We start from the raw sequence: 144,179 nt of genomic DNA, 5'->3' as shown, positions 1-144,179 counted from the left end.
CGTCTTGTGCCGTTGAGAGATTTAAACTTTCCAACCACCGCCCGACCGAGAACGTTCGCCTTCTGTTTCAATCAAAACGCACTGGGGACGCCGCCGGGGAACGTCTTGGCTACGGGCGTTTGCCCACAAAACTGACGGATAGCTTTCTGCGCAAATGAAAACCGGCGGGATGTATTTAATAATAATTACACCATCGCGGCGCGTCCATCGCGGTGCGGATTGCAAAGTCGGTGCCCGAAGATAAGACAGAAAGGTTGCGATTAAAGTGGGGCAACCTCAAGGATACGCGATTCCGAAGCGAAAATAATGAAAGAAAGTGTCCTTCGAAACCCCCCCCCCCCCGCGCGGTGCGGCGTGAAACCAGTCCGCGGTGCAGGTTTTTGATTTAAAAAGGACGACATTCCCGGAGACCAAGCAGGGCACAAGGGAAAGCGGATCCAGGTGGTGGAACCAAACCCGTGCGATCCGGGGACGGCTGGAAGGAAATTAAAAATGATAATGCGCACCGAGCAACAGGCACAAAAACGGGAGGAGAGTTTTGTCACCGGAACCAGAAACGTTAGACTTAGAAGTGTGTGTTGGTGGCGGATGCTGATTGTTCGGCGGGATGCAAAAACCAGCCATCCCGGAAGCCGGCCCGGGATGTTTCCAAATCTCATCGCCAGAAACGGTCGAGTCGCCGTCGTCGAGAACACGGGCCAAAGTGGGCAGAACGAACGAACCGCACGCCGTTTATGATGCATATCGAATTAATGCACCTCAGAGACGCGAGCGAACTCCGAAGAAGGACCGACTCTCCGTTTTTGCATTAGCCAAATGAAAATCCGGGCGGAATCGGGCGAAGCGAATCCATTTTAGGTAATGAAAATGGAACCGAGCTTTCTTTTCGGTTGGCGGAATTAATTGTTTGGAAATGAACCCAGACGAAGTGGTTTCGTCGGAGGCACTGTCCCGCGCCCACTGTGTTCGCGGAACGCTTTTCCTCCCGAAGGTGGAAAGCGATTTCTGCTAAAGATGTTTGCTTTGCGCGCGGGGCGCGAATTGTGTTTGACTAGCAAACAGCAATTTCTCAGGTGGCGCGTGAAATGCGTGAAACACAGCGCAACGCAAACCACATGTCAACCGTTTTAATGTTTTGCGGCCGACTCGGCGATACGGTGGAAAATGGTGAAAAACTTTTGGTCCGCTACCGCATACCGCACGGGCAAGGCGGGCGATGAGCGTCGGGAAGATAAATTGAAACAAATCTGGGCACTGGGCTCGGGCGGGCTGGTGGCTGGGGGCCCCAGATAACGAGAAAGCGCTCGTCCCCGATGGAGCTGGCTGCCGAAAAGTTCCAAGACAAACGGTGCGAATTCTTTTCCCATTATCCCGCTAAATGTTTCGCAATCGAACATCCGACCACCACCCGGAGGCCGGAGCGCATCGGCAAAAGTTTTCGCCCAAGGAAGGAAATTACTTCGTTTGTACGCGCAGGGGTTCGGTTTCTTTCTTTCGCCCCGTTCCCCGGGCCCCAAACCCAGTGCGCCAGTGCGCCGTACGGAAGAGGGAGAGCGAAAACTCAAACAAAACACAAACATTGTCAGTCCGGGCCTCCGGGAAAACTTTTCGCTTTTAAAATTCGTCCATCAACCGGGACGGTTGCCGAACGGGCGAAGTGCTCGCTCGAGTCGAAGAAGCGCAAAAAGAAAATGCTACCACCTTTTTTTTCCTCTGCTGCTAGCCAAAAAATAAAATGCTCCATAATAATCCCCGGAATGGAACGGAAAAGAAGGGTCGCAAGAAGCGAAAACAGTGGGGCGAAGAAATGGCCCCGAATTGGCCAAAGTTTCCACCCCGAAAGCGCGCGAGAGAGACAGTAGATGAACAGAACAGACCTCAAATATATTCGCTTCGCTCGAGAAATACTTTCATAGTTTGAGCAAAAATGCGCTCGTTGTAAAACTAACCGCCTAACGGAACGAGAAAAGAAAATGGAAAACGATGGAAAGAAAAACATCGCGGCGGAGCGGACCTTGGACGGAACTTTTCCGTCGTCTCGCGAAACTGACGAATCATCTCCGACCCGGGCGCTTATCGATACCCCCATCGGTGGCCCGCGTCGGTCGTTGGTATTCAAATTTTGGCCACCATTTTCAACTCCTGAACGGCGCGTGCTCTGCTAATGATGTTGATGATGATGATTGAAATATGCCAGCGAAGGCCGCCAGGAGGCGGGCCGGTAGGGCACAAAACAAGACACCCGAGCCAGAGTGTGGGCCTTAATGATAACACCGCGAACGGAGACCGGGAAAAGCGTAAAAGAAAACCTCTGCCGTTCAAAACGTCGGCATTTGATTTTCTTTTTTTTTCTCGCGCACAGAGACGGGGGGTCACCGGCTGCGTTGCGCGCGAATGATCCGTAATTCGATTCGGCGCTTCTGGAATCGATTTGCATCCGGATCGGTGGGGAAATTCGAAGCGCCCGAAGCACGGCGAGTACGGCGGCGTAATTGGGAGCATAATTAATTGCAACTCAGAACGTCCGCTGAGGAGGGACGATGATCTTACTTCCTTAGAACTCACTGACTTTCCCATGTGTGTTTTGCAGAGAACTTTGGTGTAATTTCTGCTTAATTTGGTGTTGTTTGCACTTTACTTTGTACAGAATATACCAAAAACACAACTGATTTCTATCAATTAACGCTCCCAAAATTGTCTCTTTAGCGTTGGCTTAATGGCGTAATAAAAAGTCCTCTAGACTTCATCGTCGGCACCAGTTTTGCATGCCGAAAGATGCACACCGCAAGAGTTGCTGCGAGGATGCCAACGTCTAGTCTGAACGGTGCTGGAATTTACTTAAAGTAACACTAGACTGCCCTGGCATCCAGGGCATGGATGCTCCAGGACAATGTGCTCAGTCGGAGCAAGAGTTGACTGCTACGTGCGTTCAATTACCGTGTGCCTTCGGAGACTCGAATCAACCCGAGCCAACACCACCTACGGCAGCACAATTTATCACAGAGAGTAAGTTTTAAATTTACTTCAACTCTAGCGCCGCCGCCGGACGGACGGCTTCTGCACGTCAACCGCTCGGTCCCCTTATGAAAACGAGATAAGTTTTGGAGAGAGTGTTTGTTTGGCTTCATTACTTTATAATGGAAATTGACATTGGGCGAGACACACTGGCGTTCCCAGCGTACCGCGCGGCAGGCTCAGGAGGATTGGCCATAAAGTTAGCCCACTTGTGTCACTGTTGTGGGAGATCGCTCTCTTTCTCTCTCTCTTTCTCTTCCGGAAGACCGGATTATAAGTTTAATGGTTCTAGTAACAATAAAAAAGTTGCAGCAAAGGTTCTTTTTCTTTTCGGTCAAATTTGTTCTATTTTTCCGCGAGACTTTCTCTGGCCACAGTGGGGCGTGATAAAATTGTCATTAATTGCTTTTCCTTGTTACGGTGCAAGATACGGTGCGAGTTGTTTTGGTGGCCCATCCCAGCCCAGGAGATCTCTCGGGGGCTCTCTGGTCAGCGGGAGGCGTAAGATTTTTTTCAACAAACAAAAGATAGGTCTCAAGATTTAAGTGCTCTCGGAGGCTCACAAAAACCATCGCGTCAAGACGTCCACCAACTGGCCTGCCCCAGAGTGGCCCCTCCAAGATGGGTGGCTGAGTGATAGATAAAAATACACCGCCGAGCCCACCACAGAGAGAGAGAAAGAAAGAAAGGCAGAGAGAGTTCAATCATAAAAACCGACATTTTACGACGAGCACATCTCTCGCCCACTAATGGTGGGTGATCTGATTCGCGGATCCTTTCTGCACACGGAACCAACGGAGAGCGGAAACTTTCCGGAAAATGGCAAGAAAAATTGGACACTAAAATGGGTTGCGACCATCGAATCACCATCGGTTTTGAGCACAAACCACTTTTTTGGGTGCTGAGTGCTTTTGCGGTGCGAATTTATTGCTCATCCCCCCACAGCTGGTGACGTCACGCAGCGAAGGAATTAGCAAATGGAAAGTCTGAGGCCACCCATTGGCCCCATCGTTCAGGTCTTACGGTAAATTTTGAAACGGCTTCAGTGACTCCTCCTCGCGTCAATGAATTAATCTGGCACCCAGTCCTTCGTTTTCGTCCTCGGACAGCGCTGAGACAGGTCGCTGGGCAGCATCGAACGGAACCGGCGATGACGGCAGGGTTATGCTTTCTGAAACGAAAGAAACAGTTCCCGGATGGATTAGACTGCACATCCAAAACTACCGAAGCGTTCTCCTTAAGCGTATGCCGTGGCACGTCTTCTCCTGAGATGAAAAAAACCGGGCGCACTGCATGTGACAGAACCCGGGTCATCGGTGTAATTGTCCAAACGCTGCTCACATGTCACCAGTGCCAGTGCCAAGACACAGTGTTTCGACTCGATTTCAATATCCGGCATGAAAACATGATGGGGCGCCTTTTTCTACTGGGGGGACTAGTTGAGAAAAAAGCCCTCCCGCGAGACACAGATAGGTTCCCGGTTCCCGTATTCCAGTCACGACCACGGGGACACATTTATGCAGTTATGTTTCGCTGCCACGTTCCGTGTGTTGTTTTTGCCCAACCTCAGCTGCTGTTGGTCCTGGTGCTGAGTGGCAGCGCTACAAAAGTGACATGAAGCATCCCGCTCTCTCTGTCCCGCTGTCAGGTCGAATAAAAAGGCCGTGGAGTTGGCTTGAAAATTGGTTGAATTCCGAGTCTCCGCCCCTCGAGAGAGGGTGGCCGGGCTGGCTACTCCAATCTATTGCGCCCCTGGATGCCTGGTGCCCTCTGGGTTGTTGGGGCGCGGTGCTTCAGCATGTCAGCGTGAACGTTGGCAACTTGTCCGGGCGACAGATGACGTTCGTGGAGCGCACGCCGTGCTAAGCTGTAAACGCTGGCGGAGGACCTGGCAGCGCATTACTTGGAGGCTCAAAATGGCGAACTGTCTCCGTACCCTTCTCCTGATGGCCAGGCACACGGATTTCCAGCGAGGATTTCCGACTCTCTCTCTCTCTCTCGCTCTTCTCCGGGCTCCGGGTAGAGGGCTGTGGCCCCGCTGCGCTTCCTCGGTGCGGGAGCGTAAAAATATTTTAAATTAAAGAAAATTCAATTTAAAATTGACAAACAGCTGCGAAAATGGAGAATCACACTGGCCGTACGCGGCTTCGCGCCTCGCTCCCAAAGTCGGCCACCTCTCCCCACTGGAGCACGGGAGGGGCCGGGAAAAAAAATATTGTGTTTGGTGCGGTGTTCCGGCCGCCGCCGCCACGCACGGCTCCGTTTTGCAGCACAGGGAGCCGGCAAATAGTGGCCGGCACCGCGTACTTGCCTCTCGTGCTCCGAAAGCTTCAGAAAATAATCTTTTGAACCCCGGCCCGCATGGCGTGGGGGAAACTCGGGGGGGCAACGGGCCAAACGTAACCATATCAAGGGATCATTTTTTCGCGACCTTTTTCGCCCGCCCGAAGGTGGTGGCCACGGGGACATGCACACGTACAGCAGCCCCGCGCCAAACTGACACCTTGGCAGGGAGTTTGTGGGGTGATGAGGGGGTCTTTTCTAGTGGATACCGGCGGTCCCGGTTTTATGCTTCTTGCCTTTTGCTTCTCTCCGCTCAGCATCGGGCGGTGGCCACATTTCTGTGGAGAAGATAAAAATTCTGATGACTTTATTTTAGTGCCGCCCCCCGAAGGGTGCTGACGGGGGCGGAAGGAGCCGAAGCGCGGGGAGGGCGTATAAAAATGAGAAAAGATTCAATTCTCGGTCCCGGCGGTTCCAGCGGTAGCGGTGCAAACTAGTCACCCGGCGGACCCACTCACGGCCCGACGGCGGCGCACCATAAAGAAGCCGAAGGATCAACGTGCGATTCTCCTCGGTCCCTTTTGCATTGGTCCCCCCAAGACGTGTCCCGGGAGTCCCGCTAGCACGCTAGTATGTGTGCTTCTGTATGTGTCGGTCGGGTACATCTCATCACAGCGCCTTCTTCACGGTCAGCGTTAAGGATCTCTATCTTCGCCGGGGACCCACCCCGTCAGGAGGCGCTGGAGTGTTCCGCCCGCTTTCCGTCGTCGGATTAAGCACAAGAAGAAGATATGGAAAATTATGATGATTTTTGCGCACCCAGGTTTGAAGAGGCCAACACGGTGCGAGATTAGGTGCGTGCTTGCCTCGGAATCCCGATGTTTCCGATCGAGTTGCGACAATAAATATTACATTCCCTGATTCACGTCATCATGTGAGCAAATGCTGATTGAAACCGACTTCAATTCAACCCGGGCCTCGGCAGCATCCTTTCAGAACCCGCCACTTGACCTCACAGATATGATGGCGGTTTTGATGGTCCGCACGATGGTTTCGGAATGCAGGCGAGAGTGATGATGCTCCCACCGTGCACTAGAATCGGGCCTGACAAAGGGCCTGGTCTTTCGCAGAAGAAGACGAGCCCATTAGGAGGCGACTGACGACTCTCAGTGCTCGGCGGGTCAGCGGCGCTACCCTGGGTCGGCGTGCCAGTCTGCTAACAATCGCAGCTGCAAATTGCTGATAGTGGGGCCAGTGGGTTTTTCCTTTCGCTCACGCTCTCTATTGCATTTTTCTTACTCGTCCAACGTGTGCGAATCTGAAGCACCAGGCGCCTCCATCAAATGGAAAATAATCAAAGTGACTCCAAGGACGACCGCTCGGTGACGGTGGCCTTAAAGTGGGTTTAGACGAGAGAGAGAGAGAGACAGACAGAGAGAGAGAGAGAGATGGCACACTGCCGAGTGATGCAATCCAACACTCACGGGGCAATGTAAATATGCAAACTGTTAGCTTTGGCGCATTATGCTACGCGGTGTTGTGTATGTGGCATGGAAGTCACGGACACGGGCACTAGACTGTTCATTATCATGCCAATCGTGGCCGAACACACACTGCCCATTCAGTTGATCCGCGGGCCATTTTGAATGTTTAAACACATTTCACTCGCAAAATGGGCTAACTTTCATTACGGCGCATAATGTAATTTCGCGCTCGCGCCCTTAAAACTGCAGCCCAAGTTGGGACCCCGCCGACCGTTGGACCGAAGTTTATAAAGCGTGGCAGTGTGGAGTGCATTAAGAGTGGTAAATAATTAAACACCACTGATTGGCCGCTGAATACTGATCCACTCCCCACTGCGCTTGATGGACGTGTTGATCATGAGTTCGCGCGTTCATTTGAGGTTTTTTTGCTGGCATCCGTTTATCAGTTCGATTTTACAACAAGAGATTGGCACAGGATCCCAATCCGAGCTCGGTTGGGATGAAAGCTTACTACGTTCAATAATCGGGAATTCGTATTTGGGCGTTACGCTCGCGGTGGTAGAAGCGAGAATGTGAGTTATCTGGAATCCTCGCGCACTAACGGTGCGATGGTTCAAAGAAGGCGACAGTGGCCCGTTTAAGACACACGCAACTATGTCTTTGATGCTCGCGCCAATGCCTAACGTACATTCTTCGCAAACATATTTTCACACCAAATCAATAGTCCCGAAGCCGCGTGGCCCGAACTATGCAACGAGGCGACCATATGCTATGCCGCGAACGATGTCTTCCACCGGGTCCTTCGTCATCCGTCGGTCTGCCATCTGGGAGAAGAAGACACTCTTCAAGCAAAGTTTTACCCCCAAAAAGGGTGAGGCAGCATCCCGGCCGAAAAGAGCGCTGCTTCGCTTCTACCCAAGCTTCGGTTGACAAAACGGGGCGACATCGACGAAGACGACGACGATGGTGGTTCCAAGGTAAACTTTCATTCACCGGCTCACGGGCGACAAAAAGCGCCCCACCCAGGATGTGTGTTTATAGTTGCGGCACACTGAACGGAGAGCCGCAACCAAATCAACGCAAATGTATTTATTTTGGCACCGACGAACAAAACCCCAGCCCGACTCGGCGGAGATGGCCTCCGGACATCGTGCCCGGCCCGGGGGAAAATAGTTGGCCAACGCGAGGAGTTTTATCTCCCCCGCCGCCTTCGCCAGGATTCCCGGTCGAACCGGCGCAAGACGGCGAAAAGGGATAATTAGAATGATTGCCTCGGTGATGGAACGTTCCGCCGGCTTGATGATAAGTTAAGTAGAACGCCGCGCACGAACGGAAGGGTACGCGGTACGCCGTTCCTTGCCGTGCTCCAAAGTTTCACCACCACCGCAGCCCGGAAAGGGCTTAAGTTTTTGAGGGTCGCCGAGTCGAATCCCGGGACAACGTTACAATGCGGGGGATCGTTCGGCGGAGGAAGCTCCCCCATGAAGCTTATTTCGGGCCGAAGGTGGTTTGCTTCCTGCATTGGGAAGAGGGCGCGGGGAGAGAAATGTTGCCCCCAGGATACTGTGCGAAGACCGGGTATGCGAACGTGGGTACGTGCCGCGAGGCGTGCACGATGTGAAAATTTAAACTTAATTAAAATTCTTCAATCGAAAATATGTTTCCATCGAACTCGCGGTACGATTCGCACGTTACACCTTCCGCGAACGCTTCGCTAGTGTGTATGTGTGCACCTGGAGTCCTGAATTCCTGGCCAATTCGGGGTCTTTGCAGGTCGAATTTTTGGGCGTTTTATACCAAAAAGGGGGCCAATTTCGATGATCCATCCGTCAACCATTTCGAATTCCTCGAATGCTCGAGTTGATCCAGGGTTTTATTGGATGCTTGGAAAGTATCTCCAAAACGGTGTAATCGATGTAAACGGGGAAATGTTAACACGATGGACAACAATATGGATTTAAAACAGAAAAATCAAGCCACGCAAAAAATCTTGCGTAGGCCTGAAGCGCGGTGGGAACAGCGCGACGTGGTATACTATAATATGCATCCGATCCCCCTTTTTGGCCACCAAACCCGCAGTCCCGCAGCGCAGTGTGCCATTTTCCGTTTGCTTTCGCTTATAATTTCCAACTTTACCACTCTCAAAAAACACGGCGCGAGAGTTTGTTAATGAGTGTACACAGCAATGGGCAACATTTTTGCGTGTGGCGGCGGCGGTGGCTTACCCAGTGCACGTATGCCATGTTTGAGCCGGGAAGCGTGTTCCCGCTTGCCCACGGCCACCCCCCGCGGATCGTGATAATGGATGTAAACTTAATTAAAATTTTGCTCCCAGAAAGACGGCGTGCGAAGAATTCGGCGATCGGCAACTCGCTCGCTCATGTGAGGCCCCCGCTGGAGGCACATACCGAAGATTTCGTCCGCGCCTTCGTGCAGGTCGTCGTGTGCATATGTTTTGCGCGTTATGATTTTCCGGTGACGGGGGGAAGCATTTTTCCTCGAATCGTTTTCCGTTCGCGGAAAACCCCGCGGCCAGTGCGCTCTGTCTTTTGCGATGCAAGACGAATTCGGTTCCGAGCGATTGGTGCCCCGGGGATGGGTGGTGGCGGTTGCTCGGCAAGGAGACACCCAATTAGGCAACGGTTCCCGGTACCGGGACGTAACTCCAGTAATCGGAATGGGACATTGAAAAGCGCCCAATGCTTCTGTGTGGTCGGTGATTATAAATTGTGCGTAGAGTCAGAACGTTTTTGATCCTTAGAGTGGCAGCCTTAGAGAAGGACAGAGAGAGAGCCTTAAGAAAGTAATTCGCAAGGATGCGTTCGGTTCTCTGCCTTGCGCTTCTGAGCTGTGATTCTTGGTACCCTCGGGACTCACAATCGCCAGGAATTTCTTTCGTAGAAGATTCCATTGTGAAGCATTAAGCAATCGGTTTTAAGAATCCTGCTGGCTGACAATCCACCGTCTTTCAGTTGCTCCCTTTTTGCAATGCTGCTGCACCTGACGAAATTTACTCCCTTCAGCAGTATCCGCTTCTTCATGGTCGCCCCTCTGGGGCGCCTTAAGAAGTGGTATTATTTACCCAAGCTTTGGCAGCTTAAAAAAAGTACAGCCCCAAACTGCACCAGCAGTCCTTTTTTTTGAGGCTTCTCTTACGAACTGCGCACTGCACGGTCGGTCGTGCGGTCTGCTCGTCGTCCCGAACCCACATCCGGTGGACGGGAAGCGCCGACGGGAACTCTCAATATTTCACGATCCACGGAATTGGAATTAATGTTGGTTTTGCTCGGTTGCGGCCCCTACTCAGCGGAAAGCTCACCGGAACCATTCGGCGGGCAGGCGGCCGGCGGATTACTCTTGAGCGAGGAAAATGAAAAGCAAAACAGGATCTCCAAGGACCTCCCGCTGCCCACCAGCCGGTGATGGCTTTAAGCAACATTACTTATTTAAATTCCAATCGCCAAACTCGATGGGAATGGCTTTGGGGAACATGCGCCCAAGAACGGGTCTGCGGTCCGCGCGCGACTGCATCCGCGTTGCCATCGCTAACCTCTTCAACAGCAAGAAGAGGGCCCCTCCTCCAGAGGGCACTTTCTTCAGCGTGCCTCCTATTAATATGTCTTCCGTTTGTTGGTTCATCCGGCATTTTGTGTGGAAAACGGGAAAAATCCATACTCCATTAGGGGTGCCATCGGCGGCGGTGTGCCGGTGGCCGGTTTCATTGTGCGGTCCCATTTCAAACGTCAGCGCGCCGTCGTTTCGATTTAACAATCCAACGATCCGAGAGTGCGCCGCCGACCGCCGACCACGGACCGCACCTTTCCGACCGACGGATGAAAATTGTGGTCCCGCCCGGTCGCGCTTGGTTTAAATATTTTAATGCTCATGCTGGCCGGGGCTCGATGATGTACTCGTTAAAACCCTTCAAGCAGCCCTTCGCTCGCTCGCTCGCTCCGATGGTAAATCTTTTGCCGATGCATATGGCGCCTGTGGGTTGCTTCAGGAAGCCGTTCTAGGCGGCTTATACGCACGGAACTCAGCCCACACATGGGACGACCGTCGCCGCATTAATTCTGCCTACGTGCGGCTTATCCGGCCACGGTTCGCCGACTTGGTACCTACGATTAATGTTACTTCAATTGAATATTTAAAATTCAATTTGCGTTCACGACGCGCGGGCAGCGATGGCGCAGTCAGCGAAAAAAGGCCATTTGCCGGTCCCCCGAGAGGGCTTGGCGCGCGCGGAGCGATGTGTACTTTGTTTCTACAAACTTCAAACTGTTGCCTTCGACTTCGGCCTCGAATCGTACGTTTTTTTGCGGGGCTGGTTTTCAGCCAGGAAGGCCCTATTTGCTCTCGTTTCCAGCTCACTCTACCCGGAGAATTAACCTTTCCGTTCCGTGTGGTACACGCGCCGCGCCATCCATATATTTTCATCGACACACAGCGCGAGGTCCTTCCGTTCACAAGTTACAGCAAGGATCGACCCTTCCGCCGAGCGCGACCAGACTAAGGAGAGACCCACCAAGGAAAGGCCGACCGAACCGAAAACCGGAACGTACGGAACGCGGAGGGTTAAACAAAATAAACGCGCAGCTACGGAATTGATCGTTGCAACGAAATTAAACCACAATTACTTTAGACTCGGCCGGCGCGGCTGCGGCTTTCGACGTTTCCCGGCCGCCGTTTATCTTCCCGCGTTTTCCGCACGGAACCGGAAAAAAGATTGGCGTGTTGGTTTGCATAAGTTTATGGCTTAAATTAAATTTTCTCGACACCGCCCCTGAGCGGCCAATCGTGTGGGTGCGGCGAGCAACGTCGCAAAGTGGCCGAACGCGGACTGAGGATTGTTTAAATAGCCCAAAAATATTGGGGGACTTCTGGCGCGGCCTTACGGAGCTACTTACTGATGATTAATGTGGAGCGATTTCGCCTGTCAACGCTTCGTTCAATAATTGGTCGCGTCTCGGCCCGGCCCGAATCTCCCGAAACTACAACCCGTTCGGTGCGGCGAAAATGGAAAAGAACTTTCGATATGGTCCACACTCTGTCACCAGAGACCCAGGACCCCCCTGATTGGCCCAGTCTCCCATGTCCCTGCAGGCACCGCCACCCATTTATCTCAATTACTTTTTAGTGAAGCGAAATTAAACTCATTTTGCAATTTGCTGCTCCCAGTAATGGGACAATAAAATGGGAAAACTTCGTGCCCTGGGTGCGATTCCGCCCGTCGTTCGAGGTTCGAAGAAGGGAAAACATTAGCATCCCACATTTGCCTCTCTCTCTCTCTATCTCTCTCTCTCTCTCTCTGTGTCACATCTTTGGCGCGTTGGAACTGGGACGATGGGCGCGCGCCCTCACTCACTCGATTATGTTACTTCGTTTAAATTTTTCCGTTCGCTATCGCACCACCGTCTCTTTATGCATTTACTTATCAGACCTGGCCGCGGCCCAAGGAACCTTCGTCAGGCGGTGTCCTGACGCAGACCGAGCCGCGACGCACGACAACCCCGTTGACGATGATGATAAGACGTTCTTCGTGCGTAATCCACGGCCCCCACGTCAGTAATGAGCCCGCGCCCGCGTGGGCGCGCAAGGCCCAAAAGTGCCCGACCGACGGCGACGAGCATTGTAAACTGTCATTGTAGTACACGTTCGGATGAATAAATTAGAGTGCCGCGCCGCCCGAACCCGAACCTTCCTCATATACGTCACTTCCTTCCGGTCCGGATGGCTTTTCGGGGGATTTTTATGCTTTCGGCAGTGGCTGGCATATTTTATGCAGATGATTGTTGGCGAAAACCGGGGCCCTAGCAAGCGAGAGAGAGAATATCCGAGATGATAACAATGTTTCGCGTGCCGTGAGTTGGCTGTTGATGATGCCTTCTTCGCGCTGCTGCTGCCAGCTAGCGTTTAACAAATGGAGATTGAAGCACTTTTCTTACAAAGCACGCCAGGGATTAGCACACATTTTGGCCGCGAAAGCCTTTGATCAAGGCAGAAGTTCCTCGTTCTGGGTGGTTGGTGGCACCGAACGAAGCCACAAAGCAAGGATTCAAATGAACGTAAGTGCGCTCGTACCGGAAACTTGAAGACAAATTGAACATTGATCGTGAAAGAAAAGTGGAAGAAACGCCCCGAAAAAAGGCCATTCCTACGCTGAACGAGGCCCAAAAAGCGCGTTGCTCTCCCCCAAAATTGGTCGTGCGGGGAAGTTAAGTTGGCAAATTGTTTTCGGGCCCTGCCCGTTCGGTTCGGTTTTGTTTTTAGTCCTCTTCAACGGCAACTTTAGAATTTATGAAGAGGTCACAAGTAATAAGGGGCGAGCCTGGGCCAGGAATCGATCGACTCGGGTCCATCCGTGATAAATTGGGGTCCATTCCCGTGTATCAAATCGGAGGTCCACACTTTGCTGAACGTTATTTCAAAACTGCAGTTAAACCGAGCTACGAAACCATTTCAGTCATTCTCGGCCATTATGCTCCGTTGTTCCGTCAGTTGATGATTATCGCCCGACCGCACAAATGACCGTATGCAAATCATGCTGCGCGCGTCTTTTAAAGGAGTGCCGTGCCGCCAAACGCCACTCCGAATTCGAAGTACCACTTTCGAAGTGTCCTTTTTTCGGGCTTGTCAGCGCTCAAGTTCGAAGAGGTCGGACAAGATTGCTTTATTATCGAGGCCAAGGCTCGATACGTTGGCCAACGTTTGTGGTCCCGTTGGGCTGGCCAATTTGACGCCGGAAAACGATACGATCGCGAGCACGCGTTACAAGTGATGCGCTTGCGGCTCGATTTGAGTCTGGCAATAAGGCACGATTTAAGACACACAATAGTTTCATCTTGAGTTGCTTTTTACCGACTCCAATCTTTAACATTCAGTGCGCCGTGGGCAGTGGGGATAAGATTTTTATGGCGTTAGAATCTACGACTATGACTTTAAACCTTACAACAGCACGTAGAGACGTAATTCTTCAACACAACACGGGCCGGCGGTTGGCAGGCTACAGGCGGCAAAAAACCTCGTAAATGCAACCATAAAAACGATCGCTTTGTATCGGTACCGGGGCGGACCACTAGCCGGGAGATTGGCCCTTCAGCCATTGGTCGGACCAAAGTTTCGTCCGTGTTTTGCATACGTAACTGGGCAATTGGCGAAAGACATGTGGCCGACTTGTGGCGGCGGCGGTTCGGATGGTTCGGTATGTTTTGTTGTCGGACCCGATGCTGTCGGTCGCCACCGACGCTGGAGTCTGCTGGAGCTACGGCCCTGCAGACACAGAACGGCGGCCAAAGAAATAAAATAAAACGGCCCGGCCCGGCCGGAGAAGAAAACAGCTTCCATTGGGTGGAAAATTGCAACATGCACCACCAGCCAAGCGTTGACCTCGCACAATGAATGTTCACTCACATGGAAGTGAGGCACACAAACACACGGGCGGGATGCAGGATTAGCGCTCGGTTTAGCTGAAGCACCTCGCTGGAGCCCGGCCGCTCGGTCGGTCTTGGAAAGGGGCCAGCTGATTAAAGGACGCACAAATGCCCAGGAAAGACGGACTCTCGCCGGTAGAAGGAGCCGATTGGAGCCATTGCATTTGCCTCGGTTTAGTGGCGCTGCAATCGATCGTGGGAAAATCGAGACTGCGAAAAAAAGGGGCCCATCAAATACACATTATCTAGCTGCCAGCGCGGTTCGGTCGATCTTCGTTGTTTTTCAACCAGTCTTTTTTTTTGCTAAATACTTTCCGCGTATCTGTCTGCCCTTGCAATCGCACTACCGGCAGGACCGGCGTAATTATGGACAAAGATCCTCGCTTCGCCCATTTCCGATTACAGCAAGGGTACGGATTTTTCATTCCTTCGATTACGCTCACGCTCACGTCACACCCGGGGCACAACATTGTACACCGATCGATTACGCATCTATCGGGGCGCCTCGATTCTTGCTGGGAGGGCTAGACAGTAGCAGCGAGCTAGCGAACGGAACGGAACGAACGAAAGGACCCCCATCGCCTGCCATCTCGCTCTCTCAGGCAGGAACTTGGCCGCTCGCTGCAGGAGGCCGGAAGGTTGGAGGTGCCGCATGGTAATCATATCGGAAGCGAGCGGGACTGAATATTCATGAGGCGATTGCGAACGGAGATTATTTGATCGATCATTGTTTCGTTTGGCTTTCCGGTTAGCATGAACGTGTGTGGGTGCGATAGCAGTGTGCCGCCGGAACACGGGTCGATAGACCGCGTGTGTGCGTATGTGTGTGCATCGTTAAACATGTTTCATAAGGGCATCGTATCGTATCATCCTTTCACCGACCTCCGAAGACCCTTCTCGAAGCGTCGAGGCTGATGGAAAAACTATTTTTAATTACATGTGTTTGTCTGTGTTGGGGCCGGTTGAGCTTGAGTTATATTTTTGTGGCAAAAAAGGAGGAGCATTGTTTTGTATTAATTTGTATTAGAATGTTTAGATGGCAACTTTGTTGTACCAATCTATTACAAATGCTAGATGGAGGCGCCTGGTGCCTGACTCAATTGAGTGCTGCGCCGGCCGTAGACACATGCATCTAAATTATATTCGCATCGGCAGGTGGGTCCGCACAAATGCATCTCAGATTAATTGCATATCGGGTGCAGTGTTTGCACAGTGCACACGACAATACACTTCGCAGCGCTCGAACATCGATCAGCACAAACAAAAACATCCCCATCGTGTCTGGGGCGGCGGAGGGCGCCACCCAATCATAAATAATTTCCCAAGAAGAAGCCGAGTCCTTCTGGCCGAGCCAACTTAAAGTCAAGGCACTTGAGGATGTCCTGCGTGACACGCGTGCTACTAATGCGCGTTAGCCACAAAATCAGACTCGCCTGGGGTTGATAATTACAACCACAGCCACTGCCGGGACGATAAACGGCACGGACCTAACCTAAACACATACAAACACTCTCCCTCAGTGAGCATCGTGCTCGTCGTCCGGATGTCGTCATCCGGGGTGCGTTTGTTGCGATTATTTATTGATGCCATTAAAACCGACTGCAACCGACTACTACAAAGTTGCACCACAAACACATAGACATGCGCGCGTCCGCAGGCTGGACTGTTGCTGTAGGCTGTAGAGGGCCCTCTATCGATCGGTGGGGCCAGCTGCAACAACGAATTATTTACGATCGTACAAGGGGCACCGTCGTGGGTCCGAAAACCGTTGTTGGCTGCCTTGGTCCGCCGCCTGGTGGGTGGCTTGTAAAACTCTCTCTCTCTCTCTAGCTTTATCCCTGTCGCTCCCTGTGCCTCTTAGTTTTGTTTCATATCGCAAACCATATAATGTGTTGCATAAGTTTTTCTGCTTTTCCCCAACAACAGCTGCGTGTATGTAGAGGGGGCCGTTGATGGGATTTATTAGAGGGGCCGCATTGTTTATGTTGTTGGGCTTAGCCACCACACCAGTGAGTTGATTAGTGAACTATGCTCGTCCTGGGTGGGGGTCCCGTAACATAATTTGCAGACTCGCGAGGCACGCGTCAGAGGTGATTTAGAAAAGTCCCGGTTTTGTGTCCAGTAACCGCTACTTACCGGTGAGCTGTTTGACAAACGCTCCATCCTCGACTTCGGCTGGGTTTGTTGAACTTTTTCCGCCGGACATCGTTATCGAGCTGAGTCCGGTCCACGTAGACCCCAGCGGTGTGCTGTTGCTGATGCTACAGCAGATGAAGTCCGCAGAGTTTGGCAGAAACCTTTCGATACTGCTACGGACCGATAAGTGATTGCTGATGGCTCCCGAGCCAGAATCGGGCCACGGCGAAGGCATGCTGATGGTATCGGCGCCTTCCGACACCGGTGGGCCAGCATAATTATGCACAGCTGCAGTGGGCGTTGAGTGGGCCGAGGTATCGTCGAGATATTCGATCTGCCGGCTGGAGAGCCGATGGATGGCGTGCAGCTCACTTTTCACCCGGCTGATGTTGGAGTCCTGGGCCTGTAGAAGCAGCTGCAGAGCAAGCCGTTTGAAACGGTGACTTAACAGTGGTGGGCTGTCGTTAGGAATCATAAAAATACCTCCTTTTGCTCGTTATCGACAGTTAGCGTCGTGAGCTGCTTCTGAAGGGAGTCTCGCTCCCGTTCGACCTCCCGCAGTCGGTGGCGCGCTTCCTTCAGCTTGCGGTTGTGGGCGCGAATCAGCTGTCCCTCCAGACTCTGCCAGCCGTCGAGAGCTTCGGTTAGCTGCGCGATTTTTCCCTCCAACTGTCGCTGTTGTTCAGCGGCGGCCTTCGCCACGTCCGTTTCACCGCTGGCCAGCACCAATTGTGCCTGCCGGAGAAGGGGTGAAAAAAAAGTTAGAAGCAGCCATGTGGTCCCGGAAGCTCGAAACGACCTTAACGGCCGATGCCGAGCGCGATGAGTTAGTAATTAAAAGGAAGTGATAATTATGCGCGCTATACGCTGAGCGTAGTCCCTTGGCCAACCTTTCCATCCGCCCGATGCCTTAGACGCCTGGTGCGGCCTCGAACACAAACACAATTATCGTTTCCATAACCTCCACGCTCCACGGGTGTCCGTCGGTCGGTGGTGGGGAGCGATATCCCAGCTTGTTCCCGCCTATTCATCACTCTCTCTGGTCTCTGCTCTCTCCGGGCTTCGGGTTAACTGCGTGCCTCGGTAGGTGATTAGTGCTGTGGTGGCCATGAAACCGGCTCCCGGAAGCTCAGCAGGAATCGGACGGGCCCAGGAGAGTCCAGGATCCCGAAACCCGAAGACACCACCCAGTGATGCGCTGGCGTCAGCGATTGAGGCCACTGGTTTCGTTGTTACACTGAGTCAACGGTTCCGTCGTCGGACGCGCCGTTGTCGTCGTGTCAGCTAAACACCCGGCCGCCGATGAGCAGATGAGCCGGCGGCTGGAGCGGGGTCCCTTCGCCCCACCCGGTTGATATTTCTTATTTGACAACGTAATTGCGTGACCGACCCGGTTCCCCGGCGATACATCGTTGTTTGCAGGCAGGCTAATGCCACGCCCTGTGTCCTGCCTCGGTGATGGCACACGAGGCCCCGGGTGGCCCACTGTGTAATTACTACAATCAATCAATGTGTGTTTTATCAGTTGAACGTGTCCTGCGGTTAGTGGTTGCACATTACCATCGAATGTGGTAATGGCAATTTAAGCAACAACCGAACCATCGTCATCCTGTGCTGTCCAGGACTCTGCTGTTGCTCTCTCTGGAGCACCGACATCAATTCTGCTGACCCGATTCTGCTGACCAGTGAGTGATAGAGAAAGAGAGACCGCAAGATAGACGGGTTGGCCCACAAATGATCATATAATTTTCTAAATTCGGAACTACTGACCGTCTGACGTATATTTATGGCCATTTTCGGGCAGCGGGCAGCTATCAGGAAGTGTACTTGTCAGACTCGATGAGCCCAGCTAAGAGTATCACCATCAAGCGGAAAATTGGCGCGGTTTTTTTTCTAATCCTTTCCCATCTCAAGTTGAAATTCTCTCCGACAGTGAACCGGATTAAGAGTTACCGGTCCCCGGCTAGCGTTAACCCATTCTGACTCACGAGGGTGGCCACTCTTGGGCCGCTCTGTCATTTCACAGCAACCCGTTAATTATTCTTTAGACGTTTCGATGGGTGTTTTGACTCCGAAGTTTTCCAATTTCGCCCGGTTCGCCTGGCGCCGTCGCATTTCGCAGTCAATTGAGAGAGAGACCCGTTGAGATTCAGAAGACGTTGAGTTGGGTCGGATTGGGTGCTCCGTAAAACATTGATTAATTAATTTATCGACGGATGAGCACACGGAACACGACGCCGGACGGTCTGGTCTGGGCGGGCGGCTCACTTCGGCTAACAAGATTCCGTGCCGGAACACGGTTCGGTTGTTTAATATTTGCCTTGCCTATAGTGCCTCAACTAATATTGTTCTCTTTTCCACCGCTTTTTTCTCCTTCCCAGGTAAGCAGTGGCCAGGTGAAGTCGTGGCACGGAGCCGGCGCATCGAGGTATGCAGAACGCGAAACTTCATTTAATGGATGCAGTTTTATTTATCGTCCCTCGTTGGCTCGATTTAATGCAACTGTGCACAAAACCGGGCGCTACGGCGCTACATCGCGATGTAGATAATCGGGCAATGAATAAATTGTGTGCAGCTTCGTTTCTTTTTCTGCTCCGGTCTTTCTGCTGACGTTATTGGATCTGACCGGAGCCGGCCCGAGCCCGCCGGAAAGTCGGAGCAACCCTGTTCTGGCGTTCTGGCATAGACAGAAAAAAACGGCACCAACGGGATGCTCGGAAAATCCTTAGCTTTCCGGAGAGCTGTCGGATGCAAAGCACTGGCAACGCGCTCGGCACAGCAGCACCGAGGGAATTGTAAAGCGTGCCGTAATCCGGACCGGATAATCTTGCCGAAGCGTTAAATAAGCTCCGGCCGGCCAACCTGGTTTCGGCGATCACGGCTCATCGGGTGGCGCGTGTGAAATTAAATTCGCAAAAAGTCATAAAAGTCTCCCCATCTTTATACCTTCGGCGGATCAGAGCTTTACTTGCGGAACGGTGTGTCCGAACCTTGGACGGACCGAGCGTATGATTAATTAGGGTCAAATTATTTATGGAACAAACTGCCCGGTGTGGCGTGCATGACGAACAACGACAAAAATCGTCCGCAGCGTAAAGGAAGCCGGGACCAAAATGGCGGCCAAGATTGCCAGCACTGTGAAGAAACTAATTACCTGCAGATAATTAATCTGCTCGTTTAGCCGGGTGGTTTCCTCGGTGTGGCGGGCAAGCTCTTCATCCCGGGCCTGTGCGATCCGTTCGCATTTACTGAAAAGCGGAGCGGAAAAAAAAAGGAAAATAATTATTATAATTGTGACTGGAAACTCACTTTTTTCCATCTTCACCGCTCGGTCAATTTATGTTTGACCCCTCCGGGCGTCTGACACTGGCGAAAAGCTGGCGACGGCACACGTGCACGCCAAAGGTCTCTGTCTACGTCTGTGAGACGAAGTTTGACAAATGGAACGAACGAACAAACAGACAGGACCGGTCGGGCGGGCGTCCCAAACCGGAACCGAGACCGGAACCAATCTTAATCAGGCGCCCCAGAGCGCACTGGCTCGCCGATCATCTTGAGACGCTGCTTTCTTGAACTTTTTATATGTGTGTGCGTTGGTCCTGCTGGTCGTTTATCAAAACTCTGTGGCCCGCTTGGTGGCGCCAAAATAATGGTACCCAATTGGGTTGGCAAAAAAAGGCGCCCCAAAAATACGGGAACGTAAATAAGAGATATTTCGTCGATGTATTTAATGAGACGATCCATTTAGAGTGGGCGCAAGAGAGACATACAGAGAGAGAGAGACAGAGAGAGAAAGGACAGTGGACGATGATTTAATGCTGGCGATTAATTTGAGACCTTCACATTTACGCGTTTATAGGTGGAGAACGGAATCCGGAACGGAAAGGAAGGTCTCTCTCTCTCTCTCTCTTACTGGCTGTGTTTCCACCGAAAAGGAAAAGATTAACGGAATCATTTAGTGATCGGCTAAAACATCCCGCGGGACCGGAACGGGAAAAAAGTTCGGCCACACCGACACGGACGATACGGGTGACGGCGAAGACTTGTGCCTGCTGCTAATACACAGCTTTTTGCTGTGCTTATCTCTGGCGAAGCCCCTGCGTCCTGCCTGCCCACAAACCCACGGTCCGGAAACGTACCCGGAACCGATACGATTCCTGGATGGCCCGGGAACGGATTTCACCGGAAGAAAATAATGGCGCCCGAGACCGACTCTAATGAGCCATGCAGGCTCGCCTCGAATCAAACGGAACCAACCAACAGACGCACACAACAAAGACATTGTCTCAATAAGGACCGACCGGTGTGGGGGTAATTATACTTACCAGCATTTGCCATCGTCGTCGTCCTGCCGTCCTGCTGTCGTTGCTGCTGCCGCCGGTTGGTGTTGGGTCTGCAGCACGAGAAAAGAAAATTATTTATTTAGCCTGAACAAACTCGGAGAACTCCGGAACGCGAAACAATAAGGTGCCGATTGCCGTGCTAGAACGGTAATTAAAGGTGTGTGGGTGAGGGCGTAAAGGCTTTCGGAGGGGGGAGTCCGTCTGACAGATTCCGCAACCAATTCAACCGGTCCCCCGGCCTGATTTGGTATTGTTTCGTGTGCAAAGGACGGCCGGCGTCGTACGACTTCTTGACTTACAAATCATTCTCTCCAAAATACGTGCGTACGTCGTCGTCATCGTCGTCGCTTGGAGTGATTTATTGCACACAAAATCACCAAACACACACAGCGACACGTGTCACTCGTGCCTCTATTGGTTCGCTCCAAACGGAACCGGTCGGGCCGGTCTGATTACTTTACCCGCCGGGCCGGGATTCTTAACCATTACTTCCCGAACTAACCCTCGAGCCCCGAGCATCTCGCAGCCCTGCCAGGAACCATCGATCATTCGTGTGACAAAATATATACGATAATATATGACTTTTGTGCCGGGCCTCGGGAATCTCGGGCGGCCCAGGATGAGATGGTACCGGCTCCTGGAACCAAATGGGCTTCCGGAGGCCGGGGTCTGCAATTCTGCGCGTTTCCGCCGCTGGTTTTAAATCATTTATGAAACGCCAGCAAACGGGGCACGTCTTTGACATCTACACCCCGGAGGAGGCCCTGAGGCTGTTTCCTGGACCTTCCAGGTGTTGCCGGGATTTACGACCACCCGGGCGGTGGTTATGCAAAAAAAGCCCCAGTCGGGCGAAGCCACAGAAAGGGGCGTAATATGTCGATGTTTCGAGAAATAATGAGTCCCTCCTGGCGGCCGCGCCGCCTACCTGACTCTCCTGGACGAGGCCAGGCTGTCAAGCAATAAATCTAAGGCCAGAAACTTGTGCCGCCTGTACCGTTGTTGACTGTTCCGGTGTAGCTGGTGCTTTTGGAAACTCGTCACACGCATACACGTCACGTCACCGGTACCTGTGGCCGCCGAGAGACCGTTCAGAAAGGGATCAATCACATCAAAACGGGCGGTGAAGGCGAAGAAAGTGGCCGCTTCGACAGCTGATGCCGAAGCCTTGTTGCTCGTTTGATTGATGCCGCTCCGAAAAAGGGCACCAACACTATCGGCCTAACCCGGGCCACGATGCGAAAATTATCGCAAGATTTATGACAACCTAATTTGCTTCATTTCCGAGTACTTTCATGCACTTTTGGGGGATTTCACCGAGCAGTTTTGTTTGGGACTCCAAACACGTCGGACGGACATGAGGTCCACTTGAAAGTGGAACTCCACTCTTAGGCGGGGGCCTTCAGGAGACACTGCGGATTAAGTGATTCAATATTTCAAAACAATCAATGGGCCATTTGGCAGCGCTCGCAGCTTCCGGAGGCTTATCGGTGAACCATGTGGGGACCCGAAGACACTTGCGATACTGGCCGGATTATGTGTAGGGGACCATTTTCACCTACTCATGAATACCGGAAGCGACCCACTTCGGCGCGTGTGTCTTCTGCCTTTTTTACTGTCGATTGTTGTGCTGCGCCGGCAAAGGATTGAATTTATCCGCTCCTGAGTGCCCCTAGAGGCCCGCAAATGGACGCAATCGCACGGGGGACGCCACCGAACAATGGAACCCCACTTCGAGGGGTACTCCGAGAGAGAGAGTGACTCCGGGTGGATTGAAACTTCCCGAAAGGGGCCTGTGTAAAATATGCGGCCACTAATATCGCCGGAGCCTGGCGGAGTGTTTGGGGCTGGAACCCCCTTTCGCTGGGCGACCGATTCCGGGCCACCGATAATCGGAAGAAAATTGAACTTCAGCCGGCGAGCGGACCCCCGTTTCGACTTTAAACTCTTGTGAGCGCTTCGATAGGTGGTCGAGGACCCTTCAAACTTCTGGCCCGCGGGCGGGCGGTATCCCTACGGACCCCCGTGGACTCAGAAGAATTATTCCCCATAATGACACAGCAAGCGCAACGCAACAGCGCCGGCGAGACGAAAGTTTCTTGGTGGCGTTTGCGGTTTCTCAGATGTCGCACATCCAAAGGGTCGTTCCCAGAAACTTACTCGGTGCCGGTGCCACAAAAGCAAGCGAGGGTTTCGCGAGGCCACCGCACTCTAGGCGGCTCGGGACGGATTCAAGGCCGGGCCGGGTGTAGTGTTGTGGCCCAAGCCGAGCAGCCGAGCGCACTCGAGTCGCTGGGCTCATGAACCTACTCGAGTCGAGGTTGGCTGCCGGACGGACTGCCGGATACATAAACTCCTGGCACATATTTATCGATCAATTGTGGAGGGAGCTCCAGATTGAAACGTTGTTACCGCCGTCGCCGACGCCGTTATTGCGTTGTTAACTTTGGCCAACAGCGTGCAACGGGTGTTACGGTACTTTGCAACCCCCTTGACTCGCGGCGGTGTGTACAGTCATTGACGAGCCCGTTTCCGTGTCTTTTGTTCTGGCCGGGGTTGTTGTAGAGAGCATGTTCCCGAGTTCTCAAGTATTTTCTGCCCAAGGACAAACTGGGCGCCGTAGCGAAGAAGGAGTGAAGAAAAGTTTGCGCGCGTCTAGCGCCTGTGTGGTGCCTGGACGGGAAAGGCTAAAGTGCTATCAAGGCACACGTGCTCTCAAGTAGCCCTCACCACTCAGGCTCAGGCCCCATCGTCCCGGGAGCACCAGGCCCCTCGTTGCGGAGCTGTTGGGAGCCGCTTGAAGTATTGACGAAAAGTGATAACTTTTTCCCAGAAACTTTCCGCCAACAACAACGGCTAGGAGTTCGGCTCCGAAACGGAAGCTTCCGGCTCGGGTGCCGCCGCCGGGGATTGGCTTCATGCGCGATTCCCCGAAGCTGAGCCGCGGCGGATAGTTCGGGCCGGGTCGGCGGACCCTCTTTGGGCACCGCCGGAACTCAGCCCCGGTCGAAGATAAATGTTTATCGATTTCCGACAGCCAAACGGGTGGCGGAAAACAGAAAGCGGGCGCTAGGGCAAAGACGGAGCAACTTGCGGACTGGTACTGCCCCCGGGAATGGGCCGGGCCGGTCCGGGCCAGGGACGACGCCTTTTGTGGCCTTCCTCGACTCGCCCCGGAAAAAAGCAAGGATATTCCATATTTTGAGCGGTAATAGGCTTCCTGAAGCTGTTTACATAATTTAGGGGGTTCCCTCTTCTAGCGCCCTGTGCAAAAGTCCGGGCTACTAGTTGGCCGGGATGCATAACAACATACATCAGTCCGCGTGGCTCGAGGCTCAAGGCTGCCGGCATGGCCACATGCAACATGCTGCGGTTTGCCCGATCGATCGATTGACTGCCGAGCAGCTCCCCCGGGGCGATCCGGGATTGAGGAACTCGTCGGCGTCGAAAGTTCGCAAGGCAGCGCAACACGAGGCTCTAGTGGGTCGCCCGGACAGGCGAATCAAATCGCGCACATGAAGTACACGCGGTGCGTTTGATTAATTGATTGGATAGTTAGAAGCCATTCCGGAACGCGAATCGCAGCTGTCCTAAATCGGCCGTAACTGGGCACCGCACCCAAATCCCATCCCAGCTCGGGGCCTCTTCAAGTCTCGACGCGACTTGACGCCCGGGGGTTTCATTTTTCAACCCCAATCCCCCGGAGCTACGACCAAAGACCGCCCCTGAACGATGGGGCTGCACGTGGCAGTCATCACGGCCAGAGAGCAGCAACTTTGCCAATACACGACGGCACCAGCCCGGGGGCGCCCGGCCCAACTTATTGGGCGAAAGTCATTCGAGGGTGCAAATGGGCAAAACTTCCTGGAAATAATCGACTAAATTACAAACCATCACAACCACGCACCGACGTCGAGCCAGGCGAAGGCCCTCCAAAGCGTGGCCATGGGCTCGGGCCCGGGCAGTAAATGTCAGACACATCCTGATAAACTTGCATCGTTTATTCCCAGCCGAAAGTTCTGTGGGGCTGCGGGTGCGCTTTATTTTCCTGCCAAGTCGGGGCCACGCCGGAACCCGGGCGTGGGCCGTAGAACCCAGCAGAATCGGAACTCGTTGGGTGAAGCCACACACAGCTCGCGAGTCGATAAATCGATAAATCAATTATTTTTAAATATTTTAACTACAAATCAAGCCTTCGCCGGTGGTGGCGATGCAATTTCGGGCCGTGAGCCATATTTTTACGCCGACAGGCCGGCGCTCGGCCGGCTGGCCACAAACGTCAGCGCACTGTCCATCCGCCTGTCCGGACGCCAAGTGCCGAGGTCAGCGGGCTGCCCGGCCGTCAACAAGAACTGCCGGTCGGTGCAGAATGGAGCGAACGATGCCAAAAAAAAACGGAGCGCAGTCGTACTTTAAGGCTCGCATCAGTTGCTAATAATTCATCCAGTCATTATCATCGCCCCATCGCACCGGCCCGGGACGCCTGTTCCGACTGACGGGTGAAATGGAAAAAGAATGCCACTTCCGGACGGACAAAAAAGATCTCCGGCGACGGCGATTCCTTAAGCGGATTCCGGTTTGATGCATTTGCATTCACAGGCGCTGCGAAAAGGGATTTTTTTTAATACCGGAACGTCCGCACAAAACCCGTGGGTCCCATTGGCCCAGCCAGCCCGACTCGGGGTCCACTAGGGCCCGGCGTTGATTAAGTACAAATAATTTATTCTTCCCTGCGCTACTTAAGATAATTAACATTTCATTGTGTCGGTTCCGGCCTCCGACGATCTCTCCCATTTTCTGTCTCCCTCTCTCTCTGTCTGTCTGGGTCGGGTTGTCCCTTTTTGATGTGCGAGGATTGTGTACTTTTAATTTATAATTCTTTCTCTTTTTGCTCTACTCTTGCCTTCAATTGTAGTAATTTAGAGGAACGCTTTTTGTCTTGTCTAAGGCACTCCTAAGAGGATGTGGAATTATAACTTTCGCCTTGCCGCGCGCCACGTTACTTGCTGGCGGCGACGCCATCTTGCTGTTGGTGCGCCACAGTGTCAATCCGATTCGCATCCGCAGCCATTCCTTTCGCTCTCTTACTCGAGATAGAGCGAGCACTTGGAGTGTTATCTGCCGGGCCGGGCCGTGAATGCATTGAAGCATCGACATTAATGAACCCGACCGTGGCCACGGCGCGCCTGTTGAGAAGGACGAAAACAGTGGCGCAACTCGAGCACCGGAAACTTTGCCCTCTCTCTAATGGCGCCAAGTTAACCAGGGCTTAATAAAATCATAAAATTAATTAGAATTGACTTCGGCCCGAGTGGCGACAAATTCTCTGCGGCATCGTTTGGGTGGGGCGCATGATGGCGTCGATGGCGGCAAATGTATGGGGAAAGTTTTAGCGATTCCAAAGATGCCACAACCTTCAACCGCAGCCAGAAACCGATAGCCACTCTGGCTCCAATCTACATACCGACCCATCGCCGCGGTACGCTGAAGGTATTTGATTCCGAGTTTATGGCGTAATGGTTGGGTTTGCGATTAATTTGGCCATAATTGACGTGAGGGGAGCGACTTCCCGCGGCAGAAGAACTCAGCACAGCAGTCAGCGATTTACGTATTCATCGAAGCGTTGCGCCGTGTTCCTAAGGACTTGTTTAATGATTTGTTTAATGGGAGGCGCACTTACCTTAGCGTCGCCAATTATCGTGGCGTCTGTCGGGTGTTGGCGCTGGCGTTTGTCGAGATCGGATCGCTCGCACATTTTCCGACCCAGCTTCGAGTGGTCTGCAACAAAGTAGAGAACGTACCAATCAGGGGCTAAAGAATGGAGGAACGTGAACGGGACCCGGACCCGCACTGTGCCTGGCGCCGTAATCGTTAGCTGTTTAATTGTAATTATCTCCTGCATTTAAATATTGAAAAGGAGCGAAAAGACGCCCGACCGCCAGCAGGTGTCATGTTTGTCACTCACTCGAGTGGTAGCCTCCCCCGCCGAGTGACGTCAGAAGTGTCGCCTGGCAAATAGTCCCGGGACAGTTTACCGAAGGAACCAATTTTCTCCTTCTTCTGCCACCGCCTTCTGCAGAAATCTGTAGTCGGCACCACTTTCCGGGAGCAGTTCTCCGTAATTGCTGGGAAATTTCCCAACAGCAAACCAGCGGGAAGCGACCAGCGTTCCTGGCCACAAACACCAACCACACCGGGCTCTGGCTGCAGCAAGCTTCCTTGGCCAACCGCGGGCCGTGGGGTCCTAACATTAGCCGGGCAATGTTTGCTGAGTGCCCGGTACCTCGCAGAACGATGACGGCCGGCTTGGGTTCGGAAATTTGTTGTTCTTACATTAAGTTGTAATTAAAGCGTTGCACGGTGTGCCGAGTCGCTTAAAATGACGTGATGACGACCCGAGCCAGAAGGTGGGCGATGGATGCTACCGGATGTTGTGGCGTTCCGCCGCTGCGGCTGTTTTGAAGTCGTTAGCCGACGACCTAAAAACATCGTCACATCCTTGGCGGTCCGGCACGCGGAGGTCTCGTCCCTGTTATCTGACGGTGCTCGTATGCCGTAGCCAGCCCTGGGCGATTTGCATACTATAATGGAAGCTGCATTCAATATAATTATTTTGTAATCTTCTTCAAAAATGGAACCGCAGCCGAAGCGAACGTCCTGATGTGTTGCTACGTCATATGGCGTCACGTAACGCAAGATAAGTACTCGTTGGTTTACCAGGATCAACTGTCTCGCTAATCAGTTTTGGGGTCACATCCCTGCTCCGGGTGGTTTCAAAGACAAAATTGATTCTGAATAAAAACAAAACATAAATCGGAAAGACTCTGGGGTGGGACACTTCTTCAAGTGAGCATTGGAGCACTTTTCACGGACTTGCGCTTTTCCAAGGCCAAACCCCCGTTGCGGGGGAGCCTACAGGGCGGTCCTTCTTTTTTGCCGATGAAGTTTTACTTATTGTCATTGTTTTATGCGGAGGTCGCCCGAACGACAGCCTGCTAAATTAATGATCGCTTACAAGTTAAGCAATTCATTCTCCTTTCCAATTTTCACGCAATTCTTGGTCGGTCGCCTATCCGACTTTGTTGAGACCGTTGCGTCTTCTTCATCGGTCGTTGCCGTGGAACCTTCTTCTTGGGTTCTCCGGTGCCCTCGGCATCCATGTTTTGCGAACGGACGACTAAACAGGCATTATTATTAACCTTCCGACCGTGACCGATGTTAATTGCGGGCGGCTCAAAATGAAGCCATCATCATCGCCGTTGCCGACACCCTCCAGGCGGGTAAAGGTGAGCGAAAATTTTTCATGATCATAATAATTATTATTATTATGGATACTGTTATTATTATTATTGGCAGCATTGCTTAATCACTCGCCAGTTCCAGCCTGCCCGGTACAAAATCCCTTTTTCGAGAATTATTTGCCAACCCGATTAGTTTCCCGGCCCCCGGACGAGGGGACAGATATTGACATCCATTAATGTCAGCTGTCAGGCGGGTGACGGGAGCCAAGCTTTGCCGTACCGCCGTTACCTGACCGGGTCGTTGTAGAAAGGGTTCAATATTACGGGGCCCTTAATTTCTGCTTTAGGATCACTTTGGGCTGCAGTGCCTTGGGCAGCGGCTGTCAAAGTGTTGCTTGTAGAACTTGAGCGAAGGGTTTTAATGGCTGTTTGCGCGTCGGAGATGTTACAAATAGAAGAAACGGGTTTCTGATGGTTTCCTCGATACTTGCCTGGTTCCTGGGTACGCCTGGGTTCTTCCAGGACTTCTCGGACGAAAACTTCCAGCGGTCGATTCAACGCAACACCATTCGATTGGGGGCCATCATTTTCAGTTTCCGACAGATTGGTGGCGTCCGACTCGGAGTCCTGCAAAGAACAAACACTTAAATTCCTTGCGTGGCCAGCCTGTGAGGTATGGTTCACAATCAAAACAAAGTAACACGAATGCGAACTATTCCAATGATCGATGATTTGTCTCGGGTCAGGGATAGGGTTAAGCCCGAAAACACACAGGCACATCTAACTTCGGCTCGTCCACAAAACATGGCTAATCCCTTTCCGAGACCCTGGCCAAAGCTTGATTTCATTCCGTTGTTTTTCGGTTTCCCTAGATCGGAATGTGCAAAATTGGAAAATGGGACCAAAGGGCCCGACCGGACCCGGTTGGATGGGAAAATCGGCACCGAAGCAACAGCAGTTTGAAATCTTACATATCTGGGCTACCTGGAGCCACGGGAATCATCGATCGGGCCAAACCCTTCGCCATCCCCGCGTATGACCGTGACGGTGTTCCCCGAACTACCAGTTAACGAAATCATCGTTATCTCGTTACGGAGCTGTCGGATATTTTGTCGGAGCCACAGCCACCGCACCTCCGGTGTGGGCCTATTTTGGGAACGATTGGAGAGGGCATACCGTTGGCAGGAAGTCGTTGGAACCGGACAGCATTCCGGTTCGGGGCGAAGGTTGCCGATCCCGGAATTCCAATCCCGGCGGCTGATTTGATCTTCCCACTTTGCGCGCGGCGGCCGGTTCCGCTTTCCAGGCCCCGTGATTGACGTTATCACCGTTCCCTCGGCTGGCTGGGGGGAGCCGGTCAGGGGATGCAAGGTTTCTGGCTACCTCGCCCCGTCCTCGCTGGTCTCGGGTCACCGAAGGTCGACGAGATGGCTTCGTCGGCGACGGGCAACATTTTCGCACAAACGTTGTTCCTTTACCTACGGTGCTGGTTGGTGGTTGAGGCCGAGGGCAGCAGCATCGCGGTTGGTCCTTGCCAGCCGCCGGTTTAAGGCCAACCTGCCCGTCCCGGTTCGGCGGTTCCGACTGCCGTCTCGCTTGCGGTTGGACCGAAACCGAGACCGGATTGGTTCGCCGACCGCGGGCCACGACGGCTGTGGACAGTTTGCTGGCCGAGAGGTTTCGCAAATAGTCGGTCTTTTTTCTCACCAAATTCGGGTTCATTATGCTGCAATACGAGAGGGTAGAAAGCGGTGGCCTCGTGGCGCTGGTGTCCCCGTTCCGTATACTTACCAAAGAGTACTATCACGTCGACTGGCCGTTTAAATTTGTTCGAAAGCAACCAGCGTCGGTGTGCGCGCGGCTACGGATTAAAGCAACTACCTCCAAGGATACTTGGATGCTGCAAAAGTTGATCGATGAAACTACTCACAAGTGTCAGTGGTGGTTTCGGCGAGTTTCCGAGGGATGCTTTAGTGCAGGCGCGCGTGGAGTCCATTCTATTTTTGAGTGGCCATAAAACCCAACAACTTACTCCGAGTGATGTCGTCGGGTGTACGTGGGCCTTGGGGTGCCACATCATCTTTGTCATAAAAAGTGCCGAAATAATGAAACCCATTTGGGATGTGTAGCATCCCTGGCGCGATGATAAAGCAGCAGGCGCTGTCTTTTCTGTCTGTACCTCATAATCGTTACGGTTACGTTATACGACGGGGCGCGCATCTCGCTCGCTCGGTGAGATGAGTTTCTGGTCGCCCGGAACGTGAGGCCCGAGAGTGAACGGGCGCGAGAGCGAGACACGCAATCCGTTCGCTCACGCCGCAATCCACGAAAGCAGCTCACCTGCCAGCAGTTTACGGTCGACAATCTTTGCAGGTAGTTCGTTACTCGCGCCGTCGGTCACGCTCCATTTCGGGCCCTCTTTATAGTGCAACGGTGTCTGTCGGTCCGCGTCACGCAATCCATCTCTTTGCAGTACTATTTCGGTTCCTACTTGTAAACTAAAATTGAAATCAAAAATCAAAAAAGAAGATCGCGAAAGTTTGCCGATCAACCGATCATTCGCGTAGTGTGTGTTCGATCCGCTGTGCCAAGTTTTGATGCAAACTGACCAGCAACACCAGTTGGCCGTTGTTTTGATCGTGCGCTTTGCTTGTTTGTTTGCGTGTGTTCGGGTGTCGAAACGATCGCGCTCACGCTGGCTGGGGACCGGTTTTGCGTTGGAGAGAGCCGATGTGTATGTGGCATACGCTGCCATGATCGCTGATCGATCGAGGTACCATCAGCTGGAATGATACACGGGGCCGCTGTGCGATGTGCTACCTCTTTCGAAATAACGTATCGAAGACTTCGCTCCGTGACGCTCTGGAATGAAGGTGAGTAGTCAATTGCTAGAAGAGAAGATCTCGATAACAAGCATTAGCGCGTAGCGCGATAATGGACAGTGACAGTAGCAAATGAATGAAACCTTGACCCATCCAGCAACTGAACCGCTGCATTAATGGTCGCTTCGTATCATGAGTAAATGAGAGCGTCTCATCATTAGCTGCCTGTGGCATTACCGCGAGATGATAATGAGCAATGCGAGATCTGCAAGCTCACCCTCACACCCACAGTGTGCTTCTTTCACTCAATTTGTTGTAGGTGGAGCTCAACTTATCTAATTGTATCTAATGTTGTCTCGATGTTGAGTGATGTTCTTTTGCTGTTTAACCAACGAGCGCCACTTGAAGCTATCGGTTAGTTAAATGTTGATAACGATAACGACGCTCAGCACGCGGGAAGAAGTTGAGACACTGCACAAACAATAGACACAGACAATGTTTGCCAATGCTAAGCACGTGCCAATGATTCGTTCGGTTGATCTTTTAAATCGACTCACTAATGAACGTAAGAATTGTAGACGACCGCATCACGTTGTCAGCAACAGGCACTGGACATTATTTTTCTGCCACCATTTCCGTTCCGTCGCAGTGACGCTGGTAATGAAAGGTTGTTTTATCGCTTTTAATATCTTTAATTACGGTTAATTAATTGATGCACTTGCGCTGCAGCGACACCGGTGCTTTAGCGATATATGCAACATTTTATGCTGCCTGGAGGTGATTAAAACTGGCAAATGCCGGCATCCTTCATTACGCGGAGTGCCCGGTGCTGCTGCTCATGGGGCTGTATGCGTATGTTTTTATTTAGTCATTTGCTAATTTTATTTCTCACTGGCTGGCCATTTCCGGCACTGCGAATATGGTGGCAATCGTTTGCAATATTTATTTAATTGCTTCAATGGCCTCGCACCCGGGCACTCCACCAGCCGCCCGACACGTACACTGCGCAGCCACAGCTGTCACAGTTGTCAAATTCGGTTAGTACTCAACAGCCCACAAATCGATGACCGGGAGCACGGAACCCGCCTGGGTGGGATGCAAATTTTAGTGCCTGTCGAACCGGCGCGCTTTTGTCGCTAATAAAACTCGTATTTATCGTGCCGATCATCGCCAATCCGTCACGTGGCAGCTGACGTGGGGGCGCCCGCCCATTTCATTCGTCCCTCGTGCCAGCAATCCTTAACAACGGTAATAACTTTCGCATAACTCCCGGGACCGGCAGGATGGCAGGATGGTTGATGGTACTGGGCGCCGATCGGTGCACGGTCCTTCCTGCCCTGCCGTTGACGAATTATTGGAAAAGTTTATTAGCATGTTTAATTATTTATCGAGACTCGCTAAAATTCCGCGCGAACCGTTGCGTTGCGCGGGCCGCCCTCGCGCGGCTTCTCCGTTGGAAGCGGAAGTAGAACGCTGCGTTACGATGGTGGCCTCGCGAGCGACAGTGTGGCTGGGTTTTTGGATTGAATTAAAATTATGTGGCTTCCGGTAGATCGCGGAACGGATGCAGTACCATCGGCTTACGGTCGTTAGACAGCCGCGCTGCTGTTCGCTCCCGGTGGCCAGGCTCGCAGGATGCCGGGGATTATTGATTAGACAGTCTGTGACCCTCCTCGCCTGTGACATACGGTGGCCGGCGGTTGTTGAACTTACTTGCTCCTGGCTGCCTGGTTCCAACACCTGGCCAAACTTTGTTTTCACGATGTAAAGCCAGCCTGCCAGCCGGGATCCCGGACGTTGAGTGGCATGTTTTAGGTACCAGCCATCCGTTGGACGCGCGTGTGTGGCGTAAAATTAGTTTGGCGACGAGCGCCAAGCTGACAGCCTGATCCCGAGGCCCAACACTGCCCGAGCTTTCGATTTTCCTCCTAATGCCTTGCAACTCACAAAGGCCGGGGCAACAAATTGAGTTCAAAATTTTATTTATTCGCCTGATTAAAACCCGTTTCTGGGAGCTGGGTGGGAATAATTTGGGCGTCGCGAATTATACGAGCCCGTGTCGGGCAAATCGGGCGACGTCGAAAAACAGGGATACGATTTGGCAGACCCGAGAGCCGAGCGCGTTGGTGAATTAATTCAATTTGGGCTTTATTTACTTCAAATTTGGCAATTTATTGCCCGGCTGGAATTAGTAGCCGCGGAGAACCGGGCGAACCTCGCGAGGACCTGCAGCCGGCTGGCCGTCATGTCGTGTGCCCTCAAATTAGATATCGTTCGATTCCGGAAGTGCTTAGGAGCTTTCGATAGAGATGGTGTGGCTTCATTACACAAAGTTTCATCGGCTCGGTGCGCCCGGTGCGCCAGTTGGCTCACGCTGGCATGGAAGCTGGTGGCATGGGTGAACTAGCATTTTATGGACACGATAATGACTTCCAACTTAAGCACTTTTAAATTCCTCCCCACTTTAGGCGTGCGCGATTTGCTGCACGTCAATTGTGTTAAGCTAAATTAGTTAGTTAAGCTTTTGGGTGGATTGGAAAGTGCAGCCATTTTGAGATTGGAAAATACCAGGCTGTGGACGCGAAGCTGTAGGACCCTGCAGCACATTTAGTTTATTTTAAGTGATTGCTTGCCCTCTATTATCGTCTGCGAATGACTCCCAAATCGCAAAAGTGTCTGGTAGCTGCTAATCTGCCTAGTTTGAAGCCTCGTTTAACGCTCCCACTTTTAAACGGCACTTTATGAGCATTTGTTTTGGTCCACTAACAAGATAAAATCCTCGTCATCTTTCTGTTAACACTATTTTAGTGTTAACTATTCCAACGTTCCACGGCCCCTGCCGGAGCCACGCTTTACGACCACGTTAACGGCTTTTGGATGTTCAAAATCGTTGCCCTCGATGGGCCAATGGTGTAGGCGATAAATGTGAGTGAAGTGCAAAAATAGTGTAAACCAACAAATGGCTGTAAATTGCTTGCTTATCGCAGTTTTCGCCTCATTTGCAGCGAAGACGCTCTGACGACCGAAGCGATGCCGTTTATTGCTCTCGGTGCAACATTTATGAGACTGCTTCTAATGCCTGGACCAGAAGCGATCTTCACGAAAGCAAACACGACGACGGCAGCACCACGACCGACCGAATGCCACTGCAAACAAATCGAGAATCATTAATAGACAACGTTTTTCCAATTACGATAATTGATAATATTTCAATATTCCACCGTCCCGTGCCGTTCGCTCGGGAAAAGTAGTATAATTTTAGTACCCTTTCAGCATAATTGCCACCCGGGCTGTCAAATCTTTATCGGGCGTAGAAAAAACTGGCCCCAACCAGCCAGAGACCGGCGCAAAACTGGTGAAGCTCGACTGCCCGTTGTGCGAGGACGAGGACGTGTTCCGGACGAGCTGTTTGCTTAGGCGTGTGGAAGCTTCCGGATGCAATAGTCTAACAATGTTATCGAAAGCGTGAGTCGCAACTTCTCGAGTCCCTCCAGCGAAGAACGCTGTCTTGCCGAACCGAGCCCAGGACCGAGTCTGCTTTTGGCGGATTACATACATTATTATTTTATTAAAGGCCAGTGGTGGGCACCGGTGTTTTAGGTCGCTACAACCCCTTTTCCCGCTATTGTTGGCCCTGTTACATGAGGTTGGTAGCCGCGTAGCCGAGGTCCGTATGGCCGGAGCAAACGATAGGCCGGGGAGGCCCAGACCTAATGCGGTACGGTCTTCTGCGTGGCGGACGTCGGTGGGCAGCACTCGTTCCCTCATCCCTCGACTCGTGTTTCTGCGAGTCATGCAAACAATCGTGTGATATCCGCGAAACAACGCCGAAAGTGTGTTATCCGAAAGCCCAAATTCCCCGTCCGGAAAGCCGGGTGAAGACGGTGGCTTCCAATAGTCGAAAAGTGGCTTGTTGGGTCCCAGTAGGCTTGGGAAAATCTGTTCACCTTCTTCTACACGCTTTGCGATTTTTTCGCCCGTAAGCATTGTTTGCTTGGATCGTTGCTACTTCTTTGTTCTGGAGCTGACCCTAGAAGTATGATGCGAAGTAGAAGAAAATCTCTATTATTTTCTCGTCGTTTGGGTCATGCCAAGGTGCTGGAAGGAAAACAAGGAACCAAGAAATGAAAGCTAGCTCGCGGCTTTTATTCAAAACATGTCATACCAAAAAGTAGATCCTTTATGCGGGGGTTGGTTGGCTTATATTTAATTGATTGTTTTTATTAAAACGACTCATAGAACAATGGTATGCAAATAGTGCAGCGTGTTCCGTAAGAATCGTAACATGTGACTCGTAACGGGCATCCAACCGGAACGGGAACCAATCCAGAAGGGCGAGTTGCCTCTATGAATATCAAATGGAGCAAACCGCGTGTTAGGTTCCGTTCGTGCCTTCCGTGTGGGAGATGTGCATAAATGACTATCAAACCGACTGCACGCCGTTTGCGAGAGCCGCTAAGTAATAGTATATTCATATGTGGCAAAGACCTAGTGGTACTATTGAAATTCAATTAGGTCACTGTAGGATAACAGTTTATCTTAAGTAGAAAGTTTCATCGCCTGCGACTCGAGAATGCGATGTGTAACGGTGATTTGTTGAAACCTTAAATCACTTGAATTAGTATCGACCGATAATTGATGCGGTGATCGTGATCGGACCAATGGGGCCCACCAATCGGGCTGGCGAGGGCTTCCGAACGGAACCCTCCCATAATCATGTATTCAGCAAAATTGAAATAAAATAACACATCGCCGCCGGAAGCACAGGCACACTTCACTTCATGCCGCAACGCAAAGAGCACGTCCGGCCTGGCTGGCTGGCCACCGGCGTCGTCCAATTGATATATTGAAAGGGAAATGTCGAAAACAATATTGGAAATGTTTTCCAACTCAGCACCCTCCGGCCCCCGGCCGGCGGGAAGGTTGGTCCGCCAAAAAATACGACTCGAAAAAGAAATCGGCACCGGAAGCAACCGTCGACAAGGGCAGGGCAGCGAGCACCAGCAGCAAGCAAATCGATGACGTCGCAAGGAGCAGAACTGATTAAAATAAGATATATTCGTTGGAGCCCTCCGGCTCTCCGGGGTGGTTTTGCCGACGGAAAGCCGGCCGCGGAAGGCCGGGCCGTACCATCGGCGGATGGTCGGTCGGAGGCCATAAATTAGTGAAATTGAAGCATACATCCTATTCTACTCCCATACGAAGGAGACGGAGCCCGTGGTCCGTACGATTGACCGAAGCGGTTCATTCGAAGGCGCCCTCGGGCTCCGGCGAACCAAGAAGGTAGTGAGAGCCTGCTCTTCACGGATTGCTAACTCTTTGGCGGCGGAACCGAGCGGAACCGGGCAAATGGCAATCCTACCCTCGCCGACGTGGTAGCTGCTGGAACAACCGCCAACAACGGTACTACGGTACGGTACTTACGCCGCCGGTACTTCATATCGGCGTTCACGGCGTTTTCAATTTCTCCTAAATTACTTTCTTGTCTGCAATTGGCTGCCTCGGTCTCGGCCGTAATCGGCGGATCGGGGCGACGGTACCTGGGGGCGGTGACTCTCGTTCCTGGTATACGCCCGGATGACATTAGCCAGCGAGCCGACGCCCGGCCCGAGCCGACGACTGTCTGACAAGAAGCCATTTCGAGAAGCTTGTACGAAGCGCGCGTTCCGGGAAACTAGTAGCCACCAAACGATGCTAATGGCCGTCCATCCGACGTTCCGATACGGCCATCCTGTCTGCGCTACCCAGAATTTCTATCGCCCTCCGAACGCTCCGTGACATTCCGTGTGCCCTCCGTGTGTCCGCCTGTCACAATCATCAGTGTTGTGTGGGGCTCGTCGGCACGAGGTTTCTAGAACATGCTCGCATGTTCCGGGGAGCTCAACATAACAGCCACCAACAACCAACCGTGTCCACGTCTGCACCGACGGACCATAACGGCGCAGTGTAAAAGGAGGGGCACAAAAAACCGAAACCATTCCATAAAAACCATAAAAGCTCTTCATCGTCATCCGCAGATGTGCAGGGACACGCGCACACACGGTGGCGGTTCTGGGAGGAAATGTGTTTAAATTGCGCCATGCAGGAACCTCCGGAAGGAAGTCAACTCAGAGGACCGCGCGCGAGCGCCGGGAGACAGACCCTACTTAAGGAACTCCTGCTCCGTTGCATCATCGTCGTCGAACGGCGAGAATCTGGTCCGTCCCACTCGAATACCCTCTCTGGCGCGACTGATGGCAGAGTTATGGGTTTTGATAGCACTTGGAGCCATTTTAAGAAACGGACACACATGCCATCGCGTACGCAAATACACCGATACGGAGTGATCTCCGGAGCGGGTTTTTTGCTCCTGGTGCTCGCTTCCCTTCGAACGAGCGAGCACACAACATGGTAATAAAATATACACAACTACTTTACTTGCCATCAAGACGCGCGCAGCCTTATGGGGCTTCCGGTCCGGGACCGGAACCGTTGATTGCAAGACTACCGCGTGCACCGTGAAGAGACAAATGACACACGACGACGGCGCTGATGATGTTGATCCACACTTAAAATGATCGCCGATACGAGATCTGGCCACGCGCATCGGAAGGGCCCGCACTGTCCGGCCACGGTCTGTGTGCATTTATTTGTTGATTTATGGTGAAGTCGGTTATCGTTTTATGACGCCGGGTTCGGGCTTTTATTCCGGCTCGTTTAGTGCTCTGGATGTGACCGTTTTGCGATTTCGGGTGCGAACATTGTGTCGATTTTCCTTTTTTCTAGCGCGACACTCGAGTGTTAACGGTAACGAATTTATGACTGCTGGGAACGCTTCCGCTCGGTGATTGTGGTTAATTTTAAAACTGTTAATGCTGACTTTAATGCGCAGATTTATCGATGTCCACCGGCTCGCAAATGAAGTCAATCGTTGGCCGATTATGTATTCACTTGCTCGAGAAGCAGTTTTTAATAGCGCTCCGGCGACGGCGGAGGGCAAATGAGCACGAACTCTGCCGATTGTGTCCGGCCCGGAGTCCGTCTCCGTCCGTGCACGGGATCACGTGGATCACGGGGACGATAAAGTTTCGCTCGCCAAGGTATTTCGCATCCGTTTCCGAGGGGAGTTGCGCTTGTAAGCGTGGCTTTGCAAAAGTTGCCCACCGACACCGGACACGTTTGGCACGAACGGGGGCTACTCTTTTGGATCGCTACTACATTGGAATGGGCCCTTGGCAGACAGCTTCCTGCAGGACTCTTGGTGCAGTGGGCACACTCGCCGCCGGGCATCGTTTGAATGGCACGAATTCGGCTCAGACTTCCAGGAAGGGTCGCCCGCCCGAATATGTAAACCATGCTGGAAGAGTATGTTGCTATCAAAATCTGCTCGCCTGCTCTCCGGCCCGAAAGTGGAGTAATTGAAATAGTTCCATCCGGCGGTGTTCTTATATTTCCGGCAGCTCCGGAGCAAAAAACCAAGCCCTGTAATCAATCAACTTACTCCTTCCGGCGGACGGCGGACTTTCGGTGTAATGGAATGGTTTTCCATCACGAAACTCGAGTGTCGAACTGCACATTTTGGGCCGCATTATGCTGAGGATCAGCCACCAGGAAGCCGGATCGTTTAATGTGGTTCATCGAGCCCCGGTGTTTTTAGTTTCATAAATTGCAGAACCACTCACCACTAAACGGAACGAATCGGATCGTGGAGGCGTGTTCCGTTGCTGATACACGGTGGCAGAACATCCACACCCTCGGCTAATAGGTGTCCATCATCGGTGGCTGATGGGGCTGGGAACAAAAAATCGAAAGCAGAATCCGAGAGAAATAAAATAAAGCCCGGCTGTGCGGCGGTAATCGAAACCGGCGGTCACGCTCCTCTTCGAATGTTGTGGTCGTGCGGATGTTTATTTTCATGAAATACAAGCGAATAAATAAACAGTGTGTGGAAAGGAGAGGACATGTATCATAACAGCGCTCGGTGGTCCTCGAAATCATCATCATTTTTATTGGGCCACCACCAAACCCAGAGAGGGCGGCGCAAATCCGGGGGAGCTTTAAAAGGGTCCCCAGTTGCGCTGCAGGCCCCGATGCACATTTGCATCGGCGGTTCTGCATTTGTTTGCATATTTTCTTCTCCGATTGCCCGAGATTGCGAGATAAACCAATGCGCGGGCGCACGCTGGTCCCAGTTCGTTCCCGGAACACGAGGGTTAAACGTGCTTTTAAAGGATATTCGCCATCGCTCCGCGCGCTTCACTGTAATTGCAACAATTAACGGATTGTTTATATTCCTTCGTGTTAACATTTTTTTCCCCTACTCTCCTGGGTGAGGTTCGGTGCGGAGGTTGGAAAATTCATTTTCCATTCCCGCCCGGCCGCCGGTGCACGGTGATAATTTGAAATGCTTCAATCATAAAATGGCGTCGGAAGCACCTGCGTACTAACGCAGCACACGGTGGCTCCATCCCGCCACGGTGAGGGACTCGGGGGGAGGGAGGATCCTTTTGCATTATGCATGGCATAGTAATTGATCTACTTGCCGATGCCGGTGCTACACTGCAGCTGCGTACGAAATGAGCTGCGCATTTTTTAATGAGCACAAAATGTCACTCACATGACACCGCCCGGAACCGGAAGATGGATCGACAGGTACGTGCGGCAGCAGAGCAGCACCTGCAGCGACCATTGCTTCTTTATCAGTGCGAAGTGAATTCCCCGTATTTTCCACGAGCTGTGCCCAAGCAACAAAACAAGCCAATTTCCCAAAGCCCATCCAACACAGAACACGAATTCCGTTTTTCCGCCTGTGGTGTGCCACGCCAGCTGTGGGCCCCGGTGGGGGAGGGGGGAGGCCAAATGGCTATAATCATGATTTGAAAAAATATGTTTACGGCATGCAAAGCCAGGCGCCTTAGGCGCCCGGGTGCTGACGAGCCGCAATTAGGGACCTGGGGGGGTCGGGGCTCAAGGCCACCGAGGGTCCGCCGCTTCAAGGTCCCGTCGGCCTGCTTATCGGCAAATAATCGTAGAATCGGGCCGGCGAAACAAAAATTCGTGTTCTTAGGGTGTCGACGGCAGCACTGGCAATTAGTGGCCCCGGAGCACGCTGAAGCATTGAAACCGCACCCATGGTTTCCGGCGTTCCGGAGCCCCAAATAAGATCCCGTAATCCCGGGAAGTATCTACTTGCGCTCGCCCGTAATGAGACTATTACATACTTTCTCCTCGGAATCGGGGCCTCCGGAATCCGTAATCAAGCGCCAAAGTTGTGTGAGGGGGGACCATTTTTTACAATTAGCGCCAGGAGCGGAACGAAAAAAAAACGGAACAAAACCGAAGATAAACGCAAACCTTGGCCAAATAAATCGATAACGGCGGAACGAACAACGCGGTCGTCGGAAGTGCTGGGCTTTACGAATGGGATTAGTGTCTGATTCGGGGTGTTTGATTTCACGCCGGCCGGCCGGACACCGGAAGGACACAAACCGGAAAAGCTGGCGATGCCACTTTCTCCGTTTGAGGCCCGCTTAGCGTTTGAGTTGCTTTGTTTAGGCTTAGCGTCGGGTCGGGTTTTTAGCCCACAAAAAACAACCACCGGCCAGCGCTGCCGGACACTTATAAATCACTCTCCTAGACAGAGACAACCTAACGCGCAAATAATGATTTGCCACAGGCCACAGGAAAAAAGTAATAAACGATGTGTCGAAACTATCCACAAACTTCTCGCGCCCGATTGTGGCACTTAACGGCACTGTGGCTTGTGTGGCCCCGTTTTTCTTCCCCGTTGCCGGCCGAAATCTGGCCCCACCGTCTCACGTAGCCTCTGATTTCGTGTCCCATCGACCGACGCCGCAGAGGGAAGCGCTATTTTATGTCCCCCCGAACCGGCTACGTGATCTACGCGGAAGCTGTGCACGCTGAATGCATGTAAAACTCGCCCAAAGTGTGATGCTCGATTTTTGCTTTTTGTCCACCGCGATGACGAGCCCGAAGTCGATGCGTCCCCAAAGTTCCCGAGCCGCACCCAAAAGAAGCCAAAGAACGGAACAAAAAACCGGCGGCTCAAGGAATGAGATTGGCGAGTACGTGCTTCCATCACGGTCAGCGTGTCCTTTTCGCGTACTGGAACAATTATCCTGGATCCATTTTACTTCTTCTGGGAGGTCGGCAAGCCCGGGGCTGCCCGCGGGCAGGATAATGCCCGGGTGTGTAACTGCGGAACTTTGCGCTCAATGAAGTTAGTTAGCGGGGCCGTCTGTGGGGAGTTTTCTTACTCTGGTGGGAAATCGGTCGTCTCCGCCCTGCGGGGCACAGATTACGGCCACAGATACCAGGCCAGGCGGGGAGGGCCATCGACGTCGACGACGATGGTCCCACGGCCGACGTTACACGTGAGTGATGAACGGGACGTGCGTTGACTTGGCGTCGTGTAATTTGTCGAGCGATGGCGTAGCGTTTCAACTTCACTTGCGTACTTTTTCTACGCCAGGCGCGTCCCCGTTTTTATGCTCCGCTGCGTGGGGACGTGCAGAATGGGACCCGAGGATTAGCTGCACCACAACGCGTGCATACGGCCAAGGCGGCCGAGAAGGCCCGTATTTGCCTCTCGGCGTGCCGTACAAAGTGGGAATATAAATTTGTGCAGTGCTTTCGGGTGATTTGGAAACTAATTGACACATTGGGCTCCGTGCGCAGTCATTAAATCACATTTGTATTTAAGTGAATTAAAATGAATTTTATTTGTGAAAAGAAACGGAAACTCTACATCGGATCGTCGCACCGGATTTGGCCCGAAATGCTGAATGCGTGCGATACTTTGGAATGTAATTTTAACGCTCTACGCCGGACAAGATATTTTCGGCTGCCCGATTCGGATGGTCAGACCGGGTGCTTCCCGGCCAACCGACCTGTGTCCGTTTGCTTGCGGAAAGAAATATGCAAAACATGTAAACACCTAGCCCACTGCCCACGAGGGTGCTTGAAATGAATTATTTAAAGGGATATTAAACAACTCGCTCAAGAGGTCGAACTAGGTCACAAAGAATGCGAAACGGGACATTACACAGGACACTTGAGAAGATCATCAATTTCCTTATCAACGACGCTCGATCACAACATCAAGCGTGTTTGTTCCGTGATGGGACACAGAGCGGAACAAAGAAGCATTCCCAATATCCTGGACGGCAATGGCATTACCGAACGGATCCTTTGCTGATTTCCCTTTGTAATCCTGACAAGGCGCTGATACTGATACCGTTCATCCGGATAACATCCGGGCTAGACATGGCGGCGCCAGACAGAAATGCAATCCCGCTGCTGATGCACCTTTAATCATCTTCGTTATTGCGCTCGGAAAAGCATATTAATTTTCCATTTTCGTATAAAAGCCAGTTAGCGTAAAAAGAATGCCGGGCGCGCAAAGTAACGGGCACGGGTCGCTTAATTTGTTTCTGCACGAACCACTACTAACCATTTGTACTTTTGCTCTCCTTTTTTCCCACAGTTCCCTCATCGACAACCATTCGAGCAGACTTCCCAGAACTCGGGCAAAAAACAATCTTTCATCGAAGTGACTTCAAAAAGACGAGAGAGAGAGAATCCGGAGAAATCCAATTCCGAGACTTTAATCCAATCGCCTTCGCCGGACGCTGGAACGACTTCCTTCGTTCGATCCGGCCCGGTACCGGGACAGGCCACGTTAGCCACCCGTCAACTGGTCACAGATTTATTACAAGAAAGTGCCTCAAACACGGACAACAATTGTCGCATCGAAGGTGGTCTCGTCGCGCCGAACGATGGGCAGAACTGCGCCAGCTCAAGGAACACAGAAATGCGCCCGAATAAGAATGTAACCAGACGACGACAACCTGACCGGGAACGAGGACGGCCCGCACGGAACAGGAAACGTTAGCCGATCCAATCCCCAGCGCTCCCTGTGTGTTGATATAAAGTGAAAAGATCAAACCCCCAACGGGAGCGCGCCCCGAATCGAAGCAACCGTCCGAGAGACTAACCGGAAGTGCTGGCCGCTTCAAGCCGGAATCAAAGGAAATGAGCACCGAGCTGTGCTGTGCGAGTCGGAACGACTTAAGGGAGGGGGGCTAAGCCTTTCCTTTGGTGACAGTCACTAAAAAGGATACGGAAACATTGTCACCGCTCTCTCGCCCTGCACCGTTCCTCGCGGGGCCACCGATCGGAATGAATCGAAATGGATCCCAAGAAAGCCCGAGCTGGAAGACGGCAGGGCAGCGGCCGACCAACGGCCACCGCCGTGGGACAGATTCCTATCAGCATCGGCGCTCAAGTGCTGCCACAACCGTTAAGAATGCCGCACGGAGTTAGCCGCCTTTGGGGCCGTGTCTCTTCATCCACTCCGGCCCGGGGGTGGCCCACCGGTTTTCGCTGCGGATGGCGAAATAGAGCGATTCCGGCTCGTCGTCACCGTCGTGCCGCGACAATGTACCAATGATCAAACGATGCGCCCACTGCAAACAGCCGGGGAAAACTTTAAAAGGGACACTTCCGCGCCTCCGGACAGGTTCACCCGCGAGGGTGATAAATAGTTTTCTCACTTGTCAAACCCGTACAGCAACAGACCCAAACCAACCGGATTCGGTTGGTTTGGGGACCGACGAACCGACGTGACCGAAGTGACAGCCCGATGTGTTCTGAGCTCGTTATGGCTGTGCCGCGGGTGGCAGCTTTTTGACGATTCCTTTACAGGATGTACTTGAACGTTCGACCCCACCGAAGCGTGGAAAGCGCGGCTGTGATCTTTGATTGTTCTCTAATTTTTGCAGCATTTTCGCTCATGCGAACCCACTAATGTCTACTTTCTTTTATGCTTTTAGCAGCAGCAGCAGCAGCAAGTGAAGAGTTTAGTGAAGCCCAATCCCACTTCAACTCGGGTGGTAGCCGCGTTTGTGAATGAATTGGAAAAGTTCGTGAAAAGGAAGGGCAACTGAAGGAGAAACAATCGAAAGAATTGTGAATTGAATTGCAGGTCGGCAAGTGCTCGAAGAAGCAAGACGATTGGCCTGTCGATTGGCGTGATTGCGAAGAAGCGAAAGCGAGTGCAGCTGTCCCAGTGTTTACGCGTGTCGTGTGACGTGTGTCCATTTTTTGAACCATCAACCGTCGCCTCCCGCCGGCTGCTTCCGTTGTTCCGTGTGGCCCCTTTTCCGTTGTGCGTACGTGTGTTTGCGTGTGTTGTTCGAACAATTGTTGCAACCCGGCAATATTTTTGCGCCACCCCGCCCGTAAAGTATCAATGTTTTGTCACCCCGAATGCCGTCACTCCAATCAGGCGAACGCAGCAAAACCATAGGAAAACTGTCCCCGATACTGTACGGCGGCTAATTGGGGCGCGAAACTAAACCACCATTCCCCGCAGCGGAACTTTCCAGTGGCCTGTTGTGTTGTGAGTTCACCACGTTTCGCGAGCGAATTTTCCGGACTTCCGGGCATTAAGATCGTCAACCGGAACTTGCTGATAGCACGGGACGGAACGTTTTTTGCCAGCGCCCTGGCACGGAACGGCGTCAGTGTTCAGTGTGTGTCTCCTGCTGTCTACCAGCGCGATTCCGGTCGGAAGCGGAAAACATTTTTTTATCTACTAGTGGTTGCCCGAAATGGCTGGACTGACTATTAAGGTAAGGGAAGGAAGGCACTACTGCTGCTCCACTTGATCGTTATAAAATGGAACGAAAATTTAGAATCTTTCAACTGCCAACGACACTCGGCCTCGGTCTGTCAAACTGTCAATTTTCGGTAACGGTTCCTAATTTGAAGCTCTAAAATGGCCCACCATTGATGCGCTTCGATTTTATACGAGTTTCGCGCGTCTGTATTTTTATCAAAGTATGTCATTTCATCATAATCTGTCTTTTTAGGCAAGAATAACAAAGCAACCTGTGCGCCTCTGCCGATCCATCAAGAGCTCAACCGGTCGTAGTAGCCGCCCATGTTTTGACAGAAGCAGGCGTAAAAGTAGGCGATTAAGATTAGAGAACGACTCGGTCCGGCGATAAAAGCGGTGCGAAAAGCGGTCCCCCCGAAATCGGCTCCGCACACGGTGACGATGGAAAAATGTGGTTCTCACGCAAAATGGCCGCACCGGGTTGAGCCGGTGGCTTGTAAGCTAGACGGCCGTTGTCACAATGACACAATGACGTTGCAGGCACACAATGTTTATGCGCGTGTGTCCGTCCCCGTGTCCCCGGTGCCGGTGATTTGTGAAGATTGAAAGGAGCAGCGAAGTGTAAACAACTGGGCCACCAGCCACATCGACCACCATCGGGTGCAGAGATATTTTAAGGACCGTTTTCGCAACTCTGCACGGGCCTGCGGCATCGAGGCTGCCATTAGTCGGTTTTTTGCCACACGGTCGAACGGACGGAGCATGGACTTTGTCGCATTGCAAGACAATGCCGTTTATCAAACTCTCGGCTCCGCCCGAACTGGCTGCTCCTTAACCTCTGATTGCCACACACGGGTACGAATCATACCCGTGATGTGTTCGGCCCACCCGCCCGTGCACCGGTTTCGGGAGGATTTCTGGGTTTATCTTTCCGCTTAACTCGATCCGGGGCACCAGGCGCCTCCATCGTTCCACGACACAAAGGCAACACCATGTTTCTCCGTACTGGTGGAGCGGAGTGATGACAAGTTCTGGCTCACAATTTTTGTGTGTTCCGAAAACGCATTCCCCGTCGGCATCGGGCGACCTACGCTCGCAGCGGTTATGCTGGCTCGAGGACAACCGACCGACCGACCGACCGACCAACCGACCGTTCGGTGAGCATGAGCAAAAGCATAACGGCGCCTGACCTGGATTTACTGGCCAGCTTGCGATTGCGACATTTTCGGGGCTTCATGCCGCGCCGTGGCCTCCGACGGTCACGTTATGCTGTCGTGTTTTGTTTTTTGCGCCGGACAAATTCGTGCCAAACCAGGACCAACCGGCCGCCCGAGGCGGAGGCCAACAATGGCCCGCCGATCGAGGCGTGCTGGGCGAACGTGACGTTCGCCAGGACGAAAAGGGTCCAATTCCGGTGGTCCGCGTGACCCGCTGGTTGCATTCCGCTGGTTCGGCTAGGCCGCCCGTGTCTTCTTATTACAACCGGTCTGGCCCTGTTCACCTGGCCTGTTCTCGGCTGCGATTACGTTCGCTGACCATCGCCGGCATTGGCTGAGAACGATGTTAGCTAATGTTCGCTTCGGTTTCGCTACACGGGCCACTTTTTGTCCCGTCTGCGGCGGTCTGCAGTTTGTATCCCTTTTGTTTTTTATCTCGTGCTGTTTGGCACCTTTTGCAAACTTCTCTGGTTTCATTTCCTGCGCGGAATACGCGGCTTATATTGCCTTCTTTTGCTCAAAATTCCATTTTTCCTGTAATGTTGTTCATGGTCTAGGCTTGTAACGTTAACTTTTCGAGTGCCGATCTTGCGCTTTAAATAAATTTCCATTCAATATTTCCTTGCAGCCAATTTCCATTTTAAATTTCATTCCATTCGCTGTGCTCTCCAATCTATCTGTTTTACATTTTACGGTACACCGGTAATGTTGTGCCCAAAAAGCCCAGCATAATCCTCCTTTAAGCTGATAACCTTGCGACAGTTTACTGTTTTTCTTGCTCGGCCTCGGATATCGATTCCACGAACTGTGCTGTGCCCTGCCCTGGTAATGTCCTGCCAGGCACCGTTCCGCTATTCCGTTTCCCCCAACGGGGACGTCATGTCGCCATAAGCACCCCGGATGCATTATTTATTTCCGCTTTTCATCCGCACGCGCACCTCGGGGCCGAGGCCGATGCGAGCCGACCTTTATTATTTGCTTCATGTTTTATTCGCTTCTCCGTCTCGCTCACTCACTGTCGAATAAAGAAGAAGACGGAGAGCCCGGTGGAGGCCACCCGGCCACTCGTTGTTATGCTTGGCAGCAAGTTTTCGTCTTGAAGCCCGCCCGGTGGTCATTTGTCGGACTTTGTCCACTTAATTTTGCTTGCTCCGGCCGGTTCCGGGCCACTACTAATCCACATTCATAGGTGCTTGGCGTATTTGAGAGTTTTGCAGTTGGTCAGCTAGCGGGCGCCCGTAACTACATTAGCACATAATTACCGACTTAAACTGTGCTTACGGGACGAATTAATCATCAGTTTGTTGCTATTTTTCTTCATTCCGATGTGTCGTTTGCGCGGTTCCTCGGGACGGCTCGGGTTTTATGTCGTTCTCCCAATCTTATGCTTTGTGTCCCTGGTTCGGTTTTGCTTCGAAGGCATTCCGTTTACAGGCCGCGCGTCAGGGCCTCCGGTCTCACCGTCAGAGGTTCAATCCCATTCCGTTGCGGATACTTTGCTTTGAATTGCTAATTTATATCAATGAACCCCGGGTTGGCGCATTGACGACGAAAGCATGCGATGGCCGTTGGACTCTCTCTCTCTCTCGGTTCTCGGTTCCGTACGTGCACCCTGGCGTGCCGTAGGTTAGGATTGGCCATATTTCTTCATAACCGTCTGGGGTAGTAAATCTCCACGCGGCCCGCAAATGGACGGACGGTCACTCCGGCTTCCGGTTCGCCGTTGAGTTTCAAACCATCTTAAAGGCCTTTAAAGCAAGCAAACCGTCCGCTCTTGCTCTAATCGATTTGCTCAACGAACTGGCCTAATTCGGTTAGCGTTTAAAGGCAAATCAAACATCGAACGAGGGTCCGGGTGGGCAGTCTGAGATTTCACCCCGGTCGATGCCAGTGCCGTGATAACATTCACCTGATGCCAGCTTATTTATCATAATTAAATCTTTCGCGAGGTTTACTCGCCATCATCGTCCGTCCGTCGGGTCCTCGGGCGACGGGAGGCCTTCAACGGATCTAATTATTGATCCAACCCGCCGGCAACGGTTTTGCAGGATGTTTGTTGCCCCCGTTTGCGCCACTACACCGGGAGCGGGAGATCCCTCCCTTTAGGAGTCCGCTTTGTCGTCCGAATGTCGGCACAATAAACACTGCTGCTGGAGCACTGAAGCTGGAGCAATAAACCCGCCAGTATAACATGTGTCTTATCTATTTTTATTGCACCCACACTCGCCGATGGCAACGGGATGCGACCGCACGCCTTCAAGAGCAACCCCTCGGGGGAAGGACCACCGCAGAAAGAGTAATCAAGTCCGACAACCGAAAGCGCGCGCAGTCGATTTCAATTTTCCAACGTCAATCGTCGGATCGTGGGGTTCGTCCCATTCCATCCGGCCCTCGGTTCCCTCGGATTGTTTCGTTCGTTCGGAAGCGCGCTTCCGTGTCCTTTTGGGGCGGAAAAGAAATCCGCAAACGAAGCCCCGGCAGCCGAGTACGGCGCCCTCGCGTGGCTGTGCGAAATCGGTCGGTTTCGCCTCCGGTCGGGGTCGGTCTTTATGTGCCAAGTTGCCCTCAGCGTCGTCGTCAGAAAATCAATTCGTCGACCCAAGGCCGGAGCCCAAATAATTTCCCGTGAGCTTTGGCGAAATCGAAGCCAGAAAGACACCGGAATCGAACGGGCGGGTCGTCGGACGGTCGCCGTCACATTTTCAAATTCCCCCGTCAACCCCCGGGTGTAACTGCTGCACTGCTGCTCCGTGTCTGCGGTTAGGGAGCGCAGCCTCGCTAGATAATAAAATAAGATGACGTGTCCCGGCGACCGGCACAGCGCTAAACGACGCGGCCAAATCCCTGTCGGGAAACGGGAAGGAGTCGGAGGCCGACATTCGCACCGCACCGTTTCGAAACAGTGCCAACCTCAAAGCCGAAAGGAGTAACCGGTAGAGCCAGGCGGAGCGAGCAATCCGTGTCGGGGCGAGCAGGAATCGTAATGTTTTAAAATTCATTTCGCGTGTCGGCTTAGTCGAGTCACCTGAAATAATCACGCTGTGTTTTGATTGCATTTTTTAGATGGACTCCGGTGACCCCTCACGGAGCTTAGGGAGCTTAGGGAAAAAACAGGCACACGAGGCGGCCATCAGCTGCAGTTGGGAAAATCGATCGACAGGCACCACAGTTCGCACAGAAAAAAATCACATTCCCAGTTCCAGTGAAATCGCCCACCGAAGGGTGTATGTTTCCCCCCCCCCACTCGCCAGCCCTTTGATAAGCCCCCACACATACGCACGCACGCCAAGGAACCTAAACCGACGGCATGGCTTGAAATTGATAGTTTCGGGCGGTTGTAAAGTTGACAATTCGAAATTACATCCGGAAGCAGGGACTCGGCTCGGAATAATAAGATGGTAATGGTAACTGGCTCCCAGTGACTCAGGCCCATCGCCGCTGCCGCTGCTGCTGCTGCGAGTTCGTTTGGCGTGTTTTCCAATTTTTCCCCATTCGCCCCATTTGATGGCACCGCCAAACACATAACATGGCAAGGAAATGACAAACTGAAAAGGAACACACAAAAAAACCGGCGGACTCCCGGACCGGAGTCACCGAGAAAACAGATGCTTAACTAGCAACTTTGCGTGTTTTGCATGCGCCGCACGATCGCTATCGGGCCCGCGATGTTTGATTGTTGCGAGTTCCCCCTTGGGTTTGGTTTGACAACCAAATTGTAGAAGTGTTGTTGCCCGGTTTGCTTTTTATTCTCATTTTACATTTCCCTCCCGGTTTTTCAAAGGCCAGGAAGTTTTGGGGGGGCCAATCGAAACGACGGTTGGACCCCTCCGCGATTGACTGTTTTGCGTTTGTTTTCACATTCACATTTGGCAAACGATGGCCATAAGGGCTCACGCTCACGCTGTGTGTTGGGCCACCCGTTTTGCAGTGATTTACAATGAAGGGTGCCGAGCGAGTTACATAAAACATCGGGGCGACCATTTCTATGACACTGAAATCGATTTACGGCATGGGGGTCATATTGTTTGTTACAATGAATCACCACAGCCCACACGAATCGCTCTAAATCGATCGCGAACCATTACCCTGCCAGAATGTGGGCCACCAGAGTAACGCAGGGAACACGGCAGCGGCGGGCGCTTAGCGGCTGACGACGGGGTGAGCTTTGCGCGCTGGCACCATCTTCACACCGGGCGCTCGCCGAAAATTCCATCATCCAATATTTAAGCCCTTGTTGACAACTGTTTTAAAACTAAATTATTCATTCCCACCGTTGCTGGGAGCTCGACGAGCGGCAGCAGCAGCATCCCGGGACATCCCGGCCGGACGTTGCGGCCGGGATGCCAGCGATGCCAATTTCGGGCCGTAGCCGCCGACAGACGGTTCCGAGCCATGTGCCGTCCCCGGAAAGGACGAGCGGCTCGTGGTGACGAGCGGTTCGTAAACAAAATACTTGAAAATAATTCATAAAGCTATAAAAGCCGTCCCTGTCGGGGAGGCTGCCACGCCCAGTTTTACATAGAAACCCCCCGGCCCGGTTCGGTGGGGTTTCTTCGCCCTTGCGCCCTTCTTACGGTCGCCGTGTGATAAGTTTCCTGCGTAGCGCTGTTTACGGGATCTAAATTATCACCGAAAATTTAATGATGCGACCGGTGGTGAATTTAAATCCTGCCGCCCATCACGAAAAGTGCAGTAAAAAGTGGCCGCACATTTTAGTACCCGGTGGTTTCATCGGCCAGCGTCACTACCGGTAACTTGTCAACCTCCGGCCCAGAAGGAGGGTAGTCAAAGGGTGCCGGAAAACGGGGCTTCTGATGATGGGTTGATAAACTAAAAACTAACGACGACCGACTGTGCTGTGCTGGCCAACTGTTGAAAAATTCAAAATCTCATTTTCCCCTTCGACGCGCGACCGAAAGCTTCAACAAACCGCATCTCGTCCCGTCCGTCTGTGGCCCCTGGTGGAGGGCAAATTGTGCAAAGAGCTGCGAAAATGAAACGATACCTTGGTTGATTCATCATTGAAACATCATTTCGATGTGTGTGCGCTTTTTTCCTCGAAAGGGCAGGGCCAACTTTTGTTCGTCATTTTGCGCCGGGCCCGAATGTCCTTGTGGCCGCTATTTGGTGGAGCAATTACTGGGCCTCTTGAGCCAAAATTCACCACGGCGAGGTTCGAGGAGGTGAGTTTGTGGTTCGTTTAGTACCTCGCGTTGGCTTCTCGCGGATTCTTTGGATCGCGTTATTTTACGCGATTGCTACTATTACCCACTAAGAACTTCCTTTATTCCTAGTGATATTATGCGATAATTGTTATATAAATCAAAATTGTCACTGTTTGGCCGAGCACACACCACAAATAGAGCTGACTCTTTTGACAGATGCCGAGAAACATGCCGCTGTCATCGGGCGGTTTGTTTCTTTTTCGAAAGTATAAACGCAAAACAGTTACCGTGTTCCTGTCACTCATTCTAAACACCGAAATGAAATTTAAATGTGGTGCTTTTGAAATAACAACCAGCTGATTATTGTTTCAATTCAGTTTTTGGGCCGGGAATATTACATTAACACTGAGTGCCCACAGAATAAGGTTTTGCTTGGAATTACAATCTAATCAAAGTAATCCTTGATGGAGCAGCGTACAATAATGGAGGTTTTAAACATTATCCAACCTTTGGCTGAGGATGGTAATTACAAAATGTTGTATGTAGGTTGATTAACATGTGCTTGAATGTGAGAATCGTGTTGACGACCATTGGCAGGGGTCTGTTTCCATTGAAATTGTCGGGTCGCTTAGACAAACGTAAATACGGCTCGTTCCAACAGTTCCCTATCTGCGTCGACCCTATCGCCCGTCGATGAAGTGATCATTTAATGTCGCTGACCGCATAATCTTGATCATCCCCTTGAGGGTTGCCCCGGGGCTCGATTATCGCGACGGATTCGATACTTTTCACTGTCACGCGCGACGCGCGATCATTAATATTGTACGGTGCCGGAGTACGGGGGCTACTCCAGCACACATGCGAGAGATGTTTTTCGGGAGTTCCACTTTTCCCGGCGACATTGAGGATAATTGAGTGATTTCTTGTCATTTCGCGCCCACATTCGGGGCACGCAGTAATGTACAAAGGGACGTTTGATAAATGATCGGCCCGCCGTCATCGTCGACCCGAACCCAGCCGGCCAGTCAGCCAGGGCGGGCTAACATCACTAATAGCAATAATATCGGTATCGATAGACCGTCGCTCGCACACACGCATCCGGCATTCACGTTAATTTGACTGTCACTCGACACGCGAACCATAGAGGCCGGGGCCAAAAAATGTTGCAGCCATTACTGTCCGTGCGCCCGGTGTGTCCTGTGATTTGGGAGCTTTCTTTTTGTGCGGCAAGCCTGGCAACGGATCAGGACAATACAGCAGTTCAACGCGGCTGACGGAAAGTGAGTTAGTGAGTGATTACCTTTTACACCGCGTTCCCGGTGGACCCGGTCTCAATACGATTGCGTTCAATCAGCGCTATCAATCATCAAACGCGGCCTAACGAGAGTTCCGACACCGCGAGAAGGACACCCACAAGCACAGTGCAGAGGTGGCCAGGCACAGGGGGCCCGGAGCCAATGAGCTTTCGATTGAGCCTACGCGCGGTACACGGGTGTGAGTTTTCCCACGCTATCAATCAAAAACGCGGTGCCACATACACGGCAACTGTTGTTAACCTTATTGTTGGCCGCCCGAGCATTGTTTGCAACATATTGACCTCATGAGTGGGGTCACGTGAAATCAATAAAGTGGTGGCAATGGTGGTGGTGGTGGGCAAAACGGTCACAAATAAGCCCATCATCGTTCGAGAGCCATAAGTTAGGCTCAGAACGCGTCCGCGCGGTACCAACGGTAGTGATGAGACCTCAACGTGCGCGGCAAGGCGCAAAGAATGGCATAAAACATAGTGGGCCCACCCCGCTGGTGGCCAGAAGTTTTCGCTGGTCCAGGCTAGGCTGAAAGAATTTATGAATCATTTATCACTCTATCTGTTTGATGCGCGCGTGCGGCGATCTTGGTTCCTTTGGCGCCCAACCCGGCACTTCGTTCTTTGGCTCGTTTTATGCATGGACAATGGCCAGTTTTCGGCCGTCCACCCGGCCGCTCGCCCAGCTCGCTCGGGAACACACAATGCATAATTTATGGCCCTCCCGGCTTGCGCGGAGCACCGGGACCCGAAAACTAAAGAACCTAATAGTGGAGGCGCCTGGTTCCGGACGGCAGCGACGCTTCGCAGGAGGAATGGACGGGCTTCTCTCGAACTGACGAAATCGACATCCGGCCTCCGGAGTGGAGTGAACAGAGTGCGCCAGTAATATATGTGTCGAGTAGCATAAATTCTAGTTAGAGGCACAAATTTAGTTCTCCGAAATTTACTTCCTTCCGAAAGATATCAATATTTTTCGGGGCCCCGTCTCGAGAGCCGAGTTGATTGATTCTGATGAATGTCTCGCCGGGCCAGAATGACCAAATGCTTCGTGATGAAGTAGATGCTGTTGGGTGCACTTTAGGGCATGAAGCGGGCTTCGGCCCATCCTTCATCCTCAGTTAAACCAATAACTTCTTGTTGATGAATTTCTTCCACTCATTGCAATAAATAAACAGGCTTCGGCATAGCCTAGGGATAGTGCAACTCGCACACCAGAACCGGGTGCGCCATTGACTCCTGGTTTTTACGTTTTTAATCGCCAACAGATTGTTTGCCATCAACGCGGGAGCAGCAAATTATTCTCCGCTGAAAAGGGGTCCCCATAACTCTGCAAGCGTCCCATTTGTGCAAACCTTTGCAAAACGCCCCTATTCTCGCTGGCACCATCATTAGTTTTCCTCGCCCGATGCCAGATGCCATTCTCCAGCGTCGTCTTCGGTGTCGTCGTCGTCGTCGTGTTCACATTCAAATCTTCGCTCTCGATGGCGAACCCACGGCACGGAACGGGTTTCCCGTTCATTACTGGGCGAGGTCGTGATTTATGAGGTGTCCAACAGTTTATTTCCATTTAATGTCCTTAATGGCTTTCTGAAGGGTCGTTATAAATGTATGTATGTTTTATTGTGCACATCCGGAATGCTGATCACCGAGCGGAGCCGAGATGCGTCGCGGGTTGCCCCTCAGCCGAGACAGACTCAGTGGAGCCCCGCGCTCCGGGACCGGAATGTCTTTGGCAGCCCATTTCTTGGAGCTCGTCAGCCACGCCGAGCGGAGTCGATTGGAAGTTGCCGCCTCGTGGAAGGGACCACGTTTGCTCAGCCTTTGCTACCTTTGCTGCGGCTGCTGCTACCAGGGTCATAATATTTATGACATTTGGGATGTCTTTTTTACCCAAAAGTTGTTGGCCGCCGGGTTGGGAGACTGGACGTGCCGTCCTGCGAGACGACTGTAGTCACATAATCGCGCCCGGGTGGGCACTAAAAATGCGTCCCCGTGTATGTGTCACAAGGACGGGAGGGGGGCTCCCGTGCCAGCCCCTGCTGCTGGACATACTTTATTTATGTGTTATTCTTTGACCAGGGAATCTCAGCCAGCCAGCAAATAACGCTTTAAAACGCTCGATTTATGACGGCCTGGACCTCCCGGGAAAGGTCCCTCGGATGTGGAATGCCACCATTTTCGTCGATTGGACCGGGTGGGTCCCCCGATCCCGTCCCGGCCCTAGGAGCTCTGGCAATGAGTTTTTCGTGGAAAACAAAAGTTAACCCAGATTTGGCTCGTAAATTATCGATTGCTCTGTTTGCCAAATGGGCCGAGGCGACGCGTGACGCGCCATCCCGCGGAGTACTCCCGCCCCGGAGTTGGCCTATTTGCTGTAATCCTTGCCCGCAGGGCCGGCCTGACGGGTGGTTGGGGCTCGCAGATCAACAGGCCCCCGGGGTCGGAGGGTCCACATGAAAGTTCCGCACCCGCAACGCGCGGGTTCGTGACGAGATTAATTTTCAGACTCCTTCTCCCATTTGGCCGTGGCGTTTATGAGTGCGCTGTTCCCGGAACGGAACGGGCGCTCGCGTGAGTAAATGTTTGTTGGCGAAGCGACAGCAAACGACCACCCAACCGGGACCGGGTGCTTTAGAACCCTCCCCCCGGGCGCGGAACCCACAGGCAGTCCCACAGGTATGCAATTTTCTAATACCGGAGTGTCAGATGAATGCCTTTTGAAACATTGCCAGCATTCCGTCGGCCTAGGTCGGTCGGCGGTGAAATGCAACTCAAAGTGGCACCGTGGACCGTGATTGTGCGGTTCGTGTGGTGCCACTTCCGGCCCTTCTCCGGGTTCGCCTGTTGAGGTCCGAGGGTAGCCTTACTTTTCCGACTCTGCCTTGCGGGGCAAATAAGTAGCGCCACTTACACTCACATACAGGATATTCCGCAGCCCCAGCCCTGGTGGTGCCGGAAATGGCAAACGGATTATACGGACGGACGGCGTGGAATTTTTTGCGTGCGAATTGTTGATTCCCCTTTGCTGGCCGCTGGCGGGAATGCAATTATTGTGTGAAGTCCCGAAGGAATTCGACCAGACGTCGCGAGTTATGCCCATTTGAATGAGCTTTTCTGGCAGCCGTGTCAGGTTGGTGTGATAATAATCGAAACCGGTGCGCGTGTGCATGTAACGGCGGGGTTGGGGATCCTTTTTGGGGGCGATCCAGGCCTCACCTTTGGGGCCTTTGAAGATCAAAACGCCATTATCATTCCCACACATCGCTCGCAGCGTGGCGCTTGTGTTGTGCGACTGACAGCTGCCTAATAGAAAGGCGCTTTGGTCCATCAATTAGTTGGCGCTTTTATCTTCTGACACGCGTGCGGCGTATTTGCAACAAACTGGGGTCCTGGGATAATCCTGCTCGCGCCGATCCAGCCGTACAGAGGCCGGCCCGGTTTTTACGAAACTGCCAACTCACCCGCGTTCGAGTTGGATGGCCCGATGGATCCAGTATCGGATTCGTGCCCGACCTATGGCCGGGGCCGAGATTGCCAGGCGATTGATTTTGCTCAAGATGGGGTTTGCCACAAACGCACGCACGGTTGCGCTTGCTCATCATCCCCCGGCGCAGGTTTGCGCTCCACTCAAGACCACAATCTTCCGGTAAACTAATTCCCGACCACACGCCACCGCCCTTCGCTCCAAATCGCATCGGTCCCAATCCAATCCAACAAAGAGCACTCGGCTGTGGAACGGGGGCTGGGGCCCGGGTATCCGGTTCAAAGATTATCGCAGAAACCATAATTTCATAAACTACTGATTCAACACAAAAGGGCTGCCGGGGAAAAATCATATCACAAGCGAAGCGAGCGTCCGGACCAGCCCTCCCAGGACCCTCTCCAATCCCCAAGAGTGATCGTCCGGCCTAACGAGCATCGTTTGGATGTACCAGTGCCAGGGTAGAGAGTGTTACTGCTGTCCATGGGTCCATGGCCCCGGTTGTTCGGACGCAACCGGCCGTGAAATATTATTTAGACCGCACATATTTACTTATTCACCGGTTTTCCATGCCGGTGCCTCCGTTAGAGCCGGCTGGCCATGGTTGGTCAGTCAGTCAGCCAGTGTGTACGTGTGGCTGTGTGAGTGGCCCTCTACCGGACCTCACGTACCAGAGAGGCGAATAATATTAATTCCGACAGCAGAGGCACATTTCTTTACCCTCGGCGGACGCCATTTGCATAAACTGGTCACGCTGGTGGCGGGCGGCCTCTCGGCTCACCGGTGTCTCCGTGACGGTGAACAGGTGATTCCACCACCGTGGCATCATATGCGTTTTTCCAACTTCGTCTTCCACGGACCTTTCGCCAGGAGCCCAGAGTCCACGCTGGCCCTCCTGAGATAACACCCGAATAGTGGTTTGTAGCACGGCGCCCTCGTCGTCGTCGTCGTTTGGACCTGTTGTATGGTTCCGTCGGCTGACGCCGTGACTTGGCTTGTCTTGACCGTGCTCTGCAGGAAATACGCGGCCCAGCTCCGGAAGGAAGTGGAAAATGTACCACGCCTGGCGGAGAAGGGATCGGTGTGTATGTGTGCTCAATTGAATAGGAACCACCGCCACCGGTGCTGGTCCTGCGAGGTATCGGCGATGATACTCGGAAATGGGCAAAAAGCGGAACTAAGTCCAATTGTGGGCTTAGTTGGCCGACCGGTAACGACGATGACGACGACGACGGTGATTCCTCCTGGTTACGTCGGAGAAGTTGCAATTGAAGGCTACGGCTACGGCTGGTCGGTTGAACCCTTGGAGCTATTTATTTGCCGGTTGCTGTTGCTGCCTGCGAGACACGGCCGGACACGATTCGGGAATTATGGGCCCCTGCAGCACGAGTAACTCATGTTTATCGAAGGGTTAAAACCGGAACTTCACTTACGACGGGTGTCCGGGGCACGTTTGGAGGATTCACGTTCTTTTTGTTTAAATAAGTTACGCCGGGTGCAGAGTAAATACACAGAATTTTCCATGCGTTTTTTTTCTGCTCCTTTCCGGCGTCGTGTGCGTCCGTGCGTGTTTGCTCGGCTCGGCTGGGATAAATAAGAAATATTGCCGAAAGGCTTAAAATCACAAACCATGGTTTTCGCTTCCATGAAGCTAAATCCGGACTGGTTTTCTGGGAGTAACTTAATCGTCCACTAAGGTCTCGCCTTCAATATCAGTCAAGGGGAGGTTACATAAATTTGTTGCTTTCTTTATAAACAACCAAACTCCATTTTAATTCTTTGCCTCACTTATTTTCTTCAAAAGTACATTCTATGTTCTCCACATGCTTATATATAGTCACCACCGTCCATCTGTCTATACTCAATGGTTCGATTCTCGCAGACTGCTCGAATTGATGTGCTCGAATACGACGAATGAGTGACTTAATGTGATTCAAATTCAAATAACTATAACTGTTTCTGAACAATGTCCATAGTTTTACAGAAATTCTCATACTTTCTCCATTATCGCTTCTATAAGGACCACACTGTTCCATAAGAGATGATTATAACCCAATGATGTTGTAAACTTTCGAATAGATTATACGCTTCCGTCGCTCGACTCGTTCCGCCTGGCGTCGGTTAAGCCTGGCAGCGGGCCGACACGTGTACCGACAAACTAATAAATGTACATCCCCCTTTCTAATACCACTAAATTAAGAATATTTTACATTTTTCTCTCTCTTTCTCTCTCTCCCGTTTCACACACTCGCTAACACGCTGGCTAACCAACTAAACATCCGGGATCAACCGGAAACGGAACGGCATCACGCGCGCACACACTTCACTCCCCTTACGCACACATACGCGCCGTACCCCCAGTCGGCCGTCTCCATGTTATGGCGACAAACGGCGACCCTTCGATGATCTCTCCTCCGTCTTCCATTTCGAACGGCCCCGAGCCTCAATTGCCACCATTACCGCCACCGTTACGATCGACACAAGTGCTGCAGCCGTTATCAGTGTTTCCAGGTTTGTTGTTGCGTTGTTGAACTCCCCAACTTCCCTGTCAGCCACCCGGATAATGTGATAAATGAGGTGTAGTAGCAGTAGTTACGCTTTAATGCGCTCCCCCCCCCCCGTTATGCGTTCGGCCGCCAGTCGCCACCGGCCAGCCCTCAATTTATTTTCGCATGTTATGTACTTTATTTTAATACACTTCCCGACCCCACGTGCCCTATTCTGTGTGAGTTTAGTGGCAATGATTTATTTAATTTTATTTGCTGATAATAATGTTACGATTCCGATCACCGCCTCGCATGTAAGTAATTGTGTAGCTCATTATGCTTTTGCGTAGAGAGGCCACCCCCCTGTAGTTGCCCCGTGTCCGAGATCCGAGCGGATGGCCAACGATTGGAGTGACCACTAATCGACACGAATTTGTTTGTTTGTTTCTCGTCCGCATTCGGGAATGCGGAGCAGTATCGACATTGAGTCAGGAGGCAACGTATGATTATGTCTTTAGTGGGCCCCTGGATTCACAGGCCCTGTCATCAACACTCAAGCTGACCTCACCTCCGGTACGAGTACGCCCCGACGGTAAGTACCTGGATCGTGTTGCTACCGGGCTTATTGGCGAGCCACCACCTCCCTCCCGAATTATTCAATCGTTCCTTCGGTTCCATTTCTTCCTGTTCCCTCTCCCTTTCCTTGGGGTTCCATATAGTTTCAAATCCTGGGCGCCCGGCGCGCACCCTGATCCGAGCTCAATTGCAGAGAATGAAGAGATTCGCAGAATCATCAGACGATCAGAATAAATTGCTCAAAATTTGATTGAAGTTCTGACGTCCGTGTCCGAGGCTGCCCAGGTGTAGGAGGCCTTCCATCTTCGCCAGGAGGGAGGCCTCATGCTAGCGAATCGAATCAAATTGAAATATCTCTTAGAAAGCGGCCACCAGGTGGCTCCCTCTGGTAATGATGGTACCCGGGGGCCAGAAATCTCCGTTGTCTCAAGCAGTCGCAGGGCGAGCGCTGGAAACGAGATCCGGCAGGTGGGACCCAACCTGGCCCCGAAGGAAGAAAAGGCGAAAGGTTCCAACCTTCAAAGCATACCATTTACGTTCCTTTACAAATGAAACATTCTTCTGCCAGTGCCCCGGACCGGAAACCGGTGTCCCAGCTCGAAAGTTGTTACCAACCTTGTTGTGATGTTTATTCACTTTACAGTCGGAACCTCCCCCAGGGAGAGGTATCACTGACCGGGCTGGGCTGTGTTTGATGAAAGAAAGTGGAGGTAATCTAAGGCAATCCATACGGAGCCGGGGACCGTTTTCGCCTTTTGCCGATAACGGCCGAAGGATCCGAAACAGATCTCAAGGCACAGAATGTAATGAACCCTCGCTAACCTCTTTTTTTCGGCATCCCCAACGCCCCAAGCTTCCAAGCGAAACTTCACATGATCTGGGCTCCCCTAATGGCCAGGAATGGTGCTCTGGTCCAAGAATTCTGGAACGGAGTGGAAAGAAACCCGTCCATAGGCCCCCCGGGGGGATACGAGAGCGGCAACAAGATTCAAAGTATTTCGCCTGAATATTTCATTGCAAAGCGGACTGTCGCTGCTGCTGCTGCTGGTAGTCCGTTAACTAATTTAAATTAAAATTCCTCCTCCGACTATCTGTCTCCGGGGACCCGTTGGACCTTTTCCGTGAACCCGTTCCCGGTGCTGACGTTGGTTTATTTGCCGTGCCCAAGAAGTAGACGGACCACTATCGCCCCAGGAATCCACAAAAAAGGCGAAACGAACGCCTCGAGCGTCGGTAATCGGATCGAATGTGCAGATTGATTAGAGCCTTCGATGGGACTCGAATCGGGCCCCCATCGGAGGGGCCTTCAAATGCGAACGCCTTCGAGACCCGGCCACCTGTATATGGGTGTGTGAAGACCGCCGGGTCCTTTATAGCCGGATAGATAGCGAACCGGGCGGGTTTCAAGAGAGTTCGTGGAAATTGACGCCATCACACTTTCGATCCCAACCAGCCCGTCGTGTGAGCCCTCCCGGGGGCAAATGGGAAATGAGTGAGAGCGGAAAAGCGACTCGGAACTCGGAAATGAACCCAACGGCGGCGGCAGCAACGACGACTGTCCATTACGTTGGCGGCGCAGGTGAGCAGAGGGCCACCGGTGCCGGACGGACAGCTCGGAGCTCCATTGCGATGCCGGATGTGCGCACGGTGAAGCCGATTTTCCATTAATACCGGCCGGCCTTCCATTCGGGAACCGGCCGGCCCCAGTGAGGCCCCTTCTGGACCGTGCGCAGTGTTTTTGCAACATTGCAACATTATCATTCCGTAACGGGGCCCGCCACGTATAACACGATAATTGAACCGTAAACATTCTGACAGTTTTAATTTCCAGCCCGTTGAGCACGGGCCCACGGGCTTCGGCCCGGATTCAGCTGCTGGCGCTTCCGATTGGTGTCGGATCCAGCCTCTACCTTTGTCTGGGTCCTTTCGCTGAAGTTACGTGAAATGGCGATAAGACAGTTCCGTGGCGCAACTGGGAGAGAGTGCCGTCCGTTGGTGTAACATCATCGCGGTTCGAACGCGGTGATTGGAATTGATCGAACTTGTACGTGATTAGGTTAGGGTCGGGACCTTTTATTAAAATATTTTAGCACGTTCGGAGTTCGGAAATCACCAGGTCTAATAAGTCTAATTGACACTATGACCCCACTGAAGGCTAGGATGGATCTTAATCGATGGGAATCGGGCAGCTAGTACGGTTCCTTGAGTTCCGATCAGAATGTTAGGAAAAGGATTGTTGGTTGCGTTCCACGTATGAAGCGATCTCTTCAAGTAAAATAATTTGAGATCTCACGATACTCCTGTTTTTATGCTTTCGCCGCACTTGTACATTAAAAAAACCATAAAACATTGCCCTAAATGCAGAAAGTGAGTCCACACTAGAGCGTGAACACAGGCGATGATTGAACATTGCGGAGCCGTTCGATCGGCCGTAATCGATGGAGTAAATTGAAATGTCTTCGCGGGGTGATTAGAATCCTTCCCACCGGCCACCGGGATCCATTTTCCGAACCATTCGGCGGCCCATTCGATTTTATTGTTACGACAAAAACAGCGTCCAACGACGGCGCTTTTACGAGCGGAGGTACGAAGATAAAACGGAGCCCGAGCGTACCCATTCGGTTTTATGGAATTGCGCCAGCGCCCGTTTAGGGCTTCTTTAAAATGTACCCGGTTCCGCTGCTTACGGATCGTTTCCGGGGGCTTTGTATTCCTGTTCTAATCCTGCCTTTATCCTTGCATGCTTGGTTGTCCACCGCCCGCCCCCAAAAAACCGAACGTTTCCCTTTTTATGTTTGTTGATCCATTATGAAAAATGCAAACAAAACAGCTATTGGTCGCGCACACCCACACACACCTGCTGCTTCGGATGCCACGCTAGTAGCGCACCCTCTAATCTAATCTCTTCCGCTTCAACTCTAAAAGTGTATCTTCCTTTCCGGCATGCCGGCCCGCCAGTCTACCGGTCCCAGTCGATCGATTCGCAACGGAGCAGTGGCGTAGACGATGGGCGTTCGTCAACCGGCACGCGTCACTCGCCCGGAAGCGGACTTAAGCGGCCAAGGTACATAGGCGACGGCACCGGGTCTCTCGGCTCACGGAAGAGCGATCGGTGCGATGGGGAGGACGCGGAATCATTACGTCAATTGCTTATCGAGTGAGTAACCCTTTCCCGCGTACTGCTCCCTCCTGTCGGCTGTTACATTTCAAGTTCCGTTTTTTGGCCACCGGAAGGCCGTTCCATCTTTGCCGGCTGGTGGTGGTGTTATTTCCGACGATCGTACGCAAAGAGATGGAACGGCCCGCCAGTGACGTCATCGAACTGTTACTTTAGCCCCAGATTTACGTTTTTTTCTGTTTCGCCACACCAATCGAAGAAGGCGCGCAAATGCATTCATTGCCATTCTTTTCGTAACTATTTTGTGTCACACTCTCGAACGGTACAGTTAAATTGCTAAATGCCCCCCGAAAAGTTTATGAAATAATTCCGGTTTTTATTTTCGAATCAAAATTGGCCAACTTACCACGAACTGTTCGAAAGTGCCTTTTAGCAGAACCTTGAGTGCCTTAATCTAACTACGGCCACTGTCGCCTTCTTTGACTTTGGATCCATCTTTTCACCCATTTTTCATATCGATCAACTCGCTGTCAAAGTTTTTTGACACATGTTCGCCATCTCTCTCTTTCTGTCTGTCTATTCTTTCTCGATCTGTTAGATTTATACTTTTTCTGCGCGCTCTCTCTCGCTCTCTTTCATTTCTCGTTTGATCTTTTGTCTGGTCCAGTATGTTGTCTTCGTGGTTGCTCTCTTTGATTAGATGGCCCATTTACCAATTTCTTTGCTAGGATCTTTGTTTCCGATTTCTTGTTTTGTGCCGCGGCATCTCCTTCGTTTAGTTCTTTCCTTGCTGATGCCCATTTGCATTTATCACACCACCTTTGTTTCTATATCGATGTTGTCTTGTTCTATGTACACCCATGTTACTATGTTTCTTTTTAACACTGTTCCGCCTTGCGTTTAAGTGTCGTTGTTAGCGTTTAACCTTGTTTAGTTACTGTGCTGTTCATAATGTTAAGTAAGTATAATTATGTGTACAAAAGTGCAATAGATTGTGTTTCTTTGTTTACAAATCTTTAAAACATTAAACTGCCACTTTCAATCAAGCGCCCCACCAACAAAAAAGCGAAACGGTCCGTGCTTTCCTGGGAAGCATATTGATTACAGTTTCCAGTCACGTCGCTGGCAGTGTACTCCGAAGGTTATCACCACCTTTTCGAGGTCCTCTTTGTTGCCTGGTGCCCAGCTTCCAGGAACGAAAATCGATTACACATCCAGGGCCGGCCCGTAACGTTGGGCTCCCGAATTAAAAATGTATGCATTTTTTATGTTTTCATTAACGAAACTTTCAACCTATCGGAGCTACCGGAGGCCCTCGGGCACCCCGGGTCCCTGACTGGAACCTGATCTGTCCAGGGATCAATATCGTCGCTTTTGGGTTTCTCGTTGTTGGAACACACATTGACTTGCTTTGTTGATTGGGTTTACCAGTTTTACGATATTGACAATCATTTCTTGCCTTCCCGGGAGGATGTGGGAACTTTGTCTGGCCAGAAATCGATTTTTCGTGCCCTACGGTACCGGTCAACCAACGAAGTAGGTTACTTGATTTCAGTCAAAGCGACCGGTTCTCAGCGCTCCGCTTAAAGCCACTAAGCCGATTCCTAATATCCGGAACCATCCGCCCGGCGATCCGATTTCCGAATCGGCGCCGCCGAGGCGTGCCGAGAAGAATAAATTTAAAGTCGACGTCCAAGCAATGCAACCAATTGGTTTTCCCGCCGTTCCCGTTATTCACATGTTATGATTCGCGTCGGCCACACGGTGTACTTCCGTTTCGGATTCACCGTTAATCCGACCGACGCCCTGATCCGCAACAGTAACCCTTATTTGTGGTCGCCAGCCCGCCCGGTGCGGTTGCGGAACGGAACGGGGACGCAGAATTGAAAGTTAAACGAAAAGTGCACGCCAACATATCATGGCGCGATTGAAAAATTAATGAAATTAAATCCAACCCCGTGGCCAAACCGGGCGCCACTGCGGTGCGGCCTGAGATTGCGAGCAGCATAAAATGCAAACGAACGCCCTGCTGCCAAGGAATAAAGCAAACCGACCCCAGCACGTGTCGGTGCATCGGCCGTGGCCCGGAGGGCAACATTCGGTATGCAGTTCGTTATGCTCGCAGTGTGTGCAGTAAAGTGCACATTCCCGGCTCAAAAGCGCAGTCGGCTCTCTAAGTCGGACTCGTCGTCGGTTTTTCTTCTGTGCGCCCGGCAACCCAAGGCCCAAGGCGCCAGAGGCACAGGAGCCCGGGCAGGCCAATTGTGTCCTTAGCCTTTGCGTCCCGCTCCCTGCTTAAGTATGCATGCATGGGACTGCGTTTGCCTGTTGGGGCATTTTGTGGTCAAAATCATCCCGAAACTCAGTGACGACGACGACGCCGACGGATGCTCGACGGGCTGCCTAAGCCGTGCTCAAACTTACCCCGAACGAAGCCCGCCCGGGCTCTGACGGTCAAAAGGCAAAAGGGGAGAACCGCACACCCAGCCACATGCACACAAGATGTGAAGTGAACCGGGAGCATCCTTCAAAATGCAAATCTGCGGCCCAAGCCGCAGATGCTCGAGCCGTTTGACGGCTGCCGGCTTCTAATCCAGTTCCGGACTGCGTTTTTCGACGTACGCTGCCGACGGCGGAATGGATGGACTTACGTTACGGCCAATCGTATCATCCCGGCCCGACCCAGGGATGGTGCTTAGAATTAGAATGGCACACACTTCCCAGAGCGATCTCTTACTTTGCTCCCGTTTGATTAACATCACTCCTTTGACGACACTTCCTGGTAAGGTTCCCAGCACCACCAGATCTGGTTCGGAGTTTCCGATTTTGAGAGGTGCAGCTTTTACGAACAGCACGCCGGAAGCAAGACGATGCAATCACTTATTAATAGAGTGCATATTTAAGCATCCATTTTCGCGAGGGATTGCGCCATTTTGCGCGGAAATCGCGGTTCACTGGCAAATGGGAAATTGAAACACCAATTCCGCATCGAAGCGCGAACCCACTCAGTAGCTGGCTAATCAAGGAACTTCCCACTACCCGTTGGCCATTTTACAATGCCCGGAAGGAGCGAGAGCTTTTTATGTGGTGTGTAGAACGCTTTCACAATAAATTGTACCGAGTTCGGGCGACGCGCTTCACTTAAAGCCCCCTGGTTCCGGTTGATGTTGACATGTTGTGCGGAGTTGGTCCAGGCGGTTGCGGTTGAAGTCCATTTCATTGCGAACAACGCGTCCGCATCTCGCAGCGGAGGACATCTCGTTTCTAATTGCACCCGAGCACCGCAACATGAAAACTCAATCATGGTGGTCGGCTGAATTGCACGTCCTTCTTGTTCCTTCTCACAGAGAGGGTTCTGCTGCGACGCTGCCGAAAATGTGTCATCCGGCCGGCCCGCCCGGGTGTTGAATTATCGAGGGAAATAAGGAGCGCTCGTTGCGCGCGCGTTCCTTCGGCTCGCTCGAGACATTGGGCGACCACACATAGGAGCGCCCGTTCTCGCCCCAAAAGTCATCAACGAGTCATGACGAAGGATCGTGTGATGGCACCCACATGCGGCCAGGATATTCGAAGGAAATGAGCCAAATTTTCGGTTCATCACCCCACGGTGTGTGCCTGACGTTGGGTCCGAACTGCTGTGGGGTGTTTCGGCAGTCAGGAGTCACTTTTAAGTGCTCCTTGCGAGTAGTGCTCCTTGCGGTCCATTAAAGCCACTTTCCGGACCAGATGTCGATACCGATCGGAGGTTCGTTCCGTTTTAATGAACCAATCGTTCGAAGTGCACAGTTTTAATCTCATCTCCACTGCGTACTGGAAAACATGGTGCTGCACCGGATCCCGGTTTTTTTTCAGTCCGACTCGCACATGTAACGGGTAGTGTCCTGCGTCCAAAAACCGCAACAACCCACTGGAAGGCTGATCAGGTTGGGCCTGATGGAAGGGTTTTCACATACGGGGGCCGCTGTCGGGGAAAATCTGTTCAGTCAATAGACTCTTCCGGCCGGTGACACAAGGACATCCTTCATAACACACTCCGGAGGCAGTAAACATCGGCAGCCGACGACGGTTTCGTCCGTTTCTCTTTCGAGCCGGGCCGGGTTCTACGAAAAAGTCTGGAGCAGGACCCGCCCTGCCGGAGGCTCAACCGATGGACTTTGATAATTTAATTTTCGGTTAAACTGTGCAGACCGAGGGCCAGGGCCTCGTTTGCTATTCGGAAAAATGTGCCACGCCCGGCCGGACGGAGGACAGAGGCACATCAAAAGCGGCAGGACTCCGGGAACCATATTCCGATAGTTTGGGTTATCTAAATGCAAATGTAATTGAATTGGCCCGGGCCCGTGTCCTGTATGCGCACTCTACTGCTGCGGTCTGCTGCAGTCCCGTTCCGGGCAAGGAGGCAAATTTTAAACGCAAACAACCGCCATGGTCGTGTGCGAAAGTCCTGCACAAGAAGTGCAATCAATCGATCGAACATTTGCCATCTTTTTTGATGATGTTTCGTGCCCCTGAGAGGGGGCCTGGTTTGTGGTGCTCATGTTTCTTCACCGTGTCCTTGAGTAAATTTGTTCATTTTAAAGCTTCTGCTTAAACTTTTCGTCGGTTTCAAGGGTTCGTGAGCACCGTGCGCACCGTGTTTTGGGGATCTAGATAATGTGGCACTGTTTGCACAACTTCAAACCGTTGTTTTGATCCTTCCGCACCACTCTTTTTTTTTTGCTCTCCCGTTTCGTTGGAAAAGCTTTTAAGGTCAGTTGCTGGCTGGCTGGCCGAGAGGCTCCGATCCTCGGGGGCTTTTTTTAATCGTACTTTGGTCGGCGGCAGCACAGCACCGTTTGAAATATTATACGCCTTCGTGCAAAAGAAACGCCCTCAAAGAAAACGGGCCAAAGAAAAGCGGGAAGGAAGCGGGAAAGGCGGATAGAAAAAGCGAACCTCAAAGTGTAAGGAAAATCTTTACACGCCATCAAGCACATGAACACAATGAAACGTGCTTCATTTATCTTGCTTTACAAACGAACGGACGACGACGGCTCCAGTCGTCGTCGACAGTGTCGGGGCCGGTCAGGCACTTCACCAGGTTGGGAGTCCACCACCAGTGTGTTCCGCGTTTGCATTTGGGGCCGCGTTGTGGCCCAAAAAGCGGCGGAACAAACGAACGCAGCGCGGAACTCCTTGAAGCGCACGAACGAACGTCTCCTAAAACGCCATCCATCATTGCACCATTTGTTCTGTCGTGTGGCCCATTTTGGGGAGCTGGGCGTCCGGCCCCGTCGTACCGTTGTTGTTTGTTTGTTTGTTTGCTTGCTTGCCGGCTGGTTGAAGTTGTCTAGAGTTTTCCCTGGCCGTTGAAATCTCCTTGAGTTTCGAACAAGATTTTGGGCCCAATGTCGCTCGGCGCTGATTATGCTCTCGCCACAAAAAAAAAGGAAGTAGTTCATTGTGGGAAGTTTCATGAGGTTTTCTCCTCGGTCTCGGTTGATGCTTCACTTCATTATGCCGTGACGCTTGGCGAGTGATTTGATGACAGATGAATATGAAAGTGCAGCTTCGTGGTCGGTGCGCTGTTCACTTCACATCTTTGTTGCAGACCTCTCTGGACCTTCGAGTTTTGCTTCATGTTGATGCATTCATCCGTTTCTTTTGTTATTTTAGGAGTGACCCCGTTTTGCCTTCTTGCCCGTTGTTAGTTGAGTGTTTAATCTGAACGATAAACGATAAAGCAAAAGTACAACATACTCCAGCGAGTTTTATAGGCACCTTGCTCATCGTGAGAGTCACCGATGTCGGAAACCCCAGCTTAAATCGCCCACAGGGCGTGGGCCGTGAAAAATTGTTCCAACCAAAAACCGTGGCGTTGGCGATAGCGAGAACCATTATCGGCTCGCGCCGGTCTCGACGTTTTGTTTCAAGCACCGGAGCGGAGTGATTAATGGTTCACGGTCCGTTCTGGGATCGATCCAAAGCGTCCGGAAGTTTCTCGGGCTCCAGCAGCTCCGGTGTTGAATGATATCAATTTATGATCATCATCGTCATCGTCGTCTTTCGAGTCGCCGATGGAACCAGATTTTCTTACCGTTTCGTAGCGTTTCTTGCTTCTTTTCCCTCCCCCCAGGGGGATGCTTCCGCAAATCTGCCTCCTTTCCGCAAACAAAGTACGAAGGTTCTAATTTTTGCCCCAAACCCACCCAAGTTCGGAAGGGGTCTCAAAAGGCGTAGAGAGAGAGAGAGAGTGGTGCCGAATGAAGCAATTGTTCAACGACGTTGACGTTACCAGTTCTCGAAATATTAATATTACAAATTGCCGTTCAGCCGTGCACCGCGAATAATGAATTCCGTTGATAAATGGCCTAATATTGACGGGACTCTCTTCGCTATGCGCCTTTTACATCGTCATTTTCCTCACGTCTTACTTCACCAAACCATTTTTTTTGTTTGCCTTTTTTGGTGTGCGCACATAAGGGACACCTTATCGTCCCTGCAGACACCAGACACCGTCTCAGCCGATCGATCGGCACACAACAATGTGAAAATAAAACGCTACTTTGCGGCCTGGAAGAGGGTGACTTGCATGACTGCTAATGCGACTACGGGGGGTCCGGCACCCCACGCCGGGGGTCCGGAGAAAAAATCATTTCCATTTAACCAGCAACTTTTAGCGACCCTCCCCGGCTCGCGCAGTCGTTGGATTATCGCATGAATACGAATTGACAAATATTCATTTATAAACACGACGACGACGACGATGACGACGACGGTGAGCCCAGGACCGTGAAAACGGGGGGTGTTTCGTGGGAAACCCGCGGCCCGAAGCGCTTTTTCGTGTCCCGAAAACCAAGTCCGGAGACCCCCGGGGACACGGTTTTCGAGTCCTTTGTCGGGAGCTTCGTACCATCACATGCGACCCACCAGCGCACCGTTTCGGTTTTTAAACCAAAATAGAGTCACCACTTAGAGAGTCTCGAATGTTTCTTTGAGTGAAGAGTTTGGTTAAACGAAACCCATGACCCAACCGGAGGCCTTTCTTACCGGTCTAATTTTACTTCGACGCACACGACTTATCAAAACCACATCTGGGCATGTGGCCGAAGAAACTAATTCCTAGGCTGACCCGGACAGGATGAGGATTAAATTAAACTTTCGTGATAAGCTTTTATTGCCGAAACGCGGTGTCCTCCCCCATAGGGGGTCGAGTTTTCACGCCTAGCACAAAGGGCAGCCCTCCTCCGCAGACCCAGGGAGATGAGAATTACACCCACACGCACACATTCTTGCGCGTGTGGGTGTTTGTTCCGTGGCTCATTTGTTCCGATGTGCTTTTGTGGGGGGGCGATGGAAAAATGATACAGCCAGAGCGCTGTCGTCCTCCCCGGCTGAGCGGAGGGAAATTGTTGAGAAAATTACCAAGCAAACTTTTGATTAGCGCGCCCGGGCGGGCACCAAGCGGAAGATGGATGGGATCGGGAGTGGAACCACGGCCCGGCCACTTTTTTGATGACTTTTTGAGCGTTGCGATGGGACGGGTTTACGCCCCCCGGGGGTTGGGGAACTGAACTGGGGTCCCATTCCTGATCTCGTCTCACTGATTGAAGATTGATTGCGCGTCGCCGCTCGAATTAGGGAGCTGCTGGTCACCCAAATCCCGGTCGTCGTTCCCCGGATTTTATGGTACGCTGCTGCTGTGCGCGCGTGAAATGTTCAAAAAAATAAATCACCACCAACTAGAAACGAGCGTAACAAATTTTAATCCATTTTTTATCGGTCGGCTCCTACTCCTCCGGTTCAATAGAATTTCCGATTCCAGAGGGCCGATCAATGGCCGATTGAATGAGAGTTTTCTGCCATTGGTGGTGAATTTATTTGAAAGTGTCGATTTTTACACCATAAAAGTTGATGTTCGGTTCGGTTTGGCGAACATTCATTCGAACTTGCCTTAATTCAGCGGTGTTTATTGATCGACTGTGATCGAAGTTCCGAAAACACTAGTAAATAGTCAAACAAAATCTTGTTGATTGTGTTAAAGTAGCGCCATCTATGTGATGTCCTTCGAACTGGTGGTCCCGTGTAAAGATTATGGTTGGTCAGTAATAGACGCGTCATCGCTTTGTGCTCGTTTTTCCATTCATTTTATTCTCCATAATTCGAGTTTCAACGTCTTAAATCATGCGGTTCAATGAATTGTATTGTTTGCCATGTTTTTTGTTCCTTCTCGATGTCATGTTCTTCGTGTCCTCCTACTTCCTCAGTTCATCGGGCTCTTCGGGCTTTTATGGACGGGGCTCAACAATCAAACATCGTTTGACTAACACCGACCACCGAACACCCGCTGCTATCTATTGTTCTCCCACTGTTTGTTTGCTCTGTTTCTCCGTTTCTCTCGTAGCACCTTTGTAAACCTTCATACGCGAGCGAACTCAAACGGCGGCGCTACCGGAAGCGGCCCCTGCTTCCAAATAGCGAAACCGATCGCAATCGATCGATAGAAAACAAAAACAGAACGGGCTCGCAAGCAAAACATAAACACGTACACACAAAAACGGGGCATTAGAACGCCGGGCCAGGCGCCGCAGAAAGGGGTTGTGCGACGACGCCGCTGTACATAACGTGTGGTTGCCTTGCATTCGCCGTGCGCGCCCCCAACGATCACCCACCCACACACCCGCAGGCATCATGATCATGCTTATCACATACCGGCGGGTCAGTGTGACGCTCGTGCATCCAGCATAAAATCGTAGCATAATCGCGCATCGCGCACCCATGCACACAAGCGTGAATTGATTCGAGTGGACCGAAATCGAAACCGAGCACGGGTACCAAGAAACAATTGGAAAGTCCCCACCCGCGACCCGGGTAACGATCGCTACGACCCACTACGGTGAACCGTTGCGGGAACGTTCCTTTAGTCAAAATTGAACCAAATGCTAAACTCCCGGCAACCGCAACACGGGCTCTCTAGCGGTCTCGCTAGCAATCGGAATTGGGTGGAACTTGATCAGGCCGAACAGAGGAGCTTTGATGCCAATCGTGAGCACGCAGACAGGCAGCAGTAACGCAGAGACGAACGCTGCAGCACAGTTTAGATAATTCGGAAAAAATTAAACCCTCAGCCGAGCACGAAGTAAAAGCAAACAGTTGTCCAAAATGTCGTACGGTGATATTTCTTACGGGTAAGTAAAACAGTCCGCTGCTCGGACAGCGAACGGCAGGAGCAGGAGGCTTCCTTAGGCAGGCAGGCAGAGTCAAAAGTAGAGCAGAGGTTCGTGCCCGCGGTTCCGGACCGCGCGGAACCGCGCTCGGAAGGTACCGTTCGGTTGTGGCGCGTGTTGTGGTTGTGGTTCGAAAATGGAGCAATCCACATCAATCCCGGAATGTATCTGCTGCACACCTCACCAGGACACGCGCACATCATGCAACACACACCCACGCACAGACTGACACAATCTCATGCTCACTCGGCCCCAGAGGCCAACACCACTTTTCCGTTCCGTCTCGTCTTAGTTTCGTTACGTTTGGGGTTGCCGGAAGTCGTTTGCCTGTGGTTTTCCTTTTCTTCTGTTCTCTTCATTTTTGCGCGATCCTTTGCGCGGGCAGATGTTGCGATTGTTGCGCAGATTGCTTCCCTAAACCGTTCCTTCGAAGGTCTCTCCATTCTCTCGTTTCGCCTCGACCAGTATCATTTCGTACGGTTTGTACAATAATCTAATCTATCCTTGTTTGCTTTATTGTTTCGGTGTGTTCCATTTTTTTTTTTTTCATTTTGGACTGAGTACGGTATGCGTTGTGTCAAACTTTAGTAGTAGAAGCGTTCCGGAATGGCACCGTTTCCTCGGCCCCCAAGACGGCCCCCGGAGGACATGCGAAACGAAAGCTCGCGTGCGCGTGTGTATATTAAGCATCCCGGGAACGAGGAGAGAACGCAAAACCCCACACCAAGTGGCCAGTGGTTCTTTTCTTCCGACCCACCCACAAGCGACCCCACCCAATCCCCGGGGTCCCTGTCCTGTAGTAGTGTAAGTTTTGCACACCAACACACCACTCATTTTCTCTCCGCATTCTGTTCCGTTAGCGACGTTTTACATTGTTATCGTTTTCCCTTCGGTTCGTGTTTCGTTTTGCCCAGCCCTGTTTCAGGCAGCCAAACTGACTGTTGCGCGCAGCATTAAACAACCGTTCCGCCTCCCCCGGAATGGTTGTTGGAAAGTTTTCGAACCATAAACACCACCGTCCGCATCGGCCGCCTATCCAACCGATCCCGATTGCAGAGCCCGAATCGGCCTTTAAATTTAATGGCACCCTTTAAATTAGAGAATGATCGCGAGGCAGGATCTGAAAGCAGGACCAGGTTAGTGTAGGTTTTGCTTTTCGATCGGCAAACTATCAGAATTGGCACAGAGGTGCTGGCCACTCGAAGAGCTTTCGTCTGATGCTGCTACTGCTGCTGCTGCTGGTGTGCTTCATCGAATCGGCCAAAATTTTCCAACTTTGTACTTCACAAATCCACGCTAATCGATGCGCCACTAAAGGGGAACGAAAACTTGACGATCGAGCCTGATCAGTTTGACGCATGACGCAGCGAGTCTTGCCACACTTTCTTGCTTCCTAACTCTATGCTTCGGTTTTCGGTTTGTTCGGACCTATCGTTTCGTTATGTTCCTATGTTTACGTTACAATTTTGTTTCTCAACCTATACCGTGTACCTCATCTCCACTCACAGGACTCACAAACATCACACTTCATCCATCACGTCTGCGCATTTCCGAAGATTCGCATCTCTTACCCAACACGTAGAGCTATGTAGCCAAAGACCTGTGTTTGATACGTTCGTTTCATTTTCATCGCCACCACCACTAATCTCGTGCTCCGTTCGCCAACAATGTTATTAAAGGTTTCTTTTCCAGAAAGAAACGGGCGAAAAGCTTCATAATATTTCGCAAAAAAAGAGTTCATTCATTCGCTTGAGTATTCGCGTTCGCTTGAGACTTATTAGAGCCATAACTGTCGCGACCTTTCGTTCAACCTATCCATCGCTCTATTTCTCACTCTCTCTCTCTCTCACTCTCTCTGTCTCTCTGTGTCGCTGATTCTATCCATGAATTCCGTGCTCCATTCCGATCATCGATGTTAATATGTGTTCCCATTTTTCTTCGCCCCAGACTGCAGAAGCAAGTCAGCGTGATGAGCATGAATCTGTCGGCGAAGCTAGACGACCTGCAGCGGGGTGACCGTCATCTGGAGACGACGGTCGCCCTCTGCGAAATCCGGACGCAACTTCAGGAGCTCACCAAATCGGTGGAGAGCTGCCAGACGGAAGTTTCCGAAGTAGGTCGACGGGCTCACGGGCGGCGCCATCCCCGGCTCCGGGCGGTTCCAGTTTCTAATCATTCCGCATTTTGCCACAGGTGAAACGTGATATGGTAGCAATAAAACACGAACTCGATACAGTACAACAGGTCAAGGAGGAGATCGAGGAGCTGCGGGAGTACGTCGATCGGCTGGAGGAGCACACGCATCGGCGGAAACTGCGGTTGCTGGAACAAGTTAGTTAGGAAGAATATTAATGCATGATTTTGATTTCGAATAAAAACTCCTTCCGTTCCGTTCAGTTTTGTGTTCCATTTTGTGTTATTTACTATTGAGTTCATTTCTCGTTTACGTACCTCATCGTTGCATTACTTTACTAATGAAGATCGTTCGCATCCGTCGCGCAGGGTTTGACGTTCTTCCTGACGTACGCCATCTTTGCGGCCGTCCTGGGTATGCTCCAGTTTGGCTACAACACCGGCGTCATCAACGCGCCGGAGGTGAACATCGAGAACTTCATGAAGGACGTCTACAAGGACCGGTACGGCGAGGACATCAGCGAGGAGTTCATCCAGCAGCTGTACTCGGTGGCCGTCTCGATCTTTGCGATCGGCGGTATGCTCGGCGGTTTCAGCGGTGGCTGGATGGCGAACCGATTCGGAAGGTACGGCGGCCACCTATGGCATAAATTTTAATCGCATTATGCACTGGCCGGGGACAGCAGAGATGCAGCTCAGCGCCGTGCCACGCCACTGGGCCACTGGGCTTGTACTCTTATTTTACGGCCAACGAATGCAATGATCCACGAATCCGATAACGGCCCCGACCGGCGGGTGCCTGGTCATATTGGTTCACCCCGGCTCGGTGTTCGATCGATTAGCATCTTATGAATAATGTATAATGGAATTGTCAAACCAATGTCCACCACACGGCGGACAATCTTCATTAAGGATGGCCTTCCGCGCACAAACAATGTGTGCCGGGTTTGTGTTTGGCCTATGTCTATGATAGAGGCGACTCACTCTCCCGGCAGCTGCAGTCATGCATTCTCATTAATCTATTTTATGCATCTCTTCCATGCAACCGTCATGATGGCGGTGCATAAAAAGTAATCCACAATTCGTAGTCGCGCGCCCCGATGTAATTGCATTTCGCAATTCAAACAACTCAGCCCGCAATCGATGGCTGTGGCTGTGTTTGTTCAGCTCATTCGCCCGTTATTGATGAGAAATGCATCGATTTCTCGGTGCCCATAAATATTTAGTGATCGTCTTTCCGCACCGTCGTAATGTTCGCCCGCTCAACAGTGTCCCTCTCGCTTTCTCCGTTCCAGAAAGGGTGGCCTGCTGCTGAACAACGTGCTGGGAATATCCGGTGCATGCCTAATGGGATTCACTAAGATGAGTCATTCCTATGAAATGCTATTCCTTGGAAGATTTATAATTGGTGTCAATTGTGGTAAGTGCGCGAACCAGTGAAGAGAGATGCCCCGACATTAACGCACTCCCGTGTCCGTGTCTTCCGCAGGTTTAAACACATCGTTAGTACCAATGTATATATCTGAAATTGCTCCATTAAACTTAAGAGGTGGTTTAGGTACCGTTAACCAATTGGCTGTGACCGTAGGATTACTATTATCGCAAGTACTGGGTATAGAACAAATTTTAGGAACTAATGATGGCTGGCCCGTGCTGTTAGGGCTGGCCATCTGTCCAGCTGTATTACAATTACTACTACTACCTATCTGCCCAGAATCACCTAGATATTTACTAATTACGAAACAGTGGGAAGAGGAGGCCCGAAAAGGTGAGTCACCACGGCATCTCACGGTGGCCAGCCCGCGGGGTTTGTCTCATTCACGGTCCTCCTTTCATTCTTCACAGCCCTTCGCCGGCTGCGGGCCTCGAACCAGGTCGAGGAGGACATCGAGGAGATGCGGGCCGAAGAGCGAGCCCAGCAGTCCGAAAGCAGTATATCGACGATAGAGCTCATCTGTTCGCCAACGCTCCGGGCACCGCTGATAATCGGAATTGTGATGCAACTTAGTCAGCAGTTTAGTGGAATTAATGCCGTAAGTCACTGCGTAGCGCCCTGTTAATCGTGCGGACTTTAAAGTGGGAGCCACAAACCGTGCGTCAGGTTGATTGGCAAACTCGGCCCAGAATTAATGACTGGCTAATTGATGATATTCCGCCTCCCCGTTTTTTTGATGAGCACCCTCTCCTGTGGTTATTACACCGCATCGAGCAGAACACAAAAATGGAGGGCCGCCATGTTGAAGTTATGTCGCAATTCCGACGATACTCCGTGCGCAAAACCATGATGTGTAATTAATTCTCCCACCGGGCGGGCTGGCGGGCGTTCTGGACGACCACGTTGGTTATCGATGTCCCATGAAACTGCCATTTGGTAGATTAAAAACGTGTGCCACATCTGGTGGTTCCTGGGAATGTGCGACATTCCGCAATTGCCTGATTAGAAAAGTGGAGCGCCCCAGAACTCTCGCTTTTGGAGGCTTGGACTACAATGTACCAGCCGACAGTCGCTGTAGGGAAGGAAAAAAGTCAAACATTAGTTTAATTTGCCTAATTATTGCGGTCCACCGATGGACCGCACTTTTGGGATTTAAATTTGCCAAATTCAATTACCGGATCCCAGTGAGCTGCGGCAGCCGCTAACTCTCTCTCTCTGTTCTCTTTGTCTCCCCGCAGGTATTCTATTACTCAACGTCGCTATTCATGAGTTCTGGTCTGACAGAAGAAAGTGCTAAATTCGCCACAATAGGAATCGGTGCAATAATGGTAAATAAACGGGAAAACAACTACCGGGGGCCGCAACTAAAAACCGCTAAATATAACTGAAAACTCGCGGAACCATGCGAAACTAAATGGTGCCCAAAATGGGCACACATTTCGCAGTGCGCGTTGCCATGGCACCGCCGCCGACTAGAGTAGATGATGTTTGCGAATGTGGGGTTGCATTGGGCCCAAACGCAAAGGGGCGGACCACCAATTACCTAACTCCCCAGCTCCAGTGAAGAGTGTTTTTCATAAAACAAAAGAAAGAAAAAAACAAACCACACCAACATCGATGGCTGTCAAACCGCAGGGCCGTGCACACCAGCCCCGTGGGGATATGAAAACGCCACCACAGAACATGGGATTGGAATTGAAATTGAACCCTAAACCGGTGCTCTCCTTTACACGACACCCAAGCCGCGCCCCGGAAAACACGGCCGAGCATATATTTCAATTTAAATTCAACATTTATCAATTGCAATCTAGTGGGCCGCCAGTGGGTCTGTGTTTTTAAACCACCGCGCAACTCGGCACCGCGCTGAATTCACCGCAGCTTTTTGGCGATTTGTTTGGAGTAAATGTGTTTTCAAAACGCGGGATTATTATTTGGGGATGGCCCCATAAAGACATTAAATGCAGCCCTCGGCCAGGCGCTTAATTCGTTCCCTCTTTTTCTACTCTCTTCCCGGGCAGGTTGTGATGACACTCGTATCAATACCACTAATGGATAGAACCGGTCGACGAACACTGCATTTATATGGATTAGGTGGAATGTTTATATTCTCAATATTCATAACAATATCGTTTTTAATAAAGGCAAGTACAAAGATTCATCCCTTTCACCCACCGGACCCCGGACCCGCCAGGTGTCCGGGGCCGGTGGTTAAATGTTGCGGAAGAGAACAAAGTGCTGCCGCCTCGGGTGGTCTATCAAATGGGCAAGGAGCAAGCATTTTATTCTCTTCCACACACGCCACGGCGCGGCGGTTTGAACGATAACATCAACCCATCGGTCAGGGCAGGCCAGGCCTCCGTTGTTATCTTTCAACCCGAAACGCTCGTTATCAGAGAAGTGCAACGTAAACGTTTCACGCGATCGCTTCCGTTTCGTTCGCTTCCGTTTTTGGGCACAACAAATTGGTGCCGGAAAAATGCAACCCCCCACAACCGAGTCCCGAGTGGGGGTCGGGACAGTGAAACGGAAGCGGTCGGGTGTGTACAGCTTACGTGAGTGGTTATGCAAATTAGAACTACCTACTCTACTGGATGATTATCCTGTGTTGTGTTTTCTGTTTGTTTCTGCCCCCCCTTTTTCGGTTCCGCGACCGGGACCGTTGATCGTCCGTCTCCCGATCGTGTTTGTTCCTTTTGTTCCCGTTTGATTTCTCTCTCGCGCCTTGCTCTATCTTTTCCTCTGTGTTCTATCAATTCGCTCGATGTTCACTGGAATGACTGTTCGATTTCCCGTTCCTGTTTTCTTTTCCACTTTGAGCCGAGACACAATGGCCTCGTGTTTGTCTCTCTCGCTATCTCTCTCTCTCTCTCAATAGTTCCATTAGCTACGGTTTGTTTGTATCTTTGTTCGTTCTTTTTGCCGTCCTCCAATTTAGTTGGTCGATGACACAACACTTGATAGTACTTTTTACTCTTTTATGACGTTTCCTCGTTAGTTTATGGCTTGATCACACTCGATTTAGTAGTTTTATTCTATGAATTTGTTTTTTCCATTGTAGTTTACATTATTATTCTGCTTGCAGCTGCATGTGGCCATTTGAGCCTTTCTTTCTTCCGCACACAATTTACCGTGTAGTTGTGGTATTGAAAATGTATTGAAACAAAGTTTGTGAAGTTGGAGTCTGGGGCACCACACGTGAATCATATCTCGGGGTTTCTGTGTCTGTCCCGTTTGGGCGCACGGACCAAAACTTTCCTATTTCAACGCGCATTCGAATGCAACACTTCGGGGGGAGGGTGGCCAAAAGTTTGGGATCAAATGTGAAAGTTGGTCAGTGCCGATTGGGGCCAGTATCACGGAAACAAAGTCTCATGTGGTCCCCCGTCCGAAGTTGGTTGGTCGGCCAAATGGCAAATCCCGGGCGTCTGCCGACCGGGACCTCGGCCGGGGCGGGGATTGTTTGCGATTGCGGCAAGGTTGCCCGGCCAGTCCCTATCTACTAAATGGCTTCGCAAAGTTTTCGGTCCCACAAAATGGTGCCACCAAATGCTTGTCGCCGGGCCGCCTAAAAAGCCGGACCAACCGAGTGTATGTGTCCCGCATTTGCAGTGCGCATTTTGCGTGCGTACGATGGAGGTCCTGTGCCTGCGCCGACCGATGCGTTGTTTCATTTTTTCGCCCCCCTCCCCCCACCCCCCCCCTCGGGGCCGGTGGCGGAACATGGCAAACATGGGGGAGCGGACACGGCCATACACAATTTTCCCTGTTGTTTCGTAATTTTCTCGGTTTGGTTTCTTTCTGTTCCCTTTTTCCCGACGTCAGCAAACTTTGATGCAATTTGTTTCAACCGGCGGGTGGGGCCAGGATGGCCCCCGCTCCCGGGGGAGGTGGTCTCACGGCGCCTGCACATGTGGTCACGTTTTTCATTAGACTTTAATTAAAGAACTTGCCCCGACTGCAGTTTGCCCCAGCGTGGGCCAGGGCTTACTGCCTAGCGACCGGCTGTTGGAAAATTCATATCGATTTAAGGGGACAGAGTGAGAATGAGACCCCGGAAACATGGGCCATGTGTTCGCGCCCGCATCCACAGTATGCACATCGCGCTGTTGCATGTTTTTCTGGCCACATGTATCCTCTCTGCGTGGATTACTGTGCCGCCCACGTGTCCGCCCTGAAAGGTGCCCGATTAAAAACGGATCAGTGAGACCTCCTCCTGGGTCATTCTTTTTTGCCGAGTGGCATCACACCATTCCGAGAGTGTCTATGTGGTTTCCAGCAGGCGGTCACCACTGGCGCACTGTGGCGCACAGAGCTGAACCCTTTTTTGTCCCCGAAGTTGTCCTTCCCGAAGGTTCTCAGGCTCGGGAAAGAAAACGTAGCAAAACCACAACGAAACACTCTCGGCACGCAATGTGGGGCCGACGGGCGTGTGTAATCTGTTTCCTAGAACGTGTTTTTGAAGTACCTTTTCGTCACTCACTTACCCGAGACCTCGGCACCTCGGCGGGCTGTGGGGTCAACCCCGGGAGAGAGGTGACGACGAACGCAAAACTAATCATCATCATGCAAAGCACGGACAAGCCCTCCAAATACACGACGGCTCGCAAGTGTTGGGCCGCCTTTGTCCGCCAACAATCCTGCGACCCGAAGGACCCAATCAGGGAAAACCCACCCAAGACCATTTATTTTGGCCCAGTTCCAACCGGTGCTGTGGTCCAATACTTACGACCGCCACCGAGACCGTGTATATGTGTATCGGACTCACATCGAAATCGGTCCAGCAACAGGAAAAAAGCCGAGCCGATTACGATCCGAAAGCACATTATTGCTTTGTCCTTTGGCGTCAACAGCGGCGGGTTGTCCTCGACGCGGTGGTGGTCGTCGTTGTCATTTCTCCTGGCGCCGACCCCGACCACGGCCTAGAACCCGCGTGTGTGGGGTGGAAAGTAATTTGGATATCGCTCGGCATCCTGCCATGCTAACGACGGACCCCTGGCCCGTGCAATATGGCGACCACCACCGGTCCACTCCCCGTACTCTCCCGTAAACTGCATCCTGATGGGGACCGAAACTTTTCTTTCTCGTACGGCGATGGTCAAACCCCTGGCTCACCCGCTCAGCATTTACCGTATAATGAAGTGGATGTAATTTGGCGTTGTGTTTTTCGCTAGATTTCATTTCACTGTCACCCTTCGCCGAACCCGAACCGGACGCCCGACAGAATTAGTTGCTCCCGGCTTTTTTGGGTGAACGGGAATCGCGGGACGGCCCGGATGTTTGACCGGGAAGTTGGGAAATTTGGATAATTTCTTGTTGTGCCCTTCCCACTAATGGGCCCCCCATTAGTGTGTTAGTGGATCTCGCGGCCTCCGTCGGCCCGGAGCTCTTTCCCGGTTCGGAAAGTTTACTCCGTTGCGTGTCGTCGGAGTGCCTTCGAACGCCGGTTTAATTTCCTAACCTACGGTGCGTAAAGTTCGCATTTGTTGAATGCTCACCCTTGAACTCGTTCCCGAAGCGTGGCGGTGAACACCTCGATTCGGACTCAAGAGGTCACGGAGGGGGGCGGTTTAGCCTTCAACTTTCAGCACGCTCGTGGGGGGTGGCTTTCGGAGTGTGTGCAAAGATTGAGACATTGAATCGTTGGAGCGGCACTGGAACTGGAACCGGAAGCAGTTCGATGGAGCGCGAACCTCAATCATAATTATGTGCCCAGCCCCCGAGAGTACGAATCGCAAAATCGTCGAACTCTAATGGAGATGTATCAGCGGGAAAATAATTTGGATTCCATGATGGGACAACTTCTGCCATCGCCAGGCCGAGGACATTTACGCGTCACGGCCCATTCGATTCTATCGCCGCGCCGTCGTCCTTGCTAAGTGCCCCGGTACTTCAGTACACTCTGCCCGACCGTTGTATTGTTTAGCCACTTGCGTGTTGTTTGTACAACAAGTTCTCTAGCACTTCCGGTCCGGACCGGCCCGGGCAGCATGGTCATGGTGGAACTTTTCTTCATTTTCTGCGATCCCTTTTTCCTGGGGCCCACAATGGCTTTAATGCTCCGTTTGCCACCCTGTTTTTCGCTGCTTACCGCTGCTTAGGGTCGCTTCATTTAGGTAACCCCGAATTGGCCATTTTATCCGCGTCTGCGTGTTTTCGTGTTTTCTTCTCCGTCACGCTGTGCGTGTTGAAGATGCCTTTCGGTTCACACCAAGCCCCCCACGGAAAGGGCCACGTCAACACAACCCGGCCGGCCTTTTTTGGGAGCGGATTCTCGGGGTTGGTTCCGAGCAATCGATTGGAAGACGAGCTGATTGTGAAATGAAAAGTTGCCAACCGATGTGTGCGCCATTATCAATACTCGTTCACGGTCCAATTCGCTCGAAGGATGATGGGACCTTACCACGAGACACGCTCAATCGAGGACACGCAGTACGACTACAGTGTTTAACCTAATTACATTGCTTATCAATGAGCATTACTTTCCCGAACTATGTACACCTTGACAGCACTCGCGCACGAACACGGGATCCACGGGTGGTGGTGGTTCGAACACGGGCGAACATTGTGCCATGTTTCCCCCCGGGACCCCGAAAAAGTTCGATCGCCGATGCGAAGAACTCCCGGAGCCTCCCGGAGGAACCCAAGGAGCGAAGGAGCAACTTTTCCTGTAGTTTGCCCGTAAACTTCGGAGCCCGGCACAGGAATTAGTTCCAGCGCACCACGCCACGCCGCGTACTGTCAACGTAAACAACAAGTTGATGCACATTCAAAGTGCACGGTGGCCGAAAAGTTCGGGATTTCTGAGAAGCAGTCTTGTTGGGGGTCTTCCGGATCTTCGCGGCCCTTGCCAGCATGCCGTCCAGGGGTTTCGGTTTTATTTACTTATTTTTTGCCCCCATTGCGCCACGGCTCCGTGAACGTCTCGGTATCGGTATCGGGACTCATTATAAGCTCCATCATCGCTCGAAGTTTTGCTGAGCGTGAGGGAACCCCGGTACTACAAGCTGTAATTACGCGGACGGGGCCGGGGACCCGGGGGCACACCAGACACACAATTTTCCGAAGTCGAAGAACTTCATCCCGAACGACGGGGCGAAGATGCGGCCCATTGTTCTCCAGTGTGTTTGCCCCGGACAAGTTGGGCCGTGGGCCAGAAATAGGACGCAACAACAAAATGGGCCGACCGCCTGGGTGCAGCGGCGGCGGCAGCGGCGAGAGCGAATTATTATTACCCCATTAAAGCACGAACTCGGTGCAGGGGCCGATTACCGTAATAGAGGGGACCGGGCGAACCGAGGATCCGCTCCAAGAAAGTTGCCACTCCTGGGACTGCGTATCACCCGGCACGGTAGATGATCGAGATTAGTTTCTCCGAGGCGTCCAAGAGAGAGAGAGAGAGAGCTTTAACTTCCCAAAAGGGCAAGAGAAGAAGTTGGTCCTGGTCGTCGGCAGTGCTTGGTCCGCAGCAGCAGGACACGGTGACGACGATGCGGCCCACAAAAGAATTATCCATTTGAACGGCGCACAATGGAATAGTTTGGCGCTCGCTTTCACCACTCGTGTCGCATTCAATTTCGTAACGGATCCGGAGTTTTCCTTCGCCGCCGTCGTCGTCGTTGCATTTTCCAACATGGCCACCGAATTTTCCGATCCCGAATGCCGCAATGTGCAGTGTACATTCTTGTGGGTTCATCACAATCGTTCACCACTTAACAACACGAACTTGTGCGGCCGAAATCCGAAGGAATCCGTAGTTTGCATTGTTGGAATCCGCCCGGAATCCTGAAGTGTGTGGATGGTTTGGGAAAGGACTTTAGTTTCCGGGACACTCTAGGCCACACGAGTCGGCCCGGTTGTTTAGATCATGTTTTGCTTTGTAAATAATTTCACCTATCTATTGTTCCTGTCTCGCGCACTCGTTTTTCTCTATCACTTCGCTTGCTGCACGCCTTGCCACGCATGACCACGTAGCTCAGTACCGAACCGCTCCGCAAATAGCAACAGTTACATTTGCGGTTACGTTGGTGTTTTTGTCTTTTTCTTCTTATGATTCCCAATTTCCCAACCCCTTTCCAGCGCCCCATTTATACTACTAAATATTTGTACATGAAATTATTAGTTAAATAAACGAATCATTCGCGCGTTACGCCACACGCGACCGACCGACGCACCGCCGTGTAAATCGGCGTGAAAATCGCGAAACGTTCCGCAACGAAGGTCGCACCGCGTCGAGCATCTTTCTTTTCGGTTCCCATGTCCTGACCGTGACACCGTGCTCCGTGTGAGTCTTTGCCGTTTGTTTGCCGAGGAGAAGCTTCCTCGTCCGCTCGGTGCGTAAACAAAATACGCCAAAGCACGGGTAAGACGTTGGAGCGTGTGCCCTCCGAAAGTCTTGCCGATTACTGTGCTCCATTCGGAGGTTTTTTCTCCTTTTTTTGGGCGATAAGAGTTTGAAGTGGTTGGCGAAAATATCGCTCAAAAACACCTTTATCTGGTTCTGGAAGCAATAAAATGCTTCCCAAAATGCGCTCCAGTCGCAACGGGTGTAAGCGGCCGCTTCCAATAAAGATGCTTGATCGTGTGCGCGTGAAATCGAAAGCTTGCAAATGGAGGCGCATGGTGTGGGCCATTCGTGGAATTTTCGACACTTACTTCGTACAGTCCTTTGAAGCGACCTGGCAGGAAAGAAACATCTGCTCCCAGGGATGTCGCTAGTTTGAAGAATATTTGTAGTGCTAGTACTGACCTTCTCTGTCTTCCCAGAACCAGCGTGCGCTTCAGTGTAATCTGGCCGGCTACCGGGAATGGTGAAATTGGCAATTTTGCAGTCACACATCACCGCAGATGAACAGGTTCCCATTTCCATTTGCGAGATGGTGCAATACCGTATCGTATCGTTAAATTATTTATGCCAACGTGCCACACACGTTGCTTTCTTCCTCACGGTTTACGATTGTTGCCGACCGGGAACCCTTCACGGAGCCATCTCATAATTTGCTTTATCACTGCGAACAATCTACGGAACCACCCGGGGCAGCAGCACCAGCAGCAGCAGCAGCAGCAGAGCTAATATTTAACCCATGAAACAATTTGCTTCCTCGCCCGAGATGAAGTGTTTCACTCCGTGTAGCGTGTGCTGATCAGTTCAGCATAGATAAATTCCGGGAGCCTGGCGTACGGAAGGATTTGGTTTTAAGCCTGACCTTCCGCCCGACCGACAGAAAAAATGGTATCGCCCGCCCTCCGGCTGAGATGTGCTATATTCGGAATTAAGCCAGCGGTGCCGTATCCGGTGCCGTATGAGAGTGCCACCGACTGGCTGTGTCATACCTTCGGCTGTAAAGCTTCCGGCAATATTTATAAGGGCAATCTTTGGGCCATATTTTGCCTCCCCCGGTTCGCTCTATCTCTATATATTGCTTGAGTTCCTGTCGGGGTCGGTGCGATGCACGAACGATACACCTTCGTGCCGCTTCGGGCCACACGTTATTTTGCAACCCGGGCACGTAACAAACGTGCGTCTGTGCGTCTACCGGAAATGGAAAAACCCCTCTGGCAATACCATTAGTGTCTTGTTTTGACGTACAACCTTTACCTCCTATTTCGGGGGGAAGTCTGGGGTGATAAGACTGAGGCTTTCGTGCACATGTTTTGAACCCGGGATTTGGTTTATGAAGATCCACCACCAATTCGAACCGATCACCAGTCACCCGTCTCCATCTGCAAGCTGTTGACCGACGGGAAGAAACGGGCGTGTCGCGAACTCGAACTCGAAACAGGAATGGTTCGTTCATTTAACCGTCTTGCCCCTGTAGCTTAAGACGAACCAGGAGAATTCTCAATTTTTTAGGCTTTTACCCCCACGTAAACCAAACTAAGAAAAAAAGACAAACGGCCACCCAAATGCCACCACATTAACCGGTGTGCCCCACCGGTGTGCACCGGGGGGTGGTGCACAACATGAACAGAACATGTACTACCACCACCACCACCACCACCACCACCGCCACCATCACCGCTTCCATTCCGATATGCTTGTTACGCGACAAGCTTCCGACAATTTCCACCACGCACCGGCAGCCAGCCTTTCCCACACGCGACCAAGGGCTCGATCGGCGGCAGCCCTTCATTCAGGTACCCCCCTCACTGACACGTAAAACAAACACAGAGACACCAAAACACACCGTGAATTGCGTGTTGTGGCCGCCTTACGAGCATCGGCCAGCCATTTTCATCCTGTTCCGCGCCTCATCCCATTTTTCTTTCTATCCGCACTGGTGAAGGTCCGGGGGTCTTAGTTTCAGGATGCTTTGGGGAATCGAGGGATCGAAAGGTTTAATAATTATTTTGGAGAATTCTTCATCCTTTTTATCTGTTATTATTATTTGTAAGATTTTAACTTGATCCTCACTCGAGCATAATGATCGTCTGTTTCCATCTGACCAGTATCGGGTGCTGATTAAGCGTGGGGCAAAAAAGGGCTTCAAAAATCTTCTTTTTAATTAAATTAAATGCACACGTTTCTCGTATCGTCCGCCGATATTAATACGCGCCGAACGGGGAACCCCGCCACCGAAGGTAGCTGCTTTCGGTCTCATCGCGGGCTGTGATTGCGCCCCATTGATGCCCGGTTGGTCCCGTCCCTCATTGGCCGGGCGCAGACTGATTGGATTGATTTTTGTTGGTTATGCTCCGCTTGTTTCGCGGTGTGTGCGCGCGCGTGTGTGCACGGACCAAATAATTGAGTTTCCGCCCAACAATCGCCACTCGCCGTTGCCACGTTGCACAATCTGATGTAACTTGACACCTCTTTTCGGGAGGGTGCGGTTCGCTCTCGTTCCGGGAACGCGGCGCCGAATGCAACGGTCACGTATTATTGATTTTGGATACCCCCAAATTAACTTCATTATTGACGGGCACTCCCGGAACGCGCTTTCGCGCGTCGGTTACCGAACGTTTGTTGGCGCAATCGGGTGGCCACTTGAGTAAAGCCCGCCGAAAATCCTCAGCCCCACGACGCCAACGGTTCCACGATGGCCCAGTGCACAAAATGGCCACTGATTTGCACTCACAATGGGTGACACAATTGGCGGGCGAGCGAGTTGGAATAAAATATCAAAAAACAACAATTAAGCGCAAATTTAAACGCAGAGCGCACCGATCGGAACGCACAGGGGCTGGCTGAGGCTTCACGGGGTAAATTGGCTGTGATTTTGTAACAATGGTGCGGTGCAATTTACCAATTATCATCACCGTCGCCATCATGTAATTGTTCGCTGTTCGCGATTGGCGAATTCGATCGAGTGCCGTTCCCGGTAACGCCGGTAATTAATATTTAAATCTTGGGCTTTCCGTCTGTGTTCGTATGTTGATTTATTTTTAATTATGTTTCCTTTCTTTGCCACACATCCACAACCACTGCCGATCCTCTGGCGAAGAAAGGCGTACAGGTTGCTCCCCGGAACGGACACGTGCACACACCGACAGACACACGCCGATTCACACTAGGGTACTCTAGATTCCAGGAAGCCGCTCCAGTCCATCCAGTCTCAATCCAGGAACCGCTTTCAAAGTTTTAATTCCATTCCAAGTTCTGTTCTTTTTCCATCGCCCCGCGTTTTTCGCTCCTATCGTTCAGTACCAATAGAGCAACAATTCACCTTCCCTTTCTCTGTCTCTCTCTAACGTTCTGTATCTCTCTCTCTCTCTATAGCTACAGTTCCATTTATGATTGCGCAAACCTCCACAAAACTCAAAGCTCAAACGCGCGCAATCGCACCCACACGGCACGTGATGATCACTCCGTATCGCCTCGCCGCCGTGACGCAACGGTGGTGCCACAGAACTTTCTCGGCACTTTCGACGTGCCACGAGACCACACACCACACCACACATACCCGCACATACACAAGCTGCCAGTGAGCGGCAGTGGCAAAATCAAGTCATGGCTGATGATGAACACTACACGACGCTATGGGTCCATTTCCTTTCGAATGGTCCACTCTCCGTGTTTTCCCCAGGACCCCTGTTACCTCTAGCCCTCTAGTGCAACTGCATCAACAAACACTTATCGAAAGTGCCCTCGGCCAGTTTTTTCGCTGATGAGATGACCATTTGCACCACCAAATTTTTACACATTTTTTATTAATTTTCTTCAAACCCACTTTTTCGGTGCCCATTACTCCAATTTGTTTAGTTTTTTTTACTTATGCGGGTCTCGGGAAGAATTCAGCCACAACCTAGCTAATGTCTGAATTCGGATCCCTCCGTTTCGACGCTCCCAAGTCTTTCTATTGATGGGAACTGCCGGTACGAAGAATCCACACATTTGAGAACACAACACGTTTTGACCACCGTCTGCCTGTCTGCGCTGTGCCTTGAACCTTGAACCGCGAATCGCATGGCCCCCAATTGAAAGTCCCCCTGGAAAAATCTTCCCTCCCCCCCTCACCGTCCTATCGAAACGCCCCGCGAAAGAACTCTGGAATCGGAACTGGAATTGGAAACTGGAAAAGAAGGAAAAGAAAGAAAAGCCTTTAAAATTATGGGAACCGAAAGAGTGTTACACGCATAGTTTAGGAGTTTTTTGGTTATGTGCAGGAAATGATCGACTGGATGTCCTACCTGTCGGTCGTGTCGACGCTGGCCTTCGTCGTGTTCTTCGCCGTCGGACCGGGCTCGATACCGTGGATGATAACTGCCGAACTGTTCTCCCAGGGGCCGCGGCCGAGCGCGATGGCGATCGCGGTGCTCGTGAACTGGATGGCGAACTTCGTTGTTGGAATTGGTTTCCCAAGTTTAAAGGTACGTGTTTGTGGGACGGGACCCACAAAGAGGGCACTTCGCTGATGTTTACACCGTTTTATCTCTCTCTATTTCTCCGTTACAGACTGCCTTGGAAAATTATACATTCCTACCGTTTAGTGTATTTTTAGCAATATTTTGGATATTTACATATAAAAAGGTTCCTGAGACCAAAAACAAAACGTTCGAAGAAATTTTAGCTCTGTTTAGGCACGGAAACGGAAGGTAAGACCATTTCATTGTGCATGCCCTCTCTCTCTCTCTCTCTCTCTCGCTCTTCAAGTCTACGGACCGCTTTCTCTCAAACACCACTCCACAAACACATACACACCTAGATACGTAAAAGTGCAGGATAAAGCTAAAGGATCCGGTGGTGCTACCGCGGGGATCGGGGTCCCCGGAGGAGCCGATTTGATAGGAATAAGTAGTGTGGACCGTTACCGCTGAACTCTGAGAGCTCTGAGAGGTTGCTGCAAGCCTTGCCCTGTTACCCTTGGCAAGCTTGCACCAATCTCAACACGAAGAACCGCATCGAATCGCCATTTTGCAGACATTAATTTGTGTGAACGACCGTGCGCCTCCATCGCGAACCGAAACTTTGCACTCGGCACACGGTTCACTCGTTTTCGATTTACTTCCCTACTGGGAACTCAAGATGCTGTGGGGCAAAAACTTTTCGCAAAAGTTTACTGGCGTACGATCGGAGTGGAATGAGTTAGCGCGAATGTGTTCGCGTGCGCCATTGTGAGACGAAATTGATTCTTTTCTCCCTGTTCTGGCCACATCGCCCGAAACCCGATCCCAAACATCGCACATCATCATCCTCATTAAATCGGGGAGTGAAAATTACATCCCAACCATTAATTAGGCATCGTAAGACGTTGAAGTTGATGCACTTCCAGCCCGGGGCAAAGTCAAAACTAATTTCCCGAACGGGAGAAAAACAAACACCCGCGTCCCGTCATCAACGCCGCCGGTGGGAATTCTTTCGTGGGAATTCGGAAAGCCGGCCCATTCTGATGCTGTTAGTAACAATGTTTTCACAATGTTTCTGCACCACCAAAACCCCACCTCATTCGCAAGAAGCAGAAGAATATCAACTACTTTCATTTTCCCGTCCTCTTAATTTATAGAAACCTTCGCGATAGTAGACTCTACGGGTAAGTGCAGTGGGGCGCCGAGTGTGCCTCCGGCAGAATGAGAATTCGTTCGCCCGCTCGCTCGCTCGCTCCTCCCCAAAAACCGTCCCAAACCTGTGCCTCTCTCTCTCTCGCTCTCTAAAAACTAAAACCAGATTCATTCTGAACCATCTGAACCACCTGAAACCATTTCCATGCCATGTTTTTACGGGTATCGTATTGAATCGCGTCATTTTTGGCAAGGGCAATTGTTTTGTTTTGACCGTTACAAGATTCCTTGTTTGTTAGTTTGTTTCGGCACCCGTTCACGATCTTACACGCCTTACTGGTATGATCACTTTTTGCTTAATTTTTGTGCGCTCTGGCTTCGTTTCGTTTTCGGAAGCAGAAGACAAACCCTCCACAAAGCGATGGCACAGCGATTCTGCGATCCCACTTTTATTATTACCTCTTTTATGTCACCCTTTTGTTTCTATCAACCGCAAAGTCGGAAGCTTTCGTTCAGTGCATGTCCAACCTGAGCCTCCCCGCCGGTTAATCGATTGGGTCAACCGAACCGCGATCGCTAGCGCGGTTGAACGCACAGAACCGTAATCCCGTCACGTGCTCAGCGTAATTAAATTCGAATCAGAGGGCAAGACTTTTGCACTTGGTAGCAGCAGCAGCAGTTTATCGAATTTCATGCCCGCTTAAACCGCCGACGGCCGACGGCTTTACATGATTCCGAACCAATAAAGGCCCAGGCCACGGCACGCACACAACTTCACGCGCTCCAGGACTTTCACTTCACACTTCCTCACACGGAAACGGCCGATCCCGATGCCGTTAATTTATTTGCAACCCATTTATTTGGTTGTTGAATTCCCATCGCCTATCACGGCCGATAGACCGAATCAAAGCAAAACAAAAGGCAACAACGAATCCTTGCATCCTTGCACCTCGCACACCCGCACATACATCCGGCATTCACTCGACTGTATGTGTGCGTGCGTAAGCGTGTTTGTGGAAATTGGGGAAAGGAAATGGTTCAGACCCCCCAGAGATCGCGTGGCATGGCGTGTGCAATATTATCAGATTATTTCCCGAAAGCCCGTCGCCGTCGTGGGACAGTAATGGCAGCAATGGCCGCCGCCTCTGGGCTGGCCTGGTGCCCCCGCCGGCCAGCAAACGTGTATGAATTTGTAACAGTTTCGTCATCGTAATTGTGTGCGTGCTTTCACCGACACGACCGCGTGGCGTTTGTGTGGCGCGGATCCGCGGATTTGTACTTAGAGCTTTATGCGCCACCCCCAAAGCCCCCTTTCTGCACACCCACACCCACGGCTTGCTGCCCGCACCCTGGGCCCTTGTTTTGCTAGAATAGCTTTAGCGCTGGCCACCGCCAAGGTTGCGCGAATTTTCTGTAATTTAGCATCGCCACACGCTTCGCTGCAGGCTTCGTGTTTTCGCGCTTTATTTTTGCCTCGCCGGCAACAAATCGGTAGTAATGTGTAATTACATTAAACTCTCCAGAGCTCGGGGTTTGTTTGTAGAGCAACGAGCAGCTGTGTTTGCGCAGAAAAAAAACGGCGGATGAAACGAATGAAAAGCCACCGGGCCGCGCCCAATATTGCTGCTGATGACGGAGTCATTAATTGAAATATTCCGCAATGGGCCCCGCCAGTCAGTTATGAATTATTCATTTTCGTTCGCCTCCCCCCCCCCGCCGGAGGCAGTCCAGAACTTGGAACTGGGTCTGGGGCCTGAGACACAGTGCCGAAGGCGGAAGTACCTTATTTTTACGACTCATCAAACGGCACCGGGAACGGCGCCGTTTCGCTTTCTTCTAAGGATCCATCTTGTATTGGCAGGGACACAGCGACCCCGGGCAGCATATTTTCGGAAATTTGCTTTCGCCGCCGGGGGCGGGACACAGTAATGCGGAGCTTCTGGGCGAGACTTTCGTTGTCGACGGGAAATTTGAAAAGCCCCGACACTGACTTTTGGGGCTCGCCGTCTCTCTCGAGGAGGCTTAACCGGTAAGATCGGGATCAAAGTGGGTCTTTGCATGCTTTGAAGCATAAATTTCGGGTTCCGGGCCACCCGGGCCCGGTTGAATGACCGCCCGGCCCGGGGAAAGCCGGGTGTCCTTGGCTTTCGCGCGACAAAGGACACTGCGCACTGCGCTGTCTGTCGCCCGTCGTGGTGGCGCGTTTGCCGACAAACCTCGTGCCGGAAATCCGGCGTTTCTAATTACTCCGTAAATCAATTAATCATCCTCTTAATGGAGCGAAAAGCCTTTCGGTCGCCCGATAGGTCGCCGTTGCCAGTTGCCGGTTCGGCCGGTCCCGGTGTCCGATTAGCTGTCACGCCACCAAGCGCCCAACAGATAAATAATAATAACATTCACCGACGGACCGGATGACCCGCTGGCCGTCTTTTGGTCCGCGTCGGAAAAAAGGGGACAACGCCCATTATCGATGCCCGTTGTCAATTTGGCTGCCGCCCATTTTGATAATTAAATAAGGATTTCGGCGGGCTGTTTGGACTAACTTGGGTTCCTTGCGCGGATTAGCAATCATTCCATTTCCATTCCGTGGACAATGTAGCACTCGAACCTCTTATTTGCAGCGACGACGAGCCACCGACGGAACGCAACTCGATCCAGTCCGACTCGCTGCAGCTTCACCACCCAGTGGCCAGCACGAACAACGTGGTGGCCCCGTCCGGCAAAGGGGCCGACAAGCAGTAGTTTGTTACGTTTCCTTTCCGATTTTTGTTTCCGCTTTCGTAAGTATCCGGTTTTAGTTTACTTTAGTTACTAGTTTTGTATCGTTTATTGTTTCGTTCGGAATTTTGTTAATAAAGTAAGGTCAGTTTCACGCTCAAGTGGCAAGTGGCGCAAAGGCGCACAATTTTCGCTTTTCGCTCGTGGTTCAAAAATCGATCCCGTAAATGTAAATCCGAATCGCTGCCAGTTGGTCGAGGGGCCCTTATGATTTATTGGCCCAGCCGTAAGTTATGTGGCCCCAAACTTTCGTTATTACCTTTGGTTCCAACCATTTTTTTTTTCTTTAAGTTATGGAGTACGTTTTTTTCCAGATATTTATTTCATTATTGTTCGTTCGATTATTTCCCATCCATTAGCATTGGCCTGGGGGGCCGGGGGCGATGTGGGATTTGCCGAGCGTTGGCGTTCCGCGTTCCAAGGCCGACTGTCGCCTGTCGGCTGGCGTCTGGTGCGCGTAAATGGAAATTCTTTCAAAGTCCTCCGGCCCCAAACTTTGGTCGAACTTTGGTCCGCGTTCGAACGGAAAGGACGAAAGCGAGAGAGAGAGAGGACGTTCAATTTCCGTGTAATTTAGCCGTTTGTTTACCGGCGGCGGAGCGACCGTGCTGCCACCTGGCGGCACGGCACCGATCCGATCCGGGAGTGTGGACCCACAAGCTGAGATGGGTTGATGGCATTATCATTCGTTCCACACAACCGTGGCACCGAGTTTCGGTAGGATAATTTCATAAATAATAGCCCAAGACAGCCCGGGGGGGGGGGAAGGAAAACGTTGGCCAAGACGCCATATTTTACGTCCCACGTGCGCGTGTGTGCCTCTCCTCGATAAAGCCGTTGTTGTTTTGGATCTTGTCCTCCCGGCCCGGCCGTCCCGGGAAAGTTTTCCAATAAGCCCAACAGCGATCCGGGCTGCCCGGGAAAACCGATACGGCACGGCACACACTGGGAGCCTTTCCGCTTTTTGGTTTATTGCTCCAAAACGCCCGGCAAGGTGGCAGCCTCCTCCTTGGGGCTGGCACGTGCAATGGCCACGATAATATTTTGAGTCTCCGTTTTTTTTTTGCTCCCTCTTCCTTGTGTGGGGTCGTTTTTCCCAGGGCCGGGCGATAAAGTCGGCTGGGTGGGAACGTAACGCTCGAGGCTCGGCACAGTACATCTTCGCGGAGAGCAGTGGCTAAAAGATGGCGCCCTTAATTTGCGTTTGAAAGCCAAAAACAATTTGTGGGCCCCTTTTTTCCGGTGGTGGCCACAAACGAGGGTCTACATACTTCACGTTAATCATCCGTAAAATAGGCATCATAGTAAACATCGCACTCTGCTAATACACACGCGGCACAGCAGCACACGCATACCACCACCGGGGCAGGGTTGCTTCGATTTCCGCCAAATCGCCTGGCAGCTTCGCCCCGCATACACAGTAGGCCAGGTTTCGCCGGGCATTTCCCGTGGCTGATCCGTGGCAGGCAAACGTCTCAAGCGGAGTAGAGCAGAAGAAGCAAAACAGAAGAGAAACTTACTAGAGCCGCGCGAGTAACGTACAAGACAAGAAGAAAGGAACGGAAAAAACTGTTAAAAATTCACACTCGTTTCCCACATACGCCTATCGGTAATCTGATAATATTCACTTATTACATAATCGTAGAGTGTGCGAATTTCAGGAGTATGCTAAACTGCGTAAATAATCTGGAGCCGCAGAGTATGAACTCGGGCATCGAGCACGCCGCGCTGATGATCTCCGAGGAAAAGACGCAGCACGACTCACGTAAGCCATCGTTTTTAGTCCTCCTGCCACTGACGCCCGACGACGCGGGAACGAGCGCAAGGAGCGGAAGGGCACGAGAGTGAGCCAGAGAGGGGCGATAAATGATTGGGACCGGAAATGCTGGCCATTGGCACGCGAACATCGTTCCTATCACACCGCGCGCTCCTCTTCATCGTCTCCTTCCGGTCTCTCTCGTGCTCTCTCTCTCTCTCTCTCGGTCGGGCGTCTTTCACTTGCTCCTTCTCTCTCCCACTCCAGCACGTCTGTCTCTCTCTCTCTCTCTTTCTGTGTTTCTATCGACCTTTTGCCAAGCTTTTTCCACCATACTTTTCAGTTTGTGTGCTTCTTTTTCCCTCTTTTTGTCCCATTTTTCCTCTCTCTTTTGCCAATTTTCTATTTGCAAGTTCGCTTTCCAAGTTTCTCTCTCTCTTTCTCTCCCTCGATGTGTAATATTTCTCACCCATTTCACTGTTTTCTTTGTGTCGCTTTCCTTTTTATCGATTGTGTGGCTCTGTGTGCTTTTTTGATTTGTGGTTAGCACATTCCGGTCACCGCTTTCGAAGGTACACCTTATTACACGCTTCACTTGCACACATCATCGTCGCGCTGACGTCGTCGGTAGCTGTCACCTCCAGGTCCCGTCGGTCCGAATGGCCACGGACCCGGTCGTTTTGTGGTTTGCTTTTCCGCTTCCGTGGCTTTATGTTCGAGGCTTCAGCTCTTGAAACCTCGATTCCCGAGGTCCCCGGGCGAACAACAACTTGTCGATTGCGCACAGCTCAACCTATTATTCCCTATTATTACGAAATAATTTCGAAGGATCCTTTTAGCACATTTTATGCAGCAAATCAAAAAAAAAGTGCTCCGAACGTGGGCTTTCCAAATGCCGCGCTGTTACTAGTTTAGTAACATCAACTTTGTATAAGGAACGCAGGTCCACCTTTAAGCACATAACCCAGCTACACCGAAACCCTCTCTGCTGCCACTCACATCAAACGTTGCTTTTATAGCCGCACGCCGCTACTAACTTGTGAAAGCAAGTGTCAGACCCTCGTTGGGGTGCCTCGGTCCCGTTCGGTCTTCTTGCGGAAAACTTAAGAACAATCGTCCCGGCGCAGGCATGGAAGGCCCACACAAAACACTCGCCCTGGTGCGTGTGCGTGTTTAAATATTTGTAGCATTAACGGGGTTGCGCACACGCCACCCGGTTCGCTGGCCGGAACGGAACGAACACGTTGTTTGCGCTGTGGTTCGAAGGAACCGCCCGTTTTTTTCCGTGCGCCCACTGCACCGGAAAGTTTTCCAGCAACATTCAACCAGTGTACCACACACACACACACACAGACACACGGGGGAGGGCCACCTCCTCTAATGGGGGCTGAGTTCCAACGCGCAAAGGACCTCTGCCTCGGTGGCGCCAGCAGCTTTTCCCAACGCTCCGCTTTCCGTATTGTAAATACAACGTGTTAAATCGTGTACTTAAACCTACACACCGCCACCCACCAGCGGCCGCGCCCACCACCCCCACCCGCACACCTGGCACTTATCTTTGCGCCGTGCGCCGCAACGTTTGTCGCAAGACCCGAAGACGAAAAACATGACTTTCATGTTCGTAAGTGGAAGATTTAAATCAACACTCTCCAGCGACAACCGTCACTCCGGCCACGACACATCCCTTGGCGCGCCCAGCACACACACCCACACAGAGCCAGGACGACCCCCTTTGGGGGGTGGGGGGTGGGCGGGCGTTCTCACTCTTTGCGCGTGATCCTCATTATGGGGCCGCAAGCGCCGGAAAGCGCAAACATCGCGAGCAAGAAAGAGACCCCGAGGGGACGAGAGTGCGGGCGGTGAAAAATGGGACCGAAAAAGCTTCGAGCGCGCGGTCCCGCTGAATCCTTTTGCCCCGTCCCCCTCGACACCTGGCCGTTCCCGGGCCGCAGGTTGTCATTTACAGGCGCAACATTTTCATCATTTATCATCCCACACACCCCGGTTGGCGGCGGCATCATCTTTGATGCTCCGGAGATTGTGTCGCACCCCCAGAGAAGGGCCCGGCCGACCGGCCACAACCGCCGGGGGCCGGGGCATTAAATCACGCCGCCAGCAATATTTCCCACTCGCGCGGGGTGTCGCCGGCACCACCACCGTCAGCATCCGGATGTCTCTATATCGGGTGCGCTTTCTGGCTGGCTGGCTGGCTGGATGGTGCCCTTCTTTCGCTTCGCAGGCTGCCCCGCCACGTCCTTGGCTGTGGCAGGTTCTTTTTTGGCCTCTCGTTGGCAATTCACAAAAAGTCGCTCACACAACTCAATCAACATAACGCAGAGGGAAGAACAGCATGGCGTAAAAACGAAACTGCGAGCGAGATGTTTTTGTTTGGCAGGTGTTTCTGGGGGCCCTCGGGCCTGCGAACGAACGGCCGACCTTGCCACCGACACATCCCAGAAAGGGATAAGTGCCAATTGGGCTGAATTTCGCATCGCACTTGTCATTATTATTGCCGCTGGCTTGGCTTTACGTTGGCTTCGTTCGTTATTATAACTAACTTCATCTTCCATTATACTAAATTACGTTGTCTCTTTCAATCTCGTTCCCTGCATGTGTCGTTGTTTAGTGTGTGATTTTGTAGATCGTAGCACTTTGATTCGATTCATATTTTAAAACCGGATCCTTTCACAAGCCGAGCCTTTCAAGGTCAACAAGGTCTATGAAGTTGATTCTCCTGCAAACGGCCCCGAGAACAGGAGTATCGGTCGTGAGAATCGGTGTAGTCGAAATGCCTAATAAGAAAGAGCAGCGGGGTCAAGGTCTATAAAGAAAGCAGTAGAGTTATTGAACAAAGAAGATGATTTTATCAAAAATTAAAAGGATTCAACATCAATTCAAATAACAAACAAAAGCAGCGACACCTAAAACGAGACAATTGATGAGCCTGTGCACTCGTGGAAGACGATTTTACCATGTCTTTTCAATAATCTATCAAACTCTGAATATTTCATAGCCATTACAAAGCGGCCCGGTGAAATTCGGTTTGTGTTCGGTTTTCTGTTTCTAACGCCAAGTCTACTAGATTGATTAGCATTAGTTAGTAGCGAACGTGCTCCATCGTCAAAATTAACTGTGGTCTGCGAACCTGCTACAGTGTCAAAATATAGCTGCGAAAATCACACTAAAGAACACAAACAAGTCACAACCTTTGTTTATACGTAAGATGTTTATACCCGTTAGCAGAGCGTAACGCCGTTAGCGTAGTAACATAACGTAACGTAACATTTGTTTATTTCCATTGTCATAGTAGTTTAGTGAAGCGTTTATTCGACGGATCGATTAAATGAGTTCAATAGTTTTAAGCAAATAATGTAAATAGACACAAAGTTGTACAAAACATCGCTAAAACTCCCGAAACGGTACAACAAACGTAGTTTAAACCGTAGAAAAAACACACCAACCACATGGGACACTAGAAATGGCAATGCTGGCCCATATAACGTGTACCAAGAGCCTCTCGCTAATGCTTCACCACCATCTTAAAAGCTCTATCTAGGTCTCCTTTGCTCTCTCTCTCTCTCTCTCTCTTCCTGACACTCGATCACCTACCGTCACGCTCCGTTCGCTAATCCGTGCAAGCTCAGTTCTGCACCGGTACGGACGATAATCCACGGGACACACCCAGGACACGCAAACACACACGTATACACACTAGTCACTAGAGTTTTGCCTAGAGAGCGCTGAGTCAGCACCTTGAGCTCGGCAGAGCCAAATGGTGCACGGGCACTCAGCTTGTTCCACGCAGTCCGCTTCCGCTTCCACCGAGCCAGGCGCTCGCCGGCCCCCCCGACAGACGGCCCCACATCGGCCGGCGGCCAGTGCAGCTCGAGGAGGCGCGTTCTGGCCGGCTTCTGGCTCTTCCGTAGTGTTTGGCGCAAAGCCTTAATCACACCACACCGTAGTAGTGCCGCCCAGATACACGGCGGCACGGTACGTCACGTCACGGGTCACGGTACGACCTTCACCCGCTCTCGCTCACTGTCACCCTCTCACCCAACTACCACCCCCCACAAGCACTAGAGGGGTCCACCATCGCGTTGCGTTGTTTCACCTGAACTCGTCTCGTTCGTGCCCTCGTGTCGATCATGCTGCTGGCTGGGGTCCTTAGTGTTTGGGTCCGCGACACTCGACGGTGAGATGGGCCCGTACCCGCTGAGCGATCGTGGAACCATCGGGTTCGGATCGGCGACGCTGGACGGCGAGATGGGCCCGTATCCGCTCGACGGCGAGATGGGCCCATATCCGCTCGACGGCGAGATGGGCCCATATCCGCTCGACGGCGAGATGGGTCCTTACCCGCTCAGTGACCACAGCAACTTGCTCGGCCCGTCATCCAAGTATGGTGTCGGGCTGGGAGGCTACGGGGCACAGGCGAACTACGGTACGACGACGATGATGGCGGGAACGACCGTCGCCATCAGCACCAACTGTTCGCCGATGCCGATGCGGCGGGCACGCATCAGCGGCGGCGGCGGCAGATCCTCCGGAGCGCACCACGGCAGCACCACCAGTAACAATGCCAGTTATGGCTATTCCGGCCACCCGCCAGCTCCTGCGCCCTGCCACAGGCACGCCGGTGGTGGTGGTGGTGGCGGAACTGCTGGTGGCACTGGCAGCGGCGGCATTCCGGTACGGGACAGCTTTCGACGTCACTCGGCCCACGGAAGGATCGTTTCCACAGGTACAGCACACTCGAATCCCGTGACCCGTTTTTTGAGTAGCGTTCGATTCGTGGCCCCCCCCGCCTCGGTTCGCGCGGGGCGGATGGTACTGTGGCCTTGAAGAGAAGTCCCCCCCAACATACCTGTCAATGTGTTCCACATTACCTGTCACTGAGCGATCGCCTACTTAGAGCCTACTGTTTTGCATTCGAAACGAACTCTTCTCGGGAGCCCACCCCAAAGCTCGACGCTTCCTCTCTCTCTCTCGCTCTCTTTCTAACGCTCTCTCTCTCTCTCTCTTCTATTCCGTTTCCTGGCAGGTCCCTAAAATGTGGCGCCCTCTTTCGGCCGTTTTCCGCCTTCACTCAGGGCTTCTTCTCTAGTAGCTTCCTTCGTTGCTTTCCTCGTCGGGCTCGCGAATCCTGGCGTCGACTTTCTCAAACCGCAGACACCAGGTACTGTTTGAGTTACGCTATTTGACCCCTACGCTTTCAACACGGGCCCCTCGGAGGCTACCACAGTACCATCCGCCGTGTGACCGCGCGTGTTCGTGTGTGTGTGTGCGTCTTGTTATTAAATATTCAATGTTTTAGCGCGACGCGCGCTCGGAACCGGACAAGGATCACGTCCACGCGAGAGAGCCGCGCGGACCACGAAAAGAACCAAGTAACGTTCTCGATCGATCCACGGTCTTTATGCGTGTCGTGTCCTGTTTGGAAGGGCCCTGTGGCAAGGGAACCAGTTTCGCTTTCCTCCCAACAACTCTCTATGGCCGTTGCCGACGGAGCTCCCCGGCTAGCCGAGCTGCAGCTCGAGCGAACAGATAACAATCACACGCACACCTACAGAAACAGAGACCACACACTCAACCACAAACACCCACAGGCAGCGGATATCGGAGCGGATCTTAATGGTGCGATCTTAATTAGAGAGAGAGAGAGTGCCGGGGCCCATTTGGTGCCGGGGCCACAAAAATTAAGCGAACGCAACAACCTGTACGCGCCATCAACACGAGGGCGCCCCAATCGGTGTCCCGATAAATGGGGGACGATAAAAAGTAATCCCAACGCTTTGGCCAAGGCCGGGCCACGTCAGCGACTGTCACGGTCGGCCCCCTGATCGATTCGCCGCTGTAGTCGCCTTAGACGGTACTTAGACCCTGGTCCACGGCCACGGTAACGAAGATAAAAATGCAAATCGTCGCCATCGTTTCCCGGCGGCCTTAGCGACACATTAGAGCCTAACGCGGGGGTCAAATTGAAGGCGCGCAACAGGCCAACGACGACTGGCGCCCACGAAGTGGATTGATTTTTAGGGGATTTAAATTTAAAAACCCAACATCATCGTGTGGGGGGGGGGCCGTGTAGGCTAATCGTCCTGCCACGTTCGTTCCGATATCGATGCATAAAGCACGCTGCTTGGGTGCTTGTGCCAAATTTATGTGCAATTTATTCATGCATTTACATTATCCCAGTCCCGGGTGCCCAGGCCCAGGCGTAAGATGTGGCGAGCATAATTTTGGTCCGAGCCCCCCGGGAGGGCTAAAGGACGGGGACCCGCAGGGGAGGAACCCCCGGTAATATTTCATCCATAAAAAATTGGCGCCGCTCGCGGCGTTCGTTGGCTCGGAAAAATGAATGATGGCGACTGATGGCGGGCGAACAGGCGAATGATAAAATTTAATCCTCCTCCTGCTGCAGCAACCGTGGACCGAAAGTGGGCCACGGTGCCCGGGCTACATAAATTTTAATGAGTAGTAAAGTTCCGACACCGACGTAGATAAGGGACCGCCCCGCACCACGCAGGGATCAGGCAGGGAAAACTCAATTTTTGGTCGCTCGACGAGCCCAATTGAAAATTCATGCGACGACCAACGGCACGGAGATAAATGCTGGCAGATGAAGATGAATAAAGTTAGCAAACACAAGGGACAGGGTGTTGAAAGAGCTGAAGGAAGAAGCTCGAGCAGGAGAAGGCAACAGGCAAAACTAGGTGAACGTGTCTAGCCGATCCGAACACGGCTTGGTGCGGGTGAAGTGACTTCGTTCCCCACCGAACAATCGAACGACACAACAACACAACAACGCAACACACTGGTAAACTCATACCCTCGAACAATACACCCTCGAAGGAGGGTGGCCATTGCCTGAACTCATTCTCTGCATGACCGTATCGTAGTGTTGTTGTTGATCAGCGCAGCCGATCAACGGGATCGTATTCGTAATGTCCAGCTCACCTTTCCAGGATCCGAACGGTCCAGCGTTTCCTTTTGCATGCGGAATTCTTAGTGCTGCTCGCTGTAGAGCGCTTTCGGAATGCCTTTTCTTCGATTTAGTTCCTTTTTCTATAGATCAGTTCAGATGCCATTTCGTTTTTAGCTGAGACCCGAACCCGATCGACGTCACCGTAGCCCATCCTCATGGAATGTCTCTCTCTCTGTTTTTCCCCCCTTCTTCCGAATCCGTTCCGCTTGTATCGCCTTAGTAGTACTGGCCGGTGTAGCCGGACCCGATCCCCCCCTCGTACATTCCCCCGCCGTACCCGTTCGATTAATGTTTTCTCTCTGTTACCGCTTTCCGACGGGACGGCGCGCCATCGGCCCCTCTCTCTCGCTGCAGCCGCATCCGAGCGTTGTTCCGAAGGCGCAAGAGGTACTCAAAATCGAACTGCCACCTGTGCGCCCCATCACCGTCATCAGCAGCAAGTACCTGTCTGCCAGAACACAGGGCCTTGACTGGCGAGCACCGCCTTGACTCCTAGTGCGTTCGACCCGGGCACGGCCCCGAGCGAGGGCGATGGTGGTAGCAGCAGCGGCGGCGTCGCTGGTCCTTGTGACCACCGGTGCGGGCTCGGGAGCACGGTCAGCCTGCACACGGCCGGCCGGCGGCCACGCGGCCGTTCCGACGCGCTGAGCCGTAGCCGCATCAGCCTGCGCAGCGAAACCACCGGCAGCAGTGGTGCGGCCTCGAGTGGTGGTCACCATCATCACCACCACCACCACCACCACCATCACCACCAGCAGCAGCAGCAGCAGCGACAGCACGCCCTGCACCCCCCGTCACGGGGCCACCGGCGGCACTCGTCGCAGCAGTCGCTGTCGCACTGCCCACACCATCGCCAGCACGGGGACGAAGAACGCGAGGAGCGAGAGCGGTGCCAACGCGAGGAGGACGAGACGGCCGGCGAGGAGGACGAGACGGCCGGCGAAGAGGAGGAGGAGGAGGAGGAGGTGGCCGGCACGACGGCCACCTGTACCGAGGACGAGCGGCACGCGGCCGGCTCGGTGTCGACGATGTACGCCGAGAACTGTCACTGCAGCCGGGGCAATCTGACGACCACCGACGACGACGACGAGATCCAGCAGTACTTTATAGTGGACCACACCCAGCAGCAGCACCACGTGCCAGCGGCCGCAGCACCACAGCGCAGCGTCTCACGGCGCCCCTCGGTCTCGAGCGGTGCGTCCCGTCGCAGCACGCCCCGATCGCGGCGTGGCACGATGACCCCGATGAGCTGCTGTTCGCACCACTCGCAGCCACCCGGAGTGGCCCCCGTCGCTAGCTACCCGCACCACAACCACCACCCGCAGCGCTTTACGGATCCGGAGTCTCCGGCCGCGGTGAGCCGGCGGACCGACAGTGGGTCGAATGCGACCATCTCGAACTTTAACATCAACCCGGCGCGGTTCCAGTGTAGCTACTACACGGCGGACGAGAGCGAGAACTCGTACTGTTCGATCAGCGGCGAGAACATCCGGCAGATCCAGGCGCAAACGGCCATCCAGCATCGGCTCGATCGGGAGGAGCAGAAGCAGCGGCTGGTGCCGCTCCCGCTGCAGCCACCAGATCAACCGACGGCGGCGCTCGTCACGGACACCGACAGCCAGCAGGATGTGGCCAGCCTGAACGAGTCGATCCTCTCGACGGGCGTCGAGTCGACGTCGAGTGATCAGCGAGGTCCGGCCGACGGGGGATCGACGACGACTACGACCAGCACGACGACCACGTCGACCACGCAGCGCCAACTGCTCCACCAGGTTGGCCCTGGGGCCGGTGGGGGGAGTGGAGGCCGCGGCACACCGAAGAGTGCCGGCAGCCAGCTCGTCCTGACACCGTCCAAGATCACGATCGAGAACATTGGCCAGCTGTCGGAGCTGGGCCGGACGGAGAGCTACGAGTTCGACGACCTGGACATCAACATCCCGGAGATCTTCCAGTCACCGTCCAAGATCAAGTGGAGCTTCCTGGCGCACCTGGACGAGTCGAAGTCGAACAAGTCGCGCATCAGCTCCGTCTCGAGCCTGGTGGACGCGGCCAGCAGTGGCCGGGGACGGAGCGGAACCGAGTCGGGTGGGGCCGATGTTAGCGAGACGGCGAGCGACAACGAGTACAGCCCGAACCGGATCCGGCGCCGCCGACCGGAGCCACTGCCGAGCGAGGCGGTGGGCGGTGGTCCGAGCAGTGCCCAGCAGCCAGGAGTCGGGATTCAGGCGTCGTCATCGAGCTGCAAGATCGAGGAGCTCCTCAAGAAGTCATCCCCGTCGGCATCGTCCGACTTCAAGACGGTGTCGATCTGGCGGGCAGAGAACGGTGACGAAGGGAACGCGATCATCTTCCATCACGAGAGCGAGATCGTCGAGAATTGCTGCACGAACCATTTTTTAGACCACAGTAACTACGACGTGTGCCGGGTGGACAATTGCGATTATCTGATCCGGAGCAGCGACACGGACACCGGTTCGAAACGGGCGTCCTGTGGGACGCTCTGCAAGAGCGAAGAGCGCCTCAACAACGCGATCGCTCCGTCGGCCTCGCTGGCCAAGCAGCTGGAGCTGAAGCAGCGGAACGTGTTCACCACGACCGGGCCGATGAGTGCGGGGGCTGCAACCACACCGACGCTGGCCGCGGCGGGGGTCACCGCTCCGACGGCCACGACGGTGTACAGCATCATCTCGCCCGATCTGAAGCGCTTCGAGAAGCAGACGAACCTGAACCGCCACTCGGTCAACCTGAGCCAGAACCTCCCCGCTTCGCCGACGTCGTCCTCGTCCACGTCGTCCATCTTTGCCGGTAACTACGCCGGCTCGTCGTCGGTGTATCGGAACATCAATCACCATCAGGAGGCGACCTCGGCGGATTACGACAAGCTCCTCAATACCACCAGCGCGGGAACGCTGTCACGTGGCGCAGGATCCTCGTCCCGGTCGCGGATTAACACGGCTCCGGGCAGCACCGGTTCCCGGTCGGCCACCTCAACCCTCCGGCGACTCACGACACCGGCCGGATCATCGACGACATTCAACAATCAAACGACAGCGGGACCGCATTCCAACAACTACTACGACGACGGGACCCGTACACTGTCGACCGCTTCACTCCGGGGGCCACCACCACCGCCACCACCACTGCACGATACGGTGGTCGTTACGGGCGCTCCGGAACCTGGCGATCCGGCGGTGCCACCGTTCAGCATCTCGGCCGGGGCGGAAACGGCGGCCGCGGCCGCCGCCAGCCAGTTCTACAACAAATCCTACCACTACAACCTGACCGCCCAGAACCAGCTCTACTTTCAGGCCTTCTCGAACGCGGTCCGCGAGCAGGAGCAGCAGAACTGCGAGTTCCACCAGCAGCAACCGCAGACACCGTCGCCGCAGCCGCAGCCCAGCTGCCCGCAGTGCTACGAGTACTACGGCTGCCAGGCGCAGTACTACGCGAACGCGACCAACGAAGCGGACAGCGAGTTCGCCGAGGCCAATGCCGCCGCCGCCGATGGCAGCGGTGGTGGTGGCAGTGCCGGCCCCGGCGGTGGCGTGATGCGACGGCGGGGCGGCTGGCGACGGAACGTGGGCACCACGCTGCGCATCAACGGGCTGGTGCGGGTCGTCCGGACGAGGGCCCGCAAGTGCGCGGACTACATCCGCCAGAAGGAGCACCAGAGCAACAACCGGTTCCGGCGGCGCAAGTAGGACGACGTGACGACGCACAACAGACGGGGCTAGTTGCCGGTTTAGGATATAAGATGGGGCGCTAGGTTAAGGGGCCCCTAGCGGGGGGGCCCAACACACTAGGGGGTAAGCGAAGCGCTAGGAACGCCTTGGGTTTCTGTACCGTTCCGTTACAACGTTTCCGTTATTCAGTATACACACTGAGTAGCTTTGTCTATGCACAAATTAGACACTAGTAGTAAGCTCCGTTGCGGTCCGTCGGGTCGGGTCGAAATACGCGACGCGACGAAACGCGCCTATGCCACGAAGGAATTCTATGCCATTGCGGGGACGGCGCATTAAGTAAGAAATTTGATCTTAAAATCTCTAGACACACGCCGCGGGCCTCGCCATAGCGCTTGTTGTACTGTTAAGGACCTTGCCAATCCGAGGCCAGGTTGGGGCCGCCCCATACAGCCAGATTTGTTATACGGACGACGGCGGTGGCCGAACTAGCAACTAAGGCACTAGGCACTGTACATTGATAAAGATTTTACCTTCAACCTACTCCGGAACCGTCGCTGGGCCGTTTCTAAAGGGAACTTTGACTGAATTAGTTGTTTGGTACGTTGCGTTTGTAAACCCACTTTCCCTACCACTTACCGTCACGCCGTCTAGTTAAATGCAAATGGAATTGCACGTGGTGAAGCGGAACCAGTGTACAGTGTATTGGCGAACTGCGTTACGCCCGGTTATCGATATCGTTTCAACTCCCGTTTCCGTTGCCCCGATTCTGCCGATGCTGTATTTGTGGACATAATATCCCATGGTTTGCCCAATGTAAAAAGAAAACAAAATGGGACAAATAGATACCAACACGGGAAGGCCCCCCTCGGAAGGGGCGGCGGACCCTGCTGCTTGCCAGAACGGAACACAGCTACAAGCAAACAAAGAAACAAACAAAAAAAACATAACAAACGAACATATTTTAAGCGTCAAAACATGTAGATAATGATTTTTCTGTACTTACGTCTTAGCAATTCGACAGACACAGAAAACATCAACGTAACACTACGGTTTAATAATTGGGGGGATTCGTTAAGGGGATAATGGATAAAATGAGAGAACCTAGAGCGTATAAAGAAGTAAACCAACCTAGAGACAAACCTTATACAACTAAACCTTAAATAATGGATCACTCTTACTTACCGTCTAAGGATACTAGATATGTAAACGGTGAAAGTGTAATACGCCCGGTGTTGGTAGCAATAGTTGGTAAACGATGCGAGACGGCGAACGCCAGAGCGAAAGAGAGCGAAAGTAGTAGAAATTTATCAACTGTATAGCTATCACTGCAAAATTATTACCTTAATTACTACACGACACAACACCGCGAGGTTAAGCCGGACGCGAGTACTTTATATATTACATTGCGTAAAGCAGTCAGCCCGGGCGAGTCCTTCGAAACAATCGGCGGCGCGAACGAAACCGAACAGAAAACAGTATATTAACGTACAGATATATAAAGTAATTTTGATGCACTGCCAAAATGGTTTTTAAGAAAAACTTACCTAAACCGAACATAATAATACCGTTTCGATGGGGGACCGCTAGACCGGTGGTCGTCCCAACAAGTAGAATAAGGGTATCCCTCCTAGTGTAACAGTGGCGACCGGGCGACCGGACACATTCCCGATCGATCCCGTTTGAGAAACGGTTTTTCGAAATGGGGTCCTTGTTGTTGGACACGAGGTCGCATCACTTGAACGTTTGACTGTTGTTTTTGGACCGGTTCTTCGTCTCGGATGTTTGACGGTTCCCCTTTCACCCGGAGCACCCGTTCCCTGTTACCACCCCCCTGTGTTGATGTCTGCCGTATCACGCCTTCTCCGGAGCATAGGCCACACACGGCTCACACAGAATGTACGGCAAAAATCGTATTCAAATCACTGCCAGAAGCGTTTTCAGAAGTGTTACCTTTCTCCCTCCTTGCGTTGCGCTGCGGAGAAACCGGGGTTCCCGAGCAGCGAACCATTGGCATTGCGCTTCCGCCTGCTTCCGTTTCCCCCAGACCGGTGTTGATCGCGATGCCACATTTCGGGCCACCCGGGGCCACTTTAGATGGAAAAGTAAACTTAGGTCCCCCGGATAAGCAAAACCCCCCCGGAAAAAAAATGCAACCCCCAAGCATTAAAAGCACACACTCTGAACTAGGAGAAAGATATAGGAACTATAATGATACAACAGTACACTAAGGGCTAAAACTTCTAAAAGAAAAAAAAATTAAAAAATATTAAAATTCACAAAACAAAAAATCGTACACACAACCCAAAAACGAGTTCGAACAATACGAGTGTCGGTAGGAAACGTTAATCGATCGGTCGATCGAGCGAGGTGACGGAAATGGTGCCGAGGTGCCGAGGGCGGGGCATGAAGCGAACGGAACGGATAACGTTAAATAATTATTAAATAAATATAACTAAATGTATTCTGATGCGGGCGAGAGGTAGAGGATGTACAATTTATAAGTTTTTATGAAATATGGAACGGGCGTAAGGAACCGTGGATTCCGTTTCCGGTACGCGCGGAATCGTGTCCGCGGAAGGTCAGTTGAATCAGTTAAACTCGAACCGGAGGACATTAAAGCAGAAATAACCAAACCGGGGGTGGGATTATAATTCTAAATGTAAATAGGGTAACCGAATCCGGGTGAGCATTAATTATGAATAGTTACGCTAACGCGAAACAAGAAAATCACGAAACAGTTTCACAAAAACACAAGCGCACCCCATAAACGTAGAGGGGGCTGAAATCGGTTGCGAAAATGCGATTCGGGGTCATTCGTTCAGTCGCTAAAACACACAACAACACACAGTTCAGCCCTACTACTTGCTACTACACTATCGACAAACTAAAAACACCACCAACTACAGCCGCACTGGACATAGATACTAAGAAGCCGCCCGGAAGCCGCCATTAGATAAAACGAAGCGAATGGAAAAACTCAACTTTCCCTCAGACAGAAGGACGGAGTACGACAGACAGTTTTATCATCGAAGCGCAAGCGAATATCCATCTCCAGTTCCAACCTGGGGGGGGCACCATTTGGAACCGATTAGTTGCCCGACAACCGCCATTGAAGCGCCACAAAACTTTGAGAATTGATCGAGGACGAGTTCAGACGCCACTAATCAAATGCTAACCAAATGAAATAATTATTACGAAAAGGGGGTGTTTGAGGTTAAACAAAAACGGAAGGGGTCAAAAAAACATGGTAGAAACTTTAACACGGAAAACTAACAATCCCCCGTTCAGCATTAGTACCGATTATGAGTATCGTCATTATTGAATTGAATTGACACACACATACACCCAACACACACATGATAATCGAGTTAGAGTGAACGAAAAAAGTGCAGAAAATGACTACGAAAAAAAAACCGCGGCCATCAGGTGATCCTCAAAGCGATCGGTAGACGGCAGTGAATAATGCAAAACACAACCAAAAAAAAACAACAAACTAACAGAGTATCTAAATAACGAAGAAACAACACTCATACGCGCATTCACACAACCGCACACACAACAGAACTAGAGTTGCAATGAAAAAAATGGACAAACGTAAGACAAACAAAACAAAAGTTAAAGCTTTTACACTAGATTCATTGAGATGAGAGATGAAGCAAAGAAAAATGGGCACTATTGATTTAGCTGTGCGTCGCAAAATGGGCGCAAAACAATAGGAGAACCCGCGAAGGGAACCGAACCGACGTTTGGTTGCAGGCACAGCGGTGAGTGAGAGGTGATGGGAACGGTAAGATATGGCGCAGCATAAGATATTTATTACTTCATTTAAAGATTACCAGAACCGGAACAAAACCGAAAGAATAAATAAACCCAAAGTGGAAAAATTAAATCAGTTCCCGAGCGGTGTGCGTTTCATTTCGCGAAAGAAAACTTTCCACAGCGCTCTTAGGGGGATCGATCGTCGGAGCTTCACAAAGGGAACGCTTGGCCACGCCCATCGAACGATCGCGCCTTCAGTTGGTAGGGCGAGACAGATACAGTGAGCGTGGTAGTGGGCACACGAGCCCGGGCCCGGGCCCGGTTTGAACTAGCTCCTGTGTGCTCCTGCTAGCCTGTTACTTTGGTCCGTTATAGCGACGTTGTGTGGACACGATTCCGCCGGCTCGCTAGGGAACTTCGGAGCGATGCTGCATGTTGTGCATACTGGGGTGCTCGAACTTAATTCGTGGCTTTTATAAGAAAAACACATTTTTATGGTTTAAAACACACTTTATTTTTCCGTATGGCTTTCCTGAACATAATTTTCCTGTTCCTAGGAGGCTCCAATTTATAAATTTTATCCCTGAAGTGAAAAACTAGAAGGGGCTTCAAAATACGCTTCCGCAGCGGTTATGGCGTCATCATTTGATAAAAAACGCTATTCACGCTTAATTTTTTTTGGGTTTGAAAACAGATGGAGGTCGCTATGGGCCAAATCTGGTGAATAGGGTGGATAGTTCAACAATTCGAACTTAAATTCATGCATTTTTGCCATTTTCAAATTGCTCTTGTGGCACTGTGCATTGTTCCGTTTTTAGCGAATGAGGCACCCATTTTGCAAACAGCTTTCAGGAACCCAAAACATCACTCAACATATTGGTTATTCTGCTCAATGGAATGGCTAAACCTTATACTAAACCTCTGTAAGTGATTTAACGATTTTCCAATACAATATCCTGATTTTTTTCAGTTGTTGTGTCTGTTTTTGTACGCTTTTGACATGGATCGTCTTGAAAGCTACTACGACCACATTTAAACTCAGAAACCCCGCTTTTAACCCCCTAATTAAAGGTGAAGAGTCCTTTCAAAATTCGTTCATAAATCTCTTTTGTTGTTAAACCTGCCAAAAGCAAAAATTCCATCGATGGACGATACTTGATTTTTTTCGTCGTAAAAAATACTGTGACACATCGATACTAAATGGCTCGTAAAAAAACGTGTAAGTGAGCAACCTAGTATAGCAGTGACTTTAAAACTTACCGGTAACCAGCAGTTTGTGACACAATTTCGGATACAGAAAGGAGGAACCAATAGACACCCGCCGCAGAGGCAATTAGCATTGCTATAATAATTTGTATCTTTTTTCATTTATTTCTCTCCCCCTTCCGTCGCTCTAACAAGGTCAGTTGTTTGTGGGTTGTTTAGTGTTCTCGGGCGGCCCCCCCTTTCCGGCCTACTACTACAACTGCTGTGATTGTGGTTACTCTCTCCGGTTTCGTTTGTTCACCTTTTTGCAGAGTGTCCTATTACTGTGTTCGGTTGTGTGCCTGTGTGTGTGTGTTTTCAAGCGATCCTTTCTGCGCGCGTCCGCCAAAGTGACTCCTGTGTGGTTGATTTTTTATTTTTTACATTCAAAAATATATAATTCATATATTGTTTCATATTTGCATACATCTTTAGTTTATGCGCTAAACATTCTTGTGAATTAAACGCACCGCGCCGCGTTCGTCCTTTTGTTTTCCGTTTCATATTACAATACAGTACAAGTTTATGTTACACCACCAGTTTATGTTATGTTGTTTGTTTGTTTGTTTGTTGACCAATTAATAGTAGAGTGTTTTCGTTGGCGAGAACGCTCCCTTCAACACAAACACCCAGCAGAATAGTGTACCTTTGTTTTTGTAGCGAAATATTTGTCCTCATTCTACGGTTCTACATCGATCCCCACCACCCAAAATGTCCAATATACCGCCGGTCCGAACACGGAGAGACACAGACGACGACGGTCACAAAAGTATGTAAACGCTCAAATCTACAAACCGGTAAACGACGCGTGTGCTGCTGCTAAGTACAGAGGAGATTAGTAGAGTAGAGTAAGAGTGGCACATACACAACACATTTACAATTGTTAGACGTTTGCTTACGCCCGGTGTGTCTCGTTGAGTGTTGAGGGTATACTCTTCCGCCGCGCCCCGGGTGTGCTTAGCACACAACTCTAATGGCAACACGCTACACGCGGTTAGTGTTGTATTGTTTCTACTACAACTTGCGGTCGCCCAAAACGAAAAAGCCACTATATATCCTGTACTACACATAGAAAGAGAGATTGTTTTATTATAAGTCTCTTAGATATTGTTGCATTTTTGTTTCGGGAGGGAGGCGACATTTCAACGTGCAAGTGTGTGCATCAACTGAGTGGTTCCGACCGGAAGTGGAATGAAAGTTGAGAAACCAAAGGATCACAACAGCTACTACACTCCTTCTCTCTCTCTCTCTCTCTCTCTCTCTCTCTCGTAATCCACTCAATCGCTCTCTCTCTCTGACTCTGTCTTAGTTTATGCTTAATTTTTACTACACATTCCGGTTTCGGCTTTTTGTTTCGTCGTTTGTTCTTTTAAAATTAATCAGACTTTCCCGTTTTATTTCTCTATTTCTTTAGCAGTTTGGTTTTTGCCGTTTGTCTTAACATTGGTTGCTTGTGTGCTCGGTGTGTGTCGGAGAGTTCAAACGTGGTTTTCGGTGCTTATTGAAAGTGACTCTTGTTGCTTACTGGAGTGAAAGTATGGCTTAGTTTTGTCTGTCGCACTTGCATTAATACTATTGTTTACGCTATCGTTTGCTGGTTTGGGGGGCTAGGCTATGGCGTTTGGTTTAGTTAGAATTATCAATACACTTCTCCTGTTCACACCCAATCGACCCAATCGGCTAGCTTTGTGTTTCATATCAACCTCAGGCGATCGTCCTCGGTCCCTGCCCTGCGCCCTCGTTACAAAGTGAACGATCGACAACTATATAAAACTGCAAATTGGTTTGTAAGGTCCTGGAGCACGCACAACCGATCGCCTCCCGATCCGCGCCGGCCATATTTCGTTTGCTACATAAGAAAGTATTCTGGTACCGTGAGAGGTACTGTGGTTCTTTGGACTGACTGTGTTACCGTCTACGAATCGATCGCTTTCACTGGCCTTCCACAGCCCAGCCAATCCGTTCTGCTTGTGTGCAGCTTTTTTACGCTGATCGTGCGCCCGTCCGCTTGCCGCTTGAGATCGTCGATTCGAAGACTCACAAATGGTTTCCTTCTTAACTCTACACTATAACTTTTGTGCTTCGGTGTGCGGCAAGGATCCGCCGTTCGTATGCTGCTCTAGTCGATGGGATGGAAAACGTGCGTCTCCGCGCGCCAGCCAAGAGGAACGCGGCTGTAATGCGTAGGACAACAAAGAACAGTAAAGTGGGTACAAAGACAAGGTGTTGGAGAGACTACAAATAGATGCTGTAATGTTATCATATTAAAGCCACACTCAGAGTACAACCCTACCGTTCGTACAACACACTCCGTCTCGGGGACCGCGGGGACTCTCTTTTGGACATGTCAGTAGAAACATCTCGATTTCTTTTAAGTGTGCGCCACACCGGCTACAACTGCTGCATACCGGTAGGTACTCTTCAAAACGTTAAGTTATGTTGTTGTATAGTTTTTGGTTGATTTTAATTTTTTCATACTTTTCTTTTAATACAAACGATCATTTCTATTATATGCACACTACACACACTACACTTTGTTTTCTTCTTTGTTGTATAAAAGCTTTGTCTGTTTCTTAACTGGTTTGGGTACACTATTTGGTATTAATCTTCACAACGGACAGACAGATAGACAAAAGGATCGCCAACATGCGGGCGCTGCTGCTGCTGGCTGTAAGCGCGCGGCAAGAGGAAGCACGGGGGATGCGCGCGCTCCTCGGGGTCGCTCTACGGGCTGTGGTTCTAAGGAAAAAATCGTTAATTCGAATCGAAATATGTTGCTCTATCCATTTTGTTAGTGCCAGTGTTTTGATTAGTATTGTTCCTTTAATGGTTGTGGTTCCCTGCCAAGGGGTGTTGCTGCAACCACTACCGTTGTGTGTTTTGTCAATAAACATTTCACTTTTGCGTTTTCTTCTATTATATTTATATATGTGTATATATATATATATACCTCTACGCGCGCACTCTAATATTAAATGTATTATCACAAATATGTATTTTCGGTATGATGCGCTGCCATTGCCGGGCCTCTGCTCGGGTGCCAAAAACCGTTTCTTGTATCCTAAGGAGAGAGCCATAGATTGCTATCAACCTAGTTCCTCTCGTCCTAGGGGCAAACGAAAAGCTTTTTAAAATGCTCTCCCCCAAAACGCTTTCTGGTTCGTTAGCTACCGCTAATGGTGAAGATGGGTTCAATTATGGGGAAGAAAAAGGGATCTTTTTGCAAAGCGGGATCCCACAGCAAGTGTAATGATATTGTGCACTCTGCGCAAACACACACAAACGGACAGTTTTATATAGCCAATCACACCCACTAGGGAGAAAACGTCCCATGTGAAGTACACCACGAATAGACGAGTAGAAAGAACGAGTACGAGTATTTTCTGAGCTAACTAGCATTATGCATGTGTGCTACTAATGGCGTCGACGGCGACCATGGGGCGCCGCCACATTAAAGTAAAGCGCGGAGCGCTAGAAAGGACGTAACCAATTTGAGTTGTGTTTCGATTAAGCAATGGTCTCTAACCGGCGCGCATGGATTTATGGTATGGCCTCCGGCCCCGCAACAGCAGCGGGAGTAATGTGCGTGATTATTGCCGGACTTTTCGCGACCCCAATTCGTGGTTTTCGTGTTTTAACGATTACTGTTGAACATGTTGAACACTACTCTATTTGCCCATGTAACGACTAACTCACTACAAACCGTACTCGCACAGACCCAGTTCTAAACGATCCCCGATCAGACGATCATGCTGAGTGCGTGCTAATGTTTCTACGCTCTACTGACGTCAAAGAGAGTACCAAATAGTTTGTAACACACTCAGTAGTTTGTTTGCTTCCCATTCGTCCTAGTCTTGATTAAACACGGAGGAGCCAACGCTAAAGGTAGGTTTGTTTTGTCCAACACTGTGTACGGCCCGCCATTATCTTGATATATACAAACTTAGATACAATTACTATTCGTTAGTTACGATCACATATTAGTTGCAGATACATCAGTAGATTCGGGTCCACCCGAAACAAGGGCCTCGGGGATGGTTCGGGGTTAAACAGGGACAAATATGCGTTACGCCCAGCAAATATCGGCACAAGTATTGTGTTGAGTAAACGCCGTTTCTCTGTACGCTGTGCGCAGCATAATGCACTCTAAAACTGGTAGTCTAAAGACCAACACAAAGCATTGCCAATCGAAACATCCGTAAGGTGAAATTAGGCCTCTGTCTCTCTCTCTCTCTCTCTAGGTTGGTGACGCTATGGTTAGGTCCTCAAAAGTGCTAAAACTAAAAGCCCGAATTAGATATCTGAGTTAATCTATCATTTTGCGTAATAATGTTTAATATTTAGAGATTAAAATTTCAACCCCTCTGCTGCGCTGGTTCACTAACCCATTCATGACAGTCTCCGAAAGTCTGAAACTAAAACACATAATTAAAAGAAGAAAGTAAAGGGGCAAAAAACCAACAACCGTTTACATGAAACCTACTGAAAACTCGTCTACACCGAACACTGAAACATCCCGATTCCGATTGTGTTCGAGAACGTCTAAAAGAAAAATAGAAAGCAAGTCAGAGTAAACAGAACTGGAAAGAAAATAAGATTAAATCGGAAATAAAAACAAAACAACTCAACTCGCTTCTAGTGTTTCATTTTGTGAACCATTTTTCGCTTTTTCTTTTGATTTTATTTCACTGTGAATGACAGCGCACCTTTTTGCGATCGTTGTTGTTAATTTGATATTCATAGATGCCTCCACACATACACATATACCACAACGTGCTCTGGATACGTGTGGCTGTGTGCTGTCTACCATTCTATCATCTTCTTATATATTTCATTTGTTGTTTATTTCTTTGTTTGCTTCTTCTTCGACCGTTTTGCTCTCATTTAGGTTTTACATTTGCTCAGTTAGTTTCTTTTAATCCCACAAATTCGTTTTAAAATTATATACTTCTTCCACTCGACACACACAGATATCGTTTACACCCATTTTTAGTAATGCTTACATATATGTTGTTGGCTCATAATAAAAAACGATATATCATGTATCGAGTTATGCAATTTTAATTATGTTACCACTTGTTTTGCTGGGTAGTGTATTGTTATTATTTTCATAAGGCAATATATTGTCACTAATAGTAAATAGGAGGGAGAAAAACAACACAAAATCGATCGCTACACCAATGTGTGTGAATGGGATTATTTTCAAAGTATCAAAAAGAGATGAAATGAGTGCCATACGGCGGTCCTGTACTACCCCGCTGCTACTGCTGCTCCTGAAGCTCATACTTTGAATTCATACTGACGTAGAAGAAAACTGTACACAAAATCACCCGCTCTTTCGTGCGCTAGTATTGTGGTAGTTCGATAGGCCCGTGGCAATAGTGTGAGTAGCTCTCTCTCTGTGCGCAGCTCTCTAGTTTGCTTTTTACGATTATCGGTACGAATACGGTACGGTCATTAAACAGCTATGGCTAATGTGCAATATTTACTTCCAAAAAGCAGTTCCTGTAACTGATAGTAGACCATTAGATAGAATTACCATAAAACATGAATGCTATAAACGAGAACGTATTCATCATTATGCTCTGCTGCTCTCCACTCGCACGCATTCCTTTCGCATATTTCGAATGTCGAGTGTTTTTGTTGGCGGTTGGTGTTTTGTTCTACAGTGTTTTCTTAGTTTTTTTTCTTTATTGTAATAGTTCCGTACAATGGATTATCATTTCGTTTGCTGCTGCTGCGTGGGAAAAACGTGGAATAAAGGTGTGGCAACACAAACACGCGTAAAGAGAGAGGTAAAAAAGAACGGCTGATACGTGAATAAGATAACGAGAACAACATCAAACTATTGGCCCATTAATCGGTTTTTGTTTTTGTGTAATCTCGTGCACTGAATAATAAGAGAAAAATCACGAATTCTTTCTTACCACTAAGAAGCCAGCGACAGCGCAGGCGATTAACAAGATGTAAAAAAAAAGAAGAAAATCTAATCACTAAAACAGACACAGACACAGGTAAAAATTAGGCAAACAAATAACTGTACAATAACCGATCGTTCATCGGGTTCCCGGCACGACCGATCGTGACGGCGAAGAAATTACGTTACGTAGTACGGGTAAGAGTAAAGCAATCTGAACACAGCGCAAGCAAAGAGAACGAGAAGGAAAAACGAAACGCGCTCACACGGTTGACTTTGAGAAATGTTGTGATCTAAGTTTAAAGTAAACGATAAAATTCTTAACACAATAAGCTAATGAAATACGAAATAGCCAGTCTCTCTATAAATTGATTGATTAGTTTGTTTTGTTTTGTGTAGTTTGTTATATGCATAGTTTAAAAATGTAAAATCTCTCTCCCAACCAGTCTAGTAGCCCCTAGTAGTGCATTTGCAGATTTATATATATCGCGTTACACAGAGTGTGATACACAAATCATTTTATCCATTTTACAAATATAGGAAACATAAACGACATATAGAATAGTTCGCCGCCCGAACTTGGCGGCGCAATAATTGATTTTTGCCGGCATCACTGCCTCTCGGTCAATTCTTTCCACGGGAATCCCCAAAACCCGTCGGGGGAACAAATGATACGCGTTGAACAAAAAGGCCACCCAAACCTTCCTTCAAACCTTCAAACATAAAGCAATAACACATTCTGTATCCTACGCGGAGGAATTTCAGTTTGTTAGTTCAAAAGACCCGACGGTGCAGCAGTGTGCCTCTAAGCTGTTGTAAAGCTTGTATAAAAGGGTACAGTACAAATTAAAAACTAATGCGATTCCGACGGTCCGGCGCCTCTGTCCAATTCAGGGTATCGTGTTACTGTTTCCAAAACTAATAGTTGTCCACTTATACACTTTAAATTCAACTGTTTGCTACGTACATAAGGCAATTTTTACTTTAAACGTTTGTTACTACACATCCACTGATGCCCGCTACATACAAACACACACCATAAACCTGTCGCCAAAGATCATAATTAAGATTATAAGAAATAAAATCGCCTAACCTAATTTACGTAGATTCCTTTCGGCGAGCTACGATGATGCCATGGCGCCCAAGGAGAGTCACCAAAGGGCTACCTCGCTTACAAGAAGCTGACAAACAAACGGATTCGGCAGACTTTGGGGAATTGGAAATTAAGGGACATTTCCTTACACATGCCGCACAAGGAAGACCTTGTGCCCAATACAAGGTTTAGAAAAAATGTGATTTGGGTCGGTATTTTAAAGAGACACGATCGGACGATACTTTAGATAAAACACACATCTTTACTTTCACTCCAAACGAAATTTTACGACTCTGCGTGGCTCCTACAATTTGTAAGTTTACATACGCAGCAGAGCAGCTTCTGCTATTCTCTGTGCTTGGATTGATACCTTTCCAAAATCAACATAAATGCGTAATTTTTACAATTTACTTCTCGCACATTTAGCCATAATCATTATACGACGTGGAGCCGTATAACTCTGTCTCTCTCCTCCGTTTACACACCGAGTTTGTGAACAATTTCTGTTTTCTGTTTTGAGCAGGTACAAACTATTTTGAAAACTTTTACACCACACGCTCCTCTCTCTCTCTGTTCTACGTGATTCTTAGTTAACCCATTTTGTGTACTGTTTTGCAAAACTAAAAACCTCTCGCAGTGACTACACTAGAAAAATGAAGGATTATAGAAAAAGAATCGCTCTCCGTACAAAACGCATGACGAGAGGCAATTAGTTTAATATACACAAAACCCTCGGGAACCCTTGCAACTTACATTCAAGTATACTTCCCGCGCAAAGACGATGGCCACTCACCGTTGCCGGGTGGCAGTAGGTAGGTGCACCACCGCTTCGCGAAACCCCGTATCAGTTCGTTTTGTATGTACAAAAAGAAGTTTCTGCTTTTGCTCTTGATCCTAGCCCCGCCTGGGCCGCCGCTCACGTTCGCCAAATTAAACCTTTCCTTTGCCTTAGTTTTCCCCAGAAGCCAGCCATTGTGGACCCATCAAGGACATGCTTTTCTTAGTCAATAGACGGCCAATACACATGCAAATACAGATAGTACTACTGTCTCCTGGTTAGAGTAGCATGAGCGATAGAGAACACGCAATAGCGGACGCCAATCGGGGAACACATCTAGTGCAACCTAAACGCGACGAGCTTGCCCTCGACGAGCCGAAGGACACAAAATGGAGCGAAAAGAGAAAAAAATATAAAAATAAACAAAAAAAATTACAACTGTTTTGCTTCCCCTAACGCTAATTATGATGCTACACACCATTTGCTACAATGGTTCATGAGGTGCGCGGGCCGTGCGGTGAAGCTTCCCATACCGAAATAAACGCTAACAAAAGTATAAAAACAGAGCGCTGATCACCCTCTACAAAACGCGACCACTCTCGGTGAGGGATGACGATCACGATCACCCATCAAGCCTCTCGATCCGCCAACAAATCTGCAGCACTTTACTCGCCAAACCAAGCGTAGTGGTGTTTGTTGGCAATCTGGGCCGGACTGAGCGGTCCAAACTGGCCGTACTGTGCCGTGGGGAACTGGATGTGCGCCGGCAGCGGGTGCGTGGGCAGAACCTGCAACGGGAACGACGGGAACCGCTCGGTGGCCGTGTCCTTCATCGCATACGGCGAGCTGGTGCTCAGTGGAGTCTTGCGTACCTGGCGGCTCGAGGCGTTGTGCGCCGGCGGCGGTACGACGCGATTGTAAGCGGTCTGATAGGGGGCGGCCGCCTGCGAAACGAAGACCGCCGATCGACGGTACATGTCGCCCTGGGCGTAGATGTCCTGTTGCTGCTGTTGCTGCTGCTGATGGTGGTGCTGCTGCAGAATGGCGCCCGGCGAGCTACCGAGCGGAGTGTTGGCGCTCGGCTGGTGCTGACGATAGACGGCCGGTGTCGGGGCACCCCAGGAAGTGGCACCGGTCGGGGTGCTCTTAGCATGGGCATGGGGCGGCGGCGGTGGAGCGTGTCCAATCGAACCACCATGGCAACTGCCTGCACCAACGGCGGCAGCTGCTGCTGCTGCTGCGGCGGCCGCTGCCGCTGCTGCCGCGGAAGAGGACGACGATGACGAAGGCATGTACGACGAGGACGATTCGCGCTTGTGCCCGTAATGCGACGAGGACGACGAAGAACCCATCGTTGGAGGGGCCCAAGACGATCGCTTATCGATTTGCTGCTGCTGCTGTTGCTGTTGCTGCTGCTGGGAAGGATATTCGTACGGGACGAACTCACTCGGTTCCTGCTTCGGTACGTGCAGCGGTTGTCCGGAGGACGATGATGGCAGCAGCAAACACTCGTTCTGAGCCATCGCCAGGAGACGCTTCTTCTGCGACTGTCCCGCATGCTGTTCGTACTTGATCGCTGCAGGGAACACAAAGAGGAAGGTTAAGGTATTCGCAATCTCTTCGCACTGGTAGATTACTGGTCACTTACGCTGATGTTTGGGACTGCGCCGCTCGCTCTCACCATCGCTATCACCCACCGTGACACAGGCCGTCGTAGTCGCCGAGGACGATACAGCCGTCGACTTACGCTGGCGGCTACTGCTCCCAGTGGAACCACCGCAGGGAGCTCCACTATTTGCCGTGTTACTGATCACGCTCATATGCTGGTGAGCCGGAGGTTGCAGATGGTACTGTTGTTGTTGTTGCTGCTGTTGCTGCTGATGCTGCGGATGTTGGTGGCCCCCACTGCCCGATGACCCGTTGTGGGCAAGGCTGGAAGAGGAGGAGGACGTCTTAACGCCGCATCCACCGTTGCCGGCACCACGACACGAGGACGATTGGCCACTGCCGTTACGGTGGCAGCTTGTCGACGATTGGTGCACTGCCTTCGTCGACGACGATGACGACGCACCGTGTTTCACTTCCGGTGTCTCATCTTCGCTGTCCGAAATCGTTATGACCGCCGTCGGCGACGGTGTATCGTGGATTGTGATCGTCTGCTGTTTGTTGCTGCCACCAGCATGATAGCCACCGCTGGCTGCTGCATGGCCTCCACTACCACCATGGCCGTGGTTGGACGACCCGTGATGACCGTGACCATGGCCACCGTGGTGAATGTGGCCATTCTGCTGTTGCTGTGGCTGCTGTTGCTGCTGCTGATGGTGATGGTGATTGCCACTGCTGTGGTGGATGTTGCCACCACCCATTGCCATCGAAGATCCGCCGTACGATGACGACGTGGCCGAAGACGACGAATGGTGCACGTTGCTCGATCCACTGCCCGGCATCGAACCGGAATCCACCGGCTGGTAGTGCTGCTGTTGCTGCTGCTGATGGTGGTGTCCGTGATGACCGCTGCCACCGCTGCTTCCGCCACTCGTCAGCTGCGGTTGCTGCTGCGAATGGTGATGATGGTGATGGTGGGACGGTGCGGACACCTGGGCCTGAGTCTGCTGAACCGGGGGCGCCTGCATCGACTGCTGACTGCCACCACTGTGCGGCGGTCCCAACTGTTGCTGCTGCTGATAGAAGGCGGACGAAGAAGACGATCCGGCCCCGAGTGCGGCATTGCTGCTGCTGCCGCTACTGCTACTAGCTACTGCACCGCCCGTCTCGTGGTACTGGGGACACATGTGACTCCGGTTGCTGTTGTAGCGCTGATGCGGCGGCGTGTTCTCCTTGACTCGTTTCTTAACCGGCGACAATTGGTTGCTTTCCTTCTTGTCGTGCCGGGAAACGCTGGAATATTTACGAACACTAAAAAACATCACAATCTTGCTCCTGTCCACCGTCCGAAAGCCGATCGTCGGTTTGCGGATTCAGTGCAGCGCAGATACTTACACCAGATGATGCACGGGCGACTCCTTCTTCGGCTCGTGGTGGCTCGTCTGGATGTTGAGGTGCGGATTGGGGTAGATGCCTTCCAGTTTCAGGAACGGGGCCGAGTCGACGATCAGCGAGTGTGCCGGGCCTGGCTGCTGCGACCACGACGGAACGATCGCCACCTGGCGCCCGGATTGGGGCCAGGCCACGTTCGGTTGCACGGCGTTGGTCAGCAGCATCCGCTGGCCGGACGACGGTTCCACCATCGACACCGGCACCGGCACGTTCACGTACTGCTGCGGGGGAACCTGCAACGGGGGCTGCATCGTGGTGCCGCCCACCACGACGTGCTTCGTCGGACTCGGCATCGCCTGGTAGCCGGTCGGACACAGGATGCTCGACACGAGCTGGTGCTGGAACGCGTCGGGTCGCGCGTTGCTGTACTGCCGACCCACGTTGCGCCCACCGTAGATCTGGTACAGATGGTTGTCGTACGTGGGTGCCCGCTCGCGGACAATCCGCTGGACCTGGTTGTTGAACGTGATCGTCATGTTCTCCGTCGTGTTCGGCACAAAGTTCGTCACCAGCGTGGCCGTCGTGGGTTGCACACTCAAGTTGTAACTGAAAGCGCAAAGAGACCCCCGTCATTAATGTGCTGGCCGCACCGAGGACCGCGCGGCCCGTTGGTAACTTACGTGTGTATCATGGAGTCCGTTCGGCGGCACACTTCCATCATCTGCACCGAGGCCTTCACGTTGTTGCAGTGCGCGTAGTCGACCAGATGGGCCAGCGTCGTGAACGGGTGGTTCAGCGCCTCGCCGGGCGTTATGCGGCGCTCCTGGTCGATCGTCAGCATGCGCTTCAGCAGATCGATAAACTCGCGCCGATCAGTCTTCTCCGCCAGCAGCTGGCCGCCCTCGATGTCGGTCGGCACGTTCACCTGCCCGATGTCGTCCAGGCAGTTGAAGATGTACTTGCGCGCCTCCTTGCTCTTGTTGTTGGTTTCCGCCTCGTGCTCCTCGGGTGTTTTCAACCGCCAGAACGGGTAAGTCGACTCGACGTCCCGGTAGAAGAACTTGGCCGTTTTGCTCGCACTATTCAGCATGTGCTCGGTCGGGAGACCCTGTGTCTGCGATATGTACCTGTGGCGGGCGCGGATGGAAGTGGTAGTTTAGTTTGGGCCGGCACACAGAGGACACACGCCGGATACGCACCTGATTTGATCATACTCAGAAGAGCCGGGATACAGGGGCCAACCCAGGAACAGTTCCGCCACCACACAGCCCAGCGACCACATGTCGATCGCCTCGCAGAAGGGCAGCCCGAGGATGATCTCCGGAGCACGATAGTAGCGCGACTGCAGGTACGTATTGCACACCGTTTTGCTGACGTGCGACGCCGACCCGAAGTCGATCACCTTCACCCTGCAAGAGGGAAACGGAAGCCATTGTAATCGTCGGACTAGTCGGGTGGACAGCAAACTTCGCTCGATACGTACCGATACGGCTGTCGGTTGGGATCAACCAGCATGATGTTCTCCGGCTTCAGATCGGCATGGATCAGTCCGAGCTGCTTCAGTTTCAACAACGCCGTCAAAACCTGCGGAAAAGAACAGAAAAGCATTAATCCAAGGGGATTCGCAGCGAACATAACTTATCTTCTGTGGCTCGAAAGTGGGGCATAGTTTAATTACCTGCCGCCGCCGGCCTTCTAAAACAATCGCACAGACACACAGTTGTGTCGCCACCAAGTCTGCGCTTTCCTCGCCCTTCGCCCGCCCCACCGTTCGTCGTTGGGGCGACGTTGCATTAAGGATTGATTTGAAAAGTTTTCACAGTTCAAAATGGCGCCAAAAACCGGGACCGGCGAGGCGGCGGCGGCGAATGGCCTCGTCGCCGTGGCGTGGCCTCCACCAAATAATCGGCCACTTAGCGAATACGTCGCGACACAATTGGCATCGTGCGCGCTCTCGGGGAAAAGAGCATTATTGGCACACCATCAAGGCACACAGCAAAGTTACTCTCTTCTTTACGACGACGACGGCGGCGGCCACCAGTCGTCTCGCGAAATCATAATTTCGCAAGTGCGGAGAAGATTAGTGCCACGAGCCATTCGGCCATCCAAAGCATAACTACGACAGCCAGTCAGTCAGTCAGACGGCCGGCCGGCCAGCCAACGCACTGCTTGTCGGGGGGGAGATCGACCTTTCCAGTGGGCCATGGGAGAGCAGTAATGAGCGCAGTCGGTCCGGGTGGTGGCCAACGCAGCAAACCGACGGACGGCGCCCTCCCCACCAGCCAGCCAAACCAGTAAACAAAAGTTTCGTCGACTAATTTATGCAATTTACGGCATTCAAATGGTGGCGCGGCCCCGTTCCGACTACCAGTAGCTGCTGCTGCTACGCCACACCATCATTATCGGCCCAATCGGCGGTGGCGCCCGCGAGTTGTGTGGACCAATTTTTGCTGGCCCCCGTTTTTCGTTGGCCCGCTTCGGTTCGGTCGTAGCCCACGGGGCGCTGCACCAAGCAGCCAGCCTCCGCCAGAAATCGCAGACTGCGCGCACGCCGCTCCTTACTGAAGACGATCGCAAAAACACAATCATATATGTGATAGGATCCCGGACCGGGATCCAGCCGGTCTGGACAGAGCAAAACAAAAAACGGACCCACTTAAGTGGGATGAAAAAGGGTTTCGCGGAACTTTGGGTTCGAAATCTCCCGGGCGCGACGCGCAACAACCAGCCTCGGTGAAACCACGGAACTGTAACACAACATGGCGGACTCTCGCCGGAGCGCAGCAATTGCGCCATAAATTCAATTAATCGCGTATGCGGTTGGGTGCATATGATTTAAATAAAAATAACACAACTAAACCTCGCTGAGCCGCTGAAATCGGCGCAACACACACGCAGTGGATGCGCGCGGCTTGCGCGGACTTGTGGTGTGTGGCAAAACAATAGACTTTTCAATTAAACCAGAGCGCGCGAGCGCCTGCAATGGACCGATTGAGAAAGGAGGCCCACCGATTCGGAATGAGGCCTTCCCCGTAAGCCCCCGGTGGTTGTGCTATTCACAACAGTTCAGCGATGCATCACCAACAACCCGGGAGGTGCTTTCTATTTACGGTCGAAAAGTGAAGCACAAAACTCAATACAACAACAATAATCTGCTGCCAAAGGTTTAAGATGTTGGCCGCGAGAGGGTGCCAAAAGTACCGAGATAAATTCTCCCGTTATTAGCGATCATCGATCGTCGGGTTTTAATTGAGAAAAATGATGTCATAAGCAGCTCACCTATGTAACTATCTCATCCCCAAAAGGGGGGCGCGCGCGCATCAGGTTGCCAGGTTGCCTGATTCACCCCACCACCTACAGAGCAGCGGGAGGCTTGGTTTTTAGGTCCATTTTTGTGCGGCCACAGAAACTGTCCCCGAGCAACACACACGCTCGTTACACCCCTTTTAAGGATGCTGCGCCACCGTTAACGATGACACAACACACGGGCGCGATAAAGGCAGAGACCTCCATTTCCATATCCAGAGAATCGTGCTCGGGTGCGTTTGTTCCAAAAAAAGAAGCGTTTCGTGCTGTTTTAGCGTGGTTGAGCCTCCCCGAGAACCAACTTAAAACGATGATTAAAAAGCATTCATCATCGTGCGAAAGATGCTGCTACATGAAGCAGTCGACTGCATGATGGCGGGACACACAGAATTGATGATGATTACGCTTATCTGTGCCGCCGCCGCAAAAAGAATATTCGAAAGATCACCATGCCAAGAAGAGTCCAAGTGTCTTGTGCGTATGATTATCGGGACAGAGAGACGTCGGTGGCCGGCTGAGAAACGGGTGCACGATCTCTGGGGCACGCCACGGCCCAGCATTAACTGTGCGCTGCTGCTTCGCCAAGTGATGCCGCGCCGCAGCATCACGGTCATAATAAACTCAACTTTGATGATCATCAACAGTGCGCGCCCTGGTGCTGCTCCGTGCGGTTGACTGAAACCTGTTGAGAGTTGATTGATTTGTATGCATTATTCGCCAGACTCTGCTCCTCGGCTGAGGCAGAGGAGCCAGCTGAGGCCACAGACAGCGCTCTTATATCCCGTTAGCAACAATCGCCGGGCCTCGCTGTTTTTGCCTCGGTTCCCGCGAGCAGCGCAACCCTTATTGGGTCACCCATCAACGAAATGAAAGCTCCACCGACCGGGTGCTGGATGCTTCCAATCAAGAGCATCTGTGGGCCGGTCAAATTCATGTGCCCGGTCGAACCGAACCGAAGGAAGAGATAAGCAAAATGACATCCCAGCGTCCGGTGAGAGCCCCACCAGCCAGCCAGCCAGCCAGCAAGCGGAGAGGATGGCCCCGAAAACCATCGCCTTGGGGGATCGGACCGGGGGCCTGATTTCCTGTGTACAAAACCCTATGCAAATTTTGTCTTGGTCTGCGCGCGCGGGGATTGCCGGGGAGCTGGCAGCGAACAAGCCGGGGTTTTGTAGTCTCGCCGGGGTTCGGGGTTCTGGTGCCTGCCTGCCTCTGTCTGCCTGCCAGCTGCTGCTGCCTCTGGCCAGGGCCAGATCAGCGTAGGACACACACTGGTTCGGGGTGGTGATTGGCTAGAGAGATCGGTCGAATCGGTGCGAGAAGAAGAAAATAAAGCGATGCCCTACATCCTACACGCTCTTCCCGACGACCCGATGAGTCTTTCTTCATCAGCGAGCACGCCGTGGCCTCACCGTAAAGTAGAATGGAGAAATGTACACCGCGCCAGCAGCAGCACCCCGGACCCCGACTGACATTCAGCGCATAAAGATCGTTCGTAAAGGCGAAGGAGGTGGTGCGCCAACGCGATCGCCGGGGTGCACATACACATTAATTGCTGCACGAAACGTTTACCAACCGAGCAGCAAGTGATCCAAGGGAATGCTGCTGCTCTGGCTTGAGTAAATTATTATTCGAAACGCATCAGCAGCAGCACCAACCAGAGAGGACCTGCATCCTGGTGCCCTCTGGTCGCTGCGCTCGCGCCTTGTATCGACAGTTGGATGGGTCAAGCATTAAAAATAAAATAAACCTGCTCCTTGGCTGTGGCAACGCGTAACGCAACCGGCCCGGGACTTCACGGTCTCTGCCGTCGAAATAAATCGTCGATCGTAATCGCACCGCACAAAAGGAAAAGGGCGAAAGGCAAATTCAACAGCAGAGCACGCCGCGCCGTCGATCCCAATGAGACCACGACGACAACGATCGCAGAGGCCAAACCCCAGACCTGGCACAAAATTAATGTGCAGTCGCAAAACAGGTTTTGGGCGAGCGCAAGGAGAGGCGACCCCATAATCAACCCTTGCGGACACCCAATTGACTTTGGGGATCGCATTTCATTGGGCACTTGTTTGTGGAAAAGGCCCTTTGCGGATCCTTTGGGCGACCCGAAATTGTAACGGGAAGATCGGGGTAGAACTGGGACTCGATCTTGGGCGCAATGTGCTTTGAAGAACCGCACACTTATGGGCACCACACCGAGTGGCGGACCGCAGATAATATTTCTTCCTGGAGCAATGAATTACCAACAACGTTACGACCACGGGCTTCGCGCAGACCACAGTTTCTGCGCGATAAAGGGCTACAGACGATAACTGACCACCCCCCGTCCGAGGTCCGAACTGCTATTCCTTATCACGCCGAAACCACTGGACGAAGCCACAATAATCCGGGGGTGTTCTAGAAACACCGAAGAGGCGCGTAACGGACTGTGACTTACCTGCTGCAGGATCGGCCTGATGTACTTCAGCGGCAGCGGCGAGAACTTGTTCTGCTTGAGGAAGTCGTACAGGTTCTGCTCCAGCATCTCGAACACCAGGCAGGTGTGGTTCTTGTGCTGGAAGCACTCGAACGCCCGCACGAAGTTGAACTCGTCCGCATTCTCCTGGCTGAGGCGGCTCAGGATCGACACCTCGATCTGGCCCTGGCGCGCGTACGACGGGTGGTTCTTCAGGATCTTGATGGCGACGATGTCGCTGGTGCCCTTTTTCCAGCATTTCACCACCTGCCCGAACGTGCCACGGCCGAGAAACTCTAGAACCTGCACCGGAAAAGGAAAAGAGAGAGGAAACTTTGATCAGTGGCGCACACGACCCAGAGAGGATTCGAGAGCTGGACACGACGACCGACCCTGAGAGGGTCGTTTTCTTTTCCCCGCGGAAGTCATCAAGTCACCTAACCGTAAACGTTGTCACGGGTCACCCCCGGTAGACCCTTCGCCGCCCGTCGGTGGCGGCTACCGGTTGATCGGTTTAACACTCGGCGCCCCAGAACCATAAAAATCGTTCGGCCGTCCGTTCGCTTTGCCTAAAACTAACGGAACCGGTTTTGCGCTCCTCTTTCGGGAGGGGGCAGCCAATCTGGCTGCCCGGGGGCCACCTGGAGGAGAGTGTGGAGAGGGCAGGCACTGGCCAAAGATGCCGCCTTCGGAGAGACGAAATAAAATTTAGCACCCGTCGGGCCGGTGGACACGCCGCAGTAGTAGCAGCGGCAGCGGCGGGTACTCTACATGCCCCGATGAAATTGTGAAAGTAGCAGCAGCGTGCGACGAGTGATCGAAACGAAACGAGCCACCGGGGGCATATTAATAAAAGAAAAAAACGGTAGACCTCAGAGTGCACACATACAAACCAACACAGCCCTTAAAACATGTTTTGGGGCCGGTCACGAAACGACAGCAAAAAAAACCGGGCGCAAATAATGTTCTGACGAGCGCCGCGCGCGACCGGTTGTTGGGGTTGGCAAAATCTACGTGGAGCCGAAAAAGTTGAACCAAGGTTTGTTTTGAGGTCACACCACCATCGGCTTAATGACTACTGCGCCCGGTGCTGGCCTGGCCTGGTGCTGGCTTGGTGCTGTTGTGAGTTGTCGGTTTTTTTTGTTGCGCCGAGTGTTTCCTTAATTTTCTTGTCAACCCCACCGGGCCCGGCGGCCAAGTGAATGGTGACAGCAACGGGGAAAAAAAATCATAATAATGGCGGAGAAAAGGAAACGAGAACCATTTTTGGGGCGGCAAGATGTGTGGTGGCCAACAGTAAACTGGTTCAAAGTGGGCGAAATGGCGAAAAACGACAGCCGCAAAAAACGGGATACCCACAGAGCAGCAGCAGCAGCAGCAGCAACCTGCAGCGACAACACGGAGCGCGGCCACAGACTTCTGAGAGGGACACTCCAACAGTAGTAGTGCCCCAGCAGCGCTGCTGCTGCCGATTCATGCGCGGATTCATTCTATTTGTTTTAAAATTTGGCTCGACCTCAGGGGAGCAAATTGGGAAAGAGTACAGCGCAAACGGGCTCACCACCAACACAAATTACTGTGGCTGTGGGGCTCAGCACGCACACATATATACTTGCAACACAATGTTCGAAATATTCCACAAGCCCCCGGGATGGACCCCACAGTCAGTACAGTGCTCGGTTTCTCGGTCAATTGAAAACCGCAAATCAGATAAGCTTCTCGGAGTCGGGGGCCTATGTTTTATGAAACACCCCAACAGCAAGCCACCAATGAGGGCGCAATGGCGCGCGGCTGTGGTCTGTTGGCGGCTGTGGTGTGCAAGCGCAAGCCCCGCCGAGGTCTGGTGGCTGATCGTGCATGAAAAGGCCGCATGCTGCTGGGCGAGCAGCCATTTGCACCACAGCAGACTGTCCCATAACTCATAAACACCTTCCCAGCGAGAGGCAGAAAAGACCTCGCCCGTTTATGGTGCGCGGTAGCAAAACTAGCGCCGCATACAATGGGGGGGCCACCTGCGCTTGCGCTGGCCAGTTTTGAAAATGCATTCTAATGAAGAAGAGATTAAGACACAACGTCAGCTCACAACAATCGCCAGCGCCGCCGGTACGCAATCCGGAGAGATCGTGGACAACATTGTGCCGTTGTGCTGGTGGATGATCATTGGGCGGGATCGAAACATGTGACCCAAAACGCCAACTTGACTTCTCATTCTGAATATGTGATTAGTGTTCTCGCGATCGAAGTATGGAGGGCTCAGCAACAGAAACACGAGGCGACCAATCTTCTAGTAGAGTTCTTCAAGAAGTGTGCGCTGAAGCAATACTGTCGAATTCGATCGACGCAACGGCATGTCGCACACCCGAAGTGGCAGTGGTGCGCAAGAGTGAACAGGTTGTTGCGACATGTTCGGGGCTCGGCATCCCCAAAGCCGGACCGCAGAGGCCAGTGAAGCGTGAAGGCAAGTTTGTGCCCGTTTAGACAAATGAAACGCGACAGTGGATTGTGGATATTAACAATGATGCAAAATCTATCTAAAACATTCATTCTGGGCCTTTATCATGTTTTTCTAGATTAGTTGACCAATTTCAGTTTATAATGTTCAATGTATCTAGAAAGCTGTACGATTGATGATCCATTTTCATCGCACATGTACCACGGCGTTACCCGTGAAGGCCGAGACTACGTTCCGTTGTTATTCCGTTCGTCTTTACCCAGCTAAAAGAATTCCTACCAAATGAAAGATACCCCATTTCTGTAACAGAACGTGACGTGATAAAAGATCGGTCAGTTTGATGAATAATTGTCTTGTTGGGATCATCTTCAACGAAGTGTGAGAAACAGCAGAATATTTTGGAGAAACATGCCGGAAATCTACAAAAAGTATTTGTTCTTTAAAAATTTCTCCATTTAATATTCCCGGGAACTGCTATCATATTGACGAAGATGAAGCTCATAAACAAGATTTTATCGGAGCCCAGAATCCGAGAAACAGAAACTGACCAACATTCGACTCGGCTGGTCGCACGTGGCGTAACAGAGCTTTGATTTTTAAACCAAGAAATGTTGCAATCTTTGTGATCGGTCCCTCCTCCGTTCACCTTAATCTTCGCATTGGATAACTTGTGACCTTTGGCACATAAAATAATGTCACTGGAGACACGAATTAAAACGAATGCTTCGAAGAAAACGATGACGAAAGAGAGCAAACGAAAACCCTTTCGAAAATACCCAGAAGTACCACTTTGAAAGGGCGCATCTATTTGTTATTTTCTGGACTGGAGGTGGTTCACCGAAAACGGTTATCTGGTGAACTCCTATTACAATTCTAAATAAAAACCCGACCCACCCGCGACCCCCGCCCGATAATGGTTTGTTTTCGTCGTGGTCATCCTCCTGAACACGCCCAGATAATCGCCCTGTGATCGGGGTCTCCCTCCACGCAATAGCCCGGTCAAACATGGACGCCATTAAAAATAACCACGAGCCACAGTACACAATAGGAGCTACTATTGGAGCCCGATTGCGAGTGGGTTGCGAGCAACACGCCGATCAGACTCTACCCAGCAATCGATAAGATAGTGGGACCGGCCGAGATCCACGTTCGCCCTCCCGGTTGTTGTGCTGCTGCCTGCTATTTGCCTGTCACGATACCCCACCACCGCATGGTCAGTTCTTCTTTGCGTGAACTTATCACTCATCTCTGCCGACCGGTCGGCGGCGGCTACTACTGCGGTTAGCAACCAAAGATTATCCTCGGCCGAGGCCAAAGTTCGGGAGGGCCCATTGTTGGGCTACGTCAAATACGTCAAACGCGCAAACGTCAAAGTGGCTACCAGCTGCTGTCCGCCTCCCATTTCAAGCTACGCCCGGCCAGCGACCACAAGAAGGGGGGTCGTCGTCATGCTGCCAACATATTGCGCCGGTGGTGAAGAGAAAGTTCCGAAGGGATACCGCCGGTGGTGCGTTTCGCCTGCCCTGTATAATAATGGGGGGACCTTTCTCTCTCTTTCTCTCTGTGTCGGTGGTGTAGAGATAATGACAGTTTGCACAGAGCAGCGCAGTCTGCAGCCTGTGTGCTCTGGTCGCGTAGGAAATTATTCACAGCGACTGGCCACTGCCGCCACCATATTCACACGGGCGGCGCACAATCCATAGGATAGGGTTAGAGATGGGTCGGTGCCGATGTACCCACCACCAACGACTATTTATTTTACGTTTCGTCATCGTAACACACCGGCGGTGTCGATGATGGGTTTTAATGAGCAGACAACTGCGGGAGAGAGGACGAAACCGCGAAACAACCCGCAGCACCTTCATGTGGACAAGAGATACTTCGCGCTAATGGCTTCACACACCAAGAGGTGCAGGATGTGAGTGTGTCCAGTTTGAGTGAAATTTCATTCACACCAAAAACCCGATTCGGGGAGAGTTCACGGTGGAACGTTCGGAACATCCTGCCATGCGGAACATCCCAGACATTATGTATGCGCTGGGCGATTACTCTTACAATGCAGGTAGGACACGCAACGTCAACAAGTAGTTGTCCGCGCTGTCAGACTACCAAAAAGGTGCGCCTTGCGTAACACACTATTAAAATCCCAAACTTATTGCCATCACCCTTGCTCGATTCCGCGGGCGACAACCCTTCGGGGTGCCAAGGTTTACGAGTGCCCGGATACGGCCCAGACACGGCGGCGATCGGATATCGGATCCAGCAGCCGTCTTCTAAGGAGCGTCCCGTTAATTCCGGTCCTAGCCGGTCTGGGGACTGCAACGAAAAAAAAGAAAATCAAACCCCAAACATATCTCGTCCGGTATCGCACAACAAACCGCAGCAAATCGGAACGACAAACCGGTGAGAGAGAAAGAACGGAACGAGCTAAGGGTAAATCTCGCAAGCCTTGATAATACTGTCTGTAAACAGCTAGAGCAGGGGGCGGCGACTACAACCTTGGCCATCGACCGACCGGGGGATCCTTTACACGAGCGTCTGGCTCTGAAAGTGGTGTCGGCAGGTTCGGTGGTGGTCCTCGATCGATTGATGGAGCGCGCATATGGCGCGCGGGCGACATCGATTTTCTTACCGAATGAAGGAGCTCCTCGTCGTCTCAGACGCAGACAGGCCCCGCCGCTAAGGTCTCTAGCTGTCTAAGCCGGCCCCCGAAAGGCGACGCAGTATCCAATTTCCCACGGAAGGTTTGGACTGGACTTCCTGTGGTACCTCTCTACATGAATTGCGGCTTTTCGAGGGCTTTAAAACAAATTCTGCCCGGCGGGCTTTGGAAGTCTCGGGACCCTTTTGGTCTGCCGTTTGGTCGTTGCAGTCTGCCGAAGGATTAGGTGACATGGTGCTGCGTCCGTTCGGAATCCTCGACAACAAATCATGCCGCCCTTATACGCAACATTATCTTCGGTATGTTTATGACGCGAGCGAGCGGCGCGTATACCCTAAAACCTAGTACACCCTTGGGTCGCCCAACCGAAATGGCAAATTGGCACTTCACTTTTGCTTTTTATCTTCACCGGGCATCCGGTACTGCGTCGTCGGAAGAGACGACTGCAAATGATCCTGAGTCGACTTGCCAGAAGAACGACTACACACTAAGCCGGAGTCCTTTGCATCCAACGACCAAGAAGATATGTCAATGGGGCCACATACTCAGAGAATAGTGCTCCACCGTTTGTGGGGGGAAGCACAGCGAGTGGGCAACAACATCCAATCCCCCCAAGGGAAAGGAAAAGGAAGCGACACCAAAGGCCACACTGCGCCCTGGGGCAAGGGCAATGAACGCTCACGGCGCAATTTGCGTCAGCCAGCGCGTTTTTATGATGTTTGTTTCTGTTGCCTATTGATATTGCACTTTGGCGAGGCCACTTTTTTCCTTCCTTCTGGGCTGGGCTGATGATGGGGAAGGTAGCGTCAAGCGCCGACTACGCCAAGGAGCCACCACCACAGTACTGGAGAAGACAGTTATTGCGAGCTGTGTGTTGTGGGGAAACCCCGTTGTTGCTGAAGTTTTCATTCGCGGGCCGAGCTCGGCGGCCGGGAGGTGCATGCCGCTAGTTGTTCTTAATTACACCCGTCTTTTCCGTTATCTTCACGGTCGTATACACCACCACCGCAGACTCTCTCGGTGGCTCGGTTCGACGGGGTCCGAGAGGAAAGCGTGAGCGTGTGCAGTACATTATTGTTGCTGAGCGGGGGGTGGTTTTCCTATTTTATCCAACAATAATTTACACACTTTACTCATCATCGGAGCGGTGGTAACTCCCACAGGCACTCGTGTGTCCGTGACTAGCGGTCCTAGCGCGGTCTGGACCGCCCCGAGTCTAGAGTCTAGGCTGTGGAAGAAGCCTCGAGTGGAGTGTTTTCGAGGCCACAGTCCAAGGTCCCAAGAGATACCTTCTGAGGGGGTTTGGACCCAGCGCAATAAGCGTCTAATTATAGAGAGTTCCACCAAAAACGGTTCGTTCTGATTGAAAACCGGATGATTAAAAACCGATACCAGATTGTCGCGCACCTATAGATGAGGCTGTTTGAGACCGCAAGAATATACAAACCTGTCAGCACTCCAAATTCCACGCATAAGGAACAGCTGGGAAGGTTGTGCGTGGCTCGGACGGTGGTGCGCGTGAATCACTGGGATCCACTCCCCGTGGGAGGACATTTCAAAAGAGTTCTTGGTCAAGTCGACGTCAACAACCGCACAATGATGGTTCTAGAAGTCGGAAAAATTTGGAAATCACCTTACCCCTCAGAGGTGTAACGAGGTTCCCGTAGGGTCCCCAGCCCCACGCCCAGTCGTAAAGCAGTGAGCGAGCCTACGAGACATTCGTGACGCACTGATTTACGACTTACGACGGGTTGCCGGCGGCGAGGCCAGGCGAAACTTGCTTCACTCGCTTTGCAGAAACAATTACCACAAAAAGATCGCCGAGGCCGACGAAAAAAAAATCACGAAATTTTGGGGCTGAGATAAGATATCTGCTTGGCGGGTAGGCTGGCGGCCGTGGTCAACTCACGGAGACGAGAAAGAGTTCATAAACCTAGACCAACAAACAGATCAAAAAGCGCTTTAGGGGTGCACGATTTCCGTTTTTACAGACGAGTACCTAGTCTCTGAATAACGCCGAAGCCGCTAGTTCTTCGACACTCCAAAACGGGGAACTTGGGAGGGATAAGGAGGAAGATACGATAGGTCGCTGGGCAGTAAAATCGTTTGGTCCGGCTCAAGATTTTAAGAGACGCTTCCCGCGCGAGTTCCCAGATCCAGAAGTTCCCGTTCCCAGGTCAACTACATGAACAGCCTCCTCCTCGGCCGGGTCCGGTGACTTACCTCATATTGGGCGGACAGTGAGTAGAGCACCTCGTGCTGCACCAGCTGATAGTCGCCGTCGGCGCCGCTGCTCGAGCGCTTGCTGGAGGTCTGCGTGTTGGCATGACCTCCTCCGGTTGCAACCTTTGAATGTGCCGTCTTGGAGCCGTTGGACGGGGCGCCCATAGCCCCGGAAGTCGCAACCGTGCCGCTGCCGCCGCCGCCGCCACCGCCCGGTACTGCGCCGCCACCGCTGGTCGCACACTCGCCGCAACCACAAACGCCCTCTGCTGCAAAGAAAAGAAGGAAGGTTAAGGTAATCTGATTAGAATGTCTATTCGAACAGCAAAAATGGCAGAATAAAGTTTTCCACAAACAAAAAGGGGAAGACAAAAAATTGTTAACAACAAAAGCTTGTTTGGTGACCTTGAGGTCTCGATTAAAGTTGGTTTAGTCTCTCTCTCTATCTTTGACCAACGAAATACGTGACAATAAGAATTGACAAACGGTCGACATAAAGAGGAACCAATGGGCATTTTGTAAACCACAATGAGTGGATGAAACCGTAGGACGGTTTTTATTCACGCACCTCAGCGATGGTGCGTGTCACGCGAATATCAATACGCCAAATGCGGCGTTAGAGGCTCGTGACACTTTCGCTCCACAAAAGGATATACCGCGCTGTTAGGAACCCAAAAACCACAGACCTCACTAAACGACGTTAAATACACCGTGACACGTGCCCGGGCCCGCCGGGTTTGCGTGCGTTTGTGGTCCCCGCAATAGGTCTAAAGGATATCTAAAGGAGGTCTCACCTTGCCGCGGGCGGGCTTAGCAATAGTTTTGGCTAAAAGGTAGAAAGGACCGCGCAACCGCCAGCGCCGAGTGGGCGCTCACCTGATGATTGATACCCTGCGGCCGTGCTCCACGTGCGAGCCCCGTGAACCTTTTTCCTGGGGACCCCCAAATTTTTTATGGCGTTCATAACTTGTTGGCCACATTTCGAAGGGGGTTTCATGTTGATTAACTCTCCCAACCCTTCACCAAGCGCCGCCCCGGTGTGTTGGCAAAACATGGAAATCGACCGATCGGAACGGCTTAACGGGCACCACACTGGCACCAACACCACCAGAAGCCGGTAATCTTGGGAGGACACGCAATGACACCCCGAAACCCAACCAAATGGAGCCACAGCGCACACAGTTTGGAGCGGGAAATTACGTTTTTATTTATAAAATGCCGCGGGTGGACACGCGCACGCTTGTGACGCACGACGCGCGCCGGGAGGTGCCTGCGTTGGAGTGCGCGTGTGTGGGTTCGCTTAGTGTAAAACGGCCGCCCGACGGAACCCGGACCCGCGGGGTTGGAAAGCCGATTTTTGTTTCCCGTCGATGACATTAGGAAGAAATTCCTGTCGCCATGGAAGAAAGGACCCGCACCACGCAGTCGTTTAAAAAATATGGGATCGGCCGAGAGGCCGATTATGCAGAGAAGCCCGTGCGCGCAATGGGGTGGAAGGCCGTCAGGATTTCCGCCGGGTGGGTGTGTGTTCCTTGGCCACCGCTGGCGGACTAAAAGGCGGACGAGGCGCGGATTAATTGCGTTGGTAGCCGCCGAGTGGCGAGCGGCGAGCGCGAAAAATGTATTAATGGCTACGCGGCGCCATTGGCAAACACGATAACGAGAAAACATCGTCACCGCCGCCGACGCCGGCTCCTTGACAGAAATAATAATGGCCACCACCACCCCACGGGGGCCTCCTCCAGAGGGGCGTGATCCTCTTTCGCCGGTGGTGCCCGGTGATGTGGTGTTTAAATTTAAATTATTCCAACCATTTCACAACAGATGGATTTGTTTACTAATTGCTCCAATCCGATCGATGCTGCGTGGGGCCCCGGCCTTATGACGACAATGGAGTCGCCGTTTTTGGAATATTTATTTATTTTTCTAATTAGTGTAATGAAGATCAATATCTTCTTTTTAAACTGACCGATTTGGGCAGAAGTTTACTTTCCAATTAAGCGGGCAGAAATTTAATATTAAGTTGTTCCTCAATTTGAACAATTTAAAGACTACACTATAAGTGGCCTGGGCTCGATAAATTTAATAGTACGTCTGGTGCAGTGGGCCAAGAATAGTCAGAGATCGGAACATTGATATCGCCTCCTAATGACGACATCCGTTCGAAATAAATACTATTTAAGGCCTCTGACTCTGAGCTGCAGGAAACCACTCAAACGAGGCACGAAATGAAGTCTGTGTGCGTTGAATCGCTTGATTTAAAACGGGGCGACTTTGTTCGGTGTGCAGCACGTTATTCGACGCCATTTTGGGGACCAGACGACCTTCACATCGATGAACGAGTTACATACAAAGAAGGTCAAACGAGACCTGATTTTTGTAGAACTTTCAGACTAGAAAATGTTCACCTCTAGCTGTGCCAGACGTGAATCCAAATGCGTATGAACTGTGGATGCTGTTTGTCTGCTACGGAAAACATATCTTAGATCCTACCCCAATCACTAACACATTAACAAACAGTCTGATCGTGACACGCATCTCAGTGGATGATACGTTATCACCACACTCTTTAAGGACTAGCTTAAGTCCATTAGGACTGTCGCTGCGTTGCCCGTTTGTTTTTCCCCTAACACTCGCATATTGATAGCTTGATAAAAACTGAAAATCATCGACGGCAGCTCCCGCCAGCAACGAACGTTGAGAAAGTTGTCGGACAACATCCACAACCGGCCCCACAGGCCGTTTGACAACAAACTGTGCATCTTGTTGCAATGGTGCTTTCCGTGGCCGTGCGCACGCCGGGAATTATGTTATCACCATCCGACGGAGGGGGCCAGCGAATATGAGGAAGAAACAAATCGCGATCCGGAGACGACTGTCAATCAATCGCGCTCATAAGGGACAAGGAAGGTACAAAACACAGGCATGCAGCCGTTCGACGAGCAGACATGAATCCGGATATGTCGGAGTACGGAGAAAAGGTGAGAAAAAACGGTGCACACTCGCATGGAATGAAAAATTCCTTCAACTCTGGACCACAATATCTGGATCCATTTCTTGCGGAGGAACCGCGCCAAGTTCCTCCGTGTCCCAAAACCTGTTCCTCTGGCTCTAGGCAGCGGCGGCGGCGGCGAATCGAAGAGCATCATTTGCGAACTCATGTTGTGACCTGCAGTGAGTCGCGTCACGTCGCGGGTATCTTATCACCGAAACAAAATTCGCGAACCGCGTAGTGCGCTTTCGAAAGCCGGGGCAGCGTAAACATATCAAACTCCACCGCCGAAAACCGTATTCCGGGGATCGCCCGGAGAGAGCGGTCTGTACTGTCTAGAGAGTGGCGGCGGAGCTCTGCCTCAGTCGCTCCCCGCTCATATTCCGCGCGCCGCGCGATGACCTCTGGCAATTGCGGCGCAATTTCGACGCTCGACGAAGCGCGCAAACTGTATCTCCCGCCCCGTTTCACCGCGGCCACCCCTGGCCGGGGCCTGCATAAGTCGCATCACACACCCCTAAAAGGCGGGCGGCCACAGCAAAAAAAACCCGAGCCACGCTGCGCCCTCTAGTGCCCTCCCTCACCGGTCTGTGACGACACGACAGCAGGGTGGGCAATGCAAATAGTCATAAATGCGTTAAAAAAGGGAGGAAAGCGATGCGATAATAAATCGAATCATAACAACTGGCTGGTCGCGATGTCTCCTCAGGTCCTGGGGGGGCAGATTGACAGTCAACCGATGGGCGGCTTTCTCCCTTTTGCGGACCTGATGACATTTTTGGAACATTGCTGATGTTATTGAGAATTTCGAGAATGTCCCAATCAGTAGAAGAACTCAGACTTCATATCACTTTGGTGCTTCATTTGAACTGAAGCCCCGTCGTAACTGCCAAAATTAAGGAGCCCAGACCTAGATCCAGGATTCCACATAAATTTCATAAAGACGCATTCATTTTGCCACGGCTTATCGCAATCGTAGAAAGCCTTTGTCCTCTGTGTGTGTGCCCAACACAAAGGAGCTCCTTGACGACGGGCCTCCACCCACCAGTAAACTCGACCCACTACTATCTCCCCAGGATCAGGAGGCCAATGCATAGGCAGTGCACCTCTTCCACCCCAACTGGCATCGCGCGCTTAGTGTTTCTCCTCCGACAATAGCATGCCAACAACAATAACGTTTATCGAAACAAAAATGGCGCATTGTGAGATGAAGAATGCCGCCGCCAGCGACGGGAAAGGCCTTCGCCAATATCCGGCCGCCGGTTCATAAAAGCAAATGTTATTGATAATGGATACGGGAGCCCTCCGCGACTCACGACACCGTAACTGGTGCACCACCACCCCTCGCGCTAGCCTCTCTCTCGACGACGGCATAACCTCCAAGTGTTTCGACCGACCGCTCCAAGGTCAAATTCCCGGAAAGTTTCGACTCAGGCACACCGACACATACAGAGACAGAGCTGAGAGGCTTGCGAAAGAAGTGTGAAAAACAGGAAAAGCCGCCAAACACCACATCGGCTTACAGTCAGCATTATAGCCGACGAAGATGTGCCGGCGGCGAGCGTGAGAATTTGGGGAAACCGGCATCCCGGGGGCCTGCTCTTGGGAGACGACGATGACGGATGATTGAAAGACTCGCCTCCATGCGCGCCATTGCCGGGGCAATCGAAAATATCTTTTCCCGATTTTCGTGTGCTGTGGCTCGCGTTTTTCCAGAGCTCGTGGAATGTGCCATCCCTTGGGGCGCCAATTCTCCTACTCTGGACACTTCGGGGGAACGCGCGGGGATTATCGTTACTTTTTTCGGGCGGTTCCGACCCGAGTGGCCGGAAGTTGTGGCGAAATAGCAGCCCATCGCTGAGGCGCGACGGTGAGAGAGAAAGACCTTCAAGAAGGTTGATGGCCCACCATGGGTTTCGGGCTTCGATAGTGTGCGCGTGTTGGGGTCTCTCACTTTTTAAGGGTGAAGTTGCGTTGCGTGGGGCTAGGATTCTAGGAGGTCCACACTAAAGGCGAACAACATATTTCCTCGGCCAAGATGGGCCAAATAATAATGGCTCGTTGCTTCTCCATTAGACCTCACCTTTCGGGAGGGCGAGAAGGGGGCGCATCACGCATGGACGAACCCATCTCGCACACGCCACCACCAACACGGCAAATGGCAACACGATGGCGCCCCCGTTCGTTGTGGCAGCGTTGCCAATAATCAGCTGGGCTAAAAATAATACACTAACGAACGCAGGATGATGGCCGGCCTGAGGGCGTCAAGAAGGTGTACACAACGACCCACAGCCGTCACGCAAAGGATATGGTTTAACACTCCTCCTCGATAAGCTGCGAACGGAACAAAACGCTCCTCTTTAAAGGGTAACCATTTGCGGGGAAAAGTCACGATATCGAAATGCTTTATTCAACACACGAACAGTGGATGCGGCCAAGTGATGAATATTAAACGATTAATCAATCATTTCGGGAGAAGGGTTCTATAACGAAGAAATAGATTCACTTTTTAAATCGCCTTTAGCGCTGTACCATGGAGACTGCGCGACATTTCGACTTTGCTTGTTTACTTCAAACACGCCAGGAGTTTATCGATAATTTATCCGCGTCGCTACCAACCACAACCGGTGCCTGGACCTGTTTTCCTTCGGAACCAATCTCGTTTTACAGTCCCCATTCAACTGTGCGTCGACCTGCGAACACTACACGCCGCAGAACAACAACCCACCCTCTGGCGCCCACAACGCAGCTCCGCTCGTCGGATGTCGAAAAGTATTGAAATTCTGCCGCAAATTGCGCACACAATGCTGGCGGTGGGCTTTTCGGACCGTAGTTGGGTGCACTTTCCAAGTATTATGCTGCTGGAACACACACGGCCCAACCATGTGCGGCGTGAAAATATATTCAACAACATATTCAAACAATCAAAACAACGCCGCCTGTGGCGCACGGAGAGCACGGCGTACCGCGGAGGGCGGCCAAATGTTTTAAATGATAACACACACCAACACTACCGGGCCCGCTCGGGTCGGCCGGTTTTGATGTTCGGAGAATTATGAAAATGTGCAATCCGATACAGAAGCGCACACCCCGGCCGAAAGCATAATGCCGCTTTCCTGTTTGCTTTTATTATGCTCGCAGGCGCGGCGATAGTTACCGATCGTAGATAAGTTCATCGAAAGGCCCCCGCGAAGCGGCGAGAATCAAACCGATTTCCCAAATTCACGCTACATTTATTAATCTCGCCTTCACGCGGCCACTACTTCAAAGTGAAATGTTACGGAGCTGTTACTGGGAGAAGCACACGCTTCGCTACTCCATTCGATCACCTTCACAGTTGGGTTTCCCTTCAATTGATAAAAACATTTCAAATTTGTAAAGGAACATTAAAAGCTGTAGTTTATATTTCTAGAAGCCTAATAAATAAACTGGTCTACCCATCTGCAAGTAGATGGGTAGACTTGTTCTTTAGATTTAGTTTAGATTTTCTATTTATGAAGGGGTGCAATGCTCTAAATAACTTTTCACTGTTTAGCGCAGAATTATGTATGTGCGCTTTTAACGCGGCTTATTAGACAATGGAAATTAATCTACATTCAACGCTAATGTGGCACACACCAAGCCGCACCAGAAGAAAGGATGAAGCAACAAAGATTGGCTTTCTTCAGAAAGCACTTCCAGCCGTGCAGGGGGGTCACAATACAACCGACAGCTGGGTAGTACGTTTCTAATGCGCTAATTTCCTCCCCGGAGGAGAGTAGAGCAAATATTTAAACAATTTCGCAAAACACCATTACGAAAATTCCACACCGGGCGGCGGGCGGGAGAAAATGTCCCGGAAAAAGATGTCGCCATTGTCGAGAGAGCGTTCCAAGGTGCCTCGGAACCGGGCGCTAAATGCGCGTCGATGCGGCCTAAAAAGTTGGAAACACAACAAGATGCGCGTCTCCTCAGTTTCTCAGCCAACCAGCCAGCCAGCCAGCCAGACACACTCCGGTGGGTTTCCGCCCTGAAACGGAGCCACACAATAGCCTGTCCTAGGCGAGAGATCTGGTTCAGGCCTGCTGGGGGGGGCTACGTCGTGGCGCCATTCGTCGTCGATGCTAAAAAGCTGGGCGCCGCTTTCTTCGCTTAAATGACACAATTATTGTACACCCAACCCAGGCGGCGCCTTGGTTGGACCACCTTTACAAGAAGCGAAAAAACGCATTCTCCTATCATTTTCGCCAAGGTGCTGCGCCCTGCTGAACACGTTTAGGACCAGAGAACCTCTCCTCAAGGCGTGCAAAAAAAAAAAGGGCAAACATCACGAACCGGCGCACACACCTCCGGGTTCCGGTATGTTCCACAGAAACGGTGAAGACCTTCACACAGCATCCCGGGAGCACCTCTCTTTCTCTCTCTCTCTGTCTGTCTCGAGCGCAAACCGGCCCGCGACGAAGGTTACACTTTCCACCTTCATTATGTTGTTGCTGTGATCTTCTCGCCGCGATCTTCGCCGCACAGACTTTCGAACCATCTGTCTTGCAGACGTCTTCGGAACGATCCACTCCGTCTTGCAACAAACAAACATACCCGCGTCCGCCGATTGCTGCCCCAATGCAAACGGGTTAGCGATATGGGTTTTGTTCTCCGCGAAACACCGCCACCAGAGTCCCACAGCAACAGGTTTTTGCCGTGCCCAACTCGGCCGAGGTGGCATGGCGCCGTTGGAAGAGCACCATCTGAGTCAAGGACTACGGCGCGCGACTTGCCCTTAATGGCGCGGAGACTCCGAAGGAAACATTAGTGCGCGAATCGTGTGACAAATTAGCCACCGCGGGACCACGATTTCAATAAAAGCTAATCGAACCTCAATCACGTCGCAGGGTACGCGGGGACTAATGCGTGCAGCAACCCTCCGCCACCCATTTATTGCGATTACGTTTGCCAATCCGTCCCCAGTCCCGGCGGGGGTCCAGGGCTGCCACCGGCGGATGGTGATCTAAGCCCTGTCGAGCTGTGTACGCAATAATGGCCGCCCGCGGTAATAAACGTGCGCGCGTTGCGTGGGCAAACCTGATTTCGGGGCCCGCGTCCAATGTGAAGCAGGAAGGCAGCAACTATTAATATACTATCCCAGAGTAAATGCCAAGAGCATTCGGCCACGGTACACATTAAAGTGCGGAGCTAAAAGAGCGAAGCATAAAACGTTTCTTGCTGGGGGCACATAAACTCATAATGCGATCGTTAAGTGCACCCCGCCCGTTTGAGTCCTGCGCGGCCACTGGGGTCAACGGCAACATAAAAAATACAATGTATCGACGACGGACATTTTGAAACCGGTGTCAACCTAACCGGTGTCCGAACAATGTCCTAAAACATACTTCAGTTTGGAGATCGGGACAATTGCTGCCTGTAACAACCCGCACGGCACGGCTTAGAGCAAAGAGCAGAAAGATGCACTGTCACCAGAGCGAGTCGAACACGTACAGGTCGCCATCGACACACAAATTGCCGTAATCTACATGAATGAGCTCAGCAAGAACCGTGCGCGACGACAGTGATAAATGACACAGCCTTCAGATGTGATCTTCAAGAAGAGCGGCATATGAATCATGATCGGCCCCCAAGTAAGCGTTTGACGAACCGACCACATGGAACCGACCAGAACCCACAGGCCGCCGTTCACGGAGTAATGTGCAATCGATAATTACTCGACTCGTCCCGGGTTTGGAGACACGGACGACGACGCCAGTCGTAAAAGAATCGGTCGGCCATGTGTTTCGGTGTAAATTTAATTTCTGCACTTTGCCCGCGCCGTGTGGCCTCTTCTCTCTAACAAGCTACGACGACACCTAACACACTTTCGGGAGGCACACAACAGTTTACGATCCAAACTTGTCTCGGCACATCAAAACTCGCTCTATCAAGAGACCTCTCCTCCTGAGGTCGACATGAGGAAGGGGGCTAAGTCAACTTAAAACAACATTTATCACACCTCCGCGCTGAAGAGAAAACCGGAAAAATCCTATCAATTATTTATACGAAGTCTGTGAAGTGCGAAAAAATAACTCCACCAACGCGACGAGGAGGAATCGAAACACATGCACATTCGAATTCACGGACATTGACATTCGGAACAGTCGTCGGTCAAAGCGCGGAAAAGCGGCAGGAAAAAGGCGCAATCTTGCCCCGTACACACCCAGCCAGTAGCAACACAGTTCCGCTCTCTGGCTGGGTCCGCAGCGCGCAAAAGTCACCCCGAGAGAACGGTTTATTGAATTATTCATAGGAAATTGAACCAAATATTGTTTTGCCGGGATTTTCATTGCTCTCCAACAACCGGCGGCCCGCGTTCCGTCCGTCCTGAGTCGTGCGCTCCCTGCTACAGCTGATGACCGGAGACCGGGGGCCAGCAGCGTGCACAAAAATAGATTTCTCATACCCGGAGAAAATTACATTTTTACTCTTCGCCGCTGCTGCTTTTTCTGTCGCTGCCTCGGGCTACCCGCTGGCCCTGAAAAACCTGCGGTGCTATTTTCTTGCACGAACCACCGCACAGAGGTCAGAGCCGGAAAGTCGGCCTTCGCGGAACCAGGATTACAACGGAACCCGAACCGCGCCTGCCCGCCCGAACTCTAATTTCCTTCGCCACTTGCTGGCGGATCGCTGTGCCACCGGTAGGGCCACCCCACCATTGCGCAACAAGTGCACGCAACAACCTTGCACTTTACCTTCAACCACACGGACGAGCAGCAGGACGAGCTCGGCAACAACAACGACGGCGCTGCGTCAAGACGGATCTATCAAGTTCCACCGGCGTCAATCAACGTGCTTCGTCACCCGGCCGCACGAGTCCGTTGTGGAAGGAAGCGTCACCCACTCACCCACCCATCGTTACACAATCAATCCCTATTTGACAAGCATCTTTGCCTGGATCGCGCACCACCCACCACCAGAGACTGTATCATGTAAGATTTTTGGATTTTGATTACATCACGACGACGACACAACGTGTCGGAGGCAGAGGACGACGTCTCGAAGGACACCACACACTTCGGTAAACAAGTTTCCTCCCGGGTGTTGTGGATCGTGTTGTTGTCCAAGGAAAATCCTCAGTTGATGATTTTTCCAGGAATCGAAGAATCAAGGACTTTTATACGACCGACGGGGTGCAACAATGATGCTGCTTCGCACCAGCATTAGGATGGTCTCTCTTGTCTCGGTTAAGCCCTCGGTTGTGTACTTGTGGTGATCGGGAAACCTTCAGACATGTTCCAGCTTTCAACAAAAATAGGACTTCTTCGAGAAGAACTGGAACCGAAAAAGTGGACTCCAGCGAAAGACGAGAAAACCCCGGGTGCGATTGATGGCCTCACGGTTCTGTGGGCCGTAGTAGGGTTCTTCTTAGGGCAGGATTTTTTAGAGGATGCGTCGTTCAAACCCTTTCCTGATTCGCCCGAACGTGAGCCGGTCTCTTCTCACATTGGTTGCTCATTACTGGTGTGTGGTGCGAACGGTGATTTATGCGCCGAAATCCAATGTGGGAATATTGGGCTCGACGCAACGAGAAGGAGACAAATGATAAATTTATGCCCATCTTTCAGGCGGCCGCACATCCCTTCGACGGCGGCCCGTTAATCCGACCCTAAATAAGCCGGGCGCGACAACCCAAATACACTCCCTTCTCGTTTTTCTTACCTTCTTCAACATCCGACGCTAAGCTCGGCTTTGGCTTTCCGAAAAGGGAACGATAAGAATAAATCTATCCCGCTCGGGTTCGTGTATTTTCGTTAGCAGGGAAAAGTTGCACTCCTTGTGGGGATGAAAAATGCTGATATCGAAGAAGACGATCATTATCATTATCCCCAGCGCTGCCGAATTGACTCCATTGGATGAATAATGAGAGGGTTTAGCTTCAACCGGGATTAGCACAACCAACGAACCCAAGTCTTCTTGTAGTTCAATTTTTAGTTCAATTTAGTATCGAGATTTAGCTCAATAAACGCATCAACCGCAGCACACAGAGCAAACCAGAACCGTCGTTAGGGCGGCTAGAGCTACGAGAGGGAAAAGTTCTCGACGCGGGATTAAAATGTTGGCATCACTTTGTGGTGGTGCCGGGGATCCACGCAAATCGCAAAGTATTTGGCCAACACATTGGCCATTCTCATATAAATAGACTGGATGGCCGGGCAGTCGGTGCTATTCTCCCATGGCCAACCGGACATGGCTAGGAAGGACTAGAGAATTTGAACAATTACGCCAAAAAGGACCAAAAATTGGCACACCACATTGGTTCGTTACTTGCCACCTAATGATGCCACCACAAAACCCGAGACCGTCGATCCGGACCGAGTGCAAATCCGATATGCCCAACTGGAGGGAGGGCTTTAGGGAATGCCATCATCCCGTCTTTCGCCAAACCGACCCGAGAAATTCAATCCGGAAGGGTTCAGAGACTCCGCAAACAATAAACCAACATTGGAAAACGATAAAAACGGTTGCATTAACCACTTTGTAGCATAAAGTAGCGCGCTTCCTTCGCCGCACAGCATTGACAGGCAGAGCAAACGGCGCAAAAACTATACACACGTCGCTCAAATGTGACGTGCGGACCGATCGGTCGCGGGCTCTTGCCAAAAGCCAACACGAGTCCAAGGCCGAAATGACATGAGCCTTA

The 144,179-nt window shown here is 51.7% G+C and overlaps 3 protein-coding genes across 3 annotated transcripts in view; 2 read left to right on the top strand and 1 right to left on the bottom strand.

Moving 5' to 3' along the window:
- Positions 1 to 43,742: 43,742 nt before the first annotated feature.
- On the top strand, positions 43,743 to 100,419 carry LOC131205639 (glucose transporter type 1). Its single transcript, XM_058197825.1, has 19 exons — positions 43,743 to 44,385; positions 57,906 to 58,055; positions 58,506 to 58,622; positions 61,532 to 61,763; positions 72,878 to 73,043; positions 73,124 to 73,261; positions 73,433 to 73,689; positions 74,359 to 74,483; positions 74,553 to 74,831; positions 74,909 to 75,096; positions 75,737 to 75,826; positions 76,517 to 76,639; positions 87,078 to 87,302; positions 87,388 to 87,527; positions 88,436 to 88,462; positions 92,870 to 92,973; positions 97,133 to 97,213; positions 97,295 to 97,705; positions 100,304 to 100,419. The coding sequence occupies exons 2-19, from the start codon at positions 57,923 to 57,925 to the stop codon at positions 100,417 to 100,419; spliced, it is 2,952 nt and encodes a 983-aa protein (XP_058053808.1). The 5' UTR covers positions 43,743 to 44,385; positions 57,906 to 57,922.
- Positions 100,420 to 100,480: 61 nt separating this feature from the next.
- On the top strand, positions 100,481 to 103,650 carry LOC131215896 (serine-rich adhesin for platelets-like). Its single transcript, XM_058210292.1, has 3 exons — positions 100,481 to 100,510; positions 100,807 to 103,424; positions 103,476 to 103,650. Exons 1-3 carry the CDS (start codon positions 100,481 to 100,483, stop codon positions 103,648 to 103,650), a joined length of 2,823 nt encoding a protein of 940 aa, XP_058066275.1.
- A 12,071-nt stretch (positions 103,651 to 115,721) lies between these two features.
- Positions 115,722 to 144,179, bottom strand: part of LOC131206655 (homeodomain-interacting protein kinase 2) — a 44,270-nt gene continuing 15,812 nt past the window's right edge. Inside the window, exons 2-9 of the mRNA XM_058199314.1 lie at positions 132,523 to 132,791; positions 125,168 to 125,488; positions 120,908 to 121,008; positions 120,624 to 120,833; positions 120,105 to 120,551; positions 119,428 to 120,030; positions 118,076 to 119,343; positions 115,722 to 118,003 (exon numbers count right to left, since the gene is read on the bottom strand). Coding sequence (XP_058055297.1) covers positions 117,093 to 118,003; positions 118,076 to 119,343; positions 119,428 to 120,030; positions 120,105 to 120,551; positions 120,624 to 120,833; positions 120,908 to 121,008; positions 125,168 to 125,488; positions 132,523 to 132,687 — 4,026 coding nt within the window. The 5' untranslated portion in view covers positions 132,688 to 132,791 and the 3' untranslated portion in view covers positions 115,722 to 117,092. The remainder of the gene's footprint in view (positions 118,004 to 118,075; positions 119,344 to 119,427; positions 120,031 to 120,104; positions 120,552 to 120,623; positions 120,834 to 120,907; positions 121,009 to 125,167; positions 125,489 to 132,522; positions 132,792 to 144,179) is intronic.

This window comes from Anopheles bellator, chromosome 1 (assembly GCF_943735745.2).
Source record: "Anopheles bellator chromosome 1, idAnoBellAS_SP24_06.2, whole genome shotgun sequence".
NCBI classification, from domain to species: domain Eukaryota; kingdom Metazoa; phylum Arthropoda; class Insecta; order Diptera; family Culicidae; genus Anopheles; species Anopheles bellator.
The sequence above is the reverse complement of the archived record's forward strand: the minus strand, read 5'-3'. Positions and strand labels throughout refer to the sequence as shown.

Bases quoted from the DNA above. Each gene is read 5' to 3' on its own strand.
- LOC131205639 (XM_058197825.1), top strand. From the start codon at position 57,923: ATGGCGACAAACGGCGACCCTTCGATGATCTCTCCTCCGTCTTCCATT. The intron at 61,764-72,877 runs GTGAGTAACCCT...TCTTCGCCCCAG, and splicing joins TTACGTCAATTGCTTATCGA to ACTGCAGAAGCAAGTCAGCG. The intron at 92,974-97,132 runs GTAAGCCATCGT...TGGGGTCCTTAG, and splicing joins AAAGACGCAGCACGACTCAC to TGTTTGGGTCCGCGACACTC.
- LOC131215896 (XM_058210292.1), top strand. From the start codon at position 100,481: ATGGTGGTAGCAGCAGCGGCGGCGTCGCTG. The intron at 100,511-100,806 runs GTCCTTGTGACC...CACCATCGCCAG, and splicing joins CAGCAGCGGCGGCGTCGCTG to CACGGGGACGAAGAACGCGA. The intron at 103,425-103,475 runs GTTCGCCGAGGC...TGGTGGTGGCAG, and splicing joins ACCAACGAAGCGGACAGCGA to TGCCGGCCCCGGCGGTGGCG.